Genomic DNA, 135221 nt, shown 5'->3' with positions numbered 1-135221 from the left:
TAATATTTAACTAAAATGCATCAAATACAGTGTAAGTGTTTTGGAAATGCTGCTTAAATCAAGTACAAAAATGCACATAGTGATTGAGGCTTGTTCCTGCCAAACACACACACACACACACAGATTCCACTATTAGTTTGAGAGAGATAATGTCTGTAATGTAGTTTGCAGCTGTGAAGGCTATTTGTGTCCAACAAATACAAACAGCAGGTCACATTTGACAAATAAACCAGGCTGTATAATCACTTCCTGTTTCAGTTTAGCACACTTTTGGTTACAGACTGACTGCAAGGAGCAAGTTGGATTTCTGCAAGTAGCTTCAATAATGACCAAAACTGTGTCAGAAATATATTCTTTTTTTGTTCTAACTGAGACTGTTAAAGCTCCATAATAACTTTGGCTCATTTGCATTTGGTAGTTGGCTCGTGTCTGTTTTTACACTGCGTTGATTCTGGCACGATCATCTATTAAAAGTGGAACCCAGAGAGTAATCGCAGCAACAGATAATTGTGTAACTTGCATTTAAATATTAAATGGAGTTGGAAGAAAAACTGCATCTGGTATCTTTAAAAGATATCCACTTTCCATTTGTTGAGGTTGACCTCTTATCTGACATGAATGAAGGTGTCACATTTTACACTCTCATGATATTCGTGACAGAAACACATTTTCTTAACACTGCACTGAACTCTATATTTAAAGGATTAAATAATGTTGCAGGCATGCCAACTACCTGATCTTCCCATCTCAGTCCGAAAACAGAGCTGAGTGTGCGGAGCGGGTCGAGATCTCCTGCCGTCGGCGCTGAGGCGTCATGTAGCCGTGCAGGAGGTCCCTGGCCCCCCTTTGTTTCCTGCAGTGATTGACAGGCAGCTTAATCCCCCAGAAGCCAAAGGAAATAACACCAAGATGCACTTAATTACACTTTTTTTTTCTCTCCTGCAGGCCTTTCTACCACATGTGTGGCGTTGTATCTGAAATTACACTCCACGTATGAAAAGGATTAGAAACGATTCCTGTGCTTGTGTTAGCTTGCAGTTCGTACCAATTTGTGGAGTACATATATATATATGAGCGTATCGTGCTGTTATTAGAGCTTACAGGGTAGTGGAGCTAAATTATGTGTTGTCCCTACAAAGGTTTACATCAGACACTACACCCTCTGCTCTGTTGACTGTAAAAATGTGTGAAGAATGCAATAATGACAAATGGTGTGCACCGCATGAACTGTAGCACTGACAGCACATGGGAGGTATGTCCCTGTGGCCATGCAGACATGAAAACCAAACAAGCACGCATCAGCTACACAAACGACTTCCTGCTTTACGCCCTGCAAGCTATAATTTCTCCCTAAATAAAAGGATGTTAAAATTTCTCGAGGCTTATAGAGCCATTAAATGATGAGAAAGCTGTGATGTCTGAAGCCTGAAGCAGAGTGTGAGGGCTGAGGTTTAACCAACAACTGATACCTCAACTTGTACTCTGAAAAAAAAAAAAAAAAAAAAGAAGCTCTGATGCACGATAGCAGCCGCCATTCTTTAGCGGGCATGCTCTAAGTGATGCATTTTCCCGTGTTGAATCTGTTTATTCTCGACGGTTTCATCACCTCGAACCATTCACAGATGATTTAGGCTGAGAAATGTGGAAGACGATCCCGCAGCAGAGAGAGAGCAGCTGGGGGAACCTGAAAACAGTTGTGACAGTCATGCTAAAATAAGTCTGAGTAATGAACAGCCTGATGACAGAGTAATGCCATATCAATACATCCAGACACAGTTCTCTTCTCCCTTCAAATGCTCCGAGCAATGACTCTCAAATATTCAACAGGTACTTCTATTGTATCACAGCAGGTATTTTAGCAACAAGTAGTTTAGGCCATTTCCTGCCATTCCAGATTGCCCGATCTGATGATGGTATAAAGTTTGAACCTTTGACTCAAAAATACATTATATTGCAAACAAAGTCCTTTGTATCATACTTTGCACGTTTTTACTCAGTAAGAGAAGAGTGCTTTGTGATTTATCATATTTATGTTCCTTTTAAAAAAACACACCTAATGGAAGAACTTATTCTTATCAGCAGCCAATGAATGTGAGAAAGCCACACAACATCACAGTGCATGTGACCCATCAGTATTTGTTAGCTCAGGTGATGACAGGATGACTAAGCAAAAAAAAATGATATTTTGGTTCAACTCCACATCTGTTCACAGCTGCCTTTCATTAAACAATTTGAATAAGATTTTAAACTTTAACTCTGCACTGTAACGTTTAACTCTTTTTATATTTTTAATTTATTTATTTCAATTCATTTGAATTATTTTTATTTGAACATATTTTCAGATTTAATAATTTCAGTGATTTTTTTCAATTTTCAATTTTAATGTTTCTTTTGTTTCCTCTGTCATGATGCTTTTTGATGTCTTGTGTGAAGCACTTTGAATTGCCTTGTTGTTGAAATGTGCTACATAAATAAACTTGCCTTGCCTCAACTATTGGTAAAAATACTTAAGATACTTGGATAAAGTTGGCACTCTTTAAACTTTAAATGTATTTCAATCATTTGATTTGATATGCTCTTTGAAGGTGTACTTGAAAAAAGAATAAGTCGTTTTCTGGACAGTGATAGAATAACTACATGCAGTGACTGCCTCAGAGAATAATTCCCCTCATCTTCAATTCCCCTCAGCACTAAAAGGCATTCACGCAGTTTCTACTTAAAGCTCCAGTGAGGAACTTTTAATTCGCGTTGATTTTGGCGCCCCCTGTGGACAAAGCAGAAGCTCGTATTTCTTTGCTGATCTTGTTCTGGATATTCGTGATTTATTTTAGCAGTCACTGTGATCACTCACTGCGAGTCGTTGCCATGGAAACTTTATAAAAAAGTCTGTTTCTGCTGCGTTCCATAACTCACTTTGTCTGGCACCAGTGACAGGCATCAAACACGACTCTAAATAATGTATCGTACTTGTCGCTGATGGTCTTGTTTCCTTTTGCAGCTTCTATAGTGGCATTAGTATTCATTTCAGTATGTTTTTTATACAAATAGAAACTCTTTACTCTGGCATTGTTTGAGAGATTATGTGACGCTGATTTGATTGACTCTTACAGCTCTTGTGCACCTTGTTTCCAGCTGCACAACACATCTGTTTTTAGTGAATATACTCTAACAAACCCATTGTTTGGTACCTGCTCTGCAGTATATGATGGGTTTAACAACGAGAGTAATAGACAGTGACAATGACGGGAACAATAGCTCAATGACGTCTGCATACCGAGCTATTTAATCAGTTTCTCTGATTGTAAGTTCACACAAATTTAAGGCACAATCATGAAGGTTCTAAGGGAAAAAATAAAGATGTCCCAAGAATTGGAAAGAAGAATTTGCTTTAAGAATAAGAGGTTGATTTTTCCAGTGATATGGAAAATGAACTGCGTCTGAATGTGAGAATTCTAGACACAAGGAAAAAGGCATTTTGTGCATTAAACTGAGTTGATGTGAATATATACAAACACTGTTCCAAATAGACCGAATAATAATTTCATCTGGGCTAAAGAGCAAGATATGATGGGACTGAAATGGAAAATTAACTTACATTAAATTAATAAAACATTAAAATCAATGAATTTACTCGCTGTGTAGGGAACTTGCTTAAATGTTCACCATATCAACTCCAATAAGACGCCAAAAACCTATGAGAAGTCCAAATCTGAAAACCCGAAGGCCTCGGTGGACTTTTCACCTCTTGTAACGTCTCGCCCTGAGAATCAGGAGCAGACAGGAAACCTGAGCTGTGTTTTCCTCTCGGCGTCCTGGGCGTGCTTACACTACCTGTGCAAGACCTGACCGCATCTTATCTCGACGTCAAATCAGCTGTCTGTGTCCACGTATGCATAGCTTCAGTGAGGAAACTATTCCGCTCACATTCATCAAGCACGTATCTTTATGAGCTTCATGAGGAATTACTGAGATAAGACACGCTCATATTGTAAACGTGCATGACTCTGAAGTTTGCACTGGAACGGCATGCTTCAACAGCCACAGTGATAGAGCTCTTAATCACACTGGAGGCAACTTTTCTTTTCTTCTCTGCCCACAGTAGAATGCAGACATGAACGTGTTTTTTATTTTATTTGGGACCCGTTGAATTGTCAAGTTGGGAGGTTCACAATAAGGTCACTATTACTGCACTGCCGTACAAGCTGAAAACTAGGAGATAAGTATAATAATGATGACAGGCTTAGTCATTTCGACTGGCAACATTAGCCCAGGATTGAGTGTGTGAGATCTCCGCCGGGTTGCTTTAAAGCAACAAGTTTAAACACGAGACAAGCTTTAGGTTCTGAATGAAAAAAAAAAAAAAAAAGACCTCATCTCTCTCCTGTCCCAAATGTCAAGAGGCAGACTGACTACCAAGTCGTCTGTGAATATTAAGCAGAACCTTTGTGGGTCTCCGTGACATATTAAAAGCCAGATTGCATGTCAGCTGTCAGGGTAATGATACTGCAGAGAAAACAATCGAGACAACAACACAACTGTAGCCGTGGGTTTGGTGACCTTTCATCTCGCTGCAGCCTCTGATGTTCAGACAAAGTCTGGCAGAGGTAAAAAGGGGAACAGAGATCAAAACCTTGGGAAGAACTTTAATGCTATTAGGTTGAAAGAGATTCCCTTGTTAGTGTGTATGGGCCTCTGTCCTCAAAACCTGCCCTAGTACTCCAGTACTTGAGGGATGGGTCGGCTGCTTGTTATTGTTTAAAGAGCAATTACATAAATCTTTTAAGTGGAACAGGAAGCTGAGTCACTCTCACTTAACTCACCGACTGGGTTTTTAGGTAGAAGTAAGGCTGAGAAGAAAATCCTTTTTGGACAATTCTTGATGCATCCAATGGCGTGAATCCACTGCTGGAAAGCAGAGTGTTCTACATGTAAGACCACGGAGGAGTAAGAGTAAAGATGTGGAATAAGCACCCTGTTAGTCCGTGCATGCTGCTTTCAGTCAGTGCCATGGTTTTTTCTCCGTCCTATAGTACATGCTCTACCACCTGGGTCCGTTTCTGGAGCCTGAGCGCAGCGAGGCAAAGACGTGATTAACTCTGATTAGCTTGAGTTATGCATCTAGCGGGCTCCGTCAAAGATAGACTCGTTGTGTATTTGGAGCGGAGTGGAGTCACACTGTGGCAAACTGAAGACAGACCGTGGCACGTGCTGTGAAAACACAATCATTGATTAGACGCGACGCGCACAGTCAATGTGGAAATTGGGGGGGTCACCGATTTGCAATCACCATCTTTTCCTAGCAAGGCTGAACATTTTAGAAGATATGTGTATTTGCCTTCTAACAGAAAATGAAACCTGGCCCCTACTATATATATATATCTAAATAATGACAGATTCAACAGTTTTGTTCATATAGTGTGTGCAACGATATGACGATTTTGGACTTCACAAAGAAAAAAGAATGGAGACAGAGTGGTGGAGACGGCGTGGGTAGCTAGAGGTGAGTAGAAATTGGTTTCCTGCTATTGCTTCCTTCTCCAGGCAGATTTCCTATTAGATCGTTATTATTGAACACGTTTAGTATCAATGTTTTGAAATCCGGGCAGCCAACACGTTCTTCCAAGCAGATCAGATCGCTCTTAGCATGATCTCACATCACAGGAATATCTGGTAACATATTCTTCAGAACCATCAAAAAAGGGATTTTGCTGACGTTTTTCCAGAAGGGGCAAACATGCTAAAACTTGACTCAGTAGTAGTAGTAGTTAGTGCCTCTCCTTTTTTTTTAAAAATAAAAATGACAGTTGTAACACAAAGTTCCAGTTTGAACAATAGATAACAGCTAAGTTCATTAGCCTGGCTCGGCTTAACATACTGTATGATACGATGCTATGCTATGATATGCTAAACAAAAAAAAAGGAATCACCTTTTCCATTTTCTATAAACAGAATATATTCATTACTGAGTTTAAAAAGGTGCATTTTGGCAGATTTTCTGACTGTTGCCCCTAGCCAAGCTAGCTAGCCCCCCCCCACATGTCTTAGATCTGTATGCTAGGCTGAGCCAACCAAGACTGTTGTAACATTAAATGGACAGAGTCAGTGAGTCAGTGGCAACCATACTATCATTACTGTCATCTAATTCTATCACAGATAACAAAAGAGCGCATCATAACATTTCATTCCTTCTCTAACCAGCTGTAGTTGACACATGAAAATATCGGAGACGGTGAGAATGGAAAAGAAATAGTCTGACAATGACTCTGACGTTTTAATAGTAAAAACTGTTTTAGCAGGTTAGTCTATCACAATCAAAAGGCTGCGTTGTCTGTAACTGATGCCTGCTACTGAACCCTGCAATTAGCAGACTGCCACAAGACCAGAATCTCTCATCTGCTGCAGTGGTGTGTTTAAAACCTTCAATTACACAAATTGTTTCTGTCAGACGCAAACGCTATTGATAACATCAGGTCACTTTAATGTGGCTTATGGTAGCGTGTAAACATATCTGACACAATGAAGTGAACGGGTGAAGCCCTGCACCTGGCACATTTAAAACAGTTGCACAAACACGCGTGTGGGATCTAAGCACATATTTCTCAGAATAAGAAAAATAAAGGCTATTTTCTTCCTTTTTCCCCGAGATGTGCATTCAGCTTTCCCATGGTTGCCTTATGTTGCTTGTTGCTGTCCCCCCCCTCCATCATTGTTTAGACAGCTTGAGGCCTCCTCAAGAAGGGAAAGTTGATATTTATGTTGAGGCTTTCAAACTGACCATAAGCAGGGGGAGCTTCTGCCAGGACCCAGGCAGCCTGCCACAGATACAAACTTTTATTCATAGCACTTTGGGAATAGATTGAGAGGCTAAGACAGTGACCCGGTGACAGATGTGAACAGGTGAAGACTTCTTCTCTTGTATTCCAGGAGCGATGGCAGGCTGTGTCACAAAACATTCCACTAACACACACTTTCCGCTGAACTCCGCATGATTCTCCTTTTTGTTTTTTCAAAGTGATGTGGAAAATATTCCATCTCCATTTGGCCCTTTGAGTTCGATAGCTAACTGCAGGAGTGGATCCCCGCTGCCCGATTGGCTGAAAGTGTAGTTCAGCATCAGGTCAGAGGTGTCTTGACAGTGTCATCCTCGGCCCAGAAAAACACAGCTGGCCAGCGCAGTGATGTCACACGGAGTATAATAATTAAATAACTGATGCTGGCCGTGTTGACTGACATGGAGCTAATACGGTTAGAGGACAAGGGTGAAGAAATGTACAATAACAGGAGTTACTTGTGTCTCTACATTGATAGTTCTTTTTTTCATAGTTTTTGTCTGTCTCATCTGTGATCGACTGGCCACCACGACCCTGAACAAGACAGGTGGTAATGGATGGATATATGTTCAACTGGGATGGCGTTGTAGAACTTCAGTTTTTACTGAGACATGGGAATATGTAGAAATGTAGTAAGCAAGCAATTTGTTTATATTATTTTCCAAAATACGTTTTGTCAAAGTAGATTCAAAAGTGAGTGCGACAGAAATGTCGATAATTTAACCATTGATCCTCTAATAAAGGACTAGTCTGTTTTTTAAGTGTATCTGTACAAGGTACTTGACAATGAACAATGTGGGAGTTGAGCTGTGCTGCTATACAAAAGCCTTCAGCAGGCATCAATACATTTCATTCAACTCTGTTTTCCAGTGATAATAAAAAGACAATTTCTTTGTTTTCACAAAATGTAAACTTATTTCTCTCATTGTCTATGAGAATGTTGATTTTCCAATGATACGTTCATTTGAGATCTTGAGAAAATCAACATGGGAATACCAGCGTTGTTATCCCGAGATAACGAGATAAGAAAAAAGTTGAGTTTACAAGAGGACAACCAAAATGTACTCATCATCATCATCACAGAAAATGGAATAAAATAAATTGTATGTGTATTTTTGCTTCGGACTTCAGTAAAGTGTGGATGGGTTCTGCAGCAAAATGTAGCCCAACTTCAAAAATTTGTATCAGTTTTTGTTTTTAATATATATTAAAAAACATTTCCCTTGCTTCATATTGCCATAGGCTTTTCTTTTATTGATTTACTGTTAATTGCGATGTAAGTTGCATTACAATACTGGTGTAATATTCCCTGCTAATGAGACGTTTTCCTTCACACTGCCCGGTAAACACACAAAGGTAGCTTTAGTAGGTTACAAGTTCAATGTGCAGGTTCATAAAATATATCTGTAAACAAACTGTAACTGTAAGACTGTACTCCCACTGTGCACCCAACTTAAGAATCAGATCAAAACCAGCTATTTACTAACCCGTCCTTAATTTTTGGGTCATCTGATAGTCCGACCCAGCAGAGACACAATGGCCGATCCTCCCCCTGGAGTTATGTAGCCCTGCTCTGGAATGCTTAGCAGGTTCCTGGAGGCCATTCCCCATTCAGCAAACAATCACTGCCAGGTAATAAAAGAAGCATTTGTGTGATATGTCAGCAGTGTGCGCGAGGCTTAAAAGCAGAGCGATGGTGTGGCAAGATTACATTCACTTTTCCTCCCAGAGGGGAAAGCTATACCATTATTACCAGCAGCCATTGACACGGCTACAGTACTTCTTTCAGATAAGATGTGGCAGAGGCTCCGTCAGACGATACTTGTGCGATCACAACCGACATAAATTGCAGTTCCTGAGGTCCAATGATTCTCTGGTTACAGCAGGGAATACAACAGTGACCAGTAGAAAGCTTTCATGGGTCACAAAGAGAGAAAAAATACAGAAAAATATGACAAAATCCAATCAGGAACTTGTGTTATTGTACAGTCACCAATCCTTTTGGAGTATTATAACCTACCTGACCCTGGAATTATTTCCTAGATCCTTCCTGACTGATAATATTTTTCAGAAATAATTGGTTTTTTTTTCCCCAATATTATAAGGATCACATTTTTGTGCATGCCAGAGTCCACTTTATGGATATTTAAAACCCAGAACAATGCCATTAAATAGCTTTTCTTCTTCTTACAAGGTGTGTCATGTCAGACACAACAAAGCCTTCTTTTCTCACCTGTCCTGTAATCAGTTTGAACCAACAGCAATGTGGAAATGTAACTTAAGTGAAGTGCCTGTAAGTCAGCGAAACAGGTTGGAAAATACAGCAACATGGCTTCAGAGGTAGTAACAGAAGTGTAATTAAAAAAAAAAACTGAGCTTGCAGCAACTAGTGTTGGGACTTCCATTAGCATGTTAGCTTGTCTTGACCTTATACTGATGTGTGTGCATTTATTATACTGAAATGATTCATTGTAACTTAACTAAATGTATGATGTTTGGTATAAAACATTTAGATTATGTCACTGAGCGTGTGTCCTAGCAGTGCAGAGAAAAGATCATCCCTTTATTCTCTCACAATGCAATGGAGGAAAAAAGGAAAACAGCCGAGCTGGTTCCCAACTTTCACATAAGACAGCCTGCACATATAGCGGGCTGGTTCACGACTAGCAGGAATAGTGCTGTGTGTATGTCTGAGTGTGAAGTAGTATGTGAAGCTCCCTTGCTTGTTTACACATTGTGCTTCAGCAATGCCATGACGCGATGTATAATAATAATGTTGTGGACTTGCATTAAAAAATGTACCAAGAACTTCCACTAGATACGTTTGCATTGCGAGTCAGCTCCGTTGATGTGCCGGGCTCGCTGGAATTTATCAGTTACTGTGTCTCTGTGTGAAAACAAAAATGGCAGTAGACATATTTTCTAAAGTCAAAAGTTTGAGGTGTCCTAAAAGTGAAGCCCCTCTTGTGACCATAGCCACAAGACTTGGCCACAAATTAATAATGTGAGCCCCCCCGCAGTACATAAAATATTACAGTCCATGGTCTGGACAGATCTAGGGACCAGTTCTCCAAATCAAAGGACTGAAAGTTGGTGGGGTTGTTGAGGATGAGGGCCGGCGTGTAGTGACCAATTCTTATGGTCCGTGTCACAGACAAAGGTGACTTCAAAATAAAAGTAAGCCACACGTTATCTCATCACCATGCCTTACTATCTTGTGGCATGCACATATGTTCTTTATTCTAATCAAATCATGCCAAAGGGAGGCCGTAATTGGTGAAATTTCAAAGATTTTGATTGTTTTTTCAAACAGAAAACAAAGCTTTTACATTTCTAGTTCTTTCCAATATCTTGCAATGCATCCTTTATCTGTATACGTACTCCTGTTGTGCTTATTTGCCCATGGTTGCTATGACTCTATCAATAGTCTTTGCACTTCATTAGCTTGAGTAAAAACTTCCAGACTTGAGATCCATCGACAGTCTACAGGCAGAGTGCCAGAGAGCCGTAAAGCTAGTCTGTACACGTGTGTTTTCTACATGCTCCTTAACACATGGAAACACACAGGTTTGTTTTGTCTCATCTGCCTGTGGTGTAACCGTGAGCTACAGACTTATTAAAGCCATTCATCATCTCACCCAGCGCAGACTGTCACAACAGTGTAGTAGCTGGAGGAAAGCACCAACACAGCGTGCGGTTTGCAACAATCAGCGTTTGTTGATATTTCCCTTTTTTTCCGTTTGATTTTGGTGAACTTTTTAAGACATCAGACACAACGAGCTGGGCTCATATGTGACTTTTTACAACATTATACATTGCATTTTGAAACTATCGCTTCCAACATTGAGGTAGCGATTTACAGAAGCTAGCGTGTTTATTTGAATGTGTTAAAATACAAACAGCACAGTACAACGTTTAAGCAATTATCCCCTCAATGGTTTCTCCCCTAACTGGTTGCTGCATTCAACAGTTATTAATGAAAGGCAGGAATTATCCTTTGCTACAAGGTCCTCAAATGTATTAATGGGAATTTTCAAGTCCTATTTTGCAGCAATGATTGTATGGGTGAGCAGTGCATCACAGACACCAACTGAAAATAATATATTTATTGAAATAAAATATTTGCAAGCAGTAGTTGTATTCAATCTCTCAAGAGCAAGACGAAGCATCAAGGTAACATTTTGTTCTGTTCAAACTAAAAACAAGTGCTTGTCTTGAGCTTGTATCAGGAACTACTTGGAACATGTTTCGTAAGATTTGTCTCCAGCCTATCACTACGTTACATCTTTCAACGACACTTCACATTATGACGAATAGACGCTTTAAACAGTGACAATCTAACTCACAAGTAATGTAAAAATACACATTACATTATGTTGATGATGAGCAACAGGAACACTATGCAGGTGGTACTCTATACCCACAACACAGGGCAGAGAGGGCGGACTTTGCAAAAAGGTTTATTCTCCGTTCCTTTGTGAAGCTGATTTTGTATCAATGTGAAAAAAGTATGAAACATACAATCACTCACATTGTAGCAGGTAAACAACGTGGTAAAGCCTGTCCAGTGTTTACTCTAGTTTGTCACCCTCTACTTAGCTTCACCTGTAACCGTCATCTTCCATCTCTTAGCCTCGGTCACTGTATCAAACAGCACCAAGACGAGATAAGTGGCTGCTTTGTAGCTGAAAAGCTGGTCTGTGAATCAGTGCTGTAAAGCTGTATGCACATCTAAAAACTGCACCCACTGCCAAAGTTACATAGTGCAGTAAACGGGCAACTTCACTTGAGCTTGCGTATACTTTATTTAATTTTTTGGGTTGGTGACTGTGATGCACAGCTCAATTCTACATATTTGCTAATAGTGTGATTACGATATGCAAGTTGAAAATTGATGTTAAAGGCTTAATATGCGATTTTGAGCACCAGCATGAAACCAAAACAAGTCGGGCTGCATTGTTGTGTGAGCATGCTAATGCTAGCGATCTTTATTATGCTCGTATCTTCACACTGCATGTAAATTTACCCGAAATGACCGTGATCTAGAAACGCTTATGTGACATTCAAATAAGCAATGAGTACAGTATGTTATTCTTCTTTTCTCTAGTCCCTCAATTAAACAACTTATATACGCGAGGGGAGGAGCCGGCCGGCCGTCGCTGCGATGTAAACAAACTGTAGCTAAGGCTAGGAAAGCTCAGAAAGCATCACAGACAGTGAGACTCGGGTGTTACACCCATTGTAGACAGTCATGAGTAATTTTCAGAGGATATACTTGAGTTCTATTACATTTAAGTGTGAAAAATCGCATATTAAGCCTTTAATATGTTTGTAGGAAATTCCTGATTTTAAATATCACAGCATTCGATGCATATGGAAAGTGGTTTGGTAGAAACCAGTAGGTTGATCAGGGAGAACACACACTGTATATACAGTTATATTTGCCTATTGTGTCACACATTACAACCAAACCTCCACATCTGGACTAAAACTAACTCTGGTTTAATTAATGACCTCATCATTGTGTCATGACCGTTCGGTCTTTGGCAGATCAATGGGCACATGGTCATCATCTGAATAACAAAGTCATTGTTTTGCTTTATAATTATCTCAGACTACGCTGTTGTAAGGCTTGTTTGCGTTGATGTCAGTGGAATAACCACATGCCCCGAGTTAAAACTGCACCCACACAATGAGACAATATAAAAAAACCAGGTCAAAATGTTCATCAAATCAAGCTACTTTAATCTAATCTTAAGAAACACAGTTTTAATTAAGTCTACATTGTCTTTTTCTTTTCTGCTGAGCCAATTTGCTGTCACAGGTTTGATATGAATGTACGCGCCTGTCGACCACTTCTCAGTTCCAGTTCAATCTTTCAGGAAGCCCCCTACTGTGTCTATCATGAGCAATCTCATGGTTTGGAGCTGCTCAACAGCCTTGTGTGTTGGGTTAGGCCCCCAAAACAGAAGAGTGAGCCTTGAAAGAGACAATATTTTTCAAATTGTTCGCCTGTTGAGCAATGATAGAGCTGCCTGTCACATTTTTCTCCCTGACTACAGGGGCTCCCCATTCAGCGGAGCTCTCAGGCCCTCGGATCTGACACACAAGCACCCTTCCGGCCTTCTTTGCATTCAAATGTGATACAACTAGGAGGTGACTTTCCCCCACAGCTGGGCAGAAAACGGATTAGGTCAAAGTGACAGGCTTCTTGGGGATCTTGCCTCAGCGACTGGTCACACCAAGGAAGAAAAAGAGGCCTCACTAAGCTCAGCTTTGGAAGCCAATTGAGGAGCTTTGCTATCCCTTTCACTTCCCAATGGCAGCTAGCCAGCCATGGTGACCCGCTCACAGACAGGGTTAGTCATTCAGCACAATCTCCTCCTAATGCCACGGTGCAGACTAGCCCCAGCTTTGAGCTTCATCAAAAAACAAAAGTGCATCTGTGAAAAGTCAAAGATTCCCATTGTTTTTTTTTTAAAACACCTTATCAAGTAGAATGAACACTTCACTGGAAATGTGTAGGTTTATATGTATAATGTGGGTGCAATAATAATAGTAGCTTTAAAGGACATCTACTGATTGAATTATGAAATGACCTTACTATATCAGACATTACGTGTTGGCTTCTCTGACAACAACGCAGCAGCCAGTATGTCCTCCTTCGATTCTGGTCCGAAATGGTCTCTATTGATTTGACAAGAGAAGGTAGGTGGACGCTGTGACGTCTTGGCCGCAAACCAACAGGTGTTGCAGCAATGGAAGCGGGCAAGCGAACTGGTTCAGATAAAACTGATTCTACCCGACCTCCTCTGCATTTTTCTAATCAGCTCCACGAGCAGAAACGTGGTCAAACTAGGATCAATATTGGAGATGCTTTTGAAAAATGGAAGAGAGGTTAGAAGGTTTCAAGGATTGATGCAGAGCTGGCTAAACACTGAAGCTTCGTGTTGGTGACATGGCAACCTGAGTGCGCATTGACTCAATGGAGGAGGGGGCGGGGGGGGGGACAGCTCTCTACAATGTTCTGAATTTGGACTGGTCAAACTGTCTTAGAGTAAGACAAAGATCAGGACAATGAAACTTCCCTGTGGTTTTAGTTTGTTGATGTAATACAAGTTTTGGCTCATTACTCTTGAACTGCTAAGCTTAAAACCTAAATTATATTCCCTGGATTCTCTAAGACACCTTAGTGTCAATCAAAAATCAAAAACAATCAAAAATACTGATAATAGCACCAGCTATTCTTTTGTGTCTTTGCGCTCTGATCTTCATCAGATTTGGTACATAATTCATCTGACTAAGCAGACAAAGGTCAGCCTATGTTATGATGTCACACTCTTCTTCTTTGAGCAGTTGATACATTTATTTTACGGTACTATACTGTAACTGACAACCACTTAATATAAGCCTGTTGCTTTTCATCCTGATTTCCACTTTCCACGTACTGTATACACACTGAACTCCATGCTGCCTGGGCAAGCTGAAGCCATTGCATCACAACTCTGTCATCGCTACGTCTGCATGATTTACTATGTGGGTGTTTGAACAAATGAATAAAAGGCATGTTGTCAGTTGTGCCGGCTACACACTAGACTAGACGATTATCACATGTTAACTTGTTTGAAAAAACGTGGGAGACCAGAGACCTATGGTTAGTTTTAACCGATATTTGACATTCAAGTCCTCCAAATGCAGACACTAGTCTAATCAGGCCATAAACTTTTCTTGTGTTTAGCCAGCCTTAGGTTGGCTTTATAAATATGTGTTACTCTAACGGTGCAGGGCTGCTTTGGCTCAATCGGTCATCTCTCAACTGGAAGGTTGGGGAAGACTCTTCACCCCAAGTTGCTCCTGCTTTGCGATGGTGTGTGAATGTGTATGAATGGGGTTAGTTAATACTGATGGTCATTTGACATACCAACCTCAGCCATCAGTGTGTGAATGGGTAGGTTTGATAAGCGGTGTAAAACGTATACAAGCTCAAGTCCATTTGCCATTTTCAATTTGAATGCATTTACTAACATAATGTCGTAATGTGATGAGAATGCAGGATTAAATTAAAAATTTGAATAATAATATTGAAATAAATACATTTGGCATGACTAACCTACTCTCTCTGAGTGTTCTCTATTTATAGCGACCCTTTTTTTAGTCACCGCTTGTCTTATTTATTAGTCGGACATGTTTTCCTTCTTAATGTACGCCATGCTGCATTCAAGTGTTTATTTTTCAATAGACCCCTACGCTCTGGTTGTTGGCCCCAGATTACAACCAGTTTACTGTCCCTAAAGCACAGTTTGTTGAAAGCTCAGCTCTCTGTTGACTTTGGCTTAATCCACTGCAAGACACAGGATGCTTCTATTTGAAAACAAGCAGACACAGTTGCTTTAACATGCTACAGGACAGGAGTTCACATCTCCACATGGTCGTGATTTGTCTCTTTTAATCACTAAAGTACACACAACGTGATGCATTATTTCTACATATAGGGGCCCTTAAAAAGGTTTTTTTTTTTTATTTAAAGCACTTTGATGGTTTTAATACAAATTTCAGGTTGCATTTAAAGACAGAGCGGGAAAAAATCATCACCAAACTGTTTATGATTATCACTGATTGGATACAGATTTTTGAAGGCAAGACATTCCAAGCATATGTTTGTGCATTCAGTCTCTTTGAAACCTGGTTTGATTGTCAGAGCGCTCAGAGCCTGGGGCGCCATCTGCAGGCTCACTGTGTGTGAGGGCTAAAATCCATTATTATTCATAATGCTGACTTGCTGTGTAGAACAGACTCACAGATGAAGTGAACAGAGAAAAAAAAAACTAGTTTTAAATGCCAGTTTGAAGTTCTTGTTACATGCTGATTTATTTGACGGACTACATCTTGTTTTACTACATGAACTAAAGCCAGATGAGTGAATATTACAGAGTTTAAGTTCTCATCAAATTGTAACTGTTTTTTTTCTTCCAGCTGATTCAACATGCTGTGTCATTACTCTTCCGATTAAATAAATTAGGTAATAGTTCATGATTTATGAGGCTTCAAATGGCGGATAAAATGTGATTTATCATCAGTTGTGGAGTTATTCAACATGCACCACATCCAGCTAAGCGATCACTGTTCAGTCACGCTATCGATAATCAACGCTGCCAAGAGCAGGTGGCATTAAAGCCGAAGGTGTGATCGCACCGAGGACGGTTTCCAACCCCTGCGTTCAGTTTAGTTTGATGTGTGTTTGTTGTTGGAGAGGATAATATCTTGTGTTTAATAAGAAGTTGTGAAGGCGTTTCATGAGCTGCAGCCCTTTGAAGAGCTGCAGACGACATATCTGAGAGCAGATATCACCTCAAAGCTGAAGTGTGAAACCACCAACTAACAGCTGTGTGTATCATGTGTCATCACTCACACATTACCTGTCCACACCTTAAACCCACACACGCACACACGCACGCACGCGCACACACACACACACACACACACACACACACACACACAGACACACTTCTCACTTCTGCAAAAGAAAGTCAGCTTTTTTTAAACATTTTACAGGTTATTCAAAAAAGCGAGATAATTATTTTAAAATTAAGTTAAAAGTTTATAATTAAATCGACAAGCTAATCTGAGTTAAGCAGTGATTTCAGATGAACAACAGGCAGAGACGTCCATAAGAGATTGAGTTGTGTGAATTTGGACGAGAAAGCGTAGACCTATAAATTATTTTATTTAATTCACATCAAGCAGAACAACCTCTCTCCCACTAATACCATGTTTAGTATGTTTTGTTGTTCCCACTGTTTTCTTTTTACACGATAAAAAAATGTATTTTGTATAAGGAGAAACACGTTGTAAATTCAGAAACAATGCAAATTAAAAAAAACAAAAAACAAATGCAACAATGGAAACTTGCTTCAAATGAACCACTTGCTGCAAAAAGCTGAAACAAACGCACTAAAAGTAGAACTTATACATATACATGAACTATTTAAAGTCAAAAGTACGCTGAGCACCTAACCTTACTTCAGAGCAGTTTCAACCTGTATGAAATTCCACCTACTGACCAATCAGATCTCTTGATCAAGGAGATCTGTGAGCTGGTCGTGAGAGGCGAGGAGGAATAGAGAACGTATACTGTATGAGACCATTTCATTAAAGGGTCAATAGCAATATATTCATATTTAAATATAAGCCAAAATACAAAGTATATGGTCCTCTACCTTTTTTTCCCCTGAACTTCAGCTCACGATTTGGAGTTGCTCAATGTTTCTAGGCAACATTAAAAACATCTTCTCTACAAATGTGTCCAAAAAGGAGGCTTGGTCTGTGGCCCTATATGTCAAAATAAGGCTTAAGAGCATTTGCCAACATGGTATCTAGCTCATGGGACCTGTGCACAGCGCCATGGAAACCATCAATGATACACCCAAAAGCGCAGGGGAGAAAAATCTGTGCTACTATTACAGTAATACTATGACTTTTCATAGTCAACATCTTTATGATCCATGGGAACCTGAGATTCAGTAACTTTGATTACAGTTAAAACCGAGCATTATGTGAGACAGGCAGCCAAATGTCATTGACTTTAAAATGGTAAAGAAACTCAAAAGTAGTGGAAGCAAACTGGCGTTCATAGAGGAAAAGACTTAAACATTAAAGAGTGAGGTGAGGTTAGTCAGGCACAGATAAGTAGGTGAACTAATTGAGCACAAGTGAGAATAATCATGGCAGACCACAAAGTTACACAGACTGGAAAACACAAGAATATTAATCGAACAACTTTTTTCATGTTTTCATGTTTTGAATTTGGACTGCAGTACCTATTTTAAACATGAGATGTCAGAGTAACATATTGCTCCTTTAAAACTAAAAAATAAATGTAATAAAAAACATAGCTGACAACCTTTAAATAAGGATATCAATAGATACATCAGCCCAATACTATTCTACAGCCTACTGACTAAGTTTAGAACCCTCACAGAGTTTAATCACATGAGATGTTAAAGGTAAATGGACTTGAGCTTGTATAGTTATTTTCTAGTCTTCTGACTACTAAAAGCACTTTTACACCGCAGGTCACGCCTACACATTCACACACTGATGGAAGAGGCTGCTGTGTAAAGTGACCATCAGAAGTAACTAATCCCATTCAAACACACTCATACCTACGAAGCAGCGGGAGCAATTCGGGGTTAAGTGTCTTGCCAAAGGACACATCGGACATGTGGCTGCAGGAGCTGGGGATCGAACCCCCAACCTTCCGGTCGAGAGACGACCGACTAACTGAGCCGCACCCGCCCCATTTACAGTGCAAGTCTTGAGATGGAAAAAGAACGAGGGATGAGACAGCCATGTCACAGAAGCCGTCACTGCACTATTATTTACAGTCTATGGTCTTCAATCAATCAATTTTTATTTGTATAGCGTCAACTCATAACAAGTGTTATCTCAAGACACTTTATGAAAAGCAGGTAAAATACCTTACTCTTTGTCTGTTAACATTACAAAAGAGCAGGTAAAAAGACCTTACTTATTGTTATGTTACAAAGACCTGGCCTATCCATCATGAGCAGCAAAAGTCACAGTGGTAAGAAAAAACTGCCTTATTAAAAGGCAGAAACATATCTTGACATATCGTAGCCGGGATCACGTGACCAATGGAGAGTAACTCGATTGGCTGGATGTTGGATTGACTCGATGTAGATCCGATTGCTTTTCCTTAAGTTCCAAGATGTATAATCGGAATCAAAAGCATCATATTTTGCTGAATTTGGCCAATCGAATTTGAGTAACTTGAAAATATGTTAGTTGAATATTACTAATATTACTTTACACAAATGTTTAAAATTTTAATTTTGGATTCTGAAATTGTGAAATTTGAAAAAAAAAAAAAGTTAAAATGAGCTACTGACTTGTATTCAAATGTAAAACATTCAGATACATAATTTCAAAGCGTAAATATTCAGTGCTGATAATTCAATGGCTTTTTACTTTTAAAATCCGATGGCACAGATTTACTTCCATATGGTAACAGATTGTCAGATTCTTCTTATAAGGGGAGTTTCCAGTAGAACGGCAAAGAATCTCTGAAGAAGCTGCTTGCAGACTTGGCTTTAGGATAGAGGTAGATGCCCTATGACTAAGACTCAGTCCAAGGTTTATACATGATATAAAAAAGGGCAACATTTGGGGTTGGAGCAGATCCTGCAGCTGCTAGAGGACAGTTATGAGAGAGGGAGGTTACAGATCATATTGCACCTGGTGGCCTTAATGACATAAATGATCTGAATTACAGGGCAAATGTTTTGTCTCTTCCATCATCACCTGCATATAAAAACTTAAGGGCAAAGTAAATTGTTGTTAAATTGAATGTGCTGAGAGAAGGAGCCTTGCAGGTGAACACACTTACAAAGAAAAGGGCTGCACTGAATCAAATGTTTCCACTCATCAAATCTACAACAATAAGATGTGCCTCTACACCTGTAGTTTCAAAGAGAACCATTAAGTCGGCCTAAGTTTAAAAGTGAGATGTGTGGTGAGTGTTACAGTCTTAACCAAGGCTTGCCCTTGTTCTGAAAGAAATTAAGCTAATTATGTCTTCAAGTACTCTGATGACTCAGACAGCAGGGAAATTACTGAGCTGTCCCCATTCGCCAAAGGGCCCGGCTGAGGAGGAGGGATAGAACATCTCAGCAAAACTGAGATAGATGTGAAGCAGAGGCCCTCCTTCAGTTTCCTGCCAGGGGGGAGGCGGCGATGAAAGAACTGCCACTTTTTCCTGAAGCCTCTGGTCGCACAGTGGCTGAGCGATAAGTGATAACAAAGACAACACGATAGAGTATGATGGTACCCAGTCATATGAAACATCTCACACAGACAGCAGAGAGAACGACGGGGTAAAGCTGATCTCAATCATCAGACATTAAGAGGCCTGTTGAAGGATAGGTAATAAAACAAAAGTACAACTGAAGGGAAACAGATGACTCATAATTAATAAGGATAGCTGGCGTGACATGACATCAAGCAGAGGTTTACCACAAATAGCTCAAAAACTGGAACAGGTGTGTTGGTGTTTAGATATGCACACGTCTGTTTTATCTGTTTACCGTTAATTATCTACTTTAATATTTTAATTTAATCGTTTACATGGACGTTAACTATTATTTGTTACTTGAATTGACTTTCGCAGACTCCAGTCAGCTGACCTCACTTTCCGTCACTCTCCAAAGAGACGAGACCACCGACCCTGTTGTTATCTACATCATGTGTAGTGCAGAAGCCATAGGGACGGTCAACGGAGTGGTCCTGATTGGTCGAATGATGTGTCGGTCGAAAGGTCATGAACTAGTGCAGAGTAAACAGTTGAACAGTTGGAGGGAGAGTTTGAATCAATACGTGGATCTTTATGGGAGTAATGTGTTTGGATTAAATCTTTACTGGATTTGGATAATGGGGACGTTTGCCGATCCAAGACCAGAAGAGTAGAGTTGACCTTCAGACGCTAAGAAAACTGATTCATCATGTTTTTTTAATCGGTGGTCTGACAGATGCGTAGATTGTGGCTGCTGTGTTGGGCGGAATCACAGGAATCAGAGCCAGAACAGCAGTTGTTTAAGTGACGGTGATAATCGTCTGCTGTCGCACGGCCATCAAGGAAGGTGATATATGAAAAAAAATTCTATTACTTTTAGATTTTTATTACAGGAACATGTTATTAAGAGTGGACTTCAATCAATCTCTCTCTGGTGGCAAATATAGCTTTACAACTCCTCACTATCAATTCTGTTTTCATTTGTAGTACAAGTAACACTGATCAACATTACATTTTGACATGACTAATTATATCACTTTTAACAAAAGAGCTGTGCTTGGACTGCAGGCAACTGTGGGTCTTTACATTATTTTGGACCTCTAGAGCAGTGATTCTCAACTGGTGGATGGGGAACCAAAAGAGGGTCATGTTTCAGTACGTCGGGAATGTTAAAAAGTGGTGTTTGTTATGTTCTGTTTCTTGGTTTTGTCACTTTAAGTGCCAACTGAGTGTTACATTCTTAATGAAGAAGATCTGATTGGTTGAAAACATTTGGGTTGCGATTTTTCCCGGAAGGAGTTGGTGGTGGGTCCTGAGCCTAGATCAGTTGAGAACCAGTTGGTGAAAAGTGACTGACAAGCCATCTAGTTGCATGATGAGGTCCCAGAGGTACCCACAAAGCCTCAGTCCCACAAAGCCTGGATAAAACTTTGTAGGATGATGGCCTGGTGTTCTCACAGGAAATCATTTATCTCTTGTGACAGGTGGGGCAGCCATCTGGGGCTTGTTGTGTCATGTTGTCATGAGAGGGCCAACACCTTAAAACTCTTTATCAGCTATGGGAAGTGTGTGATAGACAACATATAGTGGTTAATGGTTTCTTTACCTTTTGAAAGACTGATATTCTGGATTGAATCTAAAACTTAACTACAATCTTTTTGCCATATATTTGACTCCAACAAAATTGTGTTAGTCTTCCTTTTAACCATGAATCAACCACTCTATGTGCAACCTTCAGCTTTGTACCAGCGTCCTTTCTCAGCCACTGCAGACAAACTAATAAATATAATTAAAGTCCTTTACAAAAACTATAAGAAGATCACCACAGACCAATGAGGCAAGGCAGCTACAGCATTCATCAACAATAGATCTAGTGATTGTATGGTTGCTAATGATAGCAATCATTGGCTTTGGATCACAGCAGGGCTACAACAAATTAGGGCCTTGGATACTTGATTATCAAAACGACAGCTTGCTGAGTTGATGTGATTGACTTAAAATAATTTTCATCTCTCGAAGGCTATACATCAAAATGTGAAATTAAGAACACACAAAATGATAGCCCACAAAACCAGTCAATGTTATCACTGATATCTAAGCTAGGACATTAAACTTACCTTACTGTATACACACACACACACAAGTTGACTGATAAAAGTCATTGTTAGACTCAGCATGGTTGGGGTTTTAATGAGTATTTTTTACACCTGTTAAACACGTCATTAAGTCTTAGACAAATAGTTTTCTTCACCAATCTCGCACCCCATCTGCAATTATCGTCTATCATCATCTGATAGATGATAAATGCATTTGGGAACAGATAAGAGTTTAGTACTATTTCACTGCTACTCCAGTCCCTGCAGCAAACACTGCATTGTCCTAAATTTAATATTTAACCCCTTAGTGAATTTTCTGAAAGCAATATTAGTCAAACGATCTTCCCATAACAGGATATTCTGCACCGTGGATTGTGGCTGGTCAGAAAGAGCGATTGAAACCAAAGAGTGGATTTGGGAAATGTTGACATTCTTTTGTAACAGAACTGGATCTCTGGCCATAAAATATTACAACAAAAACACCTACAGCGTTGAGACATTTATTCAAAATGTTCAAGAGCCTTCAGCTAATTGTTAGCTGTCGTCATTTATCTACATCACAGTCTGTCTAAGTTTACCTCTAGATGTCCGTCACTGTTTGGTTTGCATCTCCCACAAGTAGGACAGGATCAGAATGCAACACACAGCCAGGTGTGCAGAGAGGATCATGGGAACTGACCTGCCCTGACACACAGCAGGTGCAAAACTAAGTGTAAGTGATATTAAAACTTGAATGATATCCCAATAGAGCAATCAAGAGAACATGAGGCAATTTGAAGGCAAACTTTTTTTTTTGTTTTGTCTTCTGGTTTTGAGGATATGACATAAGCATGTTTATTGCAGCTGAATAGTAGGTGCTTCAGTCTGAGCTTGGGGTTACCTTGAGCAAGCATTTGTGGGTAATGACAGGGGGAGTGACGGCCCTTTCACAAGAATGCTGAATATCTCTATTCAGGAAGTTCAACACCTGGTCCATGCTCTTCATTGTCACCGTGAGAGCATGCAGGCTGTCTCCTAAAATTATCACGTCTTCATAGACGTCCCCTTATGCATCCTACCTCCATATTAAGTCATTAAGTTCTCAACCTCTCCCATGCAGGTTATTAATAGACATCATTTGGACTTAATTATAGGTTTATAACTCACCAGTAATGATAGGAAGCACTGAGCTCCTCTTTGAAGTCAGATCCCAATCTTCTGGAAGATGGATAAGCAGCAGTCCTGCAGATCAGGCTGATATCTTCATGTCAACAGCCTCGGGCTCAGAGAGGGGAAGGTTTGTTAATTTGTTAAACACACTTTGCTTTAATTTAGAGGAATACACTCAGGTCGTCTACTGCTTTAGTGGAAAGGAAATACATTTATTTCTAATGCATTTTTTTGTGTGCGTCTCTTTCTTCTGTGTACCTAATGAGGGGTCATTAGTTGAGGAATTTCAAGCCTTTGGCATGTTTGGCCTGTTTGAAAAAAATTCTGTGATGGATTACTTATTTGTAGATTTTTATTTTTCATGTTTCAGAGGAAAGGAAAAAAACACACATCACTGCTTTCTGAGACATTTTATCTTACTCAGACAGCAAGAAAAGTACTCAGAAGCTCAGGTTAGGTGGATGTCTACTGTGACAAGTTAATTTGAACACGCAGATCTACAATGTGAGCGGCCTGTTTTAAACAAAGTTCTCTTTATATGTCCGACTGCAGTGATTGTTAATCACCCCCCCCCCCCCCCCCCCCGACCCCAACCCCTTGTGTTTCCCAGCAGTCAGACAGCTTCAGATCATTCTGTCAGGGAAGTTTTACCTGCACCTGAACTCTGCACCACCTCCTGTTGTAGCCGGCAGCACCGGCAGCGCTCTCTTATCCACTAAACAAACGGTGAATTCCAGGTTCATGCCCCGAGGCCGTGATACTTCCACCACACATAGCCCTAATATGTTTTTACATGGAGCTGCTAATAGAAAAAAAAAGTAGGATTTGTTCATTTCCCTATCTTGAGACGATCATGTATCTGGTTGTCAGAACATCTTCCTCCCTAGAATAACATCGTTTTGCACTTAAGGATAAATTCAAGTCTCATTTCTCATTTCTCATATCTACTGATCTCTCATATCAGCGGTTGTCAACAGAAGTCTTTTGACACTATCACTGTCTACACGGATCAATTATGATGTTTTAATCTCTGTTTAAAGAGCATGAAGTGAAGCATGGCAAAAGCGCTTTATTCCTTTTTCAAATATTAATGGATGGGGCGCCGGTGGTTGGGTGGTTTCCGCGCCCCATGTGCAGACTCCTCAAGGTTCAGAATCCCATGGTTAAAATCTGATAAGTAGCTCCTTTCCTGCATGTCATTTCCCACTCTTTCCAACAATTTCCAACACCCTCCACTGTCCTGTCTCCCCTTTAAGGAGAAACCAGTCGGAGTGCCTATACGGTTATGCAGACAGGGTCAGGAAATGACACTTATTTTAAGTAAAACGAAGCTAAAAAACGTCAGTGTGAAAGTATGCTATAATGAAAAACTGAACTTATATCAAAAATGGTAAATGGACTTCGGCTTTAGTGCTTTTCTAGTCTTCAGACTACTCAAAGCGCTTTTACACCGCAGGTCACACCTACACATTCACACACTGATGGTAGAGGCTGCTGAGTAAAGGGACCATCAGAAGTAACTAATACCATTCATACACCGCCGATGAAGCAGCGGGAGCAAGTTGGGGTTAAGTGTCTTGCCCAAGGACACCCCGGACATGTTGCTGCAGGAGCTGGGCATCGAACTCCTGACCTTCTGGTTGAGAGACGGCCGACTCTACCAACTGAGCCACAGCCGATAATTATTGACCTGCTGCTAAATGCAAGTTGACCTTAACAGCTGATCAGCACACTACAGGCAAAAGGACACAATGTATATTTGGCTTACAAAGCAAGGAGGATTTGCATGGAATTATGTAAATTACTTTGTGCCGTCGAACAAACCCCGTCTGCATGTTATTGCTTCATTTTGAACTTCTTGTCTGTTTATATTTCAACCTAACTGCGAGCATTTCCCACACAGTAAAGTGCACCGTAGACACTAAAGGTTTACAACACACTATGCCTAATAGCACTTTGTTTTTGCCTTCTCTGTACCGGAACGTGATATGAGCACAAAGAGCTCGGAAATACTTTGCACATAACGGTTTTTCTGCTTGGCACGCTTTCAGACATTTATAGCCAAAGGACCAACACATCAGGTTACAGGCAGCAGTAAGAAAACAAGACAGGATTAACGCAGCTTCTGCCAACTTTGAGGCCCATGAACCCCTGTTACCTGATGTTTCTTTGATTCGGGAATGGAATGCTTCCTCGTCATCAGAGAAACATCTAGACGTATATGTTTACGGAGGTAGCATTACGGCCTGTGCAAGCCTCCAAGATTCCACTACATGGGATCGCCACTATTGAGAACTATTCACACTTGAGCAGACAAACAAAAAAGGCTTCAGAATGAAACTTCTTTTAAAGTCATTTAAAGGTGGAATTGTTTTCCTGATCATTCAAAAGTTGGCATGTGACATCTCTTAAAGTCTGCGGTGCAGTTACCACCTCGTCTCAGCAGAGGTTTTTTTTTTTTTTTTGCTGCACTCCGACTGCGCGTGGCTGTTAGCGCCTGTCACAGTTCTGCTCCTCTGCACACCTGCTCACTCTCAGTACATTCTTCTTTTTGGGCAGATGGCACGCTATGTGCACTGCTGCAACCCACCCAGTGCAATGAGGATAATCATTTTGCCACTCTTATCAGGGATATTAGACCTGTGTCTTTAAGAAACATTTCACTGCCTTGACTCTCTCTTTTTGTGACTCTCCGTTCACTAATATTGTCCTCGGAGAGATTTATTAATACTCAGTAATAATCAGTACTTTTCCACTCACCCTGCCTCTGCTCCACTCTGCCTTCCAGCCACGCCCACATCATCAGGCTCACACTCTGCTCACCTGTGCACACAGCTGCTCCTCGTCAGTAATCAAGCCAGTATAAAAAAATTCTCCTTTTCACCTCTCACTTCGCCAGATTACCCTCAGCCCTGTTGCAATACTTTGAAACGCTTTGCCTTGGCTTGATTACCTGGTTTCGACTCTGCCAGCCTCTGACCCGTCTTCTGTCTTTGCTCATGTGGACAGTTTACTATTACCTGCTGCCTACTTGTTTACGTCCTCAGCCTACTGTCACACGTCGTGTTGCCCAGTGTTACGCTGTTGTGTGTTAGTGTGTCTCGCCTACGAGCCTCACACTTTCATTTCAGTTTTTTCTTGAACACTCAGCATTCTGGACTTTTTTATATTTTACTTTATAATTACTGCTTCAGAAGATTTTTTTTTAGGAAACACATTTCCTGGGTGTTCTTCGTTCAAACACTTCCTGCAAAAGCATCGGTGTTTGTGAATTACAGGCTGTTTTGCAATGACGCGTATTTGCACAGAAAGGAGACAGGTTTTTTCCCTAATGAATGCGTAATAGCTCATTTTAATACTAACAACCAGCACTGGCGCACAGAGATGCTGTTTGCTCTGCAGCCACACGTCGGATGTGTGGCTGCAGGAGCTGGGGATCGAACCCCCAACCTTGACTGACTAACGCTGAGCCACAACCGGGATGTATAATGATATATATCTGACAACATCTTAACATAACCTGACGGACAATTTGCAGAAAGATATTCACACATGTACATACAGTAACTACACACTTTTGCTGGTGCTCACAAAAGTGTGAGCCTTCCCACATATGTCCTTTGATAAACATCATTATACAGTGTTCAGATTGAAATAAATGAGACAATTTAGTCCCGCTTTAAGGTTGGCGGTATAATAAAGGAAGGAGTCCAAGTTCAGATGTCCCCACAAATCATCCCGTAAGACTTGAATGAGCAACAGTGAGGTTTCGTCCTCTCTCAGAAATATAATCTTTCTACACACTCTGACCTATACAGGCAGCATTTCAGTTCATCATTGTGCTGAATCATCAACACTGAATCATCAAACTGTCTGCTAAGCCTCCAGATTCTCATAAACAACCTCAGAATGAGAGCAGCAGGGTGTTGCGTGTTGTCCTGATTTATTCCTCCTAGTGATGTGTTCATGTGACAGGTGGGGAAAACTTCTACACACTTCTACTTCGCAGGCCCCCTACCACAGACAATTAAACACATGGCTGTTTGGAATAGGGCACACAAGCAGGTTTTACTAGTGAGGACAGGACTGCGCTGGAATTCCTGAGGTGTGCACTAAGTCGGCAGTAAAAACACTCCATGTATCTATCCAGGACTCCCACACACAGGCAGCCCAGTGTAAAGTGGTCATGCATCCCGACGGATCTGTCACCAGATGCTTAGTGTGTCCCACAGTCGCTGACGGCCCTGGCCCGGCTCTTTGTCTGCCCTGACTGCAGCACAACAGAACAGATTCGCATTCCCCACATCCACAGGCAGCACTCGGCACCGCTCTGTGGGAGAACACGTTATGATGGCATGACACACATTTTGTCTCTCAATTTGTCTTCCAGTGAAAGGACGTTCATTAGCGGTGGATGGGATCCATTTTCAATCTGAGAAGCAGAAAGCGTCTGGCCCTTTTGAGGGGTGGTCTACCACTCACCCCCAGGTCAGGCTACATTTAGCCTACAGTGCCTGTTCATTTCAGGGTTTTATCTGCGGCACTGTGTCTGGAAGTCATTGATGTGTAAATCAGAGCGGCTCTACAGAGAGTTGGAGCTCAGCGAGCTGAAACTCAATGAAGATTCAACCTTAAAAAGAGAAAATGGCTTCTGCAAAAAAACGAATTCTCCCAAGCAGTGACGGCTGGTGCACTGTTCGCCAGGCTGGGGATAATGTCAAGGATGGACCGGGATATATATCTTAGTTAGCATAGCTTGTTGCTTACACATTTGGAAAAGGCTTTTAACTGGCTAACAGAATTAGCATCTCAATAATTTAACTTAGGAAGCAATCTTAACTTAGCATACTTAACAAACCACACCACATGCACTTGTTCTCTCATTTATTTCCTATCCTGAGGAGAGAAACTTAAAAAAAAACTGCTGACTCATGCTAATCTGGTCTGCTGCTCTGATCCATCTTTATAAACCGTCTATGCTCTGATCCAATGACACTGCATGACACACTGTTTATGTCACAATCCCTCTCTCTACATTTAGCTGGTGGTGTGTAATGGGTTCATGTGCATTTTTTTTCCTGCACCCATTGATGCTCCTATCTCTTGTAAGGAGCAAAATGTGCATGTGCGCCCTATAGCGCCCTCTATTGACCTGCCACCACTACTCCCAAAATAACTACTCTTCAGCGTTCATTGTTTCTCTAAATTCAGGAAACAAACCTTAAAGTATTATGAAGCACTGTCTATTACTTGACTTTGAGTAATGTATTGGCCCTAAATTCATTTGCAAGAGACAACATGCATTCCTGAGCTGATTTGTTTCTCAAGGCAACAACAACTCCATGAAACAGAGCAGAGGAATGCACAGCTAAGAGGGAGATAAAGATAGAATCACAGAAAGGATTATGTACAAAGTGGATATTCATAAAAACATTTTGTACAACTGGCAGGAATACTATAACATAATTACATTATTAGTTTTAGGCATAGAGGAAAACTTGCTCTATTTGCAGGACTGTTTGACAAAAAGCTGGTACAAGTAACAAAAGAAGGGAAACAATTGGATTTATATTCTTTTTTAATGATTCCTCAAATTTGTATGAGAGTTTTCCAGCTAAATTGTTTGCTAAAATAAAATGATCATCTCATATGATTTATCACGTTTCTAATCATGTTGGAGAGTCGGTCTCTAGATCTCAGGTAACCTCTAACACATCTTCATATCTACAGCCTAAGCATGATCATAAATAAAAAAATACATTTTATAATTTAATGCTCTAAGTTATGTGTGGAAATTACACTGATCATAGGGCACAATCATTTATGTAAATCCAGATGCACCTGGAGTATATTTTAGACATTAAAATGCTTCTGACAATACCCTCAAGCACTGAAAACCCTCAACATGCAATGAATCCCATCTATGACAGCATGTTTTACATTTCTTGAAACCTATCCCTTAACTGTTTTTTTCTGTAAAGACGAGCCTTACGGAGACCCTGAGGGTCCTAACACGAAACCAATTTACAAAAAAGATGACTAATACAATTGAAATGGCCATATCGTGATTCAATGGACAAGAAAGGTATTCTGGGACTGTGAGTAACCCTGCGTGCCATTGCGTGCCTTTTGTTTAAAAAGTTAAAACCCTGTTAGCATGATTCACTCGTATGCAGTGAAGTCTGGTGGAAGTCTTTTCACCTGAAACAAAATAAATCACCTTGAAACTGAGCTGATCTTGGCAGAGCCCAACAAGTACCTTTGATTGAGGCCCACAGCAGCGTCCCAGTAAGTGTGTGTGTGTGTGTGTGTGAGAGCGTGTCACAGCAGTAGCACAGAAGCAGACTGCATGCCACACAGTGAGACAGCCCTGGGATCCGTCATCAGAACCATTATCCTTTGTTGTAGCCAGACCAACCTACGTCAGGCGATGAAAGTTCAGGTTAAAGTGCACTCGGCTGAGGAAGGCTCGATGCTCTCTGCTTTCTCAAGCCCCCAAATTAATTTGGCTTGATAGGACGGAAATGTGCGCCCATTACAAAGCTGAATGACTTACCATGCAAGAACCTTCAAGGGGACCTTTTAAAATACTTTATTACAAGAGAACATGGGTTCTCTACTATTAAATATATTTGAATCTGAAATTGCAGAATGTGCTAGAATAATCCATCAAAACATTCAGTTTACTACTGTACAATACTTTTTCTATCATATTAGACTAGACAGCTGTGTGTTGCACATTTTAAGTTCATTCTTATGAGGCTGTTAGCCAAGAAATAATCCATTTACAATTGATTTGACTTTCCAGCTCTTGCAGGAGCTTTTGAATGCCTCTTGTGATCTCCACCGGGATGTTTTTTTTTTTTTTTTTGTCAAATTAGTTACTATTAAGATGCTGTCACACCATCGTCTTGACAGAGGCGGTGCTAAATGCTTGCTGACCAATTGTGGCGTGCAAGCTAACAGCTAATACGTAGGTTACGCAGGCAGGAAACACGTTGCTGCTAGTCAGTCACATGCTTTACTTTTTAGTTTTTGAGCCATTTCACTGAGACATTCACTCGCCTGACATCATGCTCCCAGGATTGTAAAGCATGAGCAAACCATTTTGTAAAGAGTTCTGAAAAGGTGACAAAAAAATGTCTCTTAGTCGGTTATGATAATGCTAACTAAACGGCCAAAAGGTTTAACTGAGTTTCTTCAGGCATTCACTAAAATGATTTTTAGCTATAGTTAACATTTTGGATTTGAATACATTGATTTGCAACCTTTTTTTTGTGTGATTCTACTGGTAGCTCTACACTCCCACAGCAGAGAAAAGCTGAGATGAGTGGTGGGATTATTGATTGAGTGCGCACAATGACAACATGCAGGATAAAGACTCACAAAAGACTACAGTTAATTCCCTCCGAGCCTCGCAGCCAAACCACAACACACGGGAGAGGCCACCCACAAAAATATTTCTCATAACAGCTCCAGATCTCCACTGATAAGCCAAGAGCCAAGATAAATAAGAACACGCTCCTCTGCCAGCCCGCTGGTTTACACAGTAAATACTGCCGGAGTGCGCAAGGCAAGTTGGTCAACATTTCCTCTTTTAAGTCTGCCACACCCCACCAGGTCCTCAGCCGTGGGGCTCGTCACAGCCAGAGGTAAAAAAATACTGCTGCTGGAGCTTCCCAGAAATCAAGTGCAGGGATCTGTAAAAACAACTCCAGTGAATGAACCTGCTTTTCACAATGATGCATTGTTCTTTTTGTAGGTTTGAGAAATCTGTCTGGGGAAAAAAAAAGGTGTAAATACAAAAACTGAATTGCACTCTAATAAGCAATTTAAAAAAAAAAAAAAAAATCAGCTGTAAAAATAACTTCTCACGGCCCTTATGTGCACATGACCTCTAAATATATTATCACCTGTGATGGGCATAGCTTGGATGCTTGAAACAGATCTTTGAACCTGTTTTTGTTTATCAAACACAGAGCTTGGTAAAATATCTCTCACTTTTTTTTTTTTCAAAAAAAAAAAAGAGTCTGGCCGTTTTTCAAAGGGGGGAATTAACGGGAAACACAAAGTCGTGTGTCGAAAGACGGCTGATGGATCGGAAGCAGAGGTGTGCTTTGTTGGCCGGTCAGGTGTCACCTCTCTGCTGACCCCAGAGCAAACTAGAGCTCTCAGACAACACACACACGTCTTCCATGTGGAAGGCCTGGACTAGTTCAGAGTTCTTTCTCAGTTAGCCTGTACTATCTGGATGTTGTTTCCTGCTGTGAAAAGCTCTGTTTTTACCCCCAGGAACATACCTAGAACCAGAAAATTGAAGGTCCAGTTCTTTAATCTGACTTACAATAAATAAATATTGAATAGAAAGGGGTATTCTTAAAGCTCCTGTGATATGTTTTTTTTCCCATTAGGTTACAAAAATGGACTGAAATAATACTCAACTCGTGCTTCTTTATGAGCTACGATAGCAAACCAGAATATCAGGAAACACATTGATCATTTCTATATAGTTCCTTTAAGTATCTTTTAGCATGGTTAAAGGTCAAATGAAGAGATTTACAGCAGCAGCAGAAACAAACCTTTGTTTTACTATCTCCACGTCAAGTATTCTCAATTAGTAATTTGATTATTTAAAGACAGCAGGGTGGCATTTCACATCCGAAAACACTACTTACAGGTGCGCTGGCTGGCCTCATGTGTGGAGGCTATAGTCCTCCAAGAGGGCGGCCCAGGTTCAGGTCTGACCTGTGGATCCTTTCCTGCACATCAATCTCTCTCTCTCCCCCAAATGTCCTTCTCTTTCCGCTGCCCCGTCTGTTACGGCATAAAAAGCCCTAAAATGATTTTTTTTTAAAAAAGAAACACTACTGATACATGCAGTAAAGCATTAGCAAAGAAATAAATGGTATGCACTTTGGCCAAAATGAACACAAAACCAAAGTTCATCAAAGTAGCTTCATGCAACTGGTCATGTTCAAATCCTCAGAGGTTTGCATCGAAGATTATATTGCAGTAATGCAGCATTGTAGTGTTGCTATGGACCAATGCTTAAGGCCTCCCAATTTGTTTGCTTACGTGCAGAATCATTTAATAACTCTTTTGTGCAAACGCGAGGGGAGTGGGGTTGGCGGTGTGTCTCTGTAGGAGAGCGGAGGATTTGGTGGAGGTGTCGCCAAACAGCAGTTTGTTTTGGTTTCATGTTGATGCTCAAGGGCGACATCTACTGGATAAAAAAAATTGCACATTCTTCCTTTAAATATTTCTAAATATCAGCTTACAATCTAAGACTTCAAGGATGACACAGAGTTTAAGCTTCACTTTAGTAAACTTCTAAAAAAAAAAAGTGAAATAAAAACTCCACAGAGGAGCCTTGATAACTAATATTCAATTGTTTCACTGATAATTTATTCAGTTTTTAAGTGTCAACATCATGTGTTCAATGATTGGCTTTAAGAGGTTCATATTTGAACACATGTTAATTGATCAGATATAAGTTTAGCTAATAAATATTATATCCCCCACCTTTACACATAGCTGAATAACCTGGAATTGAACACAGCGGGCACGGCCAGTTGTAGGTAAAGCTCTGCTCAGCATACAAGCCTCTTCAGACTTTAATTACACGGTTAAAACAGAAAGGAAAAAAAAAAACAGCCTTGTATCAGTCCGTGTATAAATATTTAAGAAGGATTAAAGGATTACTAAAGGGAAAGTTATTTAACAGGTGATAAAGATATCTGTAAGTGCAATGGTTGTATAGAAATATAAAGACAACAGCCTATAACAGCACGAGATACCAAGACAAGATACAAGTGACATTTAAATATGAATCACCAGAATCCTCTGGTTTTAATGTATATCTACACCTCATGTATTTCTGGCAACCTCTCTTTCACACACATGACATGTCTTTGGACTGTGTTTGGAATCTTTGTATTATCTACTTAACTTCTTACAACCGTCGATCGTCACACCTTCTGAAATGTGCAGGATCAGACAAACACTGCATGACCAGCAGCCTGAGGTTTTAGAAAGTGGGAATTCCCTGTAGTGCTGCTGGCACAAAATCCCTCTCCCTGTGATTTATGACGGCTGTTAACTAATTTCCTTATAAAAAAGCAAAGGGCTTTAAATAAAGTTTATCACCAATACATTGAGATGAATAGCTGTTTCCAACATAATATTGTGTTATTAGAAACCATGATTCAATTAATTCACCCCACAGCTGTTTGAATCACTGCAAGGATCTTCTTCTGAGAGGATATCTTACACTCTAACTCGATAATGGAAACGAAGTATGCAGCAGCAGATGACTGCTCAACGCAAGTCTCGTTCTGTTCGAGGTGCCTGCCCGTTAAAAGGCAGTTTTTCTTTGCCACTGCTTTTTGCAAAATGTTGTCTAGACCTGCTCCTTTCTCTCATTTGTGTCCAAAGTGTTGCCAAAGTTGCTATAAATGCTGCAAGTTGCTAAAACGATAATCACGCTGCACATATAAATGCTAATGGTAGCATTTATTGTTGCTTTTATGCAGAGTTAAATATAACTGTCAGAGAGCACGTTGGCACATACTGGACTCGTAAATTCAGAAGACTGTTTGAGTGCAACTTCCAGTTTTGCAGGGCGCTGGATTCTAGGAGCAGTGAGTGCACTGACCATCAGAATGTCACACATGACTTGAGCAACCTTTCTGTGCAAGTTAATCCAAAAATATTTGGCAATCAATCAATCATTATTTGCATATAGCGCCAATTCATAACAAGTGTTATCTCGAGACACTTTAAAAAGAGCATATGGGATAAGATGCAGGAAGGACTTCTCATCTGTATTCCTCGCGTTCCTGTTGTCCACACTTCCTCGCCGTTGAGGTGGAGGTCGGAGCAGGCCGTGCATGAATGGGGACGGCGGTGGTTGTGGGGACGACACAGTCCGATGGTGGAGGCTGGGCGTCAGGCGGTGGTTGTGCAATCTATTGTTGATGCATGGTCTGATTATTTTTTGTGTGTTGCAAAATGGTATAAACTGATAAAACTAGAATGCATCATTTGCTGCATCAAATCTGGTTCAGTAGAAAGAAGCAATCAGAAAATATAAATATAAACCATCAATTCTTTGGTGGTTTTCGTGACAACTCTTCCCAACGCCTCCCAGGAGGGACAACTCACACCTTTCCCTCTTCTTCCTGACTTGCCTTTTAAAATCTCACTTATCTGTACCCTGTTAGAGGACAGGAACGATGCCCACTCTGCTCTGATTTACTTGAACAGGAGGCTCTGTGAGCAGCATGTTAATGTTATCATTTCCAAGTGGACCACTCATGAAGCGTCAGGTACACTTCATGTATTTGCATACTCATGCTGTCACAGATGAACACTGGTTGATAATTTCACATGATAAGAGCGCAGTCAAAGTCTGTTTTATTTATCATATCTGTTGGAAAAAACTGGGTCATAACACCGACTGTTCATAACATTCGTCTTGTTTTTGTGTTCTTTAGTAGATGACACATCTGCAAAGAATTTCTCTATCAATGGAAATTAAAACAAACTAGGAAAATTGTGAGAGGGGAAGGAAAAATTGACAGAATGAACTCTTCAGAAGTAATTATCATACAGTTTATAAACCCTGGAAAGATTGACGCAGGTGTTCAGAGGAAGAAAATCTCTGCTGTTATCATCCCGGCGAACTCATCAAGTGTACGTCCTGTAAACTAAGAGCTTTTGGAAGAAGAGCAGAGGGAATTACCAGCGCGCCTCAGGGCTGAGACAGAGCTGATAATAGCTGAACTGAACTCATCATGGCATGCAGTGAGTAATTAAAAAGCTACCTGTAGTTTCTTGCTGACTTACGAAAAAAAGAAATCGGGCCAGCTGTAAAGGTCAAGGTGATGAACCCGTTTTTAATTTTCTGTTTGTGAAATCAAAAAGCATCGTTTTTCTACATGGACAAAAAAACACGTAGAACAGTACTGCTATGGGTTGCTAACAGCTATGAATTTCAGGAAGTTGCTTTTTATGCCGGCTCATGCTTTTACACTGTGTATTGTTAAATGTTAAATGGGCTGTACTTATATCCCACGTCTAGGCCCCGCTAGAGAGGGCGCTAAAGGTCCCTCTGCTCTTTTTTGTCCTTTTTCTGTCTGACTATGTAGCCCAGTACTTTGAGGAGAATTAGGCTACATAGTCATTCACTCTTGTAATTCTGATTTGAATAAAATCAGGTCAAATTGATGTTAAGTTCTGACAGTAAGGTATCACTTGTGTTTCTTGTGGGTCCTGGAGGATAGATAAAAGTAGGGGGGGCTCCAAGGGAAAAGGTTAGGAACCACTGATCCAGAACTTATAATCAAAGATTTTACAAGTCCACAAACTTGTGTTTGTTGGATTTACCTGTATTGGCTTGTTTTAAGTTTTTTTGATGAAATATTCTGTTAATTATTCCAAATTGAAAAAGTGGAATTTGGATTTTTTTGTGGAAATTGGTTGTGTTGCAGTTTTTGCAGCGTTATTTTTAAGCTTATTTTTTTAAATCCTCTGTTGTTCATGCATGTAATGTGAGATAGAGATATTTTCTGAATTTGCTTGCTTGTACCTTTTTAATTTGCCCGTATTTTTTTTTTAATTATCTGAGAGTTTGTTCAGCCCAAGTCACAAGAGGTAAAAGAGATTACATTTAAATATAGTGATATTGAGAGACAGAAAATCAAAGGGACACCTTTTCTGTGGACACAGATGCTTGGTTCTAACAGAGTGAAACATATCTCTCCGAGTGCAGCTTTGAGCATCATAATCACAGCTCTGGAGTGACCTGTGAGTGATTCAGCTGACCCGAGGATCAAAGGAGCATGGCGTACCTGTGCGAGCATCTCTTGTTAAGTACAAAGGGCCGTGCTGTCAAACCAGCCCTCTGTAAAGCTGACCTGACTCAGACGAGGACCCACCCAGCCTCAACGAACACACTGCTGGACGACTTCAAACAAAGCACTCAGCTCTGAACTTCATTACCTCACATGAAAGACAGAAGAAGACTCAATTGAGACTTGAGCCAGACAATTCGTTTGATGCACTGCACTGAACTTTATGGGTACAGTGCAGGTTTGATTCTTGCATAGCAGGCTCTGGTCTGTCTTATTATATGAATGCAACATGTGAACATAATAGCTCTAATAATATCTGATCTCTTTGACTTCATGATGTAGCTTTTGACCAAAGGAACATCTTTGGGTTCTGTGCAGCTGTGTTGGTCCATAGTTGTGAAGTAGGGACCCAAAGCCTGTGACCAATTTGCCTACATTCGCGCTTGCCCATCTCTGCTAGTCACTTGTCTTTAATTGAGGAGTCTTTTCAATCAAACCAGCACTCCACATAGTTTTTTTTTACTCAACAGTATACTACCATGTTATTTCAATGCACAATTATGACTGAATAAAAGATCTTTAAAAAGTGGAGCTGCCAGCCTGGTCTGCTTCACTAACACGCAGCCGCTCCCGATACAGAATGAATGGAATTGATAGGTTTGCGTGCAGTGGGGGATGGTGGCGGCTGAACTTGCAGTCATGACAGTGCATGTCTCAGCATTTTGCACTGGTTTATTGGTCGCTCCGGTACAGAGGGCACAGCTTACTTTTTAGATGAAAAAAAAAAGGTATTAAAAGTGCGTCTTATACACCAGATTGAGCAGTAGTTGTTGCTGATAATGGAATGTGCTTAGTCCTTGTAGTAACTGCATACAATTGATCACAATGTCCCTTGATTGAAGCTGAAATCCTTGGATGGCGTATGTGAAGAAGCTTGAGAATTTTATTTTAAATTAGCCTGTCACATCAATTAGTCTTTGTGAGCAAGTTTTTACATTTCTTCTTGTTAGTATGGTGTGCCTCAGGGGTCTGTTTTGAGACCATTTAATATTTCTTAAACCATACCGCTACTCTGGTATAGAGTCCCTGAACTCTGATGATTTGTTTATTTTTCTATTTTATTTATTTAACCTTTATTTAACCAGGTTATTAACTCATTGTGATCAAGAACTCTTTCACAAGGGGGATCTGGCCAAGAGGGCAGCAGCACATCATGATAAATATGACATGATTAAGAAATATTTTACAAACAATAAGCTAAGAGCAGACAACAATTACAATGTACCTGCATGTTTTTTTCTGAACTGAATTCAGTTAGCAGCCCATGAAAAAAACAAATCCTGCCATCTGCTGGTTCCCCCATTGGACCACAGTAGGCCTGTTGCATTCTTGGTAACTGGTTTGGAAATGTTACAAGCTTCCAGTAGAAATTCCATTGACCTTTTATGTATTGTTGACAATCAATTTCAATCAATCAAGTAAAAAGAGCATGAACCAAAACCCCTTTGCTAGAATAAAGTTACTTTTCTCAAACTGGGCCATAAATGAATAAAAACAAAATGTACCTATTAGACAGTTTTATTTGTTCCCTGTTTAGACACTATATAAACACGGAACGTTCTTAGATAGGCAATTAATTTGAGCAGTCCTCTACATGTAAAACACATGAAACTGGCTCAAACAATGATAAGCTACCTGTCAGCCAGATTCCCTGAAGGCCGGAAACAGGAATGTTAACGAATGATGAAGTGAGCTTTCAAGTCCTTTCCCTCTTTTTACTGTCAGCGCCTGAGGCAAAGTCAGTGGTTGGTATTTTAGGGAAAGTCTCTCTTTTCCTCCGGTCATATATCCATGAACATAATGAATTGGCACTCATTCCTCTTAGGTCACGTGAAACCAAATCAGTTAACCGGCAGGGTTTTACATGTTCAGCTTTCTTCAGTGGGAAATGTTTATGGAACACAACTCTTTAAAATTTTGCACAGAGAAATATTTTCTTGTCATTTAGCACAAAATGACCATCATTTGAAGGACTGCAGGATTAGAAAGTGTTGCTAATTACAATACAATAATCTTTTTTTCATATTCTGCTGATTTCAAGCGTCAAATTGAGGCATAATCAAAACAGGGTCTTAATGGGGTTCAATCGTAAATGGACTGGAGCTTATATAGCGCTTTAGTCTTCTGACTACTCAATGCACTTTTACACCGCCCCCCCCTGATGGCAGAGGCTGCTATGTAAAGTGACCATCAGATGTAACAAATCCCATTAATATACATTCATACGATGAACCCTAGACCTTCCGGTTGAGAGACGACCGACTCTACCAACTGAGCCACAGCCGCCCCCAACATCCAGGCCTCATTATTTTCTACACACCTAATCAGTGGCAGCTGGTCGATAGGGGGCGCTAGAGTTTTGGGTCAGTGGTAGAGTCGGCCGTCTCTCAACCGGAAGGTCTAGGGTTCAATCAGCTCCTGCAGCTACATGTCCGATGTGCCCTCAGGCTAAACACTTTACCCCAAGTTGCTTCTGCTGCTTCGTTGGCGGTGGATGAATCTGAATTAATGGGGTTAGTCACTTCTGATGGTTGCATTCCATAGCAGCCTCTGCCATCAGTGTGTGAATGTGTAGGTGTGACCTGCATTGTTAAAGTGCTTTGAGTATACAGAATACTAGAAAAGCACTATATAAGCTCAAGTCCATTTAACCACCATTTTACCATCAAACCACTCCCCACAAGGAGAATGATAGACCTTCACTGAATAAGATTTTTTTAAATTAGTTTGAAATATTAAAAAGAAAGCAGAAAGATGATGGGCGAGACACCATCGTATTGGACCGGTGAGATCAACTGATGAGAGTGCTAATTTACCAATTACAGCCCCAGATAATGAAGGCATGAATTATGAGTTATAGCATTCAATGAAAGGGATGAACGAGAAATAATCAACAACCATGAATGCAAAATATCTCAATCGCCCTGACTGAACTTACAACAGCGCTTCAATTTGTGGTGAACAAATTCTGCCTGAATGTTTTAATGACCTCTGTTATTTCAATTCAACCATATTCATAGATGTGTCCTGATGAATATCATATTTTCCATCAGTAAAAATTCCACATGTTGTACATTGGTGTTTACTCATTGGACCTGAAATGCAAACATTATCCTTTATCTTATTTTTGAAGTAACACTCCAACATACATGTTTCAATGTGTACCTTTCCACATATACTATGTCATTAAAAAGAGCAGTGGGAGCAGTAATGATAAAAAATGAGGGGGCATTCTTTGAACCAGGCCATCCAAGACAAATACTTTGAAGCAATTTATCAAGATTTCAGTTTTTACATGGAATTAATCACAATGAGACTCAGATAATCATGACTAATCATACGATTGCCGACAATACTGAGTATTTAAAACAAAATACAGAAGCTTGTTGATTCCTATAATGTTGAGTCAGGCTTTACAAATGTGTAAAAAAAAGAGGTCAAAAGAGTACTTTGACACGTCTGAGAGTAGAATTAAAAAAGTGTAACATTCAATTAAAGATATCATATAACTAAAGTCCCGGTGCCGCAGAGGGAGTTCACTGTTTTGGAAGAAACACATCACATCTGTCCATGGAAAAGCTGACTCATGATTTCACACAGAGTCTGCATGATATCCATCCTCTAATAACTTGGACTGACACGTTACTACAATAGGAATATGATCGAACACAGCAGCTCAATGGAATCAGAGGCGTGTTAGTGAGGAAGCCCCTGCAGGGGAGAATGAGGGGAGTGAGTTTTGTGCTCACATGTGCTGGAATGGAAAATGTAGACATGCGTTTGATGAGCAGACAGGTTACGCAAGTGTATTGTGCAAGTTTACATTCTTTCGACAACGTGCTGTGGCTGTGATCGGATCAGTATGCTGCCCTCTATTGTCAACCAGCAGCACTCTAAAGTTACCTTAAGGACAGTTATAGAGCATGAATAAGCCTTAGGCTGGTATGACATGTGGATGAAGAACACATCCAAATGGATTTGGTTTCTCTGAGGGTACAATTAAAGTGATCTAACATGTAATGTGATTAATGAAACCACTGCTGCTGAAAACCACTGGTAGAACTTTGCGCACGCTTTTTTTTTTCTCTGCATGCATTTTGAAGTATAACCAAAGGAACACATATAAAGCAAGAAAGACAAACAAATACCTGCATCCTAAATACCTAAGATAGTTTCAGGGCTCTAGTATTTGGTATACTGAGACTCCTTAATGGAATACATCCCTCTTTATATGACACACAGACTAAAACAGTTTAAAATAGACACTGATGTATGTGTTAATATGCTATCATATCATCATACTTGTTTAAGCGCTGGATTCAGCAAGCAAAAAAGAAATGTGAATAAAAAGTAAAAGAAACAGATCGGCAATCCTTCAGAATTTAAACGATTGTCCAATCATGCAAAGAGTTTGTAAGGGGGTAAAATATGGATGCAATCTTTTCTACTGTGCCTGTTACCTTTTTTTGGTAGTATTTATAAATCGTTATTTCTTAAAAGGCAGAGTCAGTAGTTTTCCTAAAAAATAAAATATAGACTTATACAACAGTGATGCTGCTCAATCATTACTTCTGGGCCTCCATACATGTGTAGTGGCAGTAAATCTACACTAATTAGTCGTGCAGTGGGCGTCTCTTCTGGTGGCTATGAGCAAAGGAAAAGGGGCCCAGTTTGAAAGTTGTTTAGCTGCACCGAAAAAGGCTACTGACTATCTCTCTTTTTAAGTTTCAACTTTAATTTGTCACCAAGGAGGTTTTTACTTTTGTCATATTTTGAAGCAAAGGTCAACTGGCCAAGCTGCTAAATTAATTTGAAGTTTGGGGTGAGAACCTGTTGGAAATGTCTTTATTAACAAGCATATCCTCGATAGTTTGACATTGACACTTTAACCCTCGATGGGAACGGCCCAACAGCTGAGGAACTGACCAAACCAGCAACAACAGAAGCTCGTCGTGGTTCATGGAAGCACCAGACTGTGAACAAACAGGATATCATCATGCTCCATTAAGTGTTTAACAACTACCTGCTGCATCTACCTCTACATCCTAACCCATCCACAGAAACAGCCTGTGTTGTGATTGTCAAGTATTGGTAAGCATCCATTGTATCAGTGAAGCACCTGTAAGGGGGTTTAACTGGTAGATAAACCCACACAGCACATCTATTTGAAGATTTCTCTGCTGCACAGTGTTTGAGCTCTGACCCACTTCACCATCTTCAAGAATACATTTTCCCCTCATATTTCCACTCCAGATCAAAGCCAGTCTGTCTTGATGCTCATTGTCAGGGTCACTGATCACTTTCATTTCGTTGCCTACTGTATGATCTGATGTTCTTTTATCAGAGCCTGTGATGGTGGTTTCGTAATAGGAGTCAAAGAGTCCGCCCTTTTATTTTGAAATCTCATTCTTCAGAGCCGCCAGATCCTCACAACCAACATTTATCTGCCTCGTATACTTTTATGAGCCCCATGAGATGCTACAGTGAAACCTTCCAGTCAGATCCAGCTAATTAAACGCTCGAGTGTGGCCGCGAGCTCTGTAAAGATAACATACTGGATTTGATGGGGAACTCAGGAATTATTGAGAACATTTTGAAATTAAATGTGCATACCCATTTTTATCACTGTTTTTTATATGTGAATAAAAACTGGCTGATTTAGCCGAAGGCATCATTAGCCGACATTCACTGTTTATCACAGAAATCCTTTTTATGTTTTGTTTACAATGTGTAAATCTGACAATGGAAGCTTATACTGTAGATAGTTGATGATGTATTTAAACATATTTAATACTGTATCACTTTGTGACACGAGCAAGCCAAGACATCAGCCAGAAGATTCTAAGTAAGACTGTTTTAAAAAAGGGTGAAAAAAAGGAAATGTTTGGCATATACTATAAATTTAATTATCCAATAGATCAGACTAAGGGTCTTATCCAGATTATTCATCAGATGAGATAATAATTTTGACCTTAAAGCCAGCTTTGTTTTATATCAATTTTCTACTTGAAATCTCTGCATTTAATTATGTGATGCTTTAATGATGTATTTTCATTTTCTTTTTTTTTTAAAGGTTTTTGTTTTTAATGTGCTGTCCTGTGTTTACTACATGATTTATTACTTATATTGTGTTTTTATACTGTCGGTAAAAGGGAAATTCCTCCAGGGGCAATAAAGCTTTCATTCATTCATTTATTCATCCATTCATCATTCTTTCAAACATTTCCCCAGTTTATTAGGAACCTGGAGCATTGTCATTCAATCAATCATCAATATTATTTGTATTCCTGTCTCTCTTCAGCTGTCCTATCCAATAAAGGCAAAAATGCTCCAAAAAATACATAGTAAAATGTAAAACATAGATTCTTTTAAGTGACATATTTCAAGCTGTTTTTGGTCTTCTTTAAAAACCCATTGTTTCAAAATACTATAAAATTACATGAAAGCAATTTTAAAAAAGCATTGAATTGAAACTAAAATACAGTAAAAAGCGATTAGCTTTCTATGGCAGCAAATAAGAGACATAATTATTTGAATTTTAACAGCCACTGAATGTTAAATATTGAAATTTAAACACCACTGAATTTATAGCATTGAAATATTTTACTTTGAAAACAATGTATCTGAATTTATTTGTCCTGAAGTCAACTATTATACTATAAAATTCAGATCCAAGAATTCAGGTGTCATAATTTCAACATTAAAAAGATTCGATTTGTCAAATTCAGATCTAAAAATTCAAGTTGAATTCAGGTGTTAGAAGAATAATGTCACTTAAGGTCTGGTGTTTCTCATGCTACAGTAGTGGGAATACATCACGTGTATTTAGTCGTCTTGAGAACACTTTGAAATTGAGTCAGATAATCAGAGGTCACACCCTAACATGTGTGGGATGGCATAGCAACAGCCGGATGTGTTTGGGCCTCAGCAGAGCCGGGAGAGGGCCCCCCAGTGTAGACCAGTGTCCCTGCTGGACCCACTGATCCACCTCCCACATACAGAATAAAATCAGACAAAACACAGTGGATCAAAAACTACATTCTTGACTTTTTGAGATCAACTTAATGTTATTTAAGATTTGCATATTTGTGGTTTTGTTCACAGAAAGTAAGTTGTTTGATTGTTGGACAAGAAGAAAAGTGATCCGTTTTGATTTTATAACCATGATTATGTGATGTAGCTGTTTGTCAGGAGGCTTAAGACCTGCCTCAGCTCCAATATTTCCAGCATGGCGACCGCCATCGTCAGGCTTCAAAAATAGCCTTTAGACACCGATGGGCGACATCACTCAGGCTTCTTCCACGATTATTTAAGATCTATGACTGGACTCATAGTTTTGATAACCAGCGCTTCAAGTGGAGGAACACACCTGTGGTGAGCTGAAGTAGTGCTAAAAATGAGCTTTCTAGAAGAAACGTTAAGTGCTGTGATTTCTTTCAATATGGCGAGCATTTACACAACGTTGGTTTTGAGCTCGGTTTTCTTAAAATTCGCTCAGTCATGTGGAGCAAACATCTGCATAGCTGTGTAACCTAGCTTACATGCCTGAACTCCTGCGGTCCCTTCTTAAAGGGGCCACGCTGACCCATATCTCCTGTGGCTAAGACACTTACTATTGATAATACAACCCCACTTCAACAATACTAAACTAACCCTTTAAACTGTTTATAGGTGCAGCAGGATTATAGAAATTGGCTTCCAAGGAGCCAAATGCTTTTTATGTAGAATTTGGTGGATAACAAAGAAAGAGCCGAGAGGGGATGGATATTCGTGTGTGTTGTTGATTATTGTGTGAATCATATTTCATGACCTTTACAGTGTCCAGATCTCAACTCAACCAGGCTATGATAGCTTTAGTAGCAACATGCTGGGACAGTCTGCTCCAATGTAATAATCAGTTTATCTATTTAAAGTGTCTTGTTAATGGATCATCTGATCATGCAAAAAAAAAAAAAAAAGAATCAATATCTCATAAGATACTGTGAGTTTTGTCCATTCATTTATCACTCAGTATATTCAGCCTAAAATATGTGACATGTTTTTATTACCTCATATCACTCAGACTGCTGTCTGTTTACACGGCGACCTGAGAGATTCACACTCCCTACTTTTCCATTTGAAAGTTTATCAGTTGGGATGTATTAATAGGCGGAGGTAGAAAAGTACACACACTTTCCGGGTGGGACTGTAGGAGGGTGTAACACACACGCTAAATGTTCCTTGTGGATCAGTGGAATAAGTGATAATAACAGATTAGATTAGGACTTCTCACATCTACTCGGAAAAAGTTTATTTTTGAAAAAAAAAAAAAGGTCTAAATTTAGATGCTTCTGTGCCCATGATGATCTGTGTGATGTTACCCTTTAGTGATTCTTATTCTTTCCTTAGTCTAACAGATTATCACTTGCCTTGAGTTCTGGATAAGATGGAATTTGTCAGCTGACACTTTCACCAGTAGATGGCGATGTTTCCTCACTATTCCCTCTCGATGGAAATCATCCTCCTGCACCAGCAGCCCGCAGTGATCGAAATACATCCTCAGCAAACTGACCCTGACGCTCCACTGTCTGATCTGCACTTAAACAAAGCAGATGACAGTAGTTTGATCTTTATTTATTGATTGGTTTATAGATCAAATGTCAGTGTAGAGTCTGCGTGAGGCCGGTCTGAAGTTACAACATCAGGCCGATTCATTCCTGCAAACTACACAAGAATTTGTCACGTCTACACAAACACTACATGATTTTTTTACCCTGAGATGATTACAGCACAGTTACACAAGAGAGATATGTCCAGTAATAAATGAAAGAATACGACACATTATATGATCAACAGGAAGGCAACATTCATATTTTCAGTGCTGCATTTGGCCATGCGTGAGACATTGATGGTTTTTTTAAGGATGCTTTGCACTGAATTGAAAAACTTTCTTTCCTCCATTTGACGTCTTAAAAAAATAATATACACCAAATACTGAACAAATGTTCTGCTACTGTTATCTTAACACACTGACAGTTTGGGTGGTGAGTATGGAGGCCCAAAACGGACAAATGTAATCAAGTAAAACTAATGACTTTGTTTTAATTCAATGTATGTTGTATAAGTAACTTGGAGCGTAAAACAAATGACCACATTTTTTCTTTCTTATTTTTAACTTCAAAACTATTACAAAACGAGTTACAAAAAATACACTTTTTAATTTTTTTTTATAATAAAGAGTCAAAAAGATATCTTTTATTTTATTTAACCTATTAAAATTCATCCATTATCAATACTGCTTTTACTGTTCGGAGTTGCTGGGGGGCTGGAGCCGATCCCAACTGTCATTGGACAAGAGGCGGTGAACAATCTGGACTGGTCACCAGTCAATCACAGGGATAACTATAGAGACAAACAACCAGCCACACTCACACGCACACCTATGGTACGGGCAATTTAGAGTCACCGACAGTCTTTGGACTGTGGGAGGAAGCCAGAGCACCCAGAGAGAACCAACACATGCACATGGAGAACATGAAGACTCCATACAGAGAGACTCCTGTCTGACAGGGATTTAAACCAGCCAATCAAATTCGATTAATTCTTAGATTATTTATGGTTTAAATCTCTAAATCTGTGGCTCAGTTGGTAGAGTCGTCATCTCTCATCCCCAGCTCCTGCAGCAACATGTGCGATGGATACTTGGGCAAAACACTTAAACCTGAATGAATGCGTATGAATGTGATTAGTTACTTCTGATGGTCTCACATACATAGAAACCACTGCCATCAACGTGTGAATGTGTAGGTGTGACCTGCGGTGTAAAAGCACTTTGAGTAGACAGAAGACTAGAAAAACGCTTTACAAGCTCAAGTCCATTTACCGTTTTCCATCAACCAACTTGTAATAGCAAAAAAAATAAAAAAATTGGAAAGAAACTAAATATTTAAAGACTTCCTTTTTTTTTTGTCTTTTTTCACCACATTTAAATTGCGTAACACATTGATGCCTTTAGTTTTGTTTTGACGCAAATACTTTGAGTACATTTAGTCAGTTTTGTGCCTACATCAACAACAACCTAATTTCTACAGGAAGTTGAAGTCTTCGGGCTTTTACGAGAAACTCTTGTGAGGGTTTAAATAAAAGGGAGCAGACCTGTGACTGTGCAGCACCTTGCTCCTGTCTGTTTGAACTAAACAACGTGATGCTATACTGTGTACTGAAGAGTCAAATGAATATACTTTGGTAAATACAAATACAAGTTATCTCAGAAAAAAATGATTGCGATGGACAAAGACAACAGAAGCGGTGATGAGCTATTTGGCGACATTTTCAAGATTCTTGAAAAATGCTTTGGAGTCTTTGACGAAAAAGAGTCTGCACATTAAAAGTAGCACCATTTTGAAAGTTCCAGTCCATTCTCTTTGGCGTTACATGGTGCTCGATGTGATAAAGACGTAAATCCTGGTGAGGAACGAGGTGAACGAGCCTTGCCTCAGCAGCTTCATCTCCACGTCGATCAGGAAGTCTTTGGGCTTGCGGACTTGTCTCTGCAGGTAGACGGCGCCTGTGAAGCTGTTCAGCTTCCTGGTGCTGAAGTAGCTCTCCTCGTTGCCCTTGATGATGCTGATGGTGATGCGGTCGCCGGAGTAGGCGGGGGATGGTCCGATTCGGAAGATCTGGGCGGGGATGATGATGTTTGTCTGGAAGCTGAGCTGGTAGTACGTGATGCGGACCGGGGAGTTCTGACAGTCCAGGGAGTTAGCGGGACAACTGGTCCGCTCACAGCGACTGAGGACGAGTCAGACAGAAAAGGAGGACAGATTAGAAAGATAACATTTGTGTATAGAGTTTGTTAGCATGTTGGCTGTGAGTCCTGCTTCTAGCTGTTTTTGTTTACAGAAACACAGCACAGCTAGACGAACCAAGACACCAACAGGGGTCAGTTTGCAGTCAGGGAATTCAGAAGCAATATAGTTTTATAGCTAAGTTTATCTCCTTGTATCCTGGGGGAACCATGGCAACACCCTAGACTCCAGGTACTAGAGATGGGCATTACCCTGATGCCTGACAGCTCTCTCACTACTCTCCCGTTAAGGTAACTTCCTGTCGTCAAAATCCTCCATGCTTCATCCACGAAGCACCAGTAAAATTCAGACGTCTCTCAACCACAAGGTCAGGGGTTCGATCTCCAGGTCCAGCAGCTACATGTCAGATGTGTCTTTGGGCAAGTTGCTCCCACTTCTTTGTCAGGTCAGTAAAATACTGATTGTGACTGTACGTAGCAACCTCAGGAATCTGGCATCAGTGTGTGAATGTGTAGGTGTGACCTGCAGTGTAAAACGACTTTGAGTAGTCAGAAGGCTAGGAGGCGCTCTAGCTAAACTCAAGTCCTTTTACATACTCAGACACACTGTAAAACGGTGGGGTGTGCCACTAAAAAAAGCTTTAAATAAACAGTGTTTTGAAGTATTCCTTAGCCTTTTGAACAGTTAATCTGTTTTCAAAGACTCCTGTTTGTAGTGTAGTCCCCTACGCTTCACTAATTGATCGATGGCAAGGAATAATTTACACAGTTCATTAAATTTCTGTTTTATTTCACTCCTAATAGCCACACACACCACTCTCTCTCTTTCTGTGTGGATCAGAATCACTTCAGCCAACGTTACCTAACACTGGGTTCTTTGTAAATGTATGTTCTACTTTTTCTTCCTTATTGAATTGTACTTTAACTTACTTTACTGGTTATCCATCTCACATCAGATTTGTGGAGTAAAGTTTGATGTATTGCTCCATAAACCTCGCACGGCTCTTGCCAAAACAAGTGTGTTTTGGTACCTGCTCCATGACTCACACAGGGTGGCACTTAAGGCAGACCAGGGAGGACACTTTTAATCTCAGCCTTGGTCTGTGGCCGCCAAGTCTTGTCTTGAGTGAAGGATGCCTCTCCATAACAAGCCAGTCCATGTCACACTTAAGTTAACAAGGTGTCTCTTGATAACACTGATAACATGTCTCCCCTGGGCTGTGTGAACAGTGTGTGTGTGTGTGTGTGTGTGTGTGCTGTTTCTGTTCACTGGAGCGCAGAAAGCTGCAGAGGAAACCCAGGAAGCACCAGCTGATCGAAGCCATCTGACTTCATTCTAGGGCTCTACAGGATTCCTGTTCAATTACTAGCGAGCATCTACAGCAGGATCAGAGCTAACAAGGTTCCCTCTGTGCGGCACGCTTCACTGCGTGGACATGGATGTCCAGTCTGGCCATTAAAAGAGTATAAGCAGAGGGGGAAAGCCTTCTGAGAAATCCCACTGTTATAAATCAATGTTCTAGGGGTGTAGGATCTCAAATATTAAACACTGAGGTGAAGACAGAACTTTAGCAGAGCAGAAAACTTTAGAGGTCCCACCTATAGACACAACTTCAACACTGGAGAAAAACTTTTTTTTTTTTAATGAAACATGACTCACGTGTCAGAAACCTTCTTGTAGTTGGGAGGGCAGTTGAAGGAGAGACATCTGAAGCCTCCCTGCAGGTTATAGCAGGTCTGTGTGAGGGAACAGTTGTGGGTGCCAGCTGTGCATTCGTCAATATCTGTAAAAAAAAAAATAATTAAAAAAAAAAAAACATGAAACAAAAATGGATGCCCAAGGTGAAAAATTGGGCCATGTAATTTTAAACAAATTAGAAAAGTATCTGCTTTAGGTTAAAGATGGTTGTATAATTTGAATGTTATAGGGCTGGGCGATATGGACCCTACTCATTTATCTTCAGGGAGATATTTTGACACAGTTACACTAAAGTCTCGCTATTTAAAGTTCTTCTTACGGGCTGTTTCAAAATCATTCTGTCATGACCATAAACTGTAAATATTAATGGATGAAGCCTGAGTGACCTAAGCCATCTGTTACATCATTAAATGGGCGTGTCTGTAAAAAAAAACAACAACTGGATGTTCAAAAAGGCCTCACCTCTGCAGGTGTGTCCATTGGTGGACATGGAGTATCCATGAGGAGGACAGGCACACTTATAGCTGCCGGCTACATTCACACACTGGAAGGCACAGAGGTTCCCAATGCTCTGGGAGCACTCATCAATGTCTGATAAAAGAAAAACCATTATACATCATTCGTCAGATAAGGGACCTGTGTGGACGTGAAGGCAGGCTCAGGTTAAGCTGTGTGTGTGTGTGTGTGTGTGTGTGTGTGTGTGTGTGTGTGTGTGTGTGTGTGTGTGTGTGTGTGTGTGTGTGTGTTCTGAACACCTGAATGACTGTTTTTTTTTTCTTTTTGGGGGCCCTTCGCAACAGAGAGTTATTTTTTGGCTGGATCACCCGAGAATATTTTTGCTTTTAATCTGGTTTCAGTATTTACAGATATATTACAACATATTTGAATCAATGAAACTAAAAAGTCCTTCACACATTTGGTCTAGTGAAAAGTCATAATTTCAATCTCTCTTTCCTCCTGGGGCTTCAATATTTTCTTTTTACATCTGCAGACTTTTAAGCTATCACTACCATAAACATGAGTTCTTGTGTACAAATTCTGCACATTTGTTGTAGATACCTGGATAAATGGTAAATCGACTTGCGCTTGTATAGCCCTTTTCTTGTCTTCTGACTATACTCGAAATGCTTTTACACCGCAGGTCACACCTACACATTCACACACTGATGACAGAGACTGCTATGTAAAGTGACCATCAGAAGTAACTAATGCCATTCATACACATTCACAAGCCGACAATGAAGCAGAGGGAACAACTTGGGCTTAAGTGTTTTGCCCAAGGGCACATCATGTGGCTGCAGGAGCTGGGGATCGAACCCCCGAATTTCCGGTTAAGAGACGACCGAGTCTGCCAACTGAGCCACAGCCACCAATAACTGTGCATGAGAACATATGTAGTGCCGTTTTTATACTTCATGCAAAACCTTGTACTGATTTAGTTGATATATAGACATTTTCCTGAAGTATCAAAAAAGCTAAAAGTACAAGGACTGCTGAAATCTTATTGTAAGTCCCTTTATGTAGCCTTTGTATGTGATTGAAGCATCTTTTTAAATGACATACTCGACTGGAAGTAAAGGAGGTTTGGTCTTAGTTTAGGTATGTGAGTGGTTATTTTTAGACACCACCACTAGGGAGCGCCAAAGTCTTAAACATTGACATTTACATATGGAGGCTTTCAAGAGACACTTTATTTTTTACTTTTACTGGCACACTAAAGTACAAAAAAAACTTTGATCAGATTAACCCATGAGGTCAATTGCATACAGTATCATGCAAAAATACTCTTCCACATATTCTACCTTTACAGATATTATTATGAGCAGTTTAACCAACTGTCTGTTTTCAACACAGGATTGTTATGGAGTTATTTTCTAGAACATTCCTGTTTAAAAAAAAACTCCCTTTTGCACTATTTAAGACGAGAGAAAATATGAAGTCAGGCTGTGCAATATGTCGCATTGAAGGCAGCGAGCAGCGTTGAACTGCTAGTCTAACAATGAGGATTTTAAATATGTAAAAGAAATCCTTGACTTGACTGCTTTAGGTTAAAATATGTCTGCTACTCTACATCTCTCCACCATTTCAGATAAGAGAGAGAAACATGTTATAAATGTATAGCAGTAGAGTTCGATCTCATTTTAACTACTCCCTCGGCAGTAGTAGTTCACACCACATTCAGACCCTGATGGCAGAGGCTGCTATGTAAAGTGTCAATCACATTCACATGCAGAACCACTTTGGGGTTCAGAGTCTTGCCCAAGGACACTTCGACATGTGTCTGCAGGAACTGGGGATCCAACCCTCGACCCTCCTGTTGAGAGACGAGCGACTCTACCACACAGCCACCCAATAAAACACTTAGTCGATAAAAACATTTTTGACTGTGTCAATTAAATATTTTATTATCATTTTTACTTTGTGAGGCAGAGTTTATGGATGAACTGTTTCACTGAATTTAAATCGATTTAAAGGGTGCACTTGACACACATATAATTGCCCTATAAAATATTTCCCTATAAAGTTGAAGCAATAAATGGAACCTTTAAACATGAAGCAGCCTCAAATATGTACACATATTTATTTGAGTTAGTGTTTCTTCCTCACTTGGTGATCACAAGGATGAAATCTATATCGAGCTATATGAAAGTCTGGTTTTACATTTGTTTTGGTTCCCTCTTATTCCACAGATAACACTCTAGTAACTTTGTGAAAAACATACCTTCACAGGTGCGTCCATCCTCTTTCAGGTAGTAACCTTGGCGACAGTAGCACTGGTACGAGCCGTAGATGTTGGCACACTCCTGGCTGCAGGGGTTCTTCTCACATTCATTAACATCTAAGTACAAAGAAGAAGGACACATGATAAGAATTGTTCCAGTTTAGGGCGAAGATGGCCGAGTGGTTACGTCGCCTGTCCCTTGTATGGAGGCTATAGTGCTCATTGCAGCAGCTGAGGGTTAGAATCCGACTTTGGACCTTTGCTGCATCTCATCCCCCACTCTCTCCGTGCGTAACATTTCCTGTCTCTCTTCAGCTGTTCTAACCAAAGAAGGCGGAAGGGCAATAATAACTTTAAAAAAGGAATTGTTCCTGCTTTCCATTTTCTTAAAAGGATAAAAAAAGGCCTCTGCTATTTCCTCATTGTACACAAATCCAGTGAAAAGCACCAATTTAAAATGAGCAACTTTTTAAGTCACTGCTTTCTCAAACCAAGCCATTTGGTTTCTACACTTGTAAATATATAAAAAATGTAACAATTAAAAAGATTCATTGTCCAAATTATTTTATAAAAACAGCTGGCTACTGTAGGTTTTGGCAAAAATGTTGGTGAATTAAAACACATGTGCTTCCCTTTAGTGAGTGTTAGGAGTGAGCATGAGTGTGTGAAATAAAGTCAAAATAAAGTAAGAGATATTTGGAATGGATGTTGGCCTTGTTAGTCTGTATTTTCCTGATCTTTTTCTACATTCACAAAGTTATTAGAAAATACCCAAAGTGACCATCTGAACTCAACTAAAAGCACAAACAAAAAACCCCACTGCAGAATCACGACTTCAGCTTTGACTCACGACGACTGATTTCTTATCATGCTCTGTGTTATCGAGCTGTTTCTCCAAGAACGATATGCTACCAATGTCTGAAGCAAATTAGTCTGAAAAAGCAGTTAAAAAAGATCTCATTAAGTTGCTCAGACAAGCGTGATACATGACACCCTTGATGAATGAAAAATGGTTGCACCCGGATAGAGAAAAAGACACCCTCACATTTTCGACAGAGCTTCCTCAATTATGGCTGCGACAAACTGAACACAATGTAAATCACGCTCCTGTTCTGCTCTGCTCCTTGATGCACAACTGTGACGACAACACACCGAAGACTGACGGCGACTAAAACCTGTAACCCACTCCATATGCATGTGAGACACATCTGCATCCCGGAGATGGAGGCTGAAGACTTGGATGTTTAATGTTGTCCCTAGAGGCTTACCTTTAGGTCTTCAAGTAAAATAAGTCTAACTGAACGATGTGTTTGAGGAAGAGTCAGGCTTACCTTCACAGTTCTTGCCATCAAATGCCAGGGAGAAGCCGGCTGTGCATGAGCAGTGGTAGGAGCCCGGGGTGTTTTCACAGGTCTGGGCACACAGCCTGCCAGGATAGCGCCAGCACTCATTTACATCTGTCAGTGCAGAGGAAAGAGCCATTAGACCGCAAGAAGGTACCTCTGGGCCTCTGAGGGCTTAATGCCAGTTCTCATCAGGACACACACCCGTTGATTTGGACAGCGACTTCTGAACAGTGTAGGCTAATTATTCTTATCTAGCTAATTTGAAAAACGGGATTTACACTGGGAGCGAGTGGTAGAGAGCATGCTGACACAGACTCTGTAACCTTTGCTTATACAGGTAGTGGGAGATGAACCGTGAAAGGCTGCACATGTTAGGACAGACGTTCTCAAATGTTTTTCTGTTATTATCCCCATGTGATTCTTTTTTTTTTTTTTTTAATCAATTGTTGTGGACATCCAACAAAAAGATTTTCTGTATAATGTCTGAATATTGGGACCAACCATTTAACCTCCTGCTCGTTCTCCTAGAATTTTAAACGTAGACATGATACTAGGTGAATGCAACTATAAAGATACCTGTTTTGATACCATGGCAACACAAATAGAGGCCTGCGCTCCCAGTATTGGGTTGTTCCTTGCCTCAAAGTCCCCAATAAATGTAGGCAAAACCCTGCACACTGTCCAAATTGCACAAATACATTTGGCAACGTTTCAATTGGTAGTTGATTTTAAAATATGACTAATACTATTCATCATTTAATAATGGAGATTGCATCATTTTAAAATGTGCGGTATCTTAAAGAGTGTCAAAGTATTAGCAACATTTGTCAATCTTTCCTCATGCAGTGATATCATATCCTGTCACCTCTCTGTTACTGTAATGACGTTTTCATTAATAAACGGGCTCATGATACTAAAGTCAGTCTTTGTTAAGTACAAATATCTGCCACAAAAAGAAAGAGATAAAACCAGCATGTTTCAGAACAGTCCGTCTAAATGAATCTGCCCCTCTTATGTCAGTGTCCACTTCCTTTAATACATGCAGACATTTATTTTAAACTGCCATGTGCATGATGAGTTGTACAATTTTTAAGGTATATGTATTTGGACTTTAGACAGGACAGTGGACAGTCAGACATTCAGGAAAGAGAGAGTGGGGAGACTGCAGGAAACGAGCTGCAGGTCTGACCTGAACCCGGGACTACAGCCTCTGTACATGTGGCCTGTGCACCAACCACTATACAATTTTAACATTTAAACATTTTGAAGTAGCCTACAGATAAAGAAAACATCCCTCTTGACTATGGAAGTCTGCCTTGTGTTTCTTTCAGCTGATTAGTTTACCCACTCTGAATCTTTTTTGATTGGATTTCTTTCCTTTTTGGCTTAAGCAGAGCATCTTTGATTTTTTTTTTCCACCTTCGGAGTTGGCCTGGTCTTCAAAAAGTATTTGGACATTAAACCTTAAAATCTGCTCGTCATCATCATCATCCCGCAGACCTGACACAGCGAAACGTACCATTGCAGGCCTTGCGGAGTGCGTCATACTGGTAGCCCGTCTGACAGTCACAGCGGTAGCTGCCAGGCAGGTTGTGACAGATCTGGCCCACTCCACAGCGGTGCGTCCCCATCTGACACTCATCAATGTCTAGACCGGCAGAGAGAAAGATAAAGCACCTCAGCACTGACCCAGTCTACACACCTGCCTGAGTGTGGCTGAAATACAGCCAAACACCTCACTCACAAACACCCACAGCACAAAATCATACAGGGAGAAATTCATACACACTTTCATACACTTATAGAAAACACTACATGAAATTGTTTCCTGAAAAAAGTGGAAGACTACTAACCAAACTGCATGATATACCAACTAGTGATGACATTAGTTTGCAATTACATGAATTGTAGAAATTCGATAAAATCACAGATTTGGTTCTTTAAAGCTCCTGTGAGGACCTTCTGGTTTGTGTGGACAAAACAAGAATTTCATCCCGCTATGTTTCATCAGTCAAACATATCACTCACTGTGAATCTCCGCCACGCAATCTGTAACCAAAGTCTGTTTCTGCAGCGTGCCGTAACTCACTTTGTCCGACACGTCCCCCCTGGCAGCAGTTAGACGCATTAAAATGACTCAATAAAAACCATCAAGCTAGTCCCTGATGTTCCTGTTTGCCTTTGTAGCTCATAAAGAGGCACTTGTATTAATTTCAGACTGTTTTCATATCCAGCTATTCCACGTTTGTCTGATCTTTATCAGTGTTGAATGAATATCTCCGACTTTACAACCACCACTCCAGAATAAAAAGAAACTGGGCAATGTCATTTTAGGCTTTAGGAAATTTGGGGTTGGGTTCTTTTTAGAGTAATATTTGTCATTAAATAGATTAAACTGTGGGCTGATCAATCAAAGTGAGACAATGAGTCTACACTTTCAGACTTCAAATGTGCATTTTAATCCTTAAAAAGAAAGTCTTCTCTCACTGTTACGTTCAATATGGGACATTTTACTTCTTAGTGTCCTTCACATGTTGTATGCTGATTGCTGGCTGTATGTGTGTACTGATGACTGCAAAACAAATTGCCCACTCACAGGGATAATAAGAACAGCCTTGAACCTTGAATATTTCAAATCATTTTCAAATTTGGATTGAGATTGCATCTCTTCTCATTCAGACCAAAGCAAAAGTCAATCACAGAGCTCCATAGGTCATGTTATTCAGAATATTCAGATAAAGTGGCATAATGGAAAAAAAACAAGGTCGCAATTTCTCATTCATACACATCATTTTGCAGGGTTTTCGTTCTAACTGACCAGAGAGGCTCATTATTTTGTTTTCTTAAGGCTTTTTGTGAAAACCGAATGGAACATTTGTGTGCTTGCCAAAATCAACATCAATACTTTCATACACATCTTCCCATGCCCGCCTGCTCTGTCCATGCTTTCTGCTAAAGACGTCAATCTCACCAACACACTTGGCTCCATCTGGGCTGGCGTGGTAGCCGGGGCTGCACGTTACGGTCTTCTGCTGGCAGGTGTAGGAGCCCACTGTGTTGATGCAGTGAGAGCCGGCTCTGCACGGCTCACTCAGGCTGCTGCACTCATTTATGTCTGCATAAACACAGAGAGAGAGAGAGAGAGAGAGAGAGAGAGAGAGAGAGAGAGAGAGAGAGAGAGAGAGAGAGAGAGAGAGAGAGAGAGAGAGAGAGAGAGAGAGAGAGAGAGAGAGAGAGAGAGAGAGAGAGAGAGAGAAAATGAAGCCTCAAGACAGCTGAGGAAATGACAGCTCCACAGGGGAGTGATTGTGAGGAGGTTTAATCCTGAATGACAGGCCGACCTATGACTGGAACAATAAGGCAGTAGTGTTTTCTACTTGTTGACTCGTTGGTTTTCATGCTTACTATATAGTGGGGAGCAGTGATGTCGAAGCAAAATCTAAATGAATACGTAACAGATATGCATGCATTCAAGGAGGATGTAAGTGGTGGAGAAAAATCTGAGATATGGGAGAGGATTTTGACTGTAAAAGTTAGTGAATGATGATTTAAAAAAAAAAAAGCCATGATAAATGTTATTTGTGGTATTTTGTTACTTTTTTAGCCTCACTATGTGAACTGATACGAATCCAGCCTGTGTCTCCTTTCCCGCATGTCATTCCCCACTCTCTCTCCCTGATTTCCGACTCTATCCAATGTCTCCAATCTCTCCATTAAAGACACAAAAAGCCCAAAAATAAATCTTAAAAAAAAAAAAAAAAGGGACAGAAGACTTCCAAAAAACACAAGTAAGTGTTCAAAGATAGCTAAAAGAAGCCTTCCATCCTCAGTGATGAATCTGTAATGTGCTGTTTCAAACTGAGTCTGAGCTTCATGATAGTGTTTATATCAGGAGCACCCAGGGGGAGAACTTTACGGCTGCACCATTATATCAAACCTCGCGAAGGCGATAATGTTTCAGATGTTATTTGTTTCCTCTCAGCAAAGGAAGGGAGTGTCAAAACTAAAAGATGGAGTTCAGTCAGATAACTCACGTTTGTATCGTTTGAAATATTTATTGCATTTATTGTTTGTCTTTGGCGTCTAGACTCCGACCTCATCACTCCTCAGTTTTAATTTACATGCAGAAATTTTGAGGAGTGCTGGGATGATATGTTAACCCCCTCCCAGTCAGAGCCTACAGGTTGGATGCTGGGCTGGAGGGAGGTGGGAGCTGAGCAAGAGAGTGCAGTACTGGTGCAGGTCAGAGCAGATGGAGAGACCAGAAACTTGCAGCTTAGACAGATAATTGGAAGGAGGTGTTTGTCAAAGTGTGAAATCAGTGCAGCTCAAGTTGACTGCCTGAACTATCTCACAGGCGTCGCCTCATTTTTAAATCGGAGACTGCTTTTTGGCTGGGTCTTAAAACCTCAACACTCTGTTTTACCAGCGAACACATGGAGAGAGCTTTCTCTACTAAGCCCGGCAAAGGTCCCAGGTCCTTCAGCGCTACCCTTTTGAGGACTGTTTCTAAGCTAAGCTAAGATAGCCGTCTCTTGGCTGAATGAATCAATTAATCAACTTTATTCACACAGCACCTTTCATACAATAATAATGACACACAAAGTACAGAGGGTATAATGATCAAATGTAAACACTGAAGACGGGGAAATGAGACAATCATTTTTAATAACAGTTAGTGCAAAACCAGAATTTACCCTCAGGGATTAAAAAAAGATCCCTGTCCTGAGGGAAACTTCAGATGTTCGTGTTGGTAGTTGACTCTTTAATGCTTAGATCAGAAATGTTAGCTTTAACAAAAACTGAGTTACAATCAATATATCATTATATTGAAGTATATTAAAAGAGAGAATATGAAAAGGTCCTAAAACTACATCAAAATTGGCCTGAATCTGCAGTTTCCTTGGCTTTACAAAGCTTTACATTGAGCTTTAGCTCGTTGGGGTTGAGATTTTAAGATTTCACCAGCAGAGCTAGTAGTACTGGAGCTGTGTTCTGAAGACTCACACTGACTTTGTCTTACCGATGCAGTTGCTGTGAGAGTCCTGCGTGAAGCCGGTCATGCACTTCTGCTTGGGATTACACAGGAAAGAGCCCATGGTGTTCTTGCACACAAAGCCCATTCCACAGTCGTGGGTGCGCAGCACACATTCATCGATGTCTAGAGAGAGGGGAGAGAAAAAGATAAAACATCGATTCAGTGAGTCAGAGTGAAAACCAAAACAATCCACGGAATCATCGAAGAGTTTAAAATCTGCTGTCGACTGTCTCAGCCTCAGCCTGTGCTGTCAATTTGTAAACAGTACAGTAGGTGGCACTGTGGATCAAGCACAGAATAGAACATGTGCACCTTCCTGGAAATGTTTCACTCTTGACAATGTTTAACTTGAGGACAAATCCCCCGTCCTATAAAAAACATCATTTGTTCCAACTTTGCAATTAACAGAAGTTGAGCAGAACTTCTTAAATGGCACGTTTTTGGATCTCCAAGCAGTAGAATTCAAATGAAAACATTTGTCCTTTCCACCGCACAGCCACACAATATTGACTGCTTGGAGGAATCGTCCTGTGGCAAAAAAAATCACAAGGTCTCCATTTGGGTTTTTTCTCTAACAGTCATCATCACAGAGATACATTTCCAGCACTGCAGCAGCCGTCCGTCTTCCCCTCCTGAGCAGCTAATTAGTTTTTCCCCTGTTGGATGGTCGACTAAATATTACCTTCATTATCTCGCTACATTGATTAGTCCTGCCTGGTGCCAAGTGCTGGAGACACGAGCCACAGAGCTACAAAGCGCTTTCCCGCCTGCACAATGCTTCCTCTCTGGGTGATTCTCTCGTCACATATTGAACCTGGGCGTCTACTGGAGCACAAACATCACGACTGGTGGCCAAAGAAAATCAGCAGAAATCTAAATGAAGTCTTGCTGACTGAGCAGAGTTTAGGTCATGACATGGGACCTAGTACTGGTAAAGTATGGTTTAAACCTCAGAATGGAAATGATTTCCAATAATCTATATAATTTCTTCACATCACTCTGTTGATTTGTTGTCACTTAATGTTGATTGTATTCATCTAAACTGGGTCTGAGGGAAAAAACGAGGCGCCTAAATATATCCTGTTCCTGCTAAAGAGCCTCTTTGAAAGCATCTGTCTCGACATCAATAATGCTGGGACACTTTAATACCCTCAATACCTATTAATGATGCACTACACTGAGTCAGATATTTAGGGATTTGTAAGATCCCAAAGGGCCCTTATTTTAGATTTTTGGGTACAATTAGATCGAGTCATACAGGGGATGTGGTGACGAACTGTGGGACCAGAATAGACTGTGTCGTGCATGCAGGAGAATCTACCTCACTGTCCCACAGTATGAGCCAGGTCTGCTGTGTGTTGCTGGATGCTCTTTAAAATTACTGGGGAGCCTGGAAACACTGAGTTTCACACTCCAACACAAACAGAAGCCTCGGAACAGGCCACTTATAACTTTCATGGAGGGGGAAAAACTTTCTCGCCTGTATTGCAGATCACTTTTGCAGGTGAACATGGTCCCCGTAGAAGTCACATCCTGCATATTGCAAATTTAATTTTAAATAAATATTCATTAAAAAGGTTACAAAACATGCATAACAGCATTGCTAAATGTTGTTGTTGCAAGGCATGAACAAAGACTCCAGGAAGGAAAGAGTCCAAGAATTAGTCCTGTTTATCTCATTCTGAGTTTTTTTTGTGGATTATCCAACAAGTTAAAAACAATTTTGTGAGCTTTTAGTGTGCTGGTAAGTTGATTTTGTTACATTATTGAAGAGCCAGTTGTTTTTCTTTCATTTCCTGCCGTAGTTTTAGCCAGTTGTTGGTTTAAGCCTCATGCAGTATGCCTCAAACAGCTAAGAGAGTTGCATTAGTCCTCTGATTCTTTTACATTTTATTGGCCTTTTTGCCTTGGTTGATAGGTCAGCTGAAGTGAGACAGGATATGTGGTCACCACTCGACCACTCTATACTATATGCATTCTCAACAATTCTGCAGGTTTTGATCGCATGAAGATTGACTACAGGTTCAAGCAGCTCCCCAACAACGTTGTTTGGATGTGCAGTGTTTTCCTGCAGGATGAGCTGGTATATGAGGCCTTTGCCCCTGGGAATCTTATATCAGCTGAGCTATAACAGCAACTCACTGCTAAAAGGTTTTCTGCTGCACTAGCCCTTTGAAAAAAAAGATGGATATTGATTGAAAGAAAAATTGTAGTCATTTTCTGTCCTATTCATTATTACTGTACCTGAACTACCTAAACTCTGCACCATGCATTAGTTCAACAATGATCTTTTTGAAGGTCAAGGTTGTTCCTTGTCAGAACACGTAGGCATGCTACGGATGAGCTGTTATGCTCAAGAGAAAAAGCTAAAGACCCAGCTCTTTCATGAATACCTACTAACTTAATGATGATGGTTTCGATATCATTGATGATGATGATGATGGTTGTGACAATTGTTTTTGTTTGATAACGACGACTTATAAGATGGTTTCTATACTGATTAGAGCTCTCAAGAACTGCCCTCAATGTTGTGCTTTGCCTCTGGTCACTTCCTGTCAGCACCTGTGTGTCCAATCAGACTCAAAGCTGATCGTTTGCTCTTACTGACATTGTTCCCTTTTTTTCTAGATCCTTGCTTGTGTTGTTCTTACTCTCTGATGTACGTCGCTTTGGATAAAAGAGTCTGCTAAGTGAATTGTAGAATTGTAGAATTGTAGAGATGGCTAGGCTGGGCAGGCTTTCTCCATTCTTCTTAAGGTACAAAAATCCACATTCACAAAGTCTTAGTGTTAACAGGTTTGATCAGAGGATGAAACATTGTTCCCCATCGTGAAGCAAAGGCCTATGGTGCGCATTCACACCACATGCATACACCGTACGTGTACATGAGCATGGTGTAAACTGGTTTGAGTTTGGTCTATTTGGTCTCCAAAGGTCTGGTGATAGTTTTGTAGTCTGGCCCTGCTGTACTTTCAGGCCGTCTAATTTGACTCCCCTGCCAGTCAAAAGAAGTTAAAATCCTTCCTGCCTGCTGAAGAAGATGTAATCAGCATCCCTGCTTTGGTGACTCTGGAAATGACTGCTGGGTAAATTGGCCTAATGAAACGCATCAGTTACAATGAACTCACCCTCACAAACACTGTTCCTCAGCTGGTATCCTGCAGGACAAGTGACCCGCAGCTCGCATACAAATGATCCCACTGTGTTCACACAGTGCTCGCTGGGACGACAACTGTGGGTGTTAGTCGCACACTCGTCCACATCTGCAGGAGAAAGAACAAGGGAGAGTGTGTAAGAAATGGCGGGGGGGGGGGGAGGTGAAGCGGTGAGAGGGTGTATGACCATGAGGTAGAGGTGAAGCTGACTCTCTGAGGTTGCTGATGGACACGGCCTGAATTTAATTCTGTCCCCCCTGACTGGTCCTGACACTGTCCCCATGATGGGGCTCAATGACTCAGCGGCAGATTGACGTCAGCAAAAATAATCCTGAAAAAAACACCAACAAAGCAAGTCCTTATAAGAGTTAGTGGAATACCAGAAAATTACATATTTTGCTTTTGCCAGCATGATAATCACTAGCTGGGAAGCTTTCATGAGAGTCTCAGGCTGAGACACTTAAATCCAACTGAAAAAAAGTCGTCTATTTGTGCAGTCCAAACCATATGAAAGTAATTTTAAAATTCATTGTTTAGATTTTCTTAAAAGGAAAAGTTAGAAAAGAGAACACCATAATTTGTCTTGTCGCTTCAAAGCCTCTGACATCGCTCGCCTGCAGGGGCACAGAGACGACACGCACTGGTGACTCTAGTTTACAAAACCAAGGACAGACCGTTTCGTTTCCAAAGCCTCTTCAAACATCCTGTGATGCCTCTTTGGTGTCATCATGTGGTGTTTTACTGTTGACATCTTGCAGGTGTGTCTCTGATTGGCAGTGACTCAGCAGACCACAGCGGAGCAGATGCTTGTGCTGGTTTTAGAGAAGACAGAGTTAAAGAAAGTTCCTTTCCCTCTATTATCTGCTCATCCGGTAAAGGATGCTGTAAGAACCCACCACTGACTTTACTGATTATCACACCTTATATTGTAATTATTAAATTTGGGGATTTCATTTGGTTTAACGTGATCCATTAAATAATAATTTGTTGAGACCTCTTGAGTCATGAAAAATACTGACAGTTTTTTTTCTTCACAATTTCTGGATTATGAGCAACAGCTAACAGCAACAGCAGGGTTCATGTCAAAGCAACATGTATAAAGGCGCTTCTGCAACACAAATGTAATAGTATAAAACATCATACTGGTGAATGGGGGGGGGGCAGTAAAGACAAAAAAACGGAGAAACTCTCCACAAAGTCATCTATGTCATAGCCACACCCACTCACCTGTGGTGGGGCTTATTTGTTTTGAAAGAAAATGCTGCACTTATCACTTATTTTATACGACAGAGGATCAAATGAAAGTGTCTGATTGTAAAGAAAAGATTAAAATGTGTAATTTGTAGTAAACAAACACATTTGCTATAATCTCTTACTGTATACAGTGTTATAAGGATGAGGACCACAGCATAAGCAACTAAACTGTTTGAATTAAAGTATTTGGGTGAAATCCAGCAGATCTATAATGTTACATTTGATTTGCTAACTAAGCTAGCTATGAGTGTTTGGTAACTTATACAGTCTACACGCTCTGGAAAGTTTTGTGTTCAAAGCCTAAGGTCGTTTTTTTCTGCTGTCCTGCCTGGTTCTTAGTCAGCTTTGATGTCAGCTAGCCATATTTAACGGTGGCGATTACAATTTTATGCAAATGTTCTTAAAAAAACAAATGATGTGCGAGGCGACAGAAGCTAGCATATATTGTCACTGACAGTTAGGTGCAATTAATACGGTCATTTCAATATATATGTTCTCCCCTTCATTATTTTCTGTCATGCACATATCAAAGGCCATGATTAAAGTAATTTGAATATATGTGTGTGCAGAAAAGAAAACAGGCCATTTAACTTAAGATAGACTAAGTCCAGATTTATTATTACCACAACTCATACTGCCCACATCACCCTCCCAGAATACATCATGCAGCGCTGTTCTGCAGGCCGTTACATCAACTTCTGACACGACTGCTTTGCAAAGCCCCAGTCAAATTTAAAATATCAGTTCTTGGCAAAGGCTAAGTGGTGTTTTGCTTGTGATGCTTGTTTGTGTGAAATAAACTTCACAGGAGCAAACCTTTAAATCTTTATCAGCCAAAAAAAAAAAAAAAGCTCTGCAGCCGGTAAACAGGCGCTGTTGATTTATGACACTGGTGTGATCATGCCAAGACAGTGGACCGCCGCTCTGTTGTGGCTCATCTTTATCAAACTGCTGCATACCGCTATCACGCACAGTAGCGCATGGCCGATTAGCTGGATGCTCTGATATCGTTGGACTGGGAATATTACGTGTATATCCGAGTGTCTGTGTGAATGCACGCCGCGTGGCAGTCTCCCAGATTTGAAGATCACCACAAAAATATTCCACAGGGGAACCCGACGTAAAGGTCTTGTACAAATCTGCGAGAAGGAGCCCAGGCTGAAGAACAAAAGGCAGGAACAAGAGGGGAACATATTCTCTTGTGTTGCCTTTGTATCCGTTGGCAGTCCCTCGCTGGAATCCCTTTTCTCAACTTTCAAAGCTTTTGCTACGGGGAATTTGAATGAGCTGTGTGTCTTACAACACCTTCCAACCAGGAGCAGCAGGAGGAGAAAAAAAACACTGATCTGAGGTTTCCATCGTGCACCTGGTGTGTGAGAAACATCCTGCAGCTCTTTTCCCTGTAAGGTTATTCACCTCCGAAAACTACACAAGCATCGCCTCTCACAGCACAGAACACAGTTTATTCGATTATATGAAGCCTCTTAGGAGCTGCAAGAAAAAAAACACATTCACCTTACTCACTTAAATGAACACTTTCCCCTTCTGACACTGCAGCAGAGTGTTCAGGACTTATAGTTTACTGTGCACGCAGCGCTGTGCTGACAAGAGTCCCGTTTGGGGCCTTGCCTTTGCAAATGTCCCCGTTTGTTCCCCCAACCGAGAGACATCTGCTGTCTTCATCGTAGGGAGGATATTTCCAGGGGCAAAGCAAACCGAGCGCTGAATCTGCCTCATCCTCTGGGTCTATAGCTCCCCGTCAAGCCGAGGGATGGATGGGACCGTTTCCAATGTTTGTGTATTGCCAGTCTTGCAGAAAGTCGCCTTCTCCTTCCACTCTGGTGGCCAGCATTTTTCCAGTGCGTCATTCCGAGAGCCAAAAAAAGAAAATAAAAGGGGAAAAAAAGTGCCTCAAGGTTCCTTTCCCCCAGGGACACCGAGATTACACAGCAGTGAGGAGTGAAGTGATCCAATACATACAAGGTGGGGAACAAGGACTCTTATTTTTTGAAAAATACAAATGCTTCATCGAACATCGAGGGGAAAGCAACTGGCAGCCTTTGGAAGAATTCCATCAAGAGGCCAGAGGAGACTGTGCACGGGGAGATGTCTGAGAGGCAAAGCGATTAGGCCCAGAAGTAAACACACACCCTGTTGTGCTTTCACACCAGAGCCAGCAGACCGTGAGTTTTTTTTTTGAAAAGTTCAAGCTGAGATAGTGAAGTCAGCCTTGGCTTATTCGCAGATGTGGTTCTAGACATGAGGTTTAGGATTACACAGCCACAGACAGGTGGGACTGAGAGGACAGCAAGCTGCGAGCATGATTTCCACATCATTATTACGAGGGATTAAGTCAGGAGGATGTGCCAAAAAAAAATGATACAAATGAGGAGAATACATGCAGGGCAATGTTTTGTTAAGGCTTTAGTACAGTTTGCCTGGAGACCTCACGTTATCTAGTTATGACTGCACAAGATGTGCAACAATAATCTAAAAATCTGCTATGTAAAGGGAAAATTCTGCTACACATTACTGCAGTAATTTGTCAAACAGAAATTGTATTTTTTCCAATGAGAAGTGTCACCTCAATGATTCAGAGATCGTTAGATCGGGTATCAGCGACAATGGGCCGATTCATTGGGGCAGATCGATACAATTCAGTTACGGCTCTGTCATCACTCAGTGTGCAGGTAGGCCTGTGCTTTTTGCGGCGCAGAGCTAACATTGAATGTAGGGCGCTAACAATTAACTATTTGACGCTTGTTACGCCGCTAACTTCTGAGGCTTCTTGAAATATACCATATGTCCTCAGAAAACGCGATGATGTTGTTGGTGTCAAACCAATATTTGAGACATGCAAAGAATTTCCAGACAAAATGAAAGTGAGCAACAGCACATGGTTAGTGCTGAATATATAACTTTAGTTTATTTGGATATAGTAAATGGTAAATGGACTTCAGCTTGTATAGCGCTTTTCTCTTATTCTGACTACTCAAAGCGCTTTTATTCTGAAGGTCACAGCTTCACATTCACACACTGATGGTAGAGGCTGCTGTTTAAAGTGAACATCAGAAGTAACTAATCCCATTCATACGTCATCGACGAAGCAGCGGGAGCAACTTGGGGTTCAGAGTCTTGCCCAAAGACACATCAGACATGTAGCTGCAGGAGCGCGGGATCGAATCCCCGACCTTCCAGCTGAGAAACATCCAACTCTTCTCTTCCGCTGATCCACAGCTGGCTCAGTTGGTAGGAGGGCACAAACAATTAGGCAAACCAGTTTGGAAGTATTTCATGCTTGTTAAGCCACCAACTTCTGCAGCTACTTGAAATATCTGCAACGCTTATGTGCCAACGGTGCGGTGGTAGAATGAGTTCAACCGAACTAAAAATGTAGATGAAATGAAGCAGTTAACTTTGTCCACATTGCAAAGAGAATCTTCCCAGTGATGTATTGAAAGCAACAAAACACCTTGAACAACGCTACATAAATATTTTTCTGTACTTTAAAAATTGGATCAGTGCCTCATTAGTATCCTGTCTATGATAAGAATGCTAAGCCAAGCCTTATTATCTTATCCAAACATCGAGTGAAACATTGGTATTCTTGAATTATTATAAGCTGTAGCAATATAATGTTGGTGATTAATGTTCTTACTTGCTAACCGTAGATCAGAACATTGCTAAATTTGGCTGAGTTATGGCCAGGAGTGGTGCTAAATTAAGAGCTGTTTGGGAGCCGAGGCAGCTGCTCTTACTGCTGAACTGAGCCAAATGATCTGGCTCACTTTGAAGAGCTGGTTTTAAACCGCTGTGCACCCAGGGTCCAAACGCATTTATTTAATTGATTAGACTTCTTGAGAGTTGACAGGCATCTCTTAAACTCTCCCCTTAGCTTTTCTTCAGCTTCAAAGAGGGATAAATTACAACTGTATCATTCTTATTGGGTGCCCTCCAAAACCTGTTTATCCCATTACCCCACTGCAGCTAATGGATGCTAACTAATGCAATTAATACTACTGGTTTACGACTTGGACATGAGATCTGAATGTTGTAAAAAAACATTGGACATTCTAGTCACTGATGACACGGGCAGTGGGGCGTTCGACTGTCCTCCTGTTTCCTATTTTTCTAGAGATAAAAATGTTACACGTTGACACACATGGACATATCCACCTGGGACGTGTGGACAATACAACATGTTTCTTCCATTGCTGAGATGGTGCTGCATGTTTTAACACTAAAAAGGTCAAAACCTTTATCAGCCTGTGGACCAGGAAGGAACACAAAATTAAAAATGAACAACATGCAGCTCCAGTAATGTCTACCCTCTTGCATGTATTGAGTCAACATGATGGAAAAACAAAGACAGAACTCGGATTCAGAATCAAAGGAGTTCTGTCCGCCAGCTGATCCCAACTGGCCAACCTCCGTCCAGGTTGAGTGTGAACGCCACTCCTCTCGCCATCGAGTGAGGCGACAACAAAACCTCCCAAAAGCCTTTGTACCTAAAGCAAGCGTTTCATTGGAGTAAACCACATTTAGAGCGGCTCGCCATGCTTGCTTCCCTTTGCACTGTTAAGGTTCCCCGCCACAGGGTCAATGTGTAATGGGGGCCCTTGACATGGGAAAGGTTGGGAACCCCTGTGTTCAGCCCCACTGTGATTCATTAAGAATATTATCAATCAAGACTCCCCATCTGTACTCCTTTTGTTCTCTGTGTGCAAGACCTTCCTTGCTGCACCTACCTTTTAAGAGTGATACATTAAAAAGGTCTCATTCTTATTGGATGCCCTCCTAAACCTGTTAACCTAATCCCCCCCCTTGAAACTTAGGGATGCAAACAGATAATCACATTGACCAACAGATCTTTGAAAACTAACACAAATACATACAAACACTTACACAGCGTGTCATGGCTGAATCAAAAGGCTCACTTGTTTTGGGTGAAATCCTTATTAACATCTCAAACAACACCACCTCATGCTGAGGAAAGCAAATGTTAAGTAGCTGGAGGCAAAGTACAACCAAATGTCAGAATTTATGATGAGGATTTGTCCAAATATTTAATTCATTTCTAAACACTTCATTGGTGTATTTTCTTTGACATTTTCTTTCCCAGTTAACAAGGATATCTTGGCGATACTTTATTCCACTATTGTACTCATTAAAGCATCATCAAAAAACCATTGAAGGTAAAAGAGTCAAAAACAGAAGACAGCAGTGCTCTTTAAACAAGCCCTACTATATAACCTTGCAGTGAATCCAAACTCCCCTCAGGGAAGATGGATTACATTTCAATGATTATGCATTCTGTGTGATGCAGCACAAAGAAATGGCCTTTAGTCTGGATCAGACCACATTTTTTTCTCTTTGTTTGGCTGAGCAGTGTCTCTGGTACAAAAGAAAAAAACTGTGGTCAATCAGCAGTAATATCTTGCACAACGTTTGGTGGAGTAGAAAAATCCCACTCTCAGGAAAATCCCACATGTAAACCCAAAAAAGATGTTAGAATGTGACCACAGAGATGGTCACGCAGTCGGCCTTGGGAACTATTTGTGTTTGAAGCTCAGTGTGTATGGACTTGTGTTGGGAACTGGAAGGTCGCCGGTACAAGTCCTGGTGCGGACCAAAGTATGGACTGAGGTGCCCTTGTGCAAGACACATAACCCGAACGCTCTTTCATGTGATGCCGCTCACTCTGACTTCTCTCCATCAGTGCATGTCCATAGGATCCTGTGGTGTGTGTGTGTGTGTGTGTGTATTGCAGCCTATGTGTGCAAGCATGTCTCAATAACGGAGTGCAAAAGTAATTTCCCCTCACTGGACTAATAAAGTAAAAAGTGCTGCAAGGTCTCGTCAGTGTAAAAGCTCTCAGGTCTGACCTGAAAACACTTATTCATGCAGCTCCTCTGCAAAAAGAAAAATCCAACCCTGATCTCAAACACCTTGTTTAGGCAATTTGGAAATCGAAATCGAACAGTTTAAAGCTAGAAACCCTTTTGATATCTGAATTTGGAGTTGTTGGCGTGCTTTTGTGTGTGTTTGGACTGCAAAATGTCTGCATGTGTATCCATTCACAGCTTGGTGATGTAGAGAGAGATAATGACAGATCTCTGATTTACTGGCTAACCCAAACTCTTACTGTTCATATGTTTAAAGCTCTCTTCACACAGCTCTTTTCTGATGGCACACTGGAGGATCCTGCTTATTCACATGCGCGAGCACACACACACATACGAACACATCTCCATGGGAACAGCTGTGTGTGAGACGATATGACGATATGGTAGCAGCTTTGTGTGTAAACCGCACATCTGTGAATCAAATTCTCACACAGTCAAATAGAGGTGCTTACATTTGCCTAACACATTTTAGATTACTCGTCTGCAAACACCCAAAGGTGTTAATCATTCAGTGTTTTCACAGTCGGTATGATAAACTATAGTGTACCTGCTGCTGGGGGTTTACTTCACACAGTAATTAGATCTCCATCAAACCCTCTAATACCCCCCTCACACTCACATCTTGTAGTGCTATTTGCTTTAATTCCAGTCCAGGCCTAAAGTTGCCCACCCACATGTTCACATGTGGAAACACTTTGTGAGAAGGTCCCCGCTCTGCTCTCTGAATGAGGTGATATGAGGGGAACACTAACTCGTGTGTAGAGCTCGTGCATGCAGAGGTTTTATTCCATTGGCCGACTGACAGACAGTTTAAATAAACTCAGAGAGAAATTGCACTTTGACTGTATATTCACAGCCATAACTGAAGGGAATCCCTCTCTCACAGTGGGCCTTTTATAATGAAGCAGATGTGTTAGAAAAGCATTTTATGAAAGACAACTACTATGACAGTAAATTCATTAACATCCTACTATGTTTGCATTTCTGTCATAACATCTTGTACAGGTTACAAGGTTCATAATTATACTACAAGGAGGGGTTTGAACAAGAAGCTCTTCTTGAGTTGGTGTGTATTGGATTTCAGAGTTGGATCATAAATCACTTTATTCACAAAGGAAAACAGCTGCTAAGTTTTCACCCTGTTGCAAATTCACCAATCAATTTACTAACTACTACAGGAAATATATTACTGTAAGGCCAATCATGGAAAATAGTATTTGGCATGACTTACATTTTCTTCTGCAGAGAGTTTGAATGTTGCATCCATGCCCAAGATAAATACAGCTTTTTTTTTTATTAATTTGATGTGTTTTGATTCTCAGCAGCAACAACTTCTTTTGATTCTCACTTCTGATCACTGATGGGCGAGTTACTGAAGAACTAGTTACAGCTCTAGTTACTATCAAAACGTTACTGAGTTAGTATCTGAGTTACTGCATGATACAAGTAACTATTTCATGGGAAAGTACCTTTAGCTTTCCTTTTTTTCTGTCCAATACTCACATCAATGTTCACATTATTTAGTGTTGCTGAGGCAGTGTGAGAGGAAACAACCTCGCAAATTTAATTTCACATTGTAGCCATTCATAATATGTTAGTATTTTTCTAATTGGTTCTATGAGAAGCCCCCAGGAAGTGCGCTGACTGTTGAAGCCAATTTTACATAGTGGCCAAACCTGGTATTGCAGCCACAACTACATCAACTTCCCGATATGGACACTTAAATAACCCTTTTTAAAATTATAAGTAAAATCCAATTAAATATTTAATCAGAGATGTTTTTCAAGACATAATGAAAGTGCATCAGAGCCACGGGACAGCGCCTGTAAATGTGCATGCTCTATGGGCCAAAAAACACGGAAGATCCGGGTACTATTACACCCGGAATTCAAACTTTTTTTGCTTTATGTGCAACTGAGCAGCTTGAAGGAATGAACAGGGCTCCGCCTCCAATTCTGTATCCACTTCTGTTATACATCCATGTTCTCTGAAGGCAACAGACTCACCAGTGGAAAGCATGTCGTCATCAACATACCCTGCTATCTGTCTGTTTAGACCTGGCTTACAGATCATGGAGCTGGTGGTGATTTGAAATGAAGTTTTATCTGTTTGGATGGAGTGACTCCTTCGGTCAGTCGAGTTAACATGAGCTTCATCTGGGTCTCCAACAACTAGTTTAGTAGAAGTGTGTTGTTCAGCTAGGTGCTTTGTGAAATTAGAATTGTCATTATTTTCGGTGGCCAACGTTTTGCCTTCTGAACATAGTCTACAACTCAAAGTCAAAGCTATATTCTCATCGTTTACTTATAACTGTCTGTAATAGTAATGTAATTCTGTTATTGAATCTGAAAAGTAACAAGATACACTCCTATTTACTTCAAAAGGAAGGGGCTTACACCTGACTCTGCTACTGATAAATACAACTCCTTGTTAAAAAGCATTTAGTTGAACTCTCTGATTTTATCTCTGATGTCTTGTAAATAAGAAATATGAGTTTTAAATCAATATTTATTGAAAAAAAAAATGATGTGAGGGAAGCCTTGGTACACTCCTCTCAGTTATACAAATTCAACAACAGCTTCATCCCCCAAACTGACCATAAAGTGAAATCAACACTGCTGGAACAAAAACTGTTCACTACACCTTCATTATGGGAACATTTATTGTCAGGCTGTATTAGATTTAGCTAAATCTTTTAATGAAGTGTTAACCCTTATAAAGTTGTAATGGATAACATTAGAGGTGCGGAAAAAAATCGATAAATGTAAAAATCGAGATTCTTATCCTCTGAGATTTTAAACAGATTCATAACTTCAGACATTTTTTTTTGGGCTAATCAGTAGAATGCCAAATAGAGCAACAAGAAATTCACGCCAGACTCACAGATGACTGGAGTATGTACTAATTTATAAAATAGACTTTGAATCATGAATCCAGAATAGATTCTGAATCGAAGTGTGACCCCAAGAATCGAAATCGAACTGAATCATGAGACTCCCAAAGATTGGGAGCCCTTGATAACATGTTAGAAGACCCTTCCATATTTATCTGTTTATTTATCCATCCAGCAGGCATGGGGTCCCGTTAGCTTATGAGAGTGGTTCTGGTTCATTGAAGTCCAATATTCTCTTTTCCTTTAGGTGTGTTTTGGTCCCTTTCAACTCCAAACAAAAAATGTGTTATTTTCTGCTGCCTGCTGAGTTATATATACTTAAAACTAAAAAGCATAGCTCTTAAAAAAAAAACATCAGTGCATTATGTTTAAAGGTATGTATAGTATGTCTTCAGGAGGAACAAAACGGCTTGAAATAAAGAGAGAATAGGGCAACAAATGAATTGCTTGTAAGGCAATCAATACATTTCAATAGTTTATGATGATCTATTGCTCCCCTTTATGACTCTACATGCTACATAAGTCTTTTTTTCCTTTTATCAATCGGCTGCTTTGCTCCTGTTGTCGATATGTTGGTGACAAAAGGCCAGATATCTTCAATCCAATTACAACACAGCTATCCAGCAGTCCAGGATTTAACACAGCACAGATGTAAGCCCTCCCATGATTAATTGACCTTTTTTAATAAGTGTGATATAATAAAATAATATCACCATATGATGTATATTGTTTCTTTTTTTCCCACACCTGGTGCATTATTGGTTTCAAATTGTTTTGAGGTAATAAACTGTCAAATAAAACCACAAAACATAGGAAACATCACGTATGGTTCAAATTGAGACTATACAACTTAAAAATTGTGTTACCATGTGGTTCTGTTTTCAAGCATCCTGTAGCTAACGCTTCATTTTTGTCGTAAAAAAAAAAAAAAAAAAAAAAAAGCAGATGTGTCTTCTGACCTCCGCCTGTCCGTTTCTCCAGTGACGCTGTTCTTCCATGTTTCCATGCATGGCTTTCTGAAAGGAAAAAGGTATCCAAGTGCACAGATACAATGTAAAGTGGTTTTTGTTCTTGCAGCTTTAGCTCCCCACCAGGAGTAATTGGCTAAGGTTGACTAATGCTCCAGGCACCAGGAAGTTGGAACCCAATCAGTCGATGCATTGTTTAGCCACACAAGAGCCGCAGTTTCTCCTGCTTCATGAGTGACTGCATCCAATTATAAAAGTGTCCTGATCTCTGGACATACTGCTCCGATGCACATCTGTTCTGTTGCCATGACTGTATGTGTTTGTTGTTGTTCATTTACACAGCAGTGAGCGGTATTGTTACTCGTGTTGGGTTGGTTTGTTACCTTGTGCAAACCCTGTTTTTCGAGGGGGAGAGAGCTTAAGGGAAGCATTGTGAGAGGCTCCAATTACTGCCAACAAGAAGAATGAGCAGCCCTTACCTTCACACGTGTGTCCGTCCATCATCAGAGAGAAGCCTGGGAAGCAGGAGCAGCGAGCCCGGCCTGCCACCGCCGTACAATGTTGACTGCAAGGACCATTTTCTGTTGGAGACAAAAAAAATGAGCTGCATGACTTCACACAGCTATGCCCGCAGGACAGTCATTCACTCATAATGTCTTAAATTCTTCATCCCTGTGCTGTGTCTCTGCTGTCCTGCTAACTCATTGCCATGTTGTTTTGCTCCCCCCAGGCTCCTGACTCTACCTTCACACCCTCGCACTGATCATCACCCCCCTGCAGGAAGGAGCCTCTCATGAGCCGTCACATCCAGCACAACAGAAATCAATTCTCGCTATTTAACAGCTCGATAGTCCTGTCACAAAGAGGCATGGACCAGACAGGGACTGTGTCACACTGAAGCTATGCAGGAGTGAAGAGTCAGAGGGACGCTCCGTTCATTGATCAGGATATTCTTATAACAAATCAGACACTCTATTGAAGAAGGGGCCTTTGTTAAAGTCTCTGGAGGAGAGATTCTTGCATCTCGAGGGTTTGCACTGTTCGCACTCGATATTGGGTTTAGGAAAATGCTGCAGCGTCATCACAGCAGAGAAAAAAAGAAAGTATAGCTGTTTTCACACAAGCACTCCTGAACATTTCTGAAAGATTTCCAGGCAGCCTGAAATCTTCCTGAGTTGCTTATTCACACATGCGTGAAGTTTTCCCTGTCTGATGGGAGAAGGGGAAGCGGTCCAAGGAGGAAAGGCATGGCATAGAAAAGACACTACAGGAATCCAAGATGGTGAACCTAGTGAAAGAATCTGACACATTAATGATGTTGTTTGCCTTCATATTAATGCAACGGTTAATTGGACGTCTTCACCTCCACATTCTACAATTCACTTAGCAGACTCTTTTATCCAAAGCGACGTACATCAGAGAGTAAGAACAACACAAGTAAGGATCTAGAAAAAAGGGAACAATGTCAGTAAGAGCAAACGATCAGCTTTGAGTCTGATTGGACACACAGGTGCTGACAGGAAGTGACCAGAGGCAAAGCACAACATTGACGGCAGTTTTTCTCATCTTTTAAGAAGGCACTTCTTTTGATTTTAACTTTTATTTTTATATATTTTTATATGGAATTATGATTTCAGACCCCAGAATTTCCATTATTCCACATGGAGAGCTTTTTGTTTTTGTGTATTTGCATATATGTATATTTGTATGTATGCAGGCGATGCCATGTAATGTATGTGTCTCATAGGTTTTTTAGAAACTTCTGTGACAGTTCTGATGTGAGTGAGAGGATGACGTTTGTGTTTTATCATTATTTATATTAAAAAAAGGACTTGCTGCCGTATTTGGACAGAAGGAAGCCAAGCACAGCTCAATTTTAGCTGTGTTGAACCTTAAGAATGATTGAAAAACAATAATCTCAATTGAGGTCAGTTCTTGAGAGCTCTAATCAGTATAGAAACCATCTTATAAGTCGTCGTTATTAAACAAAAACAATCGTCACAACCATCATCATCATCAATAATATGGAGACCATCATCATTAAGTTAGTAGGTATTCATGAAAGAGCTGGGTCTTTAGCTTTTTCTTAAAGGTGCAGAGGGACTCTGCAGATCGAATGGAGTTTGGAAGTTCATTCCACCACCGGGGGGCGACAGAGGAGAAGAGTCTAGTCAGCGTCTAGACCCTGTTGTGACATTCTCCTAAAAATCCCCAAAAACAAATACAGTTATCGGTCAAACATCATTCCGGGCTGCTGCAGCCATCGACTGGAACAACTTACAAAAAACTCTCAAACTGGACACTCTCATCCCTAAATCAGCTTTCAAGGACTCTATCATGGACACTCTCACTGACAACTGCAACTGTTTCTCAGTGCACTGACTGTTCCCAAACCTCTATCTGCTGGCTCATTACTGTCTCTCCCATGCATGTTGTCTTTTAGATGTTCACCTCTCTGTGTATTGCATGTGTATGCCACACATCTATGTGCTGTGCTGTTGTGAGTGTATGTAAGGAGGATACGTTGTACATGTGATGACTGTGTTTTGCCTTCCTTATGGCTGGTATGTTCTTTTAACTTTTTATTGTGCTGTGACTGTTTGGAAAAGTTGTCCGCTGCTATCTTCTAACTGTGCTGTTTGTCCTTTTAACACTGACCTTTCCTTTCAGCCCCGCACCCCCCCTCAAAAGGCTTCTGTCTTTTGCCAGGCCGTCGTTGAAAATAAGAAATCTGCTCTTAATGACCTGCCTGGTTAAATAAAGGTAAAATAAAATAAAATAAAATTCACAGTTACAACGACAGAGTGGGAAAGAACACACAGGCAGCAAAGAGAAAAAGAAGAGTAGATGAAGCAGCTTCGTTAAGTGCACAGAAGATTGCCACGGTCAGGGGGATGTAAATGTCATCACCGTCTCTCGCTTGCAGTTAATTTCTCCTGAATATCTCCTGCTGCGTTCACACATTGGCTTACTGTCACTTCATGCGGAAATATTACGAGACAGCTGGCAGGAAAAAAACACACATGCAGCTCACCCCGAACATTTGGGGAATCTTCAGCAGTTTCTTGCATGCATAAAAACACCTTGTTCCCTTAGTGTATCAGTGGGAATGCATGAAGAAAGACAAACACCCCTGCTTGTTTTGGTTTTTAAATAATAGATGTCCTCCGCTAAGGGCAGTCAAACTGTGCATAGACACATCCTGTCAGCTCTCCTCACGTCTGCTTACCTGCTTTATTTTATAAAAGCAGAAGTGATGCACTGAGCAGATGCATCTGGCCTACTGTGCTGTAGGCAGGAGACACGAGTGCTTTACACTTCACCGCCTTCTATGAAACCCCTCTCTAAAGCCCCAAACACTCTCATCACCCACTGCACATGAAGCTACAGCACTGAACTTAAGCCAAGGAGGGATCCTTCAAGAAAAGGCTCTCGCAGCAAGAAGAAAAACATTCCAGCTCATAATCTGCCAATCACATTTCATATTCCCATGTTGAGGTAATAGAGAAACTCCAGTGCTATCTCTCTCAGCTATCCAAGAAGTAATGCAATGTCAGTGAATCATCTGAAATCCCGTGGCTTCATTTGCTTCTGAATAGGTCATCTATTGTTTCAAATGAGGTCAATTTGCATCGATCGGAGTTTCACTCATTTTCACATTTCACCATTCAATGTCGTGTACGCTGCGGGGGAGGGGGGGGGCTAGCTCTTAAAGACACATATGAGAGACATTAACAGTAATCCTTCCCAATACTGGGAAACAGGCTGAGATTTCTCCACCTTCAAGAATTTCCCTCAGGGATTGATAAAGTATTAAAAAAAAAAAAAAAAATCTTATGCTCTGGGTTTAATTAAATATTTCTCTAGAATGTTTTACATCAGATTAAAAGTATAATAATCAAGTATTAAACACAGCTGTGTAGTAACGCAACTTAACATATTTGAAAGAACAGCATGAGAGATTCCTTATGATTTAAGATCTTAGAGGTTTTTTTGACATTTACGTACCATATTTAAACATCAGGCATGAATCCTGCACACATTGGTGTTACATGCATTGGAGTGTAATGTTGCTGGAAGTTACCTGCACAAGGATTGAAGCGGGCACGTGGCGGGCTGGTGGTGGTTGTACTGGTTGTTGTACTTTGTGTTGGGACCACAGCAGGCTCCTCTCTGACTCTATTGTCCTCATCAGGACTCACTGCACATGGGGGAAAAAAATACCAGGGGAAATTGTGAGTGTGTGTTTATGAGGTCAGTGAAGAGTTAACCCCGCAAAATGGAAATTACTTCATACTGAGGATGCAGAATGAATGGAGGCAGGCTGAGTAACATGTTGCCGATATATTCAACCAGAGTCAAAGATTAAATATCCTACATGTGTAACTATTTCCGAAACACACAATATAATTTGACTCTGGCTGGATGTTTTTGTCATTACGCTCTTTTATGGAGCAGAGAAATGTCTCTGAATAAATCATCCTTCATTTGAGGTTGTGGGGGAATTTTGATGAGCCTGTTTAATTGGCTTTAGCTTGAGTGCCACGATGTATAATGATGAAACCCGTTGTTGCTTTGAACCACAGCGTGGTCGTAGTAAAATGACCATAAACGCACGCACAATAAAAAAACAAGATTCCTTAATTAAAGCTTATAATGGACATAAAATACTTAAGTTTAACTGCCCAGCTATTCCGTCATCTCCCTCTCATTGAATCACAATGAGACATTTGAATTGAAATAAGAGCGCATTACCAAAAGGTGAAAAAGGAGGCTGCATGAAAAGCATCTGAAAGCATGTGCAGAAGGCTGCAAACACTAAAGTGGAAAACAAACCTGAGTCATAGCTGGATGGTCAGAAGAGAAATGCATTCCCAGTAACAGCCATTTAGTGTGCCTGATTTGGACTGAAAATGTTGTGGAATCATTATGGATTATATAATAATTGAACCTCAAAAAAAGGTGTATTTCATTGTCATTAAGGAGGTATATTGTTTATATCATAGCCTTTAAAAGCACACACTAGATGACTCATTAAGTAACACCACACACTTGAGGATTCTTTGGAAAATAAATCGGATAAAGACAAGCCTTGAATCAGGACAGAGTCTAGGATGACGCCCGGGTTGTGGACCTCAGAGGATGGGCGGATTGGAGCACCCTTCTACTTCCAACAGGAAATCTCCAACCTTCCTAAGCGGCGCCTCGGGGTCTTCAAACATGAGCTCAGTTTTATTGCTGTTGAGCTTAAGGAAATTGGTTGACATCCAGGTTTTGATCTTACACAGGCAGTTGACCCTGGAGTGTGTGTATGTGTGTGTTGGTGTAGAGTGTGTGTGTGTGTGTGTGTGTGTGTGTTTGTCCATTTCAGTAATTTATCCCTGCTTCTGAACTGAGTCCACTGAACAATTCCAATAATCAAAGCTAAGAAACAGCGCCAAAGCAAACGGTCAACAGCCTTCAGTGCACATGCTAACAGATTAGCTTTTCAACAGAAGGCTAATTTAAAGATTACAGGACAGATGAAGTCCTTCAAGGGCCACTCAACCAATGTCACTAAAAGGGATCAGTTTTGCAGTCATGTATGTCCTGAGAAAAAAGTTATATTGTCCTCTGTTGAGCTGGAGCAGTTTCACGTAACCAATGCTCATGATGACTCTAAATGTGAGATATTTAAATATAATTTAGGGAAAAAAACGCAGAACATGGCATTGGAAGCACAATGATTTACAAGGCAAACGTGATTTCAGAGAGTAGGTGGGGGGGGGGGGGGGGGGCCTGGTGCCTCAACTTTTACATTTTATAATCACTTGATTTATTTCTTACTAAGTTCTGGTTCCAAAACCAGATGACTTAAAGGTCACTAATATGTGTCCCTGGCCTGTCTACAAACCCCCCACTTATGAGAAAAGTCATTACTCTCCATCTTTCGCCTGCTCCACTTTTCAGAAAACAGGCCGTTTGGAGATGTTCAATTCATGACATCACAAAGGGCAGTAACCCCTCCCCCTCAGGTGGGTGACACTCCCACAGCGAGGTGTTTGTTCTGCCCTCTTGAGTCTGCCTTCTCACCGTAAACAATAGGACATGGAGCGAGAAAGCACCAAGCCCTTCCAGAGAGGGGGCGTGGTCAGACACAGCTCATTTACATATCTAAAGGTACAGACACAGAAACAGCCTGTTCTGAACAGGGCTGAAATAGAGGGGTTTAAAAGCATGATACAAATACAGGATCAGAGTGGATTTATAACAAGAAACTGCAAAAACATGTTTTGGGGTGCTCTGAGACTTATTCTAACTTGTTGCAAATTAGTATAATATGTGACCTTTAAGAGACAGCCTTGCTAAATGAGTGAACGTACCTGGTGCACAGGAGTGTCCGTCCTGCTGCAGGATGTAGCCCTGATGACATTCACAGCGGTAGGAGCCCCAGATGTTGGTGCATGTGTGCTGGCACAGCTGGCCCGCGTAGAGCTGACACTCATCCACGTCCTCCTGCTCCTCCACCGTGTTTGCAGCTTCATCCGTGGCACTGATGGAGAAGGCTTCCTTGGGGAACTTGCTGTCAGTGACTGGAGGGGAAAGAGAGAAAGCATGAGAGGGGTTCTTAAAATTAGATACAGCACCAGATTGCCTATATACTTTATCCCTCACAATTACCTCACGAAACTGACTTGAAGACACAAAACAACATCTGCTGCTCCATTTCATTTACACTCAGTGTTAAAGTGAGGCTTTTATCCCAAACTTCAATTCCTAAATTGCCATCATTAGAAAAACCAACAGTAACGAGTGCAAAGGACAGGGCCCGTGCAGTGCATTAAAGGAACTCTTATGAACTCAGGACACTAATGTGAGAGTAAAGTGCACAGAAATGAAATGGTAAGTGTTTCCGGAGAGCAATTAGAATGAGTAAAGATGGGAAAATATTAAGCAAAGAGGGAATGAAATGAGCCACTTACCTAAAAGAGGGTTTTTAGGTCATTGCTTCTGTTTGTGCACATTAAACATTGTCTCTGTAACAGCTGTTCAACTTCATCAAGTCTGTACACTAGATGTTTTATTTAACTTGTGCGTTGCTTTCCACTTGTGGCCACAATGGCCACAATGGTGGCCTATATGGTAACCTGTGTGAGTGAGTGTGATGTAAACTCTGGTGTGTTATGATAGTGGTTCACCGACATTTTTCCTGGTAGTCCTCCTACTTGTATCCAAAAAAAAAAAAAACTAAGCCACTCCAAGACCCACAAGGGGAAAAAAGTGTTACATTGCTGTCAGAAACCGACAACATACATTTAGGTAACATTTTAAAGGTTACGTCAAAGACCGCTGCATAAGGAAGCGGGAGCTGCTACCAAAAGCTGCCATACTGTGGCTGTATGTGCTGCTGTGATAAAAACTTAATTTAAATTTTACTCAGATACATCGTTGGTAAACATATTCTTTATGGTCGGTTTCACCAGTTCGTATTGACTATGGTCAACACGGAGTTTGTTTTTTAATCAGGGGGTCAAGGGGGGGAGTAGCAGAGAGAATCACTCCCATGATTCCCCTCCAGCCTCGATGTCATCTTTTGCATTGTTTTGATTGAGAGACACCTTTTGAGTAGCGTTGAAAGAGCTTTAAAAATCTTATACTGGTGTCCGTAAAATCCCTCATTTCAGCCTCTGCCTGAAACGTTTTTCTACAGGGTGGACTAGATTAGAGGTTCCCAACTGTTTTTCCATGGAGCCCCCCCAACTTGTATAGAAGGTGGGCCCCCCATGCCCCCAAGACCATTGTATAGATTTCCCAGTAATGTTTTAACATGATTTTTATTTCATATGTGCAAATCTAATTTTGACAACCTTAGAGCAGACAGAGCCTCGTGCCCCCTTCCTGAGATCTCAGGTGCCCCCCCCCCCCTTTGGTGGCCCGGACCCCAGGTTGGAAACCACTGGAATAGATTGTTACCAGCTACAGAGCAACGCAAATTAATGAGTCTAAAGAAGCCAAAGTGTTCTCATCAACACTTCATGGCCAAGAAGCTTGTTAATCCTCGTTAAAAAAAAAATTGGAAACAGAAACTTGCTCTGCATTACTTGATAGAAATTGTAGGTCTGTCAAACTTTGACTTTTCCATAAGATTAAATATAGCAAGTGAACAAATGACCCTGGGAATATAGGATTCAGAGTACAAAGGAGACCGATGATTTTTAGCTTAGGACACATTTTATATTTCAGCATGTAAGACCACTTTACTGCATTTTACATTTAAGAAACAAAAGTAGCTGGAAACAGTAAAAAGTGTTTTAGAAGTAGAGTTTCCAACTAAGTCAAAAGGATAACCATAAGCTGTAGTTGTACAACTAACAAAATACGCCATGAACGTCATTAGTCATTAGTCATTATAGGTCATGGGTTACAAACGATTACTGCATTTGTTTGCTTTGTGTTCAATTAAAGACCAGCTGTTTCAGACATTTGTGTGAAATGCTAATGGTAAACTTCCCACTGTTCATGTTAACTGTGGATGGGGAATGCATGAACAAAAACACTAACTGAATGATTGATTATACTATACACAAGTTAAAAAAAGAAAGTTATGCATCTAGTGGGACAGGGACGGTACAATTAGTGTGATTTACATGGCATTTTTATAAATATAACAGCACAGTCTAATTCAAGACTGCAAAACAAAATGTGTTGAAAAAAGTAAAACTTTGGGTGACTCCCTGAACTGTGGTCCATGAGGGAATCATTGTCTGAGAAAAACACCACGTGGGAGAGAAGTTTTCAACAGAGCAAACACTGTCAATATTTATTCTCTTAATATTCATACAGTGAAAGAAAAGAAAGGATGTGTTTGCTGCAAACTCTGGTGCACTTGGGGGCGAACCAAGACCCCTGTTTTCAAGCGGACCAGAGTTTGGTTCTTTGGCCCGTGCCAGAGTTCGTTTGAGCATTCACACCACCCCAAACCAAACAAAATGGACCAAACAGCTCAGGTGTGAATGCCCCCTTACAGACACCACTCTCTTTAGACGTATAACATGCTGTTAAATTAGTTTAAATAAAACTAAAGGTCAAATGACAACTGGTCAGGGAGACATTCTGCTAAACAAGTCAGACAAATGTATGGTTTAAGCAAACTCTACAGAGTCTGTCCAACATTAGCAAGAACCTTCCAGCAGAATGAAGAACACAAAGAAAGTTCTTTCACAAAGTAATTATAGCTTCACAGTCATGGGAATCCATTTTTTTCCCCCACTATAATGCTGCTGGTTTGTAACAGCGATGGCTCCAGTTGCGGGGTTTCAAGTAAATATTTCTCACAGTCATTACCTGCGGTTTAAATTCAGAGGAGCAAGGCGATTACATTTTTTCCTGTTTTAATTAAAAGGCGGTGAGTCATAAGAGTGAAAACATATCCCCCAAGGAAATAATTACAGTGCATCTCATCCTTATTTTCATCCATAAAACACTCACAAAGTAAAGGCATCCTTCATGCATCCTGAATGAGAGACAGAGAGAGATAGAGAGAGAGAGAGTGTGTGTGTGTGTGTGTGTGTGTGGGGGGAAGACAGACTGCTGCTCCAAAACCGTCCACAGCTTTCAGCAGGTTAATTGATTCCCACTTCAGAATGACATCATTCACATATCCCTTTAAAGCCGAAGGAAATGAGCTTCAGTTGATGGTTAGAACAGAGCATATTAAACTTTAGGATTAGGAGGAATTCTTCTGATGTTGTGAATGAAATAACAGGCTGCATGAGGTGGTGAGAAGTATGACTTTAACTCACCATCAAACTATGATACAACTGTTCTTATTAAAGTACAACCGTGAAGGCTGACTAATAATGAGCTTCAACTCATTATGATGCATGTCTGGTTCCAATATGGTAAACTAAAAAACTGAATAAAAGTCCTTTGAATTCCACATAAATACTTTTTCAGAAAGGTTAAAAGCTTGATTTAAGACCTTGTGCTTTCTTAAAGAGAGATTAAATGTTCTAATTGCACAGGAGAGTACAGACAGACAAACACGCTCACAAATACCGCTTCTTATTAAGTCTTATTTCAACCATTACAATTCTGATGTCATTGATGAAAAACATGCAAATCCCTGCTCACAGTACAGCAGTATCCTGTACAGCTGCAAACAGGATACATACAAGGTCATATTCAGAGCCCAGAAGAGAACAGAAGAAAAAGTCAAACTGCTCCACTGCAGAGATAAGGAGATACCAATAGGTATTGGAGCAGGTATATCCTGAACCTCAGCTTCTTGATCACACATTGACGTAAATGTCACAGGCATTAGGTTTCTTGATGGATCAGAGATGGATGGAAAGTTTGCTGGCACAAGTAGAGAGACAACAGCCTGAGCTTCCATCTGTTCCTGATTCATCCCCAGCTTGCATACTTCTTTTCCCATTACTCTGAAAGGTAACATGACTGCTGACCAATCAACTGAGAGCAGCTGTCTTTTCAGAAGATCAAACTCAACCCATACTCCACCTCTGACACACACTTCAATAAAGGACAAAAATATTGACGGCTCACACCAGGACAATTCCATAATACGACTACAGTGTGCAAAGTTTGTGCAACCTAGTTCATGGAAAATGTTTTGTCGATGGAGCAGCTAAGGAGGAAGAGTCAGCAATATACTTTGTGCAAAGTTAACCAATTGCTGAAGGATAAAAAGGCGTTCTTTGGAACCAGTATCAAAATCATCATTCTTTTAAGACCCTCTAAGTCGGACAGCTTTGCTAAAGTATCCCCCCTTTAATGCAGTGGTGGACTAAGACATCTAGATTACAGTTAATCCCTTGTGTTTTGTCCCATCCACACACTAATTACACTGGTCACACGGGAGTTTGGTTTTTGTTGCATTGACACTAAGAAGTGAAAGTATTCTCAAAATGTATTTTTTTTCCTTGTGTGAAATGCATTAAGAAAATGGAGAAGCTATTTACATCTGTATAACATTGAATAAATGTCAGTCGCAGTAAGATCTTTTGAGATAGACTTTAGGAAAAACAGGGTTAATGATTTTCTTTCCAGCGGAGCAGCTGGTTTATTGACATTGGACACCATGTTGCATGATTTCAAGAGAGAAATATTTTCAACACTAATTTAGGCTTGTAAGGAATAATAAGGCGAGAAAGTGCAGAATCGATCGCAAGCAATCAATGCACTACATGCATGCATACATACACACACATGCATACCCACATAATACTGGTCAATTTTTCATGCAATGATGGCATCAAAGATAAGGCCGCTGTTGCTTTTATCCGTTGTGCATTTATGTAAAATATTTGCTACTTGACTTTTCCATACCCTATTATAAGAGCACCATTCAAGAAACGAGCATTGGTGACTTAACTCGTACATGAACTCATTAAAGGTTGTTCTTTTCCTCACTTTGGAAAGAGCCGTTGTAAGAATGTAATCTCCTCTGTCAAATAGAGTTTGCTGAATTATCATGAGGGGAATATCTTTTCACGTGAAAGATCCTGTCGAATGATCAAATGCTCTTTAAAAAACAACCTTAATACACCTTAAAGGTCACATATTATCCTGCTTTTCAACAAGTTTCAATAATCTTCAGAGCTCCCCAAAACATGCCATAACCTCTGTGATCCTGTATTTTTTTTAACATGTCTTTAAACCACTTTATTTCAGCCCTGCTCAGAACAGGCTGTTTCTGTGTCTGTAGCTTTAAATATGTAAATGAGCTGTGTCTGACCACGCCCCCTCTCTGGAAGGACTTGGGTGGCTCGGGCTTTCTCGCTCCATGCCCTATTGTTTAAGGTGAGAAGCCAGACTCAAGAGGACAGAAGGGGGGGGGGGGTTACTGCCCTTTGTGATGTCATGAAGGGGAAAATCTCCAAACAGCCTGTTAGAGCACACATTTTGTGAAAAGTGAAGCTGGGAAAAGACGGAGAGGATGGACTTTTCTCATCATTGGGAAGTTTGTAGACATACTAGGGACACATATTAGTGTTAGAAAAACATGCTCCACAGTATTTTGCATAAGATGTGACCTTTAACATTATGTATATGTGTAAGAAAAAGGACACTCTAAGTTTAAATTGAGAAAAAAACATGAACATTTTCTCAGTCTTGACAGTTGTTTTCTCTCCAGTGTTCGTGTATTAATATCAGCTTGAAAAAACGTGTTCTCTAGTCATTTACATACAAAAAAACAAAACAATTAAAACCATTCATGGATCAGTGTATTTTCTTTCACTGGTCTCCCAGGGCTTCTTTTTTAAAATGTGCTAGACTACTTCCTGTCTTAGCTCTGTTTTTTTTTGTTTTTTTAGTAAAGCAGCTCTGGCTCTAAAGGAGTGTTTTTAACTGTTAGTCCTGACTCCATCCATGTACATGACGAATGTGTATCCCATGTTGAAAGCTCTCATGTCAGTGACACCTTGCTGTGCTCTGTACCTTTTCTAGGCAAAGCCGTGGGTCTGGGCATCTGCTTTCTCCTCAGCTGGATCTGGAGCGAACTTTCCCCTTCCTCGCAGCAGGTGAGGAGGACGTGACCACACGGGTAGCCCAGGTACTGGTGCGCGTCGCAGCCCCGCCCTTCAGCGCGCAGCCGCAAACCGAGGGCACAGCAGCTGCAGCACACCTGCCAATCCACACACAACAGCAGTGCTTATTAATGTCGAGTGTGTCACCGGCGTGCCCTTCACATCGCTCATCACCTCCTCTCTTTATTGCTCTCCACTTTGAGCCCTGTTTAGTAAACAGCAGAGGAGGAGGAGGAGACAGAAGAGCTCAACAGGCAAGTGAATACACTGCAAAGGATTTCAGCTGACGCCTCAACCTGAAACACATGTCACAGAAAGAAAACCAGACCTTCACCCCCTTCTTTTTTTTTTTTTCTCAACTAAAACAGCGATCTGGCACAACGGTTTGGCTCAGCTGCCTCAACACATGAGCAGTTTGCTCGAGGGCCAAACCACCGGGTTTCCTCTTTGAGAAATAGTCTCCTGAGCTGAGGCATGATTCTCGTTTCCATATGGAAGTATTCACATGTCTGCTGGATGCAAACAGAAGTGGAAGACCTTGGCAGTTCTTTACAAATGTATCTCAACTCGCTTTGCCAACAAACAGAAATAAGCTGCCTGGACTTTAAAACAGCCTCTCTGCGGGCATCCACATCTGAAATTAAGTGCTCAGGAGTGCCAAGCCAACGTACAATCAATGGGATGTTTAAACTGTGTCAAATAAAAAAATACACTGGCACATTCCAGGTTCATCATGTTAAGGATTCCCACTGACCACGGCCATCAGTCTGACCTTGCATGGTCTGGTTTTGCTGTCTTTTAACTATTCTTAAACGTAAGTGTTACCCTGCCTGACTTTGTCATTAAAGAGGAAGACGTCATAACCTGTAATCAATTCAGACATTGTTTATATGAAGAACCCTTTGTCTCGAAAATGTGAGCACCATACACTCATGACATCATGCCTTCTAGTCATGACTCAACCATCTTCTTCTTTGTTGTGTCCTAGCACGCACCCTTCCCTGAATTCTTTCAAATAAAGACAATTGTCAGTGGACGACATGAAAACAACACTGCAGTGTAGTTGTCACGGTGGTGAGAGAGTAATGTACCTGATAGGCGTCATCTGTGCACTGCTCCTCCTCATTCACTTCACATGCGTCACCACCTCTGGCTGACATCACACCAATTTCACAGCGGCTCTCTCTCACAGAGCTGAGGCAGCACTGCTTCTCTGCAACACTGACACACACACAGATACAGACACAGACACAGACACACACAGACACACACACACACACACACACACACACACACACACACACACACACACACACACACACACACACACACACACACACACACACACACACACACACACACACACACACACACACACACACACACACACACACACACACACACACACACACACACACACACACACACACACACACACACACACACACACAGGTCTTTGAACATCTCTTTTGAAGCTTGATTTCTTCATTTTGGACTTCACCATCTTAGATTTTTGTTTGGAATCAGAAGTGACCATATTTTGAGAGTAGAGTGGCTACCAAGCGGTGACCTCCAGTAATGAAAAATGGAGACAATGCGGATTACATTTCTTTGAGTGTCCACTTGACACTGGATGATAAAACTTTGTGTTAAAAGTCTTGTTTTTTTTTAAACCGGCATTATTATGAACAGCTATTTTTCTTTGTCGGTAAAAACTAAATGAGGGATGACATTTACACAATTAGAGGCAGGCTGAGTTGACTGACAGTTGAGCAAATAGCTTTATTCCCAGGAGGCTATGGCCTGCTTCAGCTCCACATGGTTTCTGCTTCTAGATTCATCATGAGCTGAGTTGATATAATATTATTTGCCTTTGTTATGTTCCATAATGTCTCTTCAGAAACCATGACAGTGACATCACTGAGATGACGTCCATGTTTTATTCAGTCTATGTTGGCCACACATTGTTATATCCTTATCCTACATCCTGATTGATTTATTATTAACTTAACTCTTAAGTAGACCACAGTCTTAAACCTATTTTGTTGGCCTTAAAAAATATGATATTAAGGCATTACTTCATGTTGACCACTTTTTATATTAGGTCTATGGTTGAGGAAATAGTGCACACAAAACGATGGATCACTGGAGGGATTTGTAGTCGGACAAGGCAGCCTGGTTTATTGAACTCCAGATCTGGAGCCAAACTAAGACAGTTTTCTTAATGGCCTAATCAACAAGTTTATGTTATTCCGCAGCAAACAAAAGTGAAACATTAATGGTCCCATGTGGATATGTTGAGCACATGTTGTGTTGGGAGTATGATTTAAAGCCTTTGATTTGACTGAAGTGGGAAGAATTTAAACTTTCTAAACAAATGAAAAACCATATCCAGATGTCTCCAAAATAGTATGAGTGCCCTTTAAAAATGTATCCTAAATGTTAAAGAAACCTAACATACTGTATAAATTTACTGAACCTTAAACACTACAGACACTATTTGATTGCATCTTAATCAAAAGTAATTTTAAGCTGTAGTTCAGATAAAACACTAAGGGCTTCTCCTTACAACTGAAATTGTGATTTGTTTGGCCTCATCCACAAAAGTTATTATAAAGTCTGTGATATATGTTTGTTTTTTTTCCTTTCACTTACCTGCACAGGGATTGCTTATCGTTGCTCAGAATTGGCATGTTGTTGCAGTGGTGATTTTCTGAGGCCCATCTCCGGCCTGCAGCACAGCAGCTCTGCAGCAGGTCTTCAGCAGAGACACCTGGACCTGCAGCACAGAGACATGCAGGTATGCATACATCATCACATGCAAGACTGGTGGAATAAAACAAAAAAAGGTTCTGCAGTAAATCCTTTGAGCCTGCACAGCTAGACTGCAGACAGAAGCCTGAAGAGTGCAGTGAACACTGTCGGCAATCTGACAGAAACATATGACTGAAACATATGGTAGACTGCAGAAGGCCTCAAAGGCGCCTTTAACATTTCTACAGCTGAATAAAGTCACGTCACCAGAATACAGTAGCCCATTTAATGATTGGAAACTTTTTTCACTCAGGTCTGGGGAGAGTTACAGTTCAAGTAAGTAAATAAGTAGAATAGCAGATATGGGTACCAACAAGAAGTGTGACAAATTGATCCTGACATGTACTAATAGTTTGGCCAAAGCCCCAATTAAGCAGCAAATTGGAAGGACGGATTTTGGGTGTGGAGGGTTTAGGAAAGTCTCATTCAAATTGTGCACAGACATTGGATAACTTGAACTACTGATGCTTAAGATTAACAATGAGTCAGAAAGCATCTGGTTTCAATTAAGGTTGGTTTCATGAGAAGAGGAACTGAAAGCTAACTGCAAGCTAACATGCTCATAATAACGAACAAAACATGCCTGAGTTAGGCAGATATACTTTGTCATCTTTTTTATAGCATACCCACATTTGCCTTAAAGCACAAAATACTAAGTTTAGAAGAGTCGTCTTTGAATTTCATTACACTTGGTGATTCTTTAGACAAACATCTTGTTTCCTCACCACCAGTGCTAAAAGACACAATTAAATCCTTTTTTTAAGTCAAAAACTAACCTTAAAAGGTCCAATATGTAAGATATCTTCAGAATTAAATTATAAAAATGACCTTACTACATCATCAGACATTAAGGAAACATGCTATGTTGATGTGCTGGCTTCTCGGACTACAATGCCAGACCAGAGAAGGTAGGTGGTTTTAGAGGCATCCCCCCCACACAGCTGTTTTGGACGCCCCTCAGTTTGCCAGATATGAAACCAGTTAACAGGTCAAACCAACAGGTGTTGCAGCAATGAGTAGACAGGTATCTCCAATATTTTAATTTGGGCTGCAGTACCCATTTTAAACACTAGGTGTCAGTGTAACATATTGCTCCTTTAATGCCACAGTGTAACCCAAAGAAGCTCCATCACAGAAACTTTGGAAACTATGAAAATGGAACAGATGACAAGGATGAACTGATGTTTACATTTTGCAGACAGCTGAAAAAAGAAATATCATCAGCTACAATATTAAAACTCCTGACCCTTCAGAGACCAACAGAACTGTCAAAATCTCAGAGATTGGCTTGCTACTGAGTTCAAGAACACAAGTGTTATCGATCAAAAAAGAACAAACAAAGGCAACAAAGAAAGAAAGTTGTTTTTCTAAAAATGAAAAATGAAAACAACCATAGTTCCATTAAGTTATTCAAATCAGACCACCAAGCATCACTTTGAAACTAACAGGTTACTTCGGATAACTTTATGGATGTTTCTGTAAATTCAATCAGTCGTCATTGTTAACACACCAGTTAAATCATTCAGTAAGGAAACAGCTAAATTAAATTCCAGTTCTGGCTCCTTATTTTAAACCTTCCACTTCTGCAGAGGGAAACTGGCAATGTTTCAATGTCATTAACTAGAGGAAAACAAATCCATGAAACATGTGTAAAACCAGGATCAATTAAATCCCTATGATTGAATGAATGCCTTTCATATTTCTAAACCACAGGATTTTGTTGCGGTATGATCCATAAATCGGAGCCATTTTTTTCGCGCTTCCGATTAACTGCTTTGCAGCAAACCTCATCTACGTCATGAGGCTGCTGACGTGGCAGCCGTCACAGTGATCACTGTCTTTCTTAGCCGCACTGGGGGTCCCACAGAGACTGAATAGACCCCCCCCCCCCCCCCCCCCCAGCTGCTCTGCGTGGCACTCAGTCTGTGTGGAGGAACACACTGTGAGGCAGCTGCTGATGCTGCTGCTGCTGCTGCCTGGCACTAAAAGAACGCCAGGAGCTCGTCAGCCTCCCCATCGCCTCCACGTCAGACCAAAAGCCGTCTCACCCTGCTGCTCATACACACCTAATAGCTTACACAGCTTAGAGTGCACACACGCACACATGCCAAACTTCTCTCCGTGCCCTTTAAAAAAAAAAGCCATTGACAAAGGCCTTTTGTTTTCAACTCACAAACATTTTTTGGCTTTTTAGGACAAGAAACAAACATATTTAAAAAAACACAAAAAACGTCAATGACTCTCATTCTGTTCAGATGCAGATTCATAGCAGAGCTCCGGTTGAAACTGTAATTTCAAACAGCCACAGAGTAAAGCAATGGGATCAGATTTAGAAGTTCCCAGCATGCACGATTTCCTCAAACGAAAATCCATTGTATTCGTTGCATGTATAATAAGTGAGAGCTATGCTAATCCCATACTGCACAGTTTTTTTATTCAGCCAAATAAGAACTTTGGAGCCCAGAATGCCTGAAATAGCTTCGGTTTGAGCTTCCATTCCAAACTTCTTTTCTTCACTTCGCTGCATTCAACTTCATCTCACTCTCTGCTCCTTTAAAGATCACTAAACAGCATTTAAAGCTAAGGCTTGCCTCTGCATTATTCATTTCGCACTGTCTTCAGAAAAAAATAGGGTCAAGTTAAGAGAAGAAGACGCTTGGAAGTAAAAGCAGCTTCTCATTTTACTCCCAAAACAAAGATGTTTCAGTAAGTAAAACTCATGGCCTCATACAGAGCGGACTTTAAATGTGCTTTCTTCTCAAACACTTGAAAGTCTGAAAATGATGCAACCATGTTTTTTTAAACATACTTTATTAATCCCTGAGGGCATACTCTGGTTTACACACTGTTATTTAGAGACATGCTACTCACACACATAGGCCCGAGATTCACACATGCTCAATCACGACCTGTGGACATGCATTAATGGAGCATGCGCCAGATTTGTTTGGGGTTCAGTGCCTTGCTCAAGGGCACCTTTGGCTGCACTGGGGGAAGTGACCTGGCACCTCTCCAGCAACCAGACCAACATCCATATTTTGGTCCGCACTGGGGACTTGAACCGGCGACCCTCAGGTTCCCAACCCAAGTTCCTAAAGACTTAGCTACTGCCGCCCCAAAGTGTGACATCTGTCCCATCGAGGATCAAGGTGTAGGTTGGATGTATAATAATGTACAGTGAAAAATGAACGGTGAGACTGTATTTAAGTCAGATTCAAGATTTCACAGCAAACTCCAGGCACTGTAATTTCTCACTGGCCAAACATGCTGTCCAGCCGGAGGTTCAGGTCAAGCTTAACACTCAAGAGTTTCCTACTAATCCCCCAAGAAACAATGGGAACAAGCAGATATATTTATAGCTCAGAAAACCACTGGTTTGTAAATTGCTGTTGTTGACAGAGTCCACATGGTTTCCAGCATGGCTGCACTGCCTCTCCTCCAATCTGGCCTGTTCTAAAGCAGATAGACCAAAAGTAAGACACATCCGTCCACTTAAGGAGCTCCCATGGGGTTCATCCGGACTGATTAGCGCGGCCTCACACTGCTCGCCCATCATTACTCTGTCTGGGCAAACACAGCACACAGAGACACGCGTCAGGCACATCTGCACCGCCTGAGAGTGTATGACAACATCCAGACACCAACAACCATGTGACGTGATTAATGGCTGCAGCCACTAATGTGTCTGTAATGCGGATGGTCATGGTGCTAATGAGGTGAACATACATTCATTTTCTGAGTGGCCATGCTGACATAAGGCTGTCCAGATGTATCAGCCAATTCATGAATTTGATGAAGCGTCAACATAATCTGTCTTGGAAAAACTAGAGTAGTAGTGCCATCTCCGAAAAGAAGAACATATTTACAGTGTACATTTAATTTCTGTCAACATTTTGCACATGTGAAATGCAAAAGGAGTTGCTTGTAGTGATTTACTGTCACTGAAATATTTTCACCCTCAGCTTCATTGATTGTTAGCTCCATTAGCTAGAACTGGATTTCCAGTCTATGACTTTTAGCATCATCAACCTAGTTTTGAACAGAGGCAGGTACAGGTTTTAAGAGATTCTCAAGAAATTCTTCAAATATTTAAAGAACTTAAGATTCATACAGCATGAATGTTTGAACAAATGGAGCCGACTGAATGATCTGCAAACACAATAAATAAAGTTGGTATGGAGAATTGTTAGAAAACAATGATTAAATCAGCCACAGATTAGCCTGTTTTTGAAGTTAGGTTTTATCCGGCTGATGACGATAGGGCAAGAATTCACCCTTTTTTCATCTGTGTTTTTGGTCTCAAACAGAGATCCAACTCTGGAGACAAAAAACATTCACTCTAGCTGCTAATGTAGTCAATTGTTTTTTGCCAAAACGCTGCACAGTTTGTCCACTACAGTAGTTTGATTTTGGCATGTAGTGCATAATGGAGTTTTAGAGCCTCTTTTTTTAAATCAGTTTTCTGCTAAATGAAAAAAGTTGATTAAAGTAACTGAAGTTCAACAGAAAGGTAGTTCTGATTTAAACCAAAACAAAGAGCAATATGGTGTGTTCAAGCAAACTGCAGAATCATGTCTAGGGTTATGCGTGTTTGGTAGACTAAACTTTTAAATGCCTTCAATCTCTCTAGTCAGCAATAGAATAACTAGTCAGGAAAACAAATGATGAATATTTTGGCCTTCGATGGCGATCAAATGTTGTATTATCCTGCCAACCACTAGCCGTAGTTTTAGCCATAGACCAGCTGCAGCTCTGGTTAATGGTCCAGTTCTCCTCGCTCTACTACACAGATGTAAACAAGCACAGTGAAAGAAAAGCATCTCATAGGAGCAGCGTGGTTTGATAGTATTTTGATCTAGAACATGGAAATAAAAATATATATTGACCAAAGCCATGCTTAATCCTGTTTAACACAGGCTTGAGGCTGATAAGTTGCAGGGAGGCCAGAAGGCTGGCCACACTCAGCAAACAAAATATCGTCATTTACCAGCCGACAATTTTGAATAAACTGTTGAACTGTTTTCTTACCTTTAAACTAGTCAGTTAAACGGAATCGACATTTCTATTCAACCGATTACTATAGAAGTCGGCTGGGAACATCTCTTATCACGTCTGATATCACTAGAGTTTTCACAATCAAAAGTAGTTTATTCAGTTTATTGTTAATTTTATTATTCACATTTTTGTTTTCTTTTTATTATGCTAAATTAAAATCAAATAGATCCAAATAATTGAATATATAATAAAAATATCAGTGTAAATATAGTGACCCAAGGTTCTCTTATGCTACGAGACGTACCTTTCAGGGGGAAAATATTTTATTTAAAATGTACAAAAAAATTAGGCTGCTAACCACATAAACCACATTTAGCCAAAAAAACGTAGAAAGGAGTGACAGTTGAAAATGATTGGTATAAATATGCTTTTAATAAAATTTTCTCCAAACCCTGAAAACAGCAAACACACAAACAGCAGCGTATCCACCACTTCTGAGGGGAAAAGCCTTCGTTCCTGTTGAACTCTCACAGACCTTAAACAGAAAAAAAAAAGATTGACTCTCATTTTCCCGCCTCTGAGTGCTTTCTTTTTTCGATGTGTTTATTTGTGCAGTCAGTATGAATGGACTGACGGGGCACTGGAGGCATTTTGGGAGTGTCGTTTTTACAATTTAATAATACAAGCGGGCCAGAGTGTGTAATGGCTTAGAACAATGTGAGGATGCTAACTGCCTCCCACTCCCACCACTCTGCAACAGTCACAAGCTTTCCTCGCCTTGAAAGACATAGTGACGGTCATTAATCAATGTGCTTCCATACCCAAATAAACCAGCAGAGTGGAACTGACTAACTCCTTCTCCACAGCAATATGAGGAGACTGTCAGAATTATAGACTGCGTATAATGCTGCATTAAGGCAGGACATTCTTCAATATTGAGGGTTTAACGAAAAATGTCAAAGTATTCTGACTTTAATCATTTTGGACAAGTACAGCCATAAAGGAAATGAGTTCTGGAAATGGAAGGAATGCCTCCAATTCCTGTCAGATATGTGACAAATATAGAAAAATACAGATTTCAGCACTGTATCCAACCACCATCTACGTCGTGCATACAGTATACCCTGTACTCTGTAGGAGTCTGTGGAATAACGCTTGTCTCATGTATATAGTGATATAGTGTCTGTCTTGTTGTGTTTCATTTTGGCTTACCAACATACATCGTGTTAAGGATTGACTTGTGAAAAAAAGAAGCCATTATTGCCTCCAGCAAGGCCCAGATTTGTATCTGTGCATCATTCAACAGTACAATATAGGCTACAAAACCCCAGACATAGGAATGTATGTAATCAAAGTTTGGTTGGTTAAGTTAAGTTAAGTAAGTTAAGTTAAGTTAAGTAAGTCAGCTATTACATTCCTTCAAACTATGTTATGAAGTTTTCCAAAAGTATTAACATATATTTGTAACTTCAAAGTACACAGACAATAGATTGAGACGTTTGTAAAACTGAATGTTCTCTGAGATTAAATTCTCAAATGAACAAAATGGGTTTATTTTGCATCAAAGCACTAAATCTTAAGCAGGTTGGAAAGCGGCCTTCCTGCAGCGAACACATCAGAAGCAGGTCGAGGCTACTTTAGGGGCCGACTCAGGACCCCAACTCAGTTCTTCCAGAGTTGGTCGCTGGCCTCCAGCTCGGTCCTGTCCAACTCAAGGTCGATGAATTTCAGTTTAAGAGCATAATTTATAAATGTTTTGGTTCTGATCTTGTGCTGGCTCTCATGCTTTAATAGTCCCTGGCTGTGCTTATAATGGTTCTGCTTGTACTCAAGCTGTAGGAAATCAGATATGGACTGCAAATTGTAAATTGTAGGGGTGTGGGGAAAAATGGACTTACGTTGGAAATTACATTTTTAATTCCTACATTTCTGAATCAATTCAAAAGCAATTTTTCAAAACATACTTTCCTTCACACTGAGTAAAGTTTCCCCAGCAGCCAGTTTGATTGCGGGAAACCTGCTGCTAGCAATTTTGTCCATACACCCTTTCCATCTTCCTTGGTTCACTGATGCAGCAAGGGGAGTGTCGGTCCAGGCCAGTCAGCTGTTCTGCTAGCATCAGCTAGCTCCCAGCATTAGTAATGTATGACTGTGCCTGTACTGTCCATGGAGCAGCTTTTTTTCCATGACAGATATTTAATAAATTGTGAGACATTGAACGATTTACAACCCCTAACACTTACAGGGATTTTCTAATTTTTACTCAAAATAGTTTACACTACATGTCATCTATTCACTGATTGAAGCGGCTGCTGTGCAACGTGTCTGGCTACACTTCATTACTGATGTAATCACAGTCACACAAATTCCAAGGACACTTAAACATGTGGACTGCAGGAGCCATGGATCGAACTGCCAATCTAGCAATTAGGAAACAACTCGCTATACCGCTCAGCTGCAAAAATGCAACTGATTACACAGATAACCTCCAGCTTCAGACCTTCTTCTCACGTCTGGGTTTGTCTTTGTGCACTTGTGAAATGTCTGATTGCAGATAACTATATTGACCATTGTCAAATTACAAATATTATCATTGTATATGATACAATACTTAATCTCCATGAATAATGCAGGATGTGTTTCTGTCCCTTCACAGGATGTGGATTTCACTTACTAAAACTAAGGTATTTGTGTCATAAGGTTGGAAGCCATCCAGGAGTCTTATCCAATGGAAACATTTCAAATAGACAGACTGGCAGCCTTCAAAGAAAGGTGTATTTTTACACAAGACGACACTACTGAGTCTGTTTCAAAATAGCCACTTCCTGTAAAAATAGCTTTTCAATAAGTTCAATCACTGTGTTGTTCTCTCAGGTTTAGTTTTTTGTAAAACTCTACAATGTCGTCAGGACAAAGTGACTGGTTTTTTAGTCATACTTTTTAAGGGTCAGTCCAAGGATTATTTTGAATTTTCCAGCATCTCAACAAGATTCAAACATGACTGCAGGAATACAGTATGCAAGTATCAATCCGTCTCTTCTCTGCCCTGCTTCTCGCTCAGCCCCCCAGGGTGTAATCTGGAAAGCAGATGGGAATATAATGGACTGTAGGCTTGCAAAGAGTGTTCTTACACTGAGTCAGTGCTGTCCCTGAAATACATGGTTTCACTTCAACAGAAAAAAAAAAAGGCTGGTACAGTACAGCACTGCCTTCTCTTTTTTTCCTCACACTCCGCCTTCCTCTCGGGCAAAAGCCAATGATACAGAACGTCCAAATCACTCTCTGCATCGAAACAATGGAGTGGTTTTTGTTGTTCTTCTCAACAGTTATTCCTCTCTGCCTAGAATTTCTAATCTCCTGTTTTGCCCATGCGTGCCCATCCGGCCTCCCTCCCAACACTCGGCCCTTTTTCATGTCTGGCAATCCATCAGCCCCAGACGCCAACGGCACCCTGGGCCCAGCTTCCAGCAGCCTCGTGAGAAACCATTCATTTGACTGGTGAATATATCTAAGAATATCGGCACATATCTGAGATAAAATTGGCAGATACCGATAGTCGCTGGATAAGCTAATATCCGCCAATATTATTGGCAGTCCAATTTATCGGTCGGGCTCTAGCAAACATGATTTAAAAAACATGTTTGAATGCTTTGTAACCTTTAGATTTTCAAACTTACGTTAAATTTATTTTATATTCTGGGCATCCCCTCACTGTCAGACTTGATTATTCTCAAAGCTGCTGGCATAAAGCACGAGGATTCAGCTAGGAGTCCACCAGAAGCAGCAGTCTGGGTGAGATCTGAGCCGAGCACCGGACGTGTGGCCTTGAAGCGAAGTTTGAAAGAGCGGCAACATCAGCAACAAAATGCCAGACTGTCTTTCAGATCGACCTCTCACATCTGCCAGTTAGAGCAGCCCCCAGGGGAACGTTTTCAATGTTGAAAATCTGAAATAAATCCTTTTTGAATGCTTTTTCAACGGAAAAAGAAACACTTCAGCCGTCAGCGGACACATATACTGACTGAAGAGGAAAAACAAAGAGCCCTCATACTCTTTTATTCTGCAACAGGTTATTGTGCCTGATGTTTGACAAAGTACCTCCACAGAAGTCGTCACAAAAAAAAAGAAACGGTGAAAGTGGAGGAAAAATGGTTTTGTTTTGAAAAATTGGATACTTGGATCACCAATCGGGTAAAGCAAACGGCTTCTCCATCCGATCCAGACAGCCCAGCGAAATGATTTGCCCTCTAGCGGAATGAATGATGTTCAGATTGAAATCAATCTCATGTCTGAGCAGTGCGAGTCGAGCTGGTTTCAGGATGTGGTTATCTCAACAAAGCAGGCTGGCAATAGGAGACTCGCGGTTTCTTTTATGCCCTTGACTTCCCCTATCAGGCAGACTGCCATCCACCCAGAGGCCGGTTCTGCTCACGGTTCCTGTCTATTCAAGAAAGAAAGTGGTTGCTTGGGGCTGATGCCAGTCCTTCTCATGGTGGAATTGTTAGTTCTCCATAAATAAGATGCAGAGAACAATTTTACCCTATACTGTAGTGATGTTACATTTGAGTTATTTTAGCATTATTTTAATACAATGAGTTAGTTGTTGAGTGTACAAATATAGGGAAGATGATGGAAGAGCAGTAAAAATATTCAATGTTCAAAATACCACACACACACATACAGTAACTCTAAGTCTCAAAGTATTTGGATTAATTATCAATTATTGATTGATTATTTCAAGATTGATTTTTTTAACACCTGAAACCATTGCTGTGGGTTTGGTGTCAGACAAAGTGACTGACAGTATTTTTTTTTTTTTACTTTTCCAGAGCAATGATTCTCATTAAGTGATACATTTAACTGTTTAAAAAAGCAGGATCAGTCTTAAAAAAACACACACAATTTACACATACAATAGAGGCTGACAGGGCAGTGGTTTGTCACTCCAATCCCATCCCAGTCCCACAAAATTAATCTCATCACATCCAAATCCCAGGCCAGAATTTAAAAAAAAATTGTGCCCCATCCCAGAACGACTCCCGTCCCATTCCGCTAATTTCCCCCCCATTTTCTAAATTACTTTGTGTTCTCCATTTGGCAACATATGTTTAAAAAAAGCCAGTGACTGTTGGCTGCTTTTCCAGCCCACATGCTTTGTAAGCGTGTGTCTTGAGGCCACTCGTCCCAGAGTCACTGGTGTATTTGACAATGAAGTTACAAGTTTTACAAACAGCATACGGTGTCGCACTACCGGCCACAGCTCTGACCGTTGGAAAGACGGATCATTGTTTAAAAACCTGCGCTGCAACTCTGCCATTTCCACATCAGTTATACCTGCTTTCTCTGAATCCAATGTTGTTTGATTTATGCCAAGGCTTGCAGTGCGTATGACCATACAACAAACTGTACGCCATACATGTTTAAACAGCAAACAGACACCAAAGCTGATAGAAATAAAAACCTTATTCATCATTTGTGAAAAATTGGTCTATTGCTATCATGATTTCCTTTGACTTTTTTACTGCCCCGTCCCAATCCCATGATCAGTGGTAAAATTCATTCATTCATTCATTCATTCCTCAACCCCTAACCCTAAGGTCAGTAACTCTTACAACCTCACTTGTAAAAAACCTGGACTGTCCCTTCAAACAGACTCGACCTGACCAAAAACTACTCACAAATCAGTAGTTGAAATACAGTATCTGTGCACATCTCCAATATTTCCTTTAAAGACTAGTTGCTGATGTGTTTTTTTTAGTATTTCAATCCTGTGAAAACATATTTTTGTTGGTTTCAGTTGAATTTCTTTGATTATTTTGGGAAAGACAAGACGTCTCATTATTGCTTTCCCAAACAGTTCTAACTCCTTTGGCAGTAAAACCAGCTCTGGTTATTCAGCCGCAGCTCGCAACTGTTTCACATGTTCTCCTCACAAAGCTGTGTTAATACAAGAGAGGGTGCGTTGCCTTGATTAGTTGTTCTCTGTTTCCCCCAATTATCTCCACTCCTCCTCAACAACAAACAGGGATTTTTCTTTGTATTCCACAGCACATCCAAGTGTTTGTTGGACTACAGAATGAGACATAGTGAACAAACACAGAAACAAAGGCAGGTTTTGCATGATTAGTTGCATGATGTTCCACTTTACAGCTGGTCACCCCCTCCCCCCCACCAAAAAAAAAAAAAAAACAGCGTGACTTGGGTCATAACCAAAGTAAGCAGCCTGCAAACATGGCCCATGGTTTATCTCCACATTCACAGATAAAAAGAAAGACTCTGATGACAGAGACAGATGAGGGACCCCGTTCTACATCATCATCCACTTTTATTCAGACGCTCCGCTTCCTCTTCCGAGGAGCCCCAGAAGCGAAATGGCTCAGACATCGGGCTGAGAACAAAGCAGGAGATAGCAGGATGAGAGACGAGAGCTCTCACAGATCCACTTAAGATATGTAAAAAAATAAAAAAATAAGCCATCCAGCTGAGATATATGCAAGAAATATAACAGGAGATGAAAATCAACATCATCCATTGTTCACGATATCTCTGCCAGTTGCTTTTAATGCAGACATCTTGGGAGACACTCTCTCTCTCTCTCTCTCTACATTGTTGGGAATAACAATAACGTGAAAAAAAAATTTCTGTCTCTGATTTTCCAGCCAGACAGTCAGCCAAGAGTTTAGCTTTATTCCATTCAGAGCCGAGGAAAGAAAACCGCCTGAGGCAGTGACTAAAGGAAGTCCGTATTCTTCAGTGTGCCTTACATTCTGCTCAGACAGTAGGATGTCACAAATGGAATCCGTTCTAGTTGGGAGCATTTTTTGTTTTCTAGGCCACCACGTAAACATTGGCAAACCCTTTATGCACGTGCACTGATTGCTACAAGTCCAGAAAAACTGCACTGGGAAATCTTCAGAGGTCTATATTTCTGGGTAGGTATGCTGTAAGATCTAAGCTGCACAGATCGCAGTATTGTTTTTGTGATTGGGGTCATACAGTCTGTCGGGCAGGGCCGGTGGAAGAGACCCTCATAACAGCAGTATTATCCGGGGACAGCAGGATGCGGGAACCGCTGATGCTCAAGGGGGTCGTACTGACTCTCCTCTGGGGCCAAGGCAATAACGGAGCCCACCTATCTATCACAGGTAATACTGCTTTCACACCCCGACACACAGAGGGGGGAGGAAAAGGGAACCTCAGGGCACCTGAAGATCTCGTGTTAAATCAAGGGATGTGGGAAGGCTCAGTCGTAGGACACCTAAGGATCGTAAATCTTAAATCTCTGCTGAGAAGAAGCTTCCGCTGACATCGTAAATAACTGATTGTGTCCCTGTCCTCTGTTTGACGTCCAGTTACCCAGAGACACCTTGCCTCGGTCAAGTCAACACTGATGACAGCCTGATGATTTGTGGCTGCTGTTGAGCCTGCCTGACTTCATTTAAAGGTCTCACTCTTGACCTTTGACATCAATAGCTTGATAAGGCAAAAGGTCAATCTAGCCATGAATAGACCCCACTTCAGGTCTGAGACGATGTATGTGACCACCCTAAAGAAATAAAAAGGACGTAAACAAGACAAAAAACCCAGGAAAGGATGCATCAGTTAAATGAAGTAGCAAGAGTGCAAACAGAGAGACTGAAAAATCCTCAAAGTGCAAAAGAAAATGCCGTGTTGAACACCATTTTGGATAATGAGAGATGATTACACGACCATCTGGACGAAACTGGTGTGTTTGTTTTGGAAGTGTTTGCCACAGTGGGTTTCAGCTGAGCCTATTTCAAGTCATTGCAATAAGTGACCATGCCTGGAAGTTATCACTGTCACATGCAGATACTGCTGGTTACCTTCAAATGCTAAGAAAGGTCTCACATTTTCTCCCCCAACAAACACACAAACACACAAACACACAGTCTTACTATCACTTCACAGAATCCGATATGCTACGATACAATACCGTATAATACGATGCGAAACAAAACGACACAATACGATACGCTAAGATGCGCAAAGATCTGCTCACGAAACTATACACAACGATACACTTCATTGTCCCCTCGGGTAAATTTGTCTTGGACTCAAAGTGCTGCCAAACATTGAGCTACTTCCACTAGAAAAACACATCCACATGTAAACAGAAAGGCAATGGAAAACCACACAACATGTTGCACATTATTCAGTACAAACCTGTTATGTTTAACCCTAGTCCACTTTTCTGGATCTGTTTTCTTTTCCTGACTTGCTAAAAAAAAAAGTCTTTGTAAGTGATTTTGGAATTCAAATTTAAGAAAATCACAGTTGTTGTTTTTCAGTCATGATGCCAACTCTTGACAGAGCCATTAGAGTCATATTTGAATCATTAAGACCTTATCCTTTAAGGAAGAATCTACGACATCTTACACATAAATATTTCAGGCATCAAGTGTATATCCTCTGTAAAGGTCTCTCTGAGTCATGACTGTCGACAATGAGTGAGACGCGTTGGCTGTGAAGGTGTCTAAGCCGTATTTACATAATTTCTACAAGGACGGGACGGCAAACCGGCTCATCCCCTTACTTATAAAAAGGGGTTTAAGTGAGGGACTGGAGAAAAGAACAACAACATACTGTACTCACTGCTTATAGGAATCTCACTTAAGCGTTTTTTAGATCACGGTCATTCCGTGTAAATTTACATGCAATGTGAAGCTACGAGCGAACTAAAGCTACCATTAGCCTGCTAACACAACAATGCAGCTCGAGGCGGGGACAATTTCATCCACCGCTTGCGTTCAGTGCTTAATTATGGTGCGCTCAAATTTAATCAAAATGTCAAAATTGTTCATTCTAAAATTCTTGTCATGCCATTCGCTCCCAAGTCCTCACAGTCCTGATAACCTTATGTTATACAAAATCACGCTTTGTGCTGATCAAATGGGGAACGCACAAACAACTTCATGCTGAATAAATTGCTATGGGCAGCAGGAAACTGCTTTTTACCCCTCTTTAAAAGCCCGAGGGTGTATCTTGTTAAAGTCTTTAGACTGAGTCCTGTTCTCTGTCTTTAGAGCAATGGCAGCCGATAGCTTTTCATACTGCCCAAAAATTCCAAACAACTCAGCAACATAAAACCTTCTGTGCTGCAGCAGCTTATTTCTAGAAAGATCTTATTAAAAGTGAGTATTTTCAAAAGGAAACAACCAACTTCTGTTGAATGCTAATAGTTTTACAAGACCAAATGACAGACATTAGAAACACTGACTTTCACTGCTGATGAAGACGACTGCTTTGCACTAATTAATTTTGCCATTTTGAGGCCGTCTTTATAAATCATCGAGCCAAGTTGCCCAGAATGCCCAACCCTGATGTTGAAGGAAGTTCTTGGTTGATAAAGCCAGCATTGGCTTCAAGTGCAGACAGAAGAGCCAAGAACAAACTGCAAATGGCTTGAGTTTTATTTATTTTTTTGGCCATGTAAAATAGCGCAATCTAAGTTTTCACAGATGACCGTTATTTTGATTTTTTTTAAAAAACAGAACTGAAGGCAAAGGGAGCCTGGTGCCAGGGTCGTGTTGGCACAGGAGAGTCATAGAAAGGATGAGTTGGTCTTAATGACATGAAGCTGAGCCAGAAAACAATCGCTGTCTCTCTAAAACCCATCACAACTCTCTGGTTTGTTTCACAATAATATCTGCTCCCTCTGCCTTTTATCAAGACTGATTTGTTAGCAAAAATGTAATGAAACACTGATGAAGCTGCAGTGAATCAAACTGTTGGTACAACCCAATTCCAACTCTTGTTATATTGAGTTTCAGAAGAAAACACTGGTTTATTACAAGTTGAGAATATGGTAACGTCAAGTTCAACATTGGACAACAAATTGCCAACCCTTTGCAGCTCGACTTTCTAGTTTTCCCTTGTACTTCGGATTTTCAGTGTAACAGTATAGCAACATCATGGGTGCACGTTCAGCCTCTATGGTGGTGGATAATTTGGTTTAACTGTTATCGTTTCCTGACTATTTGTGCCATTTTGGACTTACTTGTTAACCAATTCTACTCAGTGAAAGCAGTCAATAAACCAAACCTCAAACTTCAGGAAATCCCAATATTTTAAGTAACAATTAATTTGAACCATTCCAACACATAGAGCCTTTCTAGCCAGTATCCCCCAAACCTAAAGGAATGTGATTAATATCCAGAAATCTGACTATTTCTCAGGATATTAAAGGATGGTGCAATGTAATGGCCCATCCATGTTGTGCTCTGTGCCACTGTTTGTTCTTTACCCTAACAGTGAACTTTTACTAACATGTAAAGGGATCTTATCCAAATTGACAAATTCTGGATTTTTTTGGGGTGAAGTTGGCAAAAAGATCACGAACAAAATCCCAGTCTTCAAATGACCTTTGGAAATGACAAATCCCACAAACATGAAGGCTTTTGAATTATTAAGAATACTCTAAATCCTGGCCCACACTTCACTGGGGTATCCACTACAGTACAAAATTGTCTGGTCGATTTTGGCCCCCAATTCCCCCCTTTTTGAAAATCTTAAGCAAAGTCACATTTTTTGAGGGTTCTAAAGATTATCTTGCAGACATTCTTGTGGCTTTACAGTGATCCGATCTGCTTGGAAAGACCTTGGGGCTACCCCCGATTTCAAATCCCAATATCCTGTTTTGTGGTGGGAACCCCAAGGGCAGCCAAGCACGCACTCTGTGGATTGACCCATGAACGAAACAGTAGCCAATTGGGAAGCGAGCACAACGAGCACAACAAATCTTTATCACCCACCTCTAGCTCATGCTGTAACATGTACAGGCTATGTTCAGGCTGCTGTATCCTCCTTGTGAAGTTTTGGTTAAAGTAGTCCAAAAATGATTGCAAATTCCTATCCAGCCTATCATCCACCATGTCCACATCTCCACACATTATAGAAACCAAATGGTTAGATCTATGATTGTTTGTTGTTATATGGTGGGTCTTTCACATTTTCAAAATCTGATCGTGAATATCGAACATTTTTAATAGTTATGATTTGATATCGGTGTGGATATGACGTTCCTCCGAGCAGATTGAATCATTCTCCACACACTTGGACTTGGTTTAGAAGGGGGCAAATTGGGTCCATTCATCCTGACGTGTGTTCCCTGCTTGAGTTCAACTTTTTTTTAGGAAGACCCCATATATGTTAGGGACATGCAATACAAGTAAACCCTGGAGTGAATCAGTGCTGGGGTCTGAATCCCTTGATGTATGAGACAAGAGCTTCAACATGACACAGCTGTAAGAGAAAGTAAATGTAAGACAGATAAATATCCACTCAGCCAGGGAACCCATTCAGGGTCATTTCAGCCAAACTCACATGTGGTCCATTCACATTCATAAATGATGTCATCTTATGTTATACATAGCTCTGTTTGAGCTGTTTGTTCTGTAATTCCTTGAAGAAAGGATATCATTTCCGTCACTAATCCAGACATTAGACTGGTCTTTTGAGCTTTGTGTACACACTCTGCTGCTTGGATACAGTCCAGATTTCTAATCAAAGTCACGTTTTATTTCAAAGCGCACGAGCTCAGTGTTTGCTATTCAATATCCCAGAGGAAGCAGTGTGATTACAAGTGAACAGATGGAAACGTTTGTCTTGCTTTCACTGAACATATGCAGAATAACACTCTGCCCGTTTGAGACAGTTCGATAGATGAGCTCTGTTCACGGAGCAGAAAGAGATTTTTTCAGATATGATGATGTGAAAACTCCTTTTGTTGTTTAGCAGAGATGACAGCCACGAGCAGACTGTGAGAAGCAGATTCCATGACCATCCGGTCTGGCAGGTCTGGGGAGTGTGACTGGCGCTTTGATTGCCGTATATCTCGGGGGGACCGTCCAGGACCTTGAATCTGAATCATGCTCTGTGGTTGGGGAAGCATGCTGGATCCAGTTGGGACACATCTTAAGAAAAAAAAACATGTTTTCTTCGATGGAGAATTGTAGTCTTTTATATCCTAACTTGTTTCTAAATGTGTAATAGCCTGTAATGCTCTATGGCAGATGACCATTATAAATCTGTAGACTGTTTTTCTTTCTTAATACCAGTGGTATTTTTATTAATCCACTGTGAACTGAGATTTCAGGATTTTCAACAAATGTAGTCCCCAGCTTTAAGACTGTCAAGAATATCTCAGCAGTGACCACACTCTGTTTTTATTTTATGATTTACTATGGTGGTAAACTTAAGCGGATGTTTCAGTTAAATGTTAGCTGACTGTTTAATCTGACCCCACCACCACCACCACAACCTGCTAGGGCTGTCAAACAATTCTATTTTTTATAATCGCGGTATTTTAATAGTTTGAAATTCAATGATACTGTATTTAAAACAGCATTTGTTAGGCTTTTATTTTTTGTACTGTCTTTAAGCTCAGGGTACTCACGCTGTACGAGTGAAATGTTTTGGACGCACAACCAAAGCTCATAAAGCTCATGTGTAGATGTACCTGCACTGTTATCACTTTTCATAACTATTACATATTTATGGTTTTAGTAATTCACTTGTATGGAATTTAATGATTATTTAACTGACATGTTTTACCGACGAATTAATGTATTTTGTTATTTTTTGCTACTGCATCAGAGCTCTGTGAAGTCCAAGACAAATTTCCCACTGGGACAATAAAGTTAATCTTAATCTTAATCATATACACACCCTTAGCATCACCAACAAACACAAGCCAACTAGCAGGTCTGCATCTATTTCCTGCCAACGTTTCTCTCGTTCATCACTTTTATGAAATGAACTATAAGCACATAAGCATTCCTGTTGTTGACATGGTGCTTTCTGATGCTGTCTGCCATTTTGCAGAGGTAAACCTGCAGCCATTATTTTTTTTTAAACTATCATTTACTGTTTCATTAGCAAGCATACTAGCAAGCAAATTGTGATTATTTCATTAGCCAGAAATATCTCAGCGTAGTTTTCTTTTACCGAAGTCACAAAAAAGTTTATGTAAATAGAACATTTGTAATGTGAGTAGATAATTATAAACCGTTAAAAAAATATATCTGAAGGAATTAATACAGAAAATCAAATAAGTGCTGCGTCAAAGTTCATTTTATGTGATTAAAGTTCAGAGGAATCACAAACAAAAAGCCCAAAAGCAAAGACCTGTAACAGATTGCAATCCGAGCTTCAGACAGCTGTTGTCATCATGCCTGATTTATCATGACAGTAACCTTTGAAGAGCCACTTCAGGACCGACTCAACCTGAGTCCAGGGACGGAGAGTGTGAAACATCCATCTGACAAAATAAATCATCTTCATTTGATAGACCAGCCACTCCATCAGCCTGACAGATCGCTTAAAATGTCTGAGTGGCTGAGCATCATTTATGAAACTCACTGTAGGCAGAAGACAGGTGAAGCATTGCTTTACAATTACATCCACTTCAACAAATACAATCGGTGAGTAGCTTCAGATTCAGTTTCAAGTATAGAGCTAGAAGAATTCCTCGTTTTCTGACAACAAAAAACAACAAAAATCTCTTTTCCTGAGACGTATATGTGGCCTAACCTGGGATTTTGTTTCCGTACTGAGGAGGTTTTGTACTTTCACATGACTGGGAGCAGAACCCTATAGCCGGTTGCAGTGACAGAAAAGTGATGGGGCGGCTGTTGCTCACAGTGAAGAAAACTTCACAATCTATGTTCAGCTGCTCCACAGTTGTGTCTTGTTAGAATTGTGGAACTCTCACTTGCACAAGCTTTTTTTTTTTTTTCACTCATGAGACATGTTAAAGCATTATGTCGGCTTATGCTACGATCCTTTCTGTAACCTGAATAAATAAGTCTTTGTGTGTTCATCTTACCAAGGAGATTTGATGCCCAAAGCTAATCAAACAGCAAAGTTTTCACAAGGAAATCCATGAGTTAGGAACATTTGAAATTGTGCAGTTAGGAAGGAAAAGATCATGTTTGGGTTGAGTATTTTATACAAGGCGATAATTGTAGTTTCACGCAGGACTCTCTCCTGTGCAAAAATATCTGTACTTCCTAGATGGACTTTGTTGGCGCTCTTTTTTCTTTTCTATCACGGTCAAAAAGTAGTTAATGAAGAAACAATGGATGCTGTCGAAACTGCCCACTATAACTTACTGACACGATGCAGTATGCCAAAAATACCCAGATGTAGCACTGATTCGCGAAAAATACTCAGTATGCATCAGACCAGCCTCCCTAATGTACTGTTACCCACAATGCAAAGCACCAGGTCAGAGATTGAAATTACCTACATCAAACAGGGGAAATAATCACAATCAGACCAAACCACACAAAGATACCACCAATTATCTTTTTTTGATTCTTAAAATCATAAAAAAAACAAAATCAACCACTTCTCAGCTTTTTCAGACTGTAAAGTGGATGCTACACTGAAGCGCCATTTTCTGTCAGCTGGACTGTTGTTTACTTCCATACTCCAGGACTAGAAAACCAGCTTAGCCGAGCCTGGCATACTACAAAAATAAGCACAGACTGACAGTCATACTCATAGGCTGTAGATATTAGTGGGCGAAGCCCGAGTGACGTCACCCTGAGGCCCGTGGGCAGCAGCCACCATGCTGGTAATCCTGCCTAACTTTCAGTCAACCTAACGACTGGAGCTGAGGTGAGTTTTAAACCTCCTGACAAACCACCACATCGCGCTCACCTTTCAATCAGGTCACATGCATTATTATGAATATCACGTATCGTTCATACAATCAAAACAGATCCCGGTACAGTGAGTGCACATGAGGACAATAACTAATCAGACCAACACCTATTTTTGTACCAGGCTGTAAACATCTTCATTTCCCCTGCTTTTTTGAATGGGGTGTGTATGTGACTTCTGGGGCTGTTGGAGCCAGCCTCTAGCAGACCCCCGGGCGAACTACGCTTCCGCATTGGCTTCATTTTTCAACACCAGAGATTGCAACTTGATCAAACTACATTCTACTGTATGCAGCACATCCTGCATACTGGGTTCAACAGGCAGTATTGAAAACAGCCGCAGTGTAAGGGCACTCACTTGGTTCGAAAATCGACTCAGTGCAGAGTCAGGTGTAAGTGGTTTATTGGCCTCGATCACGACCAGGTGTTGGAAGGTTATATAAACTTTTTTGGCTCCAGTGCTCTGTGCTGACTCATTATCTCACCATCAGAGATCGTTAGAGGTTCTGTCAGTGTTTTCTCTTATTGTGTAGGGGTTTGTGTATCCACAGAAGCACCATTTGAAACTGTCTGTTTGCCCCTTTGTAGTGTCTCTTAGTGCTGGGTAGGTTTGTCAGCCCAACCCTTTTGAGTTTGAGGACTGGCAACCACTGCTTATAGTTAGGGTTATTTTCTTGTTCTCCCTGATGAAGTTTAGTCTCATAGTCAGCGGCTTGGCAGTAGTGGTTTAGTTTCTCTTTTCAAAGGAAGGTAAAGGAAGCTGTTTTTATCCTGAATCATATTTATTTTTTTACTGTAAATGGTTTTTCACTCTAGCAGTAAGAAACACTATAAGTGAGAAGTATGATGCACACTACTATGGTAGGGATGTAAGAGACCTAAAATACAAAACAGGCATGATGTCTGCCATTAGGGTAGCATGCGTTTCTTATCTGTTGTGCCTATAACACAGCCATTTTTTCCAAGGTGGGTATATATGAAAGTATAACACATAGCTTACAACTTCCACTTTAATTTTACAACAGGAAAGAGCTGGAGCTGAGGCAGAGATTAAGCCTCCTGACTTCAGCTACGCCATGCCGACCCATAAGTCAGGTCGGCCACGCACCTTATTGTACACAAGTCTTATCCTTATAAACAAATTCAGGCCCTGTCCAGTGGGTGACGATAAAGACATGAACTATTCAGACTAAATGAATAAAGGCTATAAACATGTTAATTTCTGCTGTAAAAAAAAAAAAGTATTTTTAAAGGGTTGTGTATGTGACATACAGTAAGGGGCCTTTGCAGCAAGCCTCAAGTGGTCACTTGAGAAACTGCAGGTTTTTGCACTTCTGCATTAGCTTCATTTTCAACGCAGGAAGTTGCTGCTCAAAACAAAAAAAACGGTGAATTTAGACTGCAGTAACCTTTTTAAACGCTAGGTTTTAGAGTTACATATTGCTCCTTTAAAGAGTTGCTAAATCCTGCATGCTTTGTTGGTGCTCTCCTTTGAAGATATGACATCAGAACTGATAACGTGTTATCAGCATCCTGGAGCGAGGGCCTGTCTGGCCCGTCCCTCCATCTCCCCTATAAGATTGTATGCAGCCACCTGTCTGTAGTCCAGGCTGTTTCTATCTGGAGGAAGCACTTTATCAGGAATTAGAGGACCCTGTTACCCTGACAGATAACGCCTCCTCACTCTATCTTCCTGCATATGCTACAGAGGACACAGTGTCAATTTTCAGAAGAAGCTTTGAGACCCAGTCGTGGTCTAGCGGCCAGTTTACTGCCCTCACTCCCTTCATGTTTACCATAAATTGATGTGCAAATGACCTGAGAATAGATCTAAAGGGGCACACAGTGACTAAGTTATTACATCGTCTCATCAAAAGTTTCAACAATTAAGAGCCGCCTCCTAATGGATGAAGAACTTGATCATTTTTTCATCCTAATGCTGTTTTTTAAGCATGCTAATAAGTGCAAATATTCTCACTTCACTGTATTGCATACAAAGCTGCTTTCACTCTTTCTGAGGCAGGACATTGTCCAGTTTGATGTCCTGTTAGCTAGCATAGGCTCTGCTCGGCTCGCTGACAGGATTTCTTTGATGGTGACCAGTTACCAGCGTTCTCTTTCAGCCGTGTAGAGCATATCACTCTGTCTCCAGGGAGCGGCGGTTTCACTGTAACTTTCACTGTAGCATTCTGGCCTACTGTGAATCGATTGTATTAGGCGAGGGGACGATGATCAAAATCTGGTAGGAATTCGTATAGACTCTTTTGAATGCTATTAGATCCGATCATCACTAAAGGGTCATGCAAGAGACGATAAAAACAAACACAATGCTCAGTTATTATTTTGATACTTAAAGTGTCTTCATTGATTCACAACGTCAACTCGTGCAGTGAGTAACATAAAACAAAACACCCTCAAAAATTCAGGTAGCTGTCAAATAGACTGAAATCTCGTCTAACAAAGGAGAACGACACAGAGAACACGAGTGCAACTTTACAGACTTTGTGGCGCTAATGAGTTGTTTCAGTCAGATACATCCCTCGTACAATCCGGGATTTCTCAATAATGCAAGGCGTCATGCTCATGTTGAGTTCCCGTGCTTGTGCTTGTGCATGAGCAATTGTAAACCATGCCGAAGCCCACCTCAAACATGCCAGGCCCAAGAAGCTGTACCCTGTGTGGAGCACTCACACAAGTCAAACGAACTGGACTTTGGGGGTCAAACGTGCTTCAGCCCAATACGGATTGCCTATAGTGCTCGTGCGCCCTTAGTCTGAATAATTCCTCCAGGGCTCCAACATCTGGATCTGGTGGTACCTTGTGCTGCACACACCTTTTTAAAGCAATCTCATATGCACCAGAAGCAGATCGAATAACAGCGCTATCCCCACATGAAGTGCAATGACCTGCAAATGTTAAAGTAATAAATGTTTGAATAGTAGACATTGATGTTTGGAAGAAACAATATATGACTTGCTATACTCTACCAGCAGTTTATAGAACCCTCTGTGTGATTCAATGTGAAGCTGCTTCATGAGAGATTTACATTTTCTATCGTGAAGGAAAGTACAGAAACAGATGTGTTTATCTTTTAGGTCGAAGTCAAGTAGTAAAAAAGAAAACCTGTGTATTCTGTACAAAGAGTGAATGACACAGTAAATAAACAGCACAAAAACTTCAAACATCCTGGATATTAAATTTGTATGAAAACACAGTTTGAAGACAAATTCCTAGAAATAAAAGCATCTGAAGGTCGGAGGCCAGGGATAATATATAACCAGTCCAGATTCTTAACTCCATGTCTGTCTCCTGTGGGAGAGCTGAGGCAACGTGCAGTAAAAACGCAGTGAGGCCCGGTGTGCTGGCTGAGCGATTGGTGCAGACTGGAATGAGACTGCTGTGAGAGGATCTTCACCACGGGAGGAGTGTTTGACTCCCTGCTCCAGACAGACCCTGTGCTCACTATTTATATTCCTGTTCAGATGCCTGGGGACCGGCTAGTGTCTCCACTCCTTCCACTTGCTCGTGACATATGGCTCGGCTTGTTATTTAGAACACAACGGAGAGAAAGGGAGCTTTGTTCCAAGAGGACAATGTTGTAAAGTCAAAAACTTATGCTGGATATAAAACGGGTACGCTTCACTGCAAGAAATATAACAAGGATTTGTGGAAGGTGGGGAAGATTTACAGCTTTGTGTCATTTTCAGAAATTATAAAATGGATAAAGAGGTGCTGCAACAGTAGTCAGTATTTATATGAGTCAAAACCTACTGTACATTCCACAGACAGACAAAGTAAGGGATGGGAAATGTATCAAGTTTTAAACTTCAATTACAATTTTGGCTTCCCAAGACCATGAAAACAAGATAATCAAGATTAACGATTATCGTGGGGGGTGCCGGTGGACTAGTGGTTAGTTTGCGCCAGGGCTGGGTATTCCTCACAACCCCCCGATACGATACATAACATAACATAACTGTTCTTTATTGTTGAGAATAGCAACAGCAAGGATCCTACAACTTAAAACACTTCAATTCAGATTCTCGAAGATCCTAAATAAATTAAAACATTTTAATCCCAGAGCTGTGGCTATGGTGTTGTTGTGAACTGTTCCATGGGTCAATTGTCTTTCAAAACTGTCATCACAGTTTTGCAGAACTTTTGTAACATCTGCATGGATACATGTATTTGCAAGGAGCACATGACGATATATTGCCATATCGATTTTTTGAGCACAGCCTCAGTTTGCACGTCCCATGTACAGGTAGTCCTCAAAGCGGGCAGCCAGGGTTGGAATCAAAACCTGTGGCTAACTTTCCCTCCCTCTCTCTCTCTCTCGCCACAATTTTCCAACTCTATCCACTGTCCTGTCTCTCCGACCTCATCACTCCTCACAATTTGAATTCACATGGAGAAATTTGAGGAGTGATGGGATGATTAAACTGCTACAGATGACGGATTTTCTTCGTTCCTTTTTTCAGAGCACATGAATTATTCATTTCTGTCAGGTCGTGGAGACAATTTCAACCAAAATCTTAAAAAGTGTATATGGAGAAAATTACCAACTCTGCTTTTTCAACCATTGTCATCTCAAAATCCATCAAAAATAATTGTGAATATTGAATTTCCTTTGTTGTTCAGTAGCCTGTCGTTTCTTCAGGCCATAGTCACAAAAAAACTTTCTACGTTTGTTAGCACTGCACTATTCAAGCAACAATGATTCGGAAACTGTCGGAACGATCAACAAAGAGACCGAACATTTATTTCAACACAGTAAAACATCATCGCTCCCAGCTTCTGTCATGCAAACTGTAGTTGGAGTTTCTGCAAACTTCAGTTAGCTTTAGCCATGCTCATTAATGCTAACTTGCTAAATAGTAAAGGACGTATGGTAATGGTGCATAAACAAGTGCTTGGTTCACTCAGTGCAGCGAACACGAGAGAGCAACAAATCTGAGCTGAATCTGAAGACTTTTAACTGAACAACCCATGTAAAAGCATGCACTTCACTTTTGTTGCGCTTCATGTTCACACACAAGAAAAACTGAATTCTCATTAAAAAACCTGCCAGTCTATGTCACAGGCACACAATACCGACAGGGCCCACTTTCACTGAATCTTAGACTCAGACAGGTGTGAGAGACACTCGGACAATAGACGAGGTGAAGCGAGGGGATGGAGTCTGAGGCTTTTATTTTCTGCCACTAAACAACCAATTCAACGTTGGTCAAGAGTCTTTTCATTGCATTTCAAAGAACGTACGTTCAAGATTTGAAAGAGGTGCACTCTCTTAATTTCATCATACCTCTGCAGTTCCACGCAGCAATATTCATATTTTCACCTTTTGGCTTTGAGCATTCATTATGTGGGGGTTTTTAAGCCCACAAATGACTGTTTTGGTTTACTCTCACCACTGTCATCGACTTATCCAGCGGAACAAGGCTGCCGATTTTAAACCCCTAAAAGAATTTCTCACTCGGTACACAACCTGCCCAGCACCAAACAGCACAGACACAAAGTTAGCGGATATCTGGTGTGCATAGTCAAGCGTTTAGCAGGTATTTTTTCCAAAGATGTTGGGAGAGACCAAAGCACACGAGAAGGTCGGTAGATTCTGAACTCACATGCATGTGGAGGCCAAAAACACGACTACAAAAGCAGCTTAAGCAGCTCTTAAGTCTGCTGGATGTGCAAATAGGCAGCTATATGCTAACTTATAGCTATGTTAACATAAAACATCAATCGTTTGCAATAGCTTGTTTTCACGGCCCAAATGTAAAACTCTTTTCCAACTCAGCCAAACATTTAAAAAATATCACATAGTGTTTCCCCCCAACATTTCCAGCCTGACTCCAACCTTTTTATACACTTTTACAATGTGAGAACTTGTGTATATTCACGTTATATAGGTTACTCATAAAATTCTATCTTCCAAAGCTATGACGCATTATTTCTAAGTGCACTTGTCTGTGCTGTGTAGTTACGTTTTAACTCACCCCCATCAGGTTCGACGAGCACCACTGGGCGATCTTTCCTCTCTTCATCTTCCCCCGTCACCTTTTCCTCGTCTTCAGCGTGAAGGTTAAACACCCTCTGACCTGGCTTCCCGCTGGGTTCGTGCTCGTCCAGCTTGAACCTTTGCGGTCTCTGGGTGGCGGCGGCGGTGGTGGTAATGAATCGGACCACGGGAGTTGTCAGGTACTCTGTCCTCCCGGGGGAGCTGGTGCTGGGCTCAGGTGTTGTCTTTTCGTAGCTGCTGGTTGGATCGCTGCTCTCTGGCTCCTCGTTGATTCCCCCCCGCTGCGTTGGCTCAAGCTCGGAGGCCACGTCTCTTCCTTCAGGCCCAGTGACACTGTGAAATGTTACTTCTTCCTCCTCCTCCTCCTCCTCCTCCTCCTCTTCCATCTGTTCTTCCTCCACCCGTTCCTCTATGTCTGATGTGACTGTCATCAGTGATTCTTTCTGACCATTTGAACTTGCTTGGTGGTGGATCAGACTCTCTGGGCTTTTTAGTGTGTAGAGTGAAAAATGCTCTCTATCTGATTGTCTCTGCTGATTGGCTTGACTTTGTGTTCCTCTCACTGGATGACTTATATTGGTCTGATTCTTTGAACCATCGGCCGTCACACCATCAGACGTCTTCAGGTTATATATCTCAGTGACTCTCTGTTGAACTGCTCTCTCTGAACTCCTATGTAGATCCTCTGGGTGCTTTTCGCTTCTCAAATCTGGGTGTGGTCGATATATGATTCTGTCTGAACTTTTTAGTCCGTGCAATGGATTCTCTACATCCGTCTGTGCGGTAAGATCACTGAATGTTTCACTTTGCGCGCTGTCTAGACGCCGTGATGGCTGCCATGAAGTGGTAGCGCCCGTGTGCATATGAGGTCTGACAGTGCTCGGCTCTCCTCTCGGGGGACTTTCTGTCACTTCCCCTCTGTCCTCGGGATGGTGAACTCCGTATCTCTCTCTCAGCTCCAGCTTGTTCTGTCTGTCAAAGCCCTGAAGAGCCGCCGTTCTGTCAGGTCTGTCAGCGCCCCGGGACACAGAGGGGACTTTGTTGGAGGAGGGGGGCTGGGTGGAGAAGACCAGAGATTGATGGTAGTTCTCTGGAGATTCTATAGGACCGTAATCATAATCTTCTGGATCCTCTTTGTACAGAGGCAGCTCTTTAAAAAGAGGGAGAGTCGCGTTCATAGGAAGCTGATGAGGAGCGGAGATTTTATCCATGTGCTCTTGTGGCTCTAAACTGAGGGGGTAACTGTTGTGCCTGTCCGCTGTGGCCCCCTCTCTGGATGCAGCCAACATCGTGTTTTTCACCTTTTGTGGGTCACAGTCCGGCACAGGGTAGCACATAAGTGTCCCCCCTTCAGTGGGGCAGTGGCAGACCTGGCACGCGTCAATGTGGAACGAGTGTCCCGCGTCGTATTTCTGGCCGTCCTGGACGCATCCGACGCGTTCGCACTGCATGCAGCTGTCCATGGGCTCTGAAACCTCGATGCAGTTCGGTGGCAGGTCGGGACAGCTGATGAAGTTGCAGCTGATCCGTCCTCCTCCGGCAGGGCAGGAACACTCCGTGCTGCCGTAGTCGACGAAGTAAGAGTCCCCGTCCGGCACCTTGCCGTTCTTGAATCCAGCGTTGACGCAATCGTAGTACTGGTACCCCTCACACGTGCACCCCTTCTGTAGGCACGAAGCGCAACAGGCGCCACTCTCCAGCCCTTCCTCGATGCAGTTCTCCAGCCGAGGACAGTCCACGCCTGTGCAGTCACGCTGGCAGGAGCCCACACTCAGGTAAAGAAAGAGAAATGTAATCCTTACTAGAGCTCCTTCTGCCCTTACAATAAAAGCCATGGCCCCAGGTGTACGTCTCGAGATTCAATAAAGATCAGGTATCATCCAAGGCCTTTAGTTTGTCTTCAAGGAATCTGGCGCATTCTGCTCTCGTGAATGAAAGACCATTACTCTGCAAGAAATAGGAGAAAGGGAGACAGGCGGGCAGATGGGGGCTTACTTCTCAGAATGAAAGCAGAAACACATCTGGCTTTACAGTCGAGCTCACGAGAGTGCACTTTTTACAGCCTCTTATTTGTCCTGACATAAAGACTACATGCACGTCATTAACACCAGCTGCACTGCAGATTTTTAATCACTACAGAGGCTGTCATTGTGACATTTGGAATCTGCACCAGACATCCCCCCCCCCCCCCCCCCCCCCCACTTCCCTGATTGTCTACATGGAAAAAAAAATGACGTAAAAAATCTGCAATCAACCCTGAAGACTTTCTGCTGGACATTAAGAATTTAAATAACTTAAGCAGTTTGTTTTATTTAAAGATTGATTCATTTAAAGGACAGAACATTCCCCTAAGCGGTTAAGAAGAGACCAAAGTGAGAATTATATTTTTGACTTCTAAAATATATTAAATAAGAGTTGCTGTTTGAGACATAAGCTGTTTCACACATGCACTTTTCTGGAAAATGTCAATACAGCCTGCCCCTGAAATCTTCCTGAGTGGATAATTAGTTAGCATGTTTCACACAAAGCGTGAAGTTTTCCCTGTCGGACATGAGGGCGGGGGATGTCAGGAGTCAAGACATAACGTAAAAAAAAAAAAAATGGCAGACAAAGCGACAGAGAACGACCACTCTTATTTTCTTTCCTTAATATCAAAGCTAATTGATATCTATGTCAAACAAATTGGACATAGTCAGTTTACAAACAAACGGGTGGGAGAGAACATACTGGTGGGCAGATAAAGAGTAAAAAGCTTCTTCATTAGGTGCACAAAAATCACATCGGTCGCTCACTGCTCGCAGAGATTTTCCCTGAACATATTTGCTGTTGCGTTCACACATGCGCACACCCTGACTTCACCCAGAAATGTTACTGGGCTGGCAAAAAAAATAGTGTGGGTAAGGTCAGTGAGAAAAAAAATGCCTTTGCCTTAAACCTTGCAGCTCACCTGGAAATATTAAGTTGATTTTTCAGGAGTTTTGTGCATGTGTGAAAACACCCTTAAAAAGGTCAGTTTTAAACACTGCTGGATCCTGGAGCCAGATCATTGGTTGCTTTTGTTTTGTTTGTTTTCATTTCAGTGAGTTGCATAAATCCGGGATGTTCAACGAATTAATGCCTAAAATTGAACACAAATTCCCTCAACTACACACTGTTCTGTTGTGGATTTGAGAACAATTCTAAAAAATGCACGTTTGTCTCTTTGCCAAAATGTTTGTGGACACATTGATTACATCATCAAAGACATGAGGCATATTTTCCCATGGCAAAGACTTCTGTAGGTCATCTTTGAAAGTAAACACACACCCCCAACATCAAACTGCCCCACTCTATTCCTGGCCTGATATTCATGAAGTATCTATGAAGTGCTGAATTCAACACTGATTTGTCACAAATGGTGCTGTCAGAAGTCTGTAAATCTGCTCTGAATAAAGACCTAACCATCATTTCATCATCTCTGATGATGAGTTATCAACTACCTGGGCCAGAGGATGACTTCACACACTCGCCACATCTTAGGTCCTCAAACTGAACTTTTTTTGGAATGGCAAAAAAGGGAACTGCTAAATAATTGTGTTTAGCCATAAAACAGCCGACTCTGTCATGAGGTTTTTTTGTTTTGTGTTTCCTCTGGCTTCTCAGATGATTTTAAACCTAAGGCTGCTTTTAATATTTTACAGAGTCAATGTCAAACAGTTTGAACCACAAAATACAATGCATATGGCAAAGGAAAGAAAAGAGGGCTACAGTTTTTAGAGTTAAGGCTCCTACAACAGCTTCCCATAGGGAGGGAAAACAGCCCAAGCCCACACTCAAAGCCCTACTGTCACTGAACTGAGCTCATTTCTGGCCTGAGAAGTGATGATTAATGCAGAGCTGTCAGTGGAAGTGACTTGCTCCGTTACTGTACCACACGTCTTAGAAGTTGGCAAGGCTGTAAAAGAAAAACTAAGAAATGGCTACTAAAGGTGTTTCCCATGCAGAGTCCAGTGAGGGATGGGGAATTCCTCCTTGTTCTCTGTGTTGCCTGAACACACATGCAAATACACACAAACACACACTCAGCTGATCCCTAAACAATCCCTGATGTCATGCTGCTCTGCCAACATGACCACAATGAGGGGATTCTTTCAATCTTCACATTTTTCATTAGAAAAATCTGTAACAAAACTATATCTTGAAAATGATTCTGATTCTTTGCAGCACTGCATTGTAGATCAAGATATGTGTCTATAGTCTAACACCCGTATTAGACTAATACAACTTTTTGTGTGTTTAAGAAAACTGCACTGACAGAGTTTTTCACTTAAACAGCCAAAGTCATTGACCTTTTCATGCTGTTATTGCAACCTGGATTTAGCTCAACGAATTGCAATATGCAATCTTTATTCTTAGTGCAACATTTAAGATTAGACTAGATCAAAAAATAACACCAATTGAGACTTCTTCAGTCAGGCTTGTGTAAAAAAAAAAAAAAAAACACTGATACAACCTGTCGCCTCCTCTGCCTGATAAATGACTAACGAATCCTCTGCTTAACCACTGATTGCAATATTGCACAAAAGTTGACTATACCAATGAAAGCAAAAGGTATCCGTGTGAGCGACATGGTTATTCTTACCACAACATCAGCAGTGGATGACAGTGCAGCAGGCGAACAGAAAGTCGATGAGAAGCTGCGGAAACTTTGGACGGTTTAACGACTGAAGCAGTTTATAGACGCCGGTTTTTTTTATCTTGTGTTACTGAGAGCAGCTGGCAACAGGTCCTCCAAACGCCGCAAGTGAGAACTTTTTGACTGTCGAGGATCTGCTGGGACCAGGCAGGCAGGGAGGGAGGGAGGGAGGGTGGCGGAGGGGGAGGGACGAAAAAGTTTCCCCGACTCCTGGCTGAGCCGGCCCACAACAGGTAGGTGGACTACTGAGACTCAGAGAAAAAAAAAGTTAGAGAATTGTAGTTATTTCAGGTTAGATTGAGTCTAAGCGATGAAAAAAAAAAAGATCTTAATTAACACATGTTTTATAAAGTCCTTTGTAGTTGACATCAGTCCTTTTTTCTCATATAACATCATTTTCTCATATTTGTTGTTCTGCATCACTCCAAAAACACCGCTGCAACATCAGCACCAACAGAAACAATCACTGAGTGTGAACAGGAACGCGAGAAATACAAATTAGTAATCCATCCTGTAAATTATCCCATATGCTCTTTTTTTTTAAAGCGTCTCAAGATAACACTTTTTATGAATTGGCGCTATGCAAATGATGAGTGATTGACTGATCATGCACAGACATAAGGTATGGAACTAAAGTTGCAGCAACAAAGTTATTAAGCACATTTTCCATCTTGAAATTCCTTCACCCCAGAGGAGAGTATACAGCTATACTTTTTATGCTCAAAAATCAACACTTTTTATTTCTTTAAATCCCTAAAGCACCAATAGTCTGCTGCTGTGAAGTCATGTTTTAACATCAGCCCACACTGATGTGGTCTAAAGTCTGTAAGACTTGAGTAATTCTGCTGCTGCTCTCTTTTATATTTCCTTTAGAGTCATGTTGTCAGCCCCCTTGGTAAACTTTGGCTGTTGTTGTCTGCTGTGTTTTTAAGGAACTAGCATGTACCTCCTAAGAGGAAGGATGTAACCTTGGTCAAACAACGAGAGCCTTACCTTTATCATTCCCCAGGCTTCTGTCTGTCTGTCTATCACATGGGGGCATATGCTATGTCAACTACCACTAAAGAACAAATCTGTCTGTTTTTATGACCTGTTTGATCCCTGTTGCCTGAAGGATAAAGATGCATGTCTTTAAAGTAAGAATGTCTTTGAATTCACATGAAGGTGAAGAAATAATTCATCCTCGGTCATTTTCATACACTCACGCCTTTTTAAGGGAGCATGACCCTGCAGCAACAAATGGCAGAAGGCTCCGTTTCTTTACCACTTCTCACTTTTAAAGACATCCCTTCCTTTAGTTAAAGCAGCCCCCCCTTTTGGAGGGCATCGTAAAATTTGGAGTTCAAAGAGTGTTTGGAGTGTTGTTTGGAATAAAAATGTGGCGCGCTAGATGCCTGAATGTAATCACTCATCATGTTAGAGCGCTGTGACCTGATCAGCAGTTTGGACCCCTCCCAGCAGCCCGTATAAAGGTCCTAATGAGAAGCTGTCAGGAGCCTGGGGTGAAGTGATGGTCGGTGCTGTGATAAACAGATCGCCTCTGATTGCAGATAAGAACCACTGCCAGGGGAGTGGGCCGGCTTTCAGCTACACATGAGAGATGAGGTAGAAACAATGTGAGGACTCACATTCTGAGTGTTCAGGGCCTGGGTCAATGAAAGGACGTGTTAGAACTTGCTTGTAGGGACTTGCTCTTATTTTCAATCTACTGTACCCATTTTTTTTTTACATATAAAAATAGAGTTGGCCGTGACGGCGCTGCTCCCAGGAGTTAAGTGCAGTTGTGTCTGAAGTCGCACGGATGATACACAGCGTAGTATAACAAGATCATAGGGGGGCGGGGGGGATTGCCATGGTGGAGTGAACAAACTTGGATTTTGCATGCGCATAACAGGATCAGGCTCAGCTCGGCTGTAAAACACTAAGAGAGACTTGACAACGCATGGGTGAGATTTGTAGAATCCCAGTGTGAGCTCCGCGAAGAGCCATCAGACGCAGTCAAGGCTTTGAAACAGTACGGGGGGACGGGGGGGGGGGGGGGGGGGGGGGCTCAGGCTTCATGTGTGGGGGTCACCATGGAGCATCTGGCTCAATACTCACTGGTGTCCCACTTGTGTGATTTATGGAAGAAAGACTTGGCAGGGGCTTCACAAATGGATTTGACATCATGTTTCTTGTGCCACTTAGGGGTTAGCTGCCACTAATGAGTTAATAATGTTCAAAAGATTTGAGCCAAACATATTGTACATACAGTATAAGAACCAAGAAAGAAACCACGCACATTAATAAAAAAAACAAAAAAAAACATTTTTAACCTTAAATTGGAAAAAAGAAGAGAATAAGTTTGGCTTGATTTTTAGATCAATATCACGCCTTCTCTATAACAGCTGGAGCTTGAGGAAGGTGAGATCATGTTATAGATGTTCTCGAAGATAATCACTTGAAATCATTTGAGCAGCTGGAATGAACGATTTCTGGCACATTAAAAAGTTCTGTTGAACAAGTTCACAAGCTGTATCATAGCCACGGTCGATAAAAAAAACAACAACATTGACCTCAGAAGTCTGACATGAAAAGTCTTATCTTTTTTTATTGCCTTAAGCATTCAAAGTTTGGAACTAAAGTAAAACAAGAGAATGACCTTTCAGAGTTTATGGCAAAGTTGTTTGCCAAATTCAACAATGAATAAACGGATCCTTTGTAAAACACCGGGAGCTGTTGAGCAGAAAGCCAGTCTGTATTCCATCTGGGGCGGATGCAGAAAAATGTATTGTGGCTGCTAACACCACCAACAAGTGTGTATCAATTTTCGGGGGGTCTTGGCCCATAAGGTTATTCAGTGTTGTGAGACTGAATGTGGAGTCAACATCCATTCTCTGCACGGAGCTGCACTCATGCTGACAGAGGATGGAGGATGAGCTGGGGAGGGAGGGAATACTTTTTTTTCCAATTTATTGTGAAGCCAGTCCCAAAAAATTTGAGTTTTACTCTTAAAACAAAAAAAAATCCTCACTTGATGGAGCAAGTAAAGGCCACTGTAACCCCACCTAGCATAATGGCACCAGACCGTCTCCACACATTTGGCTAACATCTACCCATATATGCCGAACCAGCCAGCGCCTGCCACGGACTGATTTAACCTCTGATTGTATAAACATTAAAAATGTCTAAGCAGGTTTTTCAGACTGTATTTAAAGATAATTTATTGTAAATGCATCCAGAGGTGGAATTGCTGTTATGATCATGAAAGTTGGCACATGACATCCCTTTTAAGTACTACGGTGCAGTTAGCGGTTTCATTTTTTCACCCAAACTGCAGATGGCTGTTAGCGCCGCATCGTTTGTGAATTAGAAATGTTTTGAAAAAATGCTGATTCACATAAATAGGGTCCAATTTTACCCCATATGACTGCAATATGACTCATTAAAAGAGACTCAAACAGCAACAGAGCAACGAGACGCTTCTTACTCTGCAGCACAGTTTGGGGAGCCTGTAACACTTAAAAGGTGTATTTTGATTTGCACAGGTTCAGCAGCTGCAAAAGTCATGCTGCCGTTTGTGAAAAAGACCTAATTATTTATTTCTTGAGCTTCCTGAAAAAATTAAGCATGTTCCTGGGGTTCACTTTAAAAAGTTTTGGATATGAATACAGTAAAACATGACTTAATTTGTGAACACACAACAATTGCTAAACTCTCTTTAATGCTTATCCTACAAATGGCAGTGCTTATGAAACCGTGTTAACTCAAGACATCTTTAAACACAAAAAGTAACAAAACTGAAATGAGATTTTTCAGAAATGTGTGCTTAACTCAAGACTAACGGAGCCAGCCACATGTAAAGGTGACAATTAAGGTTTTTTTTAAGGTTGGACTTCTCAGAGTTGTTCCAATTTCTTCCCAGATGTGATGTTTCTTCCTGCGTTAATAATTTACAAATCTCATACGCTCCAACAATTCCAGAGTAGGTCTCCAAAGGGACTTAGGTCAAAGCATACTCGGGAGTCTCTTGATATTCACACCTCACTGTAATGTCATGCAGAGTGAGCCTCCTCTGATTAGAGAATTAACTAGCTATTAACACATAAGCGGCAGGCTGGAGCACATAATACGCTGAGGATTGCAGGCCCCACATTACATAGGCTAAGAGACATACAACACTCCTTCCATTAGCTGAGCAGTTCACACATAGGTCACCATTATCCTGTTTGGCTGCATCTACAATGTTTATCATTCAAATGATCTCCACATCCTGTTTTTTGTTCTTGTGTATCAAAAGGTAAAACATCCGCTTTTAGAAACATGGGACTCTGTAAAATGCAGCGTTCTGTGGTGTCAAAACTCCACTGAAGTATTAAGTGATGAATTCTGTTTTGTCCTTGAATGGAAAATTGAATGTGAGGGGAAAATAAAGTACAGTTGAACACGATGGAGATATTTAATTTCTGGAATGTTCTTTATTCAGTCAGTGTGTCGCTGGCTCAAAACTTTCGGTGCATAAATGAATGTAAATTACTTCCAGACTAACAATATTCAGAGGGTAATGTGTATTGAAGGTATAAATAGAATATTTGGGGGAGCTTTTTTTCCCCATCATTGAAGGACTGGAGACGAAAAAGCTTAGGAAATATCTTCCTGTCTGTGAACTGCTCTCATACGTGCAGCATGTTGCAATTAACTTCTGGCACTAGCTCAGCTGCAAATTCTTATTTCCTGCAGATACTGAAGTATACTTGAAGTAGATCCTCTGTAGTTTATGATAAACAGGAGATGTGAATACACGGTCAAAGCATCAATACACAGCTTCACAGATTCGTGTTTGCCAAATGCACTGAAACATACCTCTGCAAAACAAATAAATACTCCCCTCTAGTGCTCTGTTTCACAGACTTGAAGAGGAGTGACCTTCCCGTGGGCCTCAGTCTGCAGGTTATCTGTGGGATACACTGCACAGAGTGATTTGCAGGACAGAAATGAACTCTGCAGAGAAAGGGGAAGTGGGTGGTGGTGGTGTTGTTGTGCTCTGGAATCTCCATTACCCCGGCGCCGTGGGGGACGGAGCGACCCTGCCCTGAGTCTCTTAACACTGGGTCAGGTAACCGAGGGCCCTTTTAAAGGCAAACGCAAAGCGCACTGTCAGTAGACTGTTTTACAGGAATAATATGTGCTGAAATCAAATATTTAAAAGGCTCAGGTGAACCATATATAGACCTGACTCATACTGTGTTCCATCTGTATTTGCCTCTGCACACATCTTTTCACCTCTATCTGAGAATGGGCTGCACATGCACAAGGTTTAAGGCCCAAGATGAATCGAAACACTTACCCAGGTGGATTTCCATGAGCCAGAATGAGGAAGGCTTAAATCGATTTTTTGCCCTAGAGCCTTTTTTTTTGTACAAAACCTGAGTGAAACTTTTCCATGTATAATAAAGAAAGCCAATCCAAACGTATTTTTGCAAAATAGAACTTGTCATAATGCCCTGCTTGTTATTTTAGTGTTCCTGCTTGCTTAGTTACTGGCTGACATGTCTTTGTTTGGCAGGGCAGAATGTTTGGACGGAGCAGATGGAGCAGAGAGCGATGCGTTGACAGACATGTGCTCTGATTGTTGCCTGCGCCAGTCAACAGGATGCTGAAGTCTTTTATTCTCTCTGCACTGATTGACTTTAATGGTGTGTTGTTGACTCCTGAGGAATAAACAAGTGAGAGTGGCATTGAGTATTAAGGTTAACATTAAATCTCCCCGATAGCTTTTGTGTCTGCACAGACTTCAACAGAATGGCCAAAAAGCGAAAAAAGATGTTTAGGTATTTACCAGGCGGCAACCTCCGGTGTTGACAAATGATGCCAATGAAGAAGTGAAAAATCCTGCAGTTCAAAGAGTTTCTGTTTGAGGCTGGCTGCAGAAGTAACAGAAGTCACATTCACACCCCGTTCTAAAAGCCAGTTTTACAGCCAAATGTACATGTTTACAGCCTGGTTCAAAAAACTAAAAGGGTCTGATTAGCTCGTGTCTCGATCCGCACACCATATGGGGCCTCAGCTCCAGCTCTTAGTTGGTTGTTAGGTTGGCTGAAAGTTAGGTTGAGACAGCATTTCCAGCATGGCGATGGCCGTCAATATAACCCCAAAGCCCCCTGCAGATGGGTGATGTCACTTAGGCTTTGTCAAAAAATTGACAAGCAGATCTCTTGGATTGTTTAATGGAGCTTCTGTCAGCTAAGACTGATATCTGAAGTAATTTAGAGAGGGTGATACATGCATTCATAATGTCCAGACTATTGTAATTCTTTGGATTTGAGTTTGGACCAGTCTGCTATTCAACACCTGCAGCTGGTGCAAAATGTGGCTTATCGCCTCCTTAGTGAAATGCTCCATGTTTGTATTCAGGCTGGAGCAATGAAGTCAAGTAACCAGCTGCTACTGGATGTGACTTAACAAGGCACTTTTTTTTTTTTATACATTTTGTCATGTATTTGCAATCAGTGCTGCAATGCATTTCTTACATTTCTTACAGAAAAATAACTGACTTATTTCATATAGGTCATATTTAGCCAATCTTTCTATATATTGCAAAAAGGCTATTTGAGTAGTTTCAATTATCATGTCATGTTTAAAACAGTCATTTTGTGTGTCTAATAAAGTCATGGAGTTTATGTCCCTGTCTTAACTGAAACTTTAATTTCTACCAAGATTTTAACTGAAAAAAAAGATGTTTCTTTATAAGAGTGATTGTTTTGTTGAATGCAACTATTTTTCACCCATTCAGTTAATCAGCGTCTGATTTCATGAAAAATGCATGGGCGATCAGCAGGCGCTCGGCAGGGAGCTTCAGTTTCCAGGGGATGTTGCTCGATACGGAGGTGGCATCCAAATTATGCATTGCTCCAAATTGGCTCCCCGTGTCTTCAGCCTTCTACAGCAACGCGTAACAGCTGAAAAGTTTCAGGCTTTAAAAAACTCTGAAATATGGAGCTTCAAATTACCTCAAATGTTCCTTCAGTTTAACCCCAGTGGGTCTGAACTTCATCTGAAGGCTTGCTGTATCAGCGCTGATTCTCCCCCATGCGATGACAGAGAGATGCATTCCTGTCTTAAACCTAATGAATGGCCGTCCGAGTAAAGTGAACATCCACTGCGTCTGTTGCCATCTCCTTTGTGGTGATGGAAGCCAATGCTAAGCCAAAGGACAAAGCCAATCTTTAAGAAATGCAAAACAAACCCAAAACACCTCGTCATCTGTTCCTTCTTTTAGCAAGGTGCCTTGCTGCAAAAAACACAAAACAGCAATGTGAAACAGGTCATCATGTCATAATAGTTTGATCTTTACTTTTGAATTAAAAAATGGATTTGTAAAAGTTATTATTTTTGGTCAAGCTACGTATGTCAGATATGATCTCGCTTGAAAAACAAATCCCAAATTTTGTTTCCAAAATCCTCAACCAATTGTTTAAATCTATACTTTACAGATAAATTTTTTTTGCATACCCCCTCCCAATATTTAAGCATTACAACAGCTATTCAAATGAGTAGCCTTTGTACTACGCAAATGTCATCCTAATCAACAGCCACGCTGAGTGTCGACAGTGCGCCTTTTGTTAAATGTAGCCCTAAAGGTCGGTGGAGAAAGCAGTGATTGTGTGTAAAATAGGGCAAAGGATCTCTTCCCATCTGGTCAGCAGATCCACACGAGCCGGTCTCGAGCACAAACACCTCGGTCTGCAGGGGGAAACCAGTTGAAACTGTGGACAGCAACAATTACACTAAGCAGCTGATGTTCACATCCAGAGTCATGTTATAACACTGGATTGCGGCGGTCATGTTGCCTCACTTTGTTTCAACATAAGACAGCACTAGATGGCAACACACGAGAGTTTCTTTGGCATTCCGCGTGTCCCTTTCCCCAAAACTGTCCTGGAATGCACGATGCAACATTTTAGTCTTACAATGAAACTCACTAGGTCAGATCAGTGGCTTGTTGCACCAGCGATCAATCTTTATGTTATTTGTATTGCGCCAATTCACAACAAACGCTACCTCAAGACACTTTACAAAAGAGCAGGTACAAGACCTTACTCATTCTTCCGTCTTGAGCAACATTTAGCAAAGTTACTCGGGCGAGACACTTAACCCCAAGTTGCTCCTGCTGCTTCGGCGGTGGCGTATGAATGTGTATGATTAGATTAGTAAATCCTGATGGACACTGTACATACAGTAGTAACCTCTGCCGTCAGTGTGTGAATGGGTGTGGATGTGTAGGTGTGACCTGCAGTGTGAAAGCGCTTCGAGTCGTCAGAAGACTAGAAAAGTGCTACACAAGCCTGAGTAAATTTGACCAAGTCCAAACATGGTCTGTGTTTATTTTTATAGTGTAACATGGTTAAGTTTTCATGGTCTTTTTCTTTTAAGTTGAATAAAAGCATCACAGCAAACAAACTGGTGATGAGGTGTCTGTGCAAAAAAAAACCATCTGATTGTATTTATTCCATGTAAGGATTGTTGGGGGTGAATGTGTGTTCATATGTTGATGTGAGGTCTTGTGCTTCAAAAGAGCTTCATGATGACATAATGCAATCCTTGGAGGTCCTCAGCTGTAAGGTGATAAAACTGAGAACATCTGCTTTTCTGCAACATTGTTGCCGCAGAGGAAATAAAAAGACTTGGCTGATTGTTTTGTGTATCTGTGAGGTAGCTCAGCTGATCATTATTTACAAAATGATTTGAGAATTAGCAAATACATAACCGGCCCAATAAATCTGAAAGGTATGATACACTCTGAGTTAAAGCCTCTATAAACATCATCGGGGATACGACATATTCATTTCTAATTATTACAACATTTAAAGGCACAGTGGCATCATTCTCAAAAGCTGTGTTCGGCTGTTGAGTCTGTTTCCATTGCTTACTTGCCCCACTCTGATTTTGGAGATGAGCCAGCATCTAAATACAGGAAGGATCCCCCACAAACAAATGAGCAAACAGCAGTTAGCCATGACTCTGGTAATCTGTCATAAGCAGACTGTAAATGACCGAGAGTTGAAGCGGAGCATCTGATAAAGTAAAATCAGAAAATATAAAATCTTAATCAAGTTTTAAGAAAATTCTTAAATTACTTAATAAATATATTCATTAAAAAAAAGTTGTGTTTTTGTATAAGTTATACATTAATGGTGATGTAAGTGAAACCCAGCCTCCAGAAATAATATCCAACATACTGTATTTTCGTTTTACTTGTCTCATTTGTGGTCTGATATAAATGAACCTCATCAAAGTCAATGCGTGTTGCTCCACTTAGTGCTCCCCCTAGTGGCCAGGAAAACGTCTGTTGTGATGACTGGATGTGAAGCATTTTCCTGTTGCACTTTGTGACGTCTGTTTGTCTTTTTGACTCTCTGCAGTTTCTGTATTCGCAGTGAGTTTCAGTTTTTGTGGGTGTGTGGGCACACGCTGCCGATCACTTTTTCATTTTCAGCAGCTTTCTTTTCCGTTTTCTCTTTTGATTTTGGAGTGATGTATTTGCATTGACACTAAAGCTGCTGAATGTTCCTTCTTATACAAATGCTATATCAACGGGTATTGTTAAAGGAGATACAGTAAATGACACTGCTGACTATAAATGAAGCTCTGCATAGTTACTACCGTGTAGTCCTACGGCCAGCTGTAATCAGCTGACATCCATCTGTTTGAATCATTAGTTCGATCACATATGCACCAATCACAGCTCATTCTCACATCGAGGCGGTCCATTTAAACACCACTTCAGTCTCACTGATCTCTGCTACACCCATGCTGCCCACACTGCTGCTGCTGGCAAAGCTTTGCCTCCACCACCACCCCGGCTGCTGCTCAGCTGACCCAGGGAGCATCCTCTGAGCAGAGCCTTCAACACCAAGAAAAACTGATTTCCATTCTCCAATCAATTGGTGACATTTATGTCAAGAGTTTCCTTGACTGAACTGAAACCTGTGTTTGTGAACATTTGGGAAAAAAAATTTCTGTTAAAAATATGCTGAACTTGCAGCCAGCAATCCCTGATGCTGTGGGGTCTATCTGTGGGTATCCAGTTATTATGGGAGGACTTTTATATTGTATACAAACTTTAAAACTTCATGATTCTCGGGAAAGTTGAAGAGAAGGAGCCTCTATTTTGTACAGGATTTTGTGTAAGTTAATTGATGTTCAGTTGCATCAGAGATAATGATGAATTAGAGAATGATAAAAGTGCCGCACCGACTGTGATTAGAATTTCTGTTTCAGATGTGACTGAATTTAAAGGCAAAGAAGTTTCTCTTGTTCATCCCAAACGTGTTCTTTAATATTCACCTATTTTGTTCTATTGTTTCTGAAATCCTATGTTTCATTTTTTGGGGCTCTGTATAGCCTATAGCGGTTATGTCGTGCACCCTGTGTACAGAGGCAGTAGTCCTCGTTGTAGGTGCCGTGGGTTCAAATCCGACCTCAACCCTTGCTGCATTTCATCCCCTATTCTCTCCTCCTAACATTTCCTGTCCCTCTTCAGCTGTTCTATCCAATAAAGGAAAAAATGGCCCAAAAAATGTACCCATGTTTTTTTTCTTTCCCCATGATCTGCATGTCACAGACAGTAAGTCGTCTGAACTAGCCGGTCAAACTACAATAACTAGACCCTTTCAGTTCTAATCAATATTAGTATCAATAATAGTAATATTAATTCCCAAAGAGAATGATTAAATAGACTTATCTGAACAGATTTGGTTTCCAAACAGATATCTCTTGTTCAATTTAAGATGATTACACATTATGAATACCAATAACTGTTTGCACAAGGGGGACTCACAAATGTACAAAGGCATCAGTATTTCTTCTGGGCCTCGTATATTGTAAATGGCCCGTGAGCGTCCTTTAAATTGGATGCAAAGTGCCAACCGTGGGTTAGATTACAAGGAGAGTTTTATTCATCCCTCATATAATGTCACTACAGTTGGCAGAGCCGGCTTGGCAACACTTGAGAATCTTGGACGATTTAAAAGCATTATGGATTGGCTGTAAAAGCTCACAAATCGCAGTCTACATTTGTACAAAGAATCACCCAATAAAATTCACAAATAACGACGTCTGGGCTCATTAAAGGCTGAACGCTGGCCTAAAGGAAACCCACAGTTTCAACGGCAGTGTGTGTGCGTTTCAGCACCAGATTATTGAGCAGGCTTTTCCAGGGACTCCTGTATTATTGAAACTGCCTGTTCTGTTGGGAGAGGACTGATGACAGCACAGGGGTAACCGAGGTTATTCAAACACACAAGCAAGGTTTGAACTTGCAGCTACAATTGTATGTTTTTCCATTTGCCCCATTCAGTTTACAGACTTTGTTTTAAAGATAATAAATTACCCCCATTTTTACCAATAAAGAATTAAACTAGAGACACCGGGAGGCTGTTAGGATGTTTATTTCTGTCAAAATGAGCATTTAAACGAGGTAACCAATTGAGATTTCTTTGCTTTTGCAGACAGCCTGAAGTGGACACTCAAGGAACTGCAGTTTTTTTGCTCTTCTGAATTGGCTCCATTTTTCAGTGCTGGAGGTTTCCACTTGAAAAAAAAAACTGCAATGTTCCACTGTACAGCACGAGCTATAAATGTAACACATTTGAACTTTAATAACAAAAATAGATTCACACTAAGCAACACACACTGAGTGACCCTTATTCTTACCGTTTTTTTCAGTGAAGAAAACGTATTTCAGAACATCCGTCTAATCCTTAGTATTAAAATATAACAGAGGGGCACTGGTCACATTTTTTGTAACTTTCCCAATCCGAGAATCACCCACTTCACACAGTCATTGATGAGTGGTGCAAAGACGAGACAACGGGTTCTTTTGGAGAGAATCTAAGCAGAGACTCAAAAACTGTAAATCTATTTTATATGACTCATCACATCTTTATCCAGGAGCCTGGAGAGTATTGATTAAGGTCAGGTACAAAACCTTTTGTCAGTTGAGACATCATTTTGTTCTAATACAAAGTAGTTTGCTTGAAGCTCACTGAACTCTCCCCTCGAGTGTTTTTAATCCATGCTGAAGACTTCTCTCTTCTTTTTGGCTTTCCCTTCACAATGAGAGAGTTTTAGAACTACTTAAGATTATTTATCTTATTTTAACCCAATAGTTTGTATTATTTTAAAATGAATTCATGATACATGTTTAAACCTTTTAACTCTGTAAAGTTGGTCAGCCTTTTGTTTTTAAAATATGCTTTACAAGTTGATTTAAATTAAATTTGAAACAATTTGGGTCCAGTTGTCATCTAATCCCTTCATTTGCAATACCAATTAATTCAGAGGTGTGGTGTTCTACCACCCGACGTCCCTCACGCCCAGCCTCCACCATCAGACTGTGTCGTCCAAACCACCACCGACGCCCATCAGACTGTGTTGGACTGTGTCGTCCCTCAACCACCACCCGACGCCCAGCTTCCACCATTAGACTGTCGTCCCTCAACCACCATCGGACTGTGTCGTCCCCACACCAACCGCTGTCCTCATTCATGCACGGCCTGCTCCGACCTCCACCTCAGCGGCGAGGAAGTCTAGACAACAGGAACACGAGGAATACAAAGGAGAAATCCTTCCTGCATCTTATCCTTTCTGTAAAGCATCTCGAGTTAATACTTTGGCGCTATACAAATAAAAATGATTGATTGATTGATTCTGTGATTCATTTTAAAAACATTTTCAATGTATTTATTTTTTGCTTCATGGTCCAAAGCTGAAGCGTCCATCCGATGAAATCTGGCCTCATGCAGGGTCGTTCCTGATCTAGCATATCTCCCTCTGTGAAAGGATGATCCAGAACAGTAAAGGCTTGGAGATTTTCTTTACACAAATCTTATTGGTTAACAGTGTTGAAGCATATGTTGAATGAATCCTTCCCCCCTGAGATGGTACAGTATGTGCTGCCCTAAGGCCTGATGAGGCCTCTGATCAGGAAAATATGTTACCTTAGCTTCAGAAGTGTGGAAAATCAGAGTTATTGAAGTCTTTTTTTTAATGTTGTACGGGCCCTAAAGGTGGGTTCCAGATTTCTGATTTTTTTTTTTTTTTTAATGGAAGTGAGGAAATTGCCTCGTGGTGTGTTTTCATTGTACATCTCATGTGATCCAGAGCCCCCTCTGAGGCTCCTGGGAGCTGAAGCTGTGGGCAGTCTGCAGGATTTGCACTGGAAACACAGCTAGCACCATCTGTCTCAGCAGCTAATCAGTGTCCCGCAACTTCCTGCTCTCCCTGCAGACTGAGCGCTTTCTTTTCTTCAGGTTTCGAGTTGAAAGCTGAGACATGCAGCAAGTCTGTAGATGTTTTTCTCCTGGTGCTATTGTCCCTACAGAAATGCCTCCCCCCCCCGCTCCCTGAAAGACATCTGTTTCAGTATAACAACACACAGGCCATTTGCAACTTTTTCTTCAACTAAAACTTTAGAGACATTTAACCTGTGCTCTCTCTCTCTCTTTCTCTCTCTCTCTCTCTCTGTGATATATGAGAAGTTTTGATGCATTAGGGAAATGTGCCACAAAGGGAAGTTGAAACACCTAAGGGAGCACTCTACAAAGACATAGAAGTGTTTGAGACATTCATTTTCAGGACAAAAGCACATGCTTTCATATTTGATCTCTTTCTTAAATGTATTCATGCATCAGCACTGACTTTGATAACCCTTGTAAGAGTCCCCGACTGTCCCTTTATTCTAGCCAATATGGGGGATTTTTCAAAGATGGCAGAAACAGCAGGGGGCATGTGCTGGTTTATGGTTTCACTGCGGGGACAGTGAGACAGCTGAGTCAGGACCACGCCGGCTCTGATATTAAATCCCTTCTGTATTCCTCTATGGGCGTTAGAAAAAGGCAGATGATGTGAGGTATATGGGTAGAAATAGAAGGAAACTCAATTTCTTAAAAATGTCACTGTTGTTCTTCAATTATAAAATCATGACTTTAATTTAGTCACCTCTGTCATAGTCAAGAACACTTAAAAACTGAAAGCCCTCCTTACCTTCTTCTATTTATAAACAGTATCCTGAATCAGCGGTCCAATCAAGCTTTCATTTAGTCTCACTTCAGTTTCCAGGCTAACAGGATATCAAGATAAAGTGACAAGTTAGGAAGCAGAGCAGAGAAATCAGATATCTGCACAATGAGAAGCTTGCAGGAACTGTATTGGCAGTGATTGTTATTATTTCATTTCAGTCATGTTTGTATTTGTTTGAATTTATATTGTAGCAGCAGAACGTGGTTTGTGTTTGGCGTCTACTCAGACCTCATCCCTCCTTGCAGTTTTATTTTACATACGTGGGTTGATATCTTAACCCCCCCCCCCCCGCAGAGACTGTAAATCTTACGGCTAATTGGAAGGAGGTGTTGTCAGGTGATTGTGGAGAATGATGCAAGTCAAGTGTGAAATCATCGCAGCTTGAGCTGTCTGCCTGAACTAGCTTGCAGACGTTGCCTCATATGCTCTTCACTATCTACTAAGTATCAGTCCACTTGATGGGACTGTTATAAAGAGACAGGAAATGTGGGGTCAGGATTGGGAGTACAACCTGCAACAAGTGCAATGTGGACTGGACTGGCTCTGTGCATGGACCTCATACAATTAACTTAACTACCAGTGCCCCATACTATTTTCTTAAAATATAATACTTTCAAGATAACTACACCCTAATTAAGTTAAGTTCAGTTTGGTAAGTTTTAATGACACTGGAGGCTTCTCATAAGGAATGCAGCCTAATTCTGCATTATTCAGACATGCACAGATAATGCACTGTGAACTGATAAGACAAAATAAGACTTGTAAGACTTTTTAAGACTTGTTTTATTGACCTTATAAAACAAGGACGTCACCCATTCATTTCTGATGAGGCGTTCTGAAGCCAATCGATTGTTGGTCCACATGTTAGAAATGTTATTCCACCTTACTTTGGATCAATCTAGACACAGGCTAAGATTTGGAATTAAAGCAGAACTTATGATTCTCTGCAAACAACTTCAGGAAAAATAATACACATCAACCTGACATGCTAGTTAAAGGTTAGGTAACCAAAATAGGCTCTGGAGGTCCTCTAATCAGAGTTTGTTGGTCGCCCCACCCTCGAGGCGTAAAGACCAAAGGAGACTGTTCATTTGAGGTCTGAGCTCCAACGTGTTGGAACTCTTTCCCATTGGGTTTAAAACATGTGGACACTGTTGACCCATTTATTAGTTCTACTTCTTAATCTGTCATGCATATTGTTTTTGCTTTGGTTTTTATCTTGTCCTGTATCTTATTATTTTGTGCCATGTGTTGATCTTCTTTGTAAATTACTTTGTGATGCCTGCTTTTGAAAGGTTAATATTAAGAATACTTGATGCAGTGAAAATAAAAGTCTCAAAATATCACATCAGCTGTTGTTGTCTTGTATATGATCCTATTTGTGGTTTGTATAATACATTTTTAAAATTTCAAAGTAAAGGCAAAGTCACTCTACTTTGTTTCTTGATGTTATTCATCAAAATTTAGTCAGACCATTTCAACTTTGAGCCAGTCAAATGCATTTTCACTTTTGTTTCAAATTCCTTAGAAATTGAAATAATCCCCTGATATTAGCATGTATTCAACTGAACATAAAACAACATTTAACCCCGAGCCCTGCTACAGCTCATTTCTAAGTACTGACGTATATTGCTTGAATTCTACCAGATTTCTCTCTTTTGTCTTGCCAAATATGTTGACACGGAAGTTTTGAGGTAGCAGCAACAGGAGTTCATAGTGACACTGCAGGCGGCACCATCTGGATGTGTTTGGCTCATTTCTTCATGTGCCATCATGTAAAACATTAACCATAAAAGAAAAACATCCCAAATTTAAAACAGGATTTTTCTCCTTGCATGCAAATATGTAAATCAATCAAAATGCGGCAAGAGGAGAGTCAGAGCAGACGCTCAGCTACAGGCTGAATGGAAGCAAAGAGAAAAGTGGAATTCATGAGTTTTGGCTGGTGGATGATTTCTTGGGAACAATTATTCATCAAAGTGTGTTACAGATATGACATTTAAGGTCAAATGTTATGCAAAAATACACTTTGTGTTTTTTTTTTTTCGAACACTGATGTGTCCCTAGTCCATCTACAAACCCCCAAATAATGAAGAGAAGTCCATCCTGGCCGTCTTTTGTCTGCTCCACTTTTCAGAAAATGTGTTCTCAAACCAAATGGCAACCTCCGGTACAGAAAATGAAGCCAATGCAGAAGTGCAAAACCCCTGCAGTTTGTCAAGTGTCCAATTGAGACTGGCTGCAGAAGCACCAGAAGTCACACCCATTCAAAAAAAGCCCATTTTAGAGCATAAATTAACATGTTTACAGCCTGGTTCAAAAACAAAAACAGATCTGAATCGCTCATGTCTCAATTGGCACACACTGTAGGGGGAGTGATTCTTTTGATAACTCATCAGTTTTGATTTTATAAAGCATTAGTGTTATTCACAATAAGGCACGTAGCTGACCTGAGTGCCGGGTGGTCGCAATGTAACAGTTTGTCAAGAGGCTAAAAATCCGCCTCAGCTCCAGCTCTCAGCTTGTCGTTAGGTTCACTGAAAGTTGGGGTGAGACAATTATTTACAGTCTATGGCTCAAACAGGCCGTTTGGAGATTTCCCTTTGTGACATCACAAAGTGCAGTAACCCCTACCCTAGGTGGGTGGCACTCCCACAGCTAGGTGTTCTGTCTCATGAGACTGCCTTCTCACCGTAAACAATCAGGCATGGTGCGAGAAAGCACATGTCACCAAAGTCCTTCCAGAGAGGGGAGTGGTCAGACACAGCTCATTTACATTTAAAGCTACAGACACAGAATCCGCCTGTTCAGAGCAGGGCTGTATATAGAGGGGTTTATAGGCATGCGTGAATATAGGATCAGAGTGGATTTTGGCAAGAAACTTCACAGACATGTTTTGGGGCGCTCTGAGACTTATTTAAACCTGTTCAAAAGGACTTGATATGTGACCTTTAAGCGATGAAGGTATGGTCAAGAATCAGAATAAAAATCCACACTGTGTATGAATTTTAAACCCAACTTCATCTACTTCTACATGCAGGAATATTGTGAAACAGATGTGCTTTGTGAGTCAAGAAAAATCCTTATAAGAAGCAACCTTTATTTATGAACAGGATAACTGCACTCTGTCATGCAGGATCATACAGACTCATGCAGTCAAACAGTAATAAAGTATATGGAGCCCACAGAAACTCAACAGACTCACCAAACCATGCCTTGTTAAGACTTTTTGTTTTCCCTTTTCTTTGCTTCTAATTGACTGTGGCAGCTTGGATGTGGACAGCGGTTTCTCCAAACGTCCGTGGCTGTTTCAGAGACTTCCCAGACAGATTTTGTCTGAGGTGGATGAATGAAAATGCCTGGCTCCCATCCTAGTCCCAACGGCAGGCCGATCAAATGAGGGCTGGAACATGACTTCTCTGTAGTCCACACAGCACGAGCAGCCGGTCCCCCCAGAAGAACACTTTTAATGGGTCAGGTAATCAACCTCTTGGACCCAGATACCCTCCCTTCTTGTCTCCTTTAGATGAACAACCTGCCTTTCATTTGATTTAGTTCTCTCTAGTTATTCAGGCTTTGCTATTAAAATCAAAACAGCGAGCTATATGGTTTACATTAAAGATCCAACAGGTAGTAAAAAACAGCAAATTAGAAGCATCTTCAGACAATCTGCAACAGGGAGAAGGGCCAAATGCCAAAAATGACAAGACCAATATAAATTGCTCTTCATCATTTGAGATAATAACTCTTTAATTTAAATCTGTTGGTCAAAAAAGTCCATTTCATTAATCCGAGTGTTCGAAGGAAATAGCCTGTTAGCTAGTTAGCAGCCCGTTAGCTGAACTAGCACACTGTCATACGGTGTCTCTGAAATCC

The 135221-nt window shown here is 40.9% G+C and overlaps 1 protein-coding gene across 1 annotated transcript; it reads right to left on the bottom strand.

Annotated features, from left to right (window-relative positions):
• Nucleotides 1-44389: 44389 nt before the first annotated feature.
• On the bottom strand, nt 44390-117442 carry fbln2 (fibulin 2). Its single transcript, XM_061041439.1, has 17 exons — nt 117231-117442; nt 112587-114556; nt 86750-86873; nt 85186-85315; nt 84006-84192; nt 77927-78136; nt 75649-75765; nt 72044-72145; nt 60517-60651; nt 57374-57511; nt 55322-55465; nt 53870-53998; nt 52336-52461; nt 51005-51121; nt 48745-48873; nt 48244-48367; nt 44390-46567 (listed from the first exon to the last, which is right to left on the bottom strand). Exons 2-17 carry the CDS (start codon nt 114442-114444, stop codon nt 46207-46209), a joined length of 4131 nt encoding a protein of 1376 aa, XP_060897422.1. The 5' UTR covers nt 114445-114556; nt 117231-117442; the 3' UTR covers nt 44390-46206.
• Between the last annotated feature and the right edge of the window lie 17779 nt (nt 117443-135221).

The sequence above is a fragment of the Labrus mixtus genome, chromosome 7 (assembly GCF_963584025.1).
Source record: "Labrus mixtus chromosome 7, fLabMix1.1, whole genome shotgun sequence".
NCBI lineage: Eukaryota > Metazoa > Chordata > Actinopteri > Labriformes > Labridae > Labrus > Labrus mixtus.
This window is presented reverse-complemented; position numbering and strand designations above follow the sequence as displayed.

Bases quoted from the DNA above. Each gene is read 5' to 3' on its own strand.
- fbln2 (XM_061041439.1), bottom strand. From the start codon at position 114,444: ATGGCTTTTATTGTAAGGGCAGAAGGAGCTCTAGTAAGGATTACATTT. The intron at 85,316-86,749 runs GTAAGTGAAAGG...TGTGTGTGTCAG, and splicing joins GATAAGCAATCCCTGTGCAG to TGTTGCAGAGAAGCAGTGCT. The intron at 52,462-53,869 runs GTACGTTTCGCT...CTGCACTGACAG, and splicing joins ACTCCGCAAGGCCTGCAATG to ATGTAAATGAGTGCTGGCGC.